Here is a 113,055-nt window from a genome sequence, read left to right on the forward strand (position 1 = left end):
CGGAGATAATGTATACAAATGTCAATCGGGATTTCCACATCCAAGTACATTTCACATTCAGACAGACCCATTCGCGTGGCGGAACTCGCAAATGCTACGAATATTGGATTTTGGGGAACGGAGATAATTGGAATTTCCACTTCAAATCCCCTCCTCCAGTGTACATAAGCATGGCAGATCAGCATGGATAGAAGGAAGGCATAGCAAATGAGCGATAGAAAAATCGGTATCCACAATCAAAAGAAATCCATCATCCGTAGTATAAAATGGATGCTTCGCAGATGTCGAATAGCGGGTTCCGAGCTCGATTATCCAAAAGTGGTAAAAACGAAGAAGAGGAACTATAATTTACCAGTGCAATTTCTAGAGCTCAGAGGTTCGCCTGTGGAAAGAAACATCTTCAATTAGACACACTTCTTTCAACCACAAGGTACTCGTCTGTCTGTATCTGATAGCAAACCCGCTTTTCGGTTACCAAAACGACTTACGTTGCTCATTTCTCGAGGCTTTTTCGAAGACTTGGCATCGATCTTCATTGCGCAGAGGTAATAGATATCAGCTGAATAAATACAAACTTAGAGCTGAACCAATGATTTGAACGACTCGTTTGCAGGTTTGTGATTGAAATTCGATCGCTTTGGAAACGCCATAGATTTGGTTAAAGCATCCACAACCACACTTCCGGTGGATGGCGGTTTTGCTGGAGTGTTTTGTCGCACGATTGCGTCATAATACTCCTCCCTATTGCCACCCACGACGAATCGTAGGCCACGTCCAACGCGAAAGTAAAGTGAAAAAAAAAACGAACTGGCGTCCGTCGGGCTATTTGAGTAGTTTTCCCGCTTTTATGGTTCAGTCCGCCGATGGGATTACGTAGTTGCGTATCGATCGATTTATTTTCACATTTCCCTCCTTGGTTGATGACGGTGTTCCACCGGCAAAGAAGGAGACCGCTCCCCGTTTACTCCCTATCTGCTGCGATGCATAGCCAAATTGTGCCATTTTCATCCGATCGTGCCTCAAAATGGCTATGGTTTGTGGAAGCCTTACAATGCACACATGGAGGGGCCGACTTGGGCAGGAATGGTAGAGGATTTACTTTTGGGGCAAAGCGGCAAACGATGCCTAAATACGTTGTACCGTAATCTACCGACACGCATGAGCTCCGTTAGCGCTTTACCAGACACCAAAATGCCACAGCGAGAAAGCGAATCCAGCTGAGGAAAAACTATTTTTGTCGTTCGTGCGTGAGCGACGCGTTTTCCTCCCGCAACGGCACCGAACGGGGAATGTTCAGAATTGGCTGATGAAACAGTGGAAGGAAACGTGTACCGCAATTCTTGGGAAATGCCGGATGTGAATGATAAAGCAAACAATATTGGATCGGTAGTAAAATGTAAGATAAGCGATATCAGATGGGAAAGAAACCAGCGAGTTCAAATGTGTACGCAAGTTGCATTCAATTAACGAACTTCTTAAAAAAATGGAAAAACACGATTTCGCCGAAGTACACACACACAGACACGGCGTGTGTACCTGGGAAGGAAAAGGAGACGGTTTCTTTAACGTCATCCTGTGGATTGTCTCTTGGGAAAACGGAACTTCTTTCTCTTTCCACCGTGAGTTTCGCTCTCCTTGCTCTGTTCATTGCACGCCCTTTTCTCCCGATTTTGCGGTCCTTTTTATTTCACTCCGGAATATACCTCCGGTACTGTCAGGCGCCGGCTTCACAAAACACGTGGCGTTCTCATTGACAAGAAGTACGGTACTCGAAACGTAAGAACCTCCTCCCGAAGTATTTTTTTGGTCTACACGAGTAACGTAACCGGTTATTAGGCATCGATTATTGTTGAATAATGTATGTATTAGTCCAGTCCCTTACATATGGCTGGAACATGATATTAACTCTTCTTTCCGGCTGCTGTCTGCTTTACCTTTCTTGGGCGAGATTTCTCTTCCCGTTTTTTTTTGCTGAATTCGTTGTTTCGGCAACACCCCGGCGTCCGGTAGATCTTCCACGCTGGCGATTTTCACTGCTTCTTGTGCCTGCACTTTACACTTTTCTACGCTTGTAGGAACCGGTCGAAATCACCGTCCGGTGTACCAAACCCGTCCGCGGTGCCGATAGAACTCGATCTGTGGATCACGGATTCGGAGACGAATTTCTCAAAATTACTCTTTCTAACGTTTGCGTTGGCGCACGAACGAGATGGAAGATTTCCGCGCGTACATTTGAGTATGTTAGTATGCGTAAGCTCGATGAAGTACCATGTACATTTGAACGCTGTCAAAGTGAAAATGACAAACCCTGTCAAAATTGTTGCGAATCTTTCGAAATTTTTCAAATTTTTTATCGGTCACACTCTTTTTCTCTTTCACTGCAAAATGTTGTCAATGAAATGTTGCAATTTATGTATTTTAATTGTATTTATTTGCATCAACACGCAAAGAACCATAACAGACCAGTCCGGGGAATTGCACGTAAGATGTGAATGGAATGGATTCAACACGGTTGGGTAATTTCTCTACTTAATATATTCATCCAGGACTATATCGTCTGACCCTCCAACCATGTCCGTCCATAAGGTTTCAAGAGTATCAGAATGTTTCGAAAATAAGAGAATTCCTAATGCCATTAGAATAAACAGAACCCACAGTAGTGATGAAAATGGCAAACCTGTGCGAGATTTCTTCTTCTCTCCTCCAGCTTCAATCGTTTCGGACTCTTTCTGGTCCGAGTTTGAAGGATTTTCACTGCTGTCTTGTTTTCGCTTGCGCTTCCCTTTATCCGACTTTATATCGTCGGTGGAGTTTCCCTCAGCCGAAGCTTTTTCCTCCTTTACCTGCTCGATAGCCAACTGTGCCGCCTTTTGTTGCTCCTGCCGCTGGTTGATCCTGGCTTCCACCACTTTTTTTTCAACTTGCTTCATAAAATGCACCGCTCGCTTAGCCGCGTTGAGACAATCGTTATTGTCACTGCATAATCCGACCATATTCTTGAACTCTACATGCAGTGGGTTGTTTTGCAAATCCAGATATTTGAGATTTTTCAATCGGCCGAACGTCAGGGGCAGTCTTGTGATTTGATTGCTGTATAAATCCAACCGACGTAGGTTGGTAAGAAGCCCAAAATCGTCGCATATCGAAGTTATTCGATTCTTCGATAGGTCCAACACTGTCAGCTGGATAAGATCTGCAAAGTTACTCTTGAAGGATACGATAAATTATACATCCACAAGTACCTTACACAATCATACTCACTTTTATTTCTGTAATTCGGTTGTTCGACAAGTCCAACACAGTGGCACGTCGAAGATTTTTCTGAAAGAAAAGTGTACGGTGTACAGTGCCGGTGGGCTCATGCAACAGCTAAGAAGGATTTCCTCTTCTGTTGTTGTTTGTTACTTACGATTTCATCGACCGGAATGTCGGAAACATTCATCAAGCTGAGATCAAGAACATTATCGGTTAAACGATCGCGTACGTTAATCTTTTCTTTATTGTCCACGGTGTGCGGCGACATTGTTTATGTTCTTTATCAGCAGCACTGGTTCACAATTGTGTGTTGGAGAAAAAAAACAGTTTTAAATGACACATCGTTGCACAATGCTAACCGTTTAAACCGGTTCATATGACGTTCCTGGAACACAAAGTCAAGGTTTATATGTAGCAGAGAATAAAGAAAATTAAATTTAGAATTTTTCGGTTTATTGTAAAAAATATTAGCTCATTAGTTATTTACAGTTTTGTTGTGATCTGTTCACCGTGAGCATTGCCGTTTGAAGCTGGACATGATTTTTTGATGAAATTCATATCTTTGCTAATTTTTAGAAAATAAGTCGGTATTTTTCCGCGTCCCTTCACAAAAATTTGTCCACGGTAATCACACTGGTATCCGTAGCTTTCCAAAACTTCTGCACTATCCTTCGTGACTTGTATCCTGCCCGGTTTCCCGGTCGAGTCCATCCTTGACGCCATGTTCACCGCATTGCCCCAGATATCATAAAGCGGCTTGCTCGAGCCGACAACACCAGCCATGACTTTACCGTGGGAAATTCCGACTCGCAGCAAACCCGGGCTGGTTTGTTTAAAATTTTCGTTACTGAAATCACGCAACACTCGCATCAGTTCCAGCGCAAACTCAGCCATTACGATCGTAACATTGTTGCTCTGTCGACAGCTGCTCGAATTGCTTCTGGTACTCGTACTCGCCTTGTTGGTTGCCTCCAGCGAAGTTCGCGGATTAAGACTTCGGCGGCCGTTAGTCATGAGAGAAGTTCGCGTCATGCCAGATACCGAGCGATATCCGCTGAGCGACGAGGATGAATCGCATCGTCCCGGATCAAGTCCACATGCGGCCATGTACGTCCAGCCGGCGACCTTGATTTTCTCCACCTTAAGGTACCCATCGAAGTACTGCAATCGCTCATCGAAATCGCAGATGATTTCGTTCAAAACCTTCAGCACGCTCTTCTCATTCTCTACCGAGATGTCCGTGTTCACTTCCATGTTCGTAATGGTCGCGAACATAACCGCCACGTTCTCGTATTCCTCGTTGTAGAACTCATTTTTCAGTTGGCGGTTTATGTATATCTCGGCCACGTGCGTCGGTAGAATGTTTTCCACCAGAATTTTGTTCGTCTGCTTCGTTACTTCGGCTTCCTCTTTCTGCTTTAATAGCTGCTGCTTCCAGCTGAAAGTAAAACCAAACTGTGCATTGTCTTGAAGCGTTAGATTTTTTTTTTATCACTCACTTGTAATCTGTCCGAGCGATGTATTCTGATTGTCGATCGATCCAATGAAATATTATCACAATGAACAGGATAAGCATCAAATGAGATGCCTTCGGATCTAGGCCTGGGTTCATGCTAGCACTGCTATCGAAAAAGTAATACAGCTCGTCAAAAATGGCCCAGCAGTAGAACAAGAAAATCATCAAACCAACACAAGCCTTCAGGAGAAAATGAATCCGAAGAAACAGGAACGCCATGCCGATTGCCAATGTCAGGCATTGTGTAACGGACTGAAAAAGGTTGCAAAAAGAGAGTAAAATACCAAGAAACATCCCCTAAATAGCTTAACATCCCTTTCCTTACCCAAGGATTTGTGCAGAACCTCTTGTCCACCACTTCACGTGTCGCTCTTCCCGCCTGGAATAAACTGGTAGTGTTATCGCTGAAAGCAGGGATTTCACCCGCCTCGATCTGCTCCAGAAGATCATAATTACACTCGATGAGATACATCAGCGAACACACGACTAACAGGGCGATCGTGATAAGGTAGATCACAGTGCGAATGATGAAGTTGCTCATGATATCGTTGGAAAAGTCATAGAATACCCGCATGACTTTTGATTGGGGTTTTCTCACGCGCAGCAGATCGTCGATCGAGTACGGTGTGTAGACATCCCAAACCTTTTTGAACCAGGTAATGGGAATGAAGGCGAGCAGCAGTGCTCCAGAGAAACCATTCAGAAACCAGAAGTAAGCGCCAGACGCATCGTTCAGTATTTGTATCAACAGTATGCAAACGAACACGATAAAGCTCATCAACACGCTGTACTTGAGCATCAGGTCCGGTTCCCGTAAGTACGATAGTTCCCAACGTTTGTTTTCAAAGCACATGAAAAATGGGGACATATTATCCAGACGATTTGTATCCACTTCATTGTTTCGTGGTTCAGAGCTGTCATTACGAGATACTTCCGGGGCTCTAGCAGGTTCGTGAGACGGTTCTTGAATGTAACTTTTGTAGGACGAGAAGAGTTTGTTGAACCTGTGTAGTCAAAAAATGGTCGACATGTATAAATGCTGTTGAGATGCTATGCTCGACACAAAACATACTGAAACCTTCCGATAGGCATCCTCTCTAGTTCGTAGGCCATTTCAACGTTAGTTAGTTTCATGATCTCCCGAAACTGTTCCATTGAATTTTGCATAAAATTTCTCGTGACTAGGCTGCGTTCTTTCTTGATGGTTTTCCGCTTGACACCGCTGGACATCCGACTGCTTGGACCCGGTTCTTGAACGGTAAAAAACTGCACCAAAAACTGAGAGTTATGGACTTTTTTTTCTTGTTTCACTTCGTGAACTTACCGAACCGTCATCGTAGCCAGGTTGTGGTACAATTAGGAACGTTTGAATGTTATGTTTCACTAGCACAGGATCTTCCTTGGCTTGCGGTGTTCCTTCTTCGAAAATGTATTCTCCGTCAAGCAGCTCCAGTGTTTGCATTGTTACGTGAACTTTCCTGTGGTAGAAAATATTTTAAATTAAATTGTTATAAACAGATAAACAGTAGAGTTACCCTGCCTCGCCGGTAGATTCCATCTTGTTGGCAATAATGACGTCCTTAGACCAGATATCATACTGCCACTTGCAAGCTCCAATCACTCCAGAGATGATGCTTCCACTGTGGATTCCAATACGCATGTCGATGTTAAGATCGCGCGACATTCGCACATCTCTTATGTCCTTGATCATACGCAGGCCCAGATTAACGCAGCTTTTTGCGTGGTACTTGTTCCGCACGGGAACTCCCGACACGCAGTAGTAACAGTCGCCCAGAAACTTAATTCGAAGCACGTTGAACTCCTTTGACGCGTCGTCGAACTTGACGAACAGCTCATGCAGAACGTCCACCAATGTTCGTACGGGTAGCTGTGTCGTCATGTGCGTATAGTTGACTACGTCGGCGTACAAGATCGTTACGTTGGTGTATTTCTGAACATATAGTTTACTGTCGAAGGGGGTTATTTGCTATTTATTTTACATTTGATCATCAATACTCACTTGATCGATCGCCATTGCGTCCCCGTTCGGAAGAGGCTGCAAAAAAGAGTGATATGAATTTGTACTATCATAGCAACTGAAGGCTACTATATTGCCATACTTATGTGCGTTAATCGTCTGGTTAGCGTTGTGCTGATCGTGGCGTATCTTTTCTATCATCGCCCGAATATCTTTTTCCATCAGCTCAGCTGTGTGTTCGGGCAAAATGCTCAGTAGAAGCTCTTTCTACAGTTGATGCAAAAAGAACAAGCCAAGTGTATTGCCTTTCCGAAGGATGACGAACCACCTAATTTACCTCTTGATTGCGAGCAAATTTAAGCAAAAGATTTCCCTCCACCAGCTCCCGTCTGTCGAGAAACGTGCGTCTTATGGCCACCTCATTGATCAGCCGAAAGTAGAGCCCGAACAGGTTTAGACAGATGAAATAAATCAGCTCAGTTATCACCTTCAACGCTGTATTCTCCTCTAGCCGATAAGTGATTAGCGTCATCACGATCAGGTAGCACACGGACGTCGTACTACCCAGTATGATCCCATGGATATTCTCACTAAGCGGTAGGAAGATGTAAATGGCCAGGATTGTGTGGCTTGCGTAGGATGGTCTCAATGGAGGATTTATAAACGTTACCACAGCATGGTACAGAGGGATCGTTAGATCGGTAACGATCATCGTAATAACGGCAATGCTGGATGAAACGTAGGGTACCCAGGGTCGAGCTTTCACTAGTCCTTCCTTGAACGCGGCAAACAACGATATCCAGACGATAAGTATACCGAAGGTGTAACAGATAAGATCTGGGTGTATGGCGGCCGTGGGATGCTGAAATGAACCGACAACGTCACATGAAAGCAAACTAATAAACAGTATTGTCTGGTGTGAAATATTCAAAATACGAAAGCGATTCCATCTAGTAGGTTAGTAAACAACAAGAGGAATCCCCACAGGTAGCGTGGCGTTCTTTATCGCTGATAAATTGTACACATCAACATCAAACGATGTATGAAGCACCCAATCGCCCGCTTCCGAAGTGAGCAACACATTAGCTCAGCACAGTAGTTGTGTCAGCGTCAGCGTTATCACCATCAATTAAAATTATTGTCATCCTCCCTGAACGATGATATGTTCGGGAAGAATGGGAGGCACACAGGAGCATAGATTTTTTGTTTTTGGTTCCCATCGCGCGGAATAATTGACGGGAGATAAATCGATTTCAAATGAGTGCGCACCTCCCCCCTCCTCGAGATCCTCCTCGAGCCAAAGATGGTGGACTGAATCTTGGGATGATTTCGGTCAGAGATGGCGCCACCGTGGGGATTACTGGTAAAAATTGTGACAGACTCACCTGCTTTCCAGTGACAATGACGATCACATGCGATATACTGACGAACGTTTGCAGCACCACAAAGATGGACAGGTAGCTTCGCTGTACCCGCTCCATATACTTGAGATAGAAGGTTTCCAGGCCAAGATTGACACATTCTCGCTGAAAAAGTGTGGCCAGTCACAAAGGATTGGATAGTTTAAAGCGACCGACATGACACCATCGGGTTGGACTCTTACCCTCAGAAATCCTAGTTCCCATTTCTTGAGCGCTATATAATCCCCCTCACTTTCATGCGACTGATCGTTCCCATTACCATCGGTCCTACAGATATCACTTTCTTCGGGCGGATAAACGTTCGCTTCGGATGCCGCCTCACCCGCCATCTGTTAGCTGGCTCTGTGTGTTTCGCCTGCACACGGTCACGGTAAACACGGGTTTGGAGTATGTTTGTCGGCTAAGCTCCAAGTTTATTGATTTTACTCATTACATCTCTTTGTTTTTTACCACTCACGGCGTGGTTGCACACATTTCGGATTCATTTCCAGATGTCCCTACCACTTGATATTCCTTTTGAAAAACTACGTTTAATATAGAGCGGAATTCGAGGAACGTTCGGCGCTAACGAGCGACAATCGGAAACTAATCAATAACCGGACAACGATAAGGCGGTCCACCGGTACGACGATGCCTGTTGAAATGGGACTGAAAATTGCCACTTAAAAAGTATCATACAAGACGACGCGCGAAGATAACGCGCTCCCTTGGCGGCTACATGCGCTACATGTATGCGGACACATTGCCTTCGATCGATTGTACACCTGTTGGCGTTTGCCTGCACAAAGACCACACCACGTTCGGTATCGCTTAAGTGCTGGCAAACTTTTCTTAAGAGGATGCCTGGCCCCTGGATCAAACACACAAACAGATCGGTTTACTTAAATGTTTGTACGTTTATTAAATCATTCTTTTATCCCGAATAACTCTTCTTTGCGTCCTGCGTGAAGCTGAAGTCCTTCGTGCCTGAGAGATAAAACAAAAAAGGAAAAATAAGAAGGGCGTGTGAAACTAAAGGTTCCGTAGAGAAGTGATATTGATGTTCTAGAATCGTTTGGTGTTGGCTAAAACCTACAAGAAGGACGTTATCATCCACCGCGGAGGAAGGCGTCGAGTAGGTTGGTTCCCTTAAGTCACTGGAGTTCGTGTAGCACCAAGCTTGGAACAGCGGGTCGTATCTATCCCATCCTTCTACGTATTGTTACTTCCGGGAATGGTCGGTCAGTTGGCTAGTGTTGTTAGTTTGAGTCGTTGATTGATCTATCGATCATTTTCACCATTAAATACTACTCGCTTATAATCTATTTTACCGACATTAAAAGGTAATGAAATGGGTTAGCACAGTTTTGCTCGGCGAAGGACGAAGGGAACAGCACAGGGCAGAGGGGAAACACCGACATGTTTTATGGATCTAAAGGCTAGTATTAGTATTTAGTATTGTTTCGTTTGTTTGCTTGTTGCTGTGGCACATTTGTCATTTTGTTTGTAAGGTTGTTGAGTAGGTTCGCTAGCGTTTGGTTGTTCAACTCTACTCTTGGCGAGGGAGAGGAGCCGTATCGTAACGTGCCGTTTGGCGACTTATGGTTCCAAGTGCGCACGCTTGAAGCAGCCCGATGGCAGTGAGCTCGCGATCAACTCGATATTCTTAACCTCGAGCCGCAGCTCGTCCAGCTCCTTTTGATAGCCCCGGATATTCTGGTTCTGGATGTTCTTCGCCTCTGTCAGGCTGTTCAATCGTTTGGTAAGCTGAGCGTCTTCCAGCTCCTTTTCGGCGGCACTAAGACGACGTTCTGAAGGAAGAAAACAGGGCGACATTCAAATAGATTTAACGAATCATGGTCAGCTTTTGCTGGACCGGAAAACCTACCCAAGTCATCCAAACTATTTACGTCAATTTCACGCAAATTGTTCAACTCGGTCATGATGAGGTTAACTTCCTTCATCGCTTTGTCGACCTGCGATGTAGCCTCGTTCGAGTTGCGTTTTGCCTGGCCTACTCTTTCCTTTGCTTCGTTCGTTAGGTTTAGATCCTTACGGATCTGTGCCTCTCGTTCTTCCAAACGATTGTCCGTTTTTGCCAGCCGTCCATTCAGTTGATCAGCTTCATGGTGCAGATCGCGGGCAGTGTTCTTGGTCGCGTTGGCACGCTTTTTGATATTCTCAGCAAGCTAGAAAAAAGTACAGATTAAGCTTAGTTCGACCGATATGTCTTCGCTTCTGGTATGTACTTACCTTCGATGCTTCCTCGGCATATTTGTCCTGGGCGTCTTGAGCATTTTTTCGTGCATCCTCTGCATTGCGGCTAGCAGCATTCAGCGCCTAGAAAGCAAATAGTAGGGGTTTTGATCAAGCTATTCTGTTTTATCGGTCGTGATTTCCACTGCCCTACCTCTTCAGCGCGTTGGAGCAGATCGCGGGAGTTTGCAATTTGACGTTCGATGTTTGGTACCAGATTCAATGCATCTTCCGCTCGCTTAGACGATTCCTCGACCTGGTTCTTGAATCCCGCCAGCGTGTGGTACGTGTAGTTTGCCTTCCTCAACGTACCATCCCCTTCTGCGACCGCCTTCTCGGCCAGCTCTTTAGCGTACTGCAGCTGCTTGAGTGCATCCACCGCGTCGTCTTTCTGTACCTGTGCCCTGAAGAAAGTGAAATTGATTGATATAAAGACACACACAGTAAGGGGAACGCACGTGGGATTGATTGCTTACCTAGCGTACAGCGTTTCCGCTAACTCAATATTTGCCTCGACACTGTCGAGTAGTTTCGCGTTGTCGTGTATCTTGCTGGTCAGATCATCGGCAATGCGGTCGGCCTCTCGATTGTAAGCGCTTGCTTCCTTCTTGATCTGATTGATGTCGATGTTCGGTGGTGCCGTTCGATTGACGGTGGCGAACAGAGTCAGCGCCTCGTCGTTTACTTCGCGCGCCCTCGTTAGTGCCTGTTCGGTCAGCTTCGATACAGTGCTTAGCTTCTCCCGGGCCTGTGCAATCTCGCCGGAAATGGTCGTATCCAGTTCCTTGGTGATGTTCGCCTGCTGGTTAAACATGTCATTTGCCTTTTTCAACGCTTCCGATGCCTTCTTGTGTGCCTCTTGCGCTTGCTTCATGTTGGCATCGGCTTCCGCTTTGAAGCGGTCCGCGTATTGACGAGCCTCACGCGAAATGCCACTGATCTGGTTCGTCTGATTGCCGAGGTGGCCTGAGATTTCCTTTGCGCGGGCCAGTGCCGTATTGCCCTCGGTTTGCAGTAGCTCGACGGCGCCGTCCAGTTGACGACGCGCATCCTGAATTTTGGTGTTCGCTAGAGTCGCATTGTAGCCTCCCTTGCTGATCTTATGATTCGTTACCTCCTGCGATTGGTCGGCGTTGTCCAGCAGCTTCTGTACCTCCTGCAGCCTGCTCTCTAGTTCGCGCAAAATCTCATTTAGCGTCTTCTCGCCTCCTCCCGATCCACTTTTCGCGTCCTGTACGAGAATTTCGATCTTCTCCTGCACGGCGTACAGCTTTCCGGCAAACTCGCTGTCGTCGATCACGATCGGTTTTGACTGGATGTCCTGCAAGATCTGATTCAGCTCTGCCAGCTTAGCACGGTGGGCGTTTGCGGCATCCTGCACCAGGTTGTAACACGCAGGACAATCCAGACAACCCTGGTGGCGATCGTACTTGTTCTCCTTGCACCGATCGCACCGGCGACCCTCGACATTCTCATTGCACGGACACTGACCGTACTGGTTGCACTGCGAACCCTTCGAACCGCTTGGATCGCACTCGCAAGGGTGACAACCTTCTTCCGAGAAGCCGTAGTGTGCGGCAGCGCATTTGTCACACTTCTTGCCAACCACACCCGGCTTGCAGAAACACTCACCCGTGAAGGTGTCGCAAGACGAGTTGAAACTGCCTACCGGGTCGCAGTTGCAGCTTTCGCACCCATTGCCCGACACGATGTTCCAGTAGCCGTTCTTACACTCATTGCACGTCCTGCCAATCACGTTCGGTTTGCAGTGGCAGTTGCCATTGATCTGGTCGCAGATCGAGATACCCTTTTCCGTTTGCTCCGTCCCGCGAGGATAACAGCTACATTCCTCGCAATTTCCGTGCGGTTCGGCCAGCGGATCGCCAAAGTGTCCTGTCGGGAGAAGAATTAATATTTGTTGCTAAATGAGTCCTCTTTCTTCACACGGTGCTGTGTATACCAGGGCCACAGTTTGCACTTTCTCCTACTGCAACGATCAGTAGGAAAAGGTAGAGAACAAACCAACTGCTTCTCATGTCTACTGAGACGCTACTCGGGGCGGAGGTTCCAGTTAACCTTCACCACACACTTTATCATTCGCTATCTTATCGCCAATGCCCCTTGATATCGGCGGGGTGTTGCCATTGAATTACAAAACACTAACGGTCCAATATTGTGTATATCTTAAGGGGACACATTGACCCCCAAGGAAAAAGTTTTGTCGCTTGTAAAACAAGAAGCTCAGATTCCGTCAGTCTGATGAAATGAATAATATCTTTTGAAAAATTTTACTTGAAATATTTTAAATGCCACTGGTGAAACCCCAGTACGTTTAGTGTTCAAAACGTCGATTGAATCACGTATTGTTGGTATGTTACATCATTTTTTGTTTACCTGGCAAACACTGGTCACAGTGAGGTCCGGCCGTGTTGTGGATACACTTGAGACACTCGCCCGTCGTACGGTTGCAGTTACCAACGGCATTCGGGTCGACGTTTCCATTGCAATCGCACTGCTGACACATCCGCACGGAGCCAAACACTCCAGTCGGATCACCGTAGTATCCATCGGAACAGAGTTCGCATCGTGATCCTAAACAAAAGTGAAAAAATAAGACATGTGGTTAGTGTGTGACTGATTTCTTGTTCGTTTTGTTGAAGCAATTTCTTCCTACCGAAGTAACCAACGGGACACTCCAGACACATTACTGTATCGCCGGCCATCTGCATGCAAGCACCGTTGTTGGGACACGGACACCGTTTGCAGTCATAAGGCGTCCCGCCGAGCGCATTGCCATAGTATCCCTTCGCGCACTGATCGCACGTGTCCCCGGCCGTATTGTGCTGGCAGATACACCGTCCCGTCTCGGAGTCGCAGATTTCCGCGTGTTTGTTACAATCGCACGGGACGCACGGCATGAAGGGGCCTCCACGGGCCGGATTGTGACGGTACCCGGGGGCGCAAGACTCACAGAACTGGCCGAGGTACCCTTCCGGGCAGGTACACTGTTCGATCCAGGTCGCTGGCCGGCCGGCCGCTCCTCGATGGGCCGTCTGCAGCTCGACGTCATCCAGCACCGCCTCACCGTGGTTACTGTAGATGGCACGGATCTTGATGGCCGTCAGGTTGCTCAGGATGGACATGAAACCACGCGCCGAGTTCGAAGGGTTCCAGAGGTACTCGGGATTCTCGTGCAGCCGGAAGGCGAACTCGCGCGATTCCTCGCTCGGCATGCCCTGGTTCTGGGCGAAGATAGGCAGCGAGATGCTGCTGTTGCCACTCTGCAGCACGACATCGTACGCACCGACCTCGACCCGTGGCTGACCGACGATTTGCAGCCGGAACTTGAACAACCGGTTGTAGGACGCTCGCTGATCGCCGAGGAATCGGTCCGGGGCGAGGAAGTAAACCGTGCGGTGGCCGTTTGCACCGACTCCGATCGATTGGCTGTGCGAGTTGTACTTCACGTCCACCGGCACGCCGCTGTCCGTCACTGCCGTCCACTTTTCCTTGTGCTTGTTGAAGTTGGAAGTCGTCGACACGATCGAGTACCCGTTCGCGCTCGTACACTCCAGCGTATGGCCGTAGCAGAAGCACGGCGTGCAGCCAAACTTGTTCTCCGCATCCAGGTTGAAGTATCCCAGCCGACATTCGCGACAGTGGCGTCCCTCGACGTTCTCCTTGCACGAACAGACACCGGTCACCGGGTCACAGGAAGGGGTGTTGTCATGGGATCCGCGCACATCGCAGTTGCACGGTTGGCAACCGTGCGGTCCGAAGTTGAAGAAGTTCGCATCACATCGATCACACTTCTCGCCCGTTACGCCCGGCTTGCACTGACACTTGCCCTCCGCATTACACTGCAATGACCTCGAGCCGACCGAATCGCAGCCGCAGTTGATGCAGTAGCCATCCTCGCGCATGAAGAAGTTCTCCTTGCATCGCTCGCAGTTCGGTCCGTCCCGATTCGCACCGCAATCGATACAGTGGCCCCCGTGGCCGGTCAGGTTGTACAGATGCCGATCGAAGAAGCACTTGGTAGAGTACCCGTTGCAGTTGCAAGCTATTGGAGATTGGAGGTATACGAAAAGAGAGAGGCCCGTTAGATTTTATCAAGGGTTGGTTTGTTAGGTTTAACACTTTCGTCGGTGAATCCACGTTTGATTGATTGGACGAATCTCCGTAGAGGAGCCTTACAGTTCACGTAGTACCGCGCTCGTGGCAGGGAAGTGGCTTTCCGTTCACGATCGGGGTAGTACACCAACAACGGTTGCACCGTTCCGCTCGCCAGCAGCAGCAGTAACGCCACCAGCAAAAGGCACACGGTAGAACGTCTCATCGTCGGCCAGGCTGGTCCGTCCGGCTGCTAGTTCGAAACGCGAATGTCGGAATGTGTTGGAAATGCGGTCCGTTTTTCGACAAACTGCACAACCAGGCTGGTCCGGACCATACTGCCATACTTGGAAGTGTTTTTTTTTGTTATTGCGTTCTGAGGGAAAGGACCAGTTCCCGAAGGAAGACTGCGAGCACTTTCTGCAATGATATGTGCTGCACATAAAAGGAAACCTGTCTCCTTGGGCTGTGTGTTCCGTCGCGTAAGAGTGAGTATTGATTTGACCACTAACGGTAACTGTCCATCGACGGTAGCACAGTGGTCCAAGATGTTTTTGAAATCGTTTAAGAAACCGTTGGATCGTATTACATTCGAATACGAAGAAAAACAGCGGTATGTATACAATTAAAATGCTTACTTCGCCTTTTCATCAATCATTAAATCATTAAATTGGTGATTTTGGATTTAGCAAACCTAATCGGTGTTGAGAAACACTGCATTCGATTTGATCGTTCGAAATGGCTCCACTGCCGGTACTTACGTTTACATTCGTGTACATTTTTGGACGTGGCTCGGCCCCACGGCGCGTCGTTATAGAACGGCAGGCAGCGGTCGCAGTCGGGCCCGTCGGTGTAGTGCATGCACTTGCAGACCCGTGTCCGGTGGCCGTCCAGTCCGGTGCTGGTCGTGCACTCGCTCGCATGTCCGTTGCACTTGCAGCGCGCTCCCACGGCGATGTCCGCGATGGCGTAGAAGTACGACTTGAGCACCTGCTCGTCACCGAAAACCTCGTCACCGAACGTGTTCAGACGGTCCAGTGTGATGCGGATGTCGGTGGCCGTCACCCACTGCTGCAGCTCCAGGTGGTGATCGAAGTTGATGGCGGACGGGCGGCCCTCGAGCGACGAGAACGCGATATTACCGTCCCGGAGGGGCGAAATGTCACTGTACTCGCTGGTGCAGAGCGCCCGAGACTCGTCTTCGCCGTTCATGACGGAGGTCGAGTCCGGCAGACCGTACGTATCCCGGCAGGTGGCGCTGTAGTACTGGTACGGGGTCCACGGCCCGTTCGGTGTTACCCGCTTGTAGATCGCGAACGATTCCGGGCGCGGCGAGTGGAACACGATGCGAATGTAGGTGATGTCGAAGGACTTGCCCAGCTTGAGCGTCAGGTTGACCTGGTTCGGGTACTGGACACCCTCGAACATCGTCTCCGACTGCCACCAGGTCGGTCGGTTCGGATCGTGGAAGTCGGTAAGGTAGTGGGGCGAATGCTGGCCCCGCTCGCACACGTCGCAGCTCTTGCGGTTCGAGTAACCCGTCTGGACGCAGAAATTCGTCCCATTCTGTTCCTCGCCACACGTGTTCGTCGCTTCCACCTGCAGCTGATAGGCGGCATTCTCAAACTCCGGAATACAACGCTGAAGGGAGAGACGATTCAAAGAAAACGAATCAGCAATCAACATCTACAATAATTCTGCTAAACGTAAGCACAGCATTCCAGCTTCCAAACCATATATACACACACACACACACACACACACACACACACACACACACAAACAGAGCAGAACAAGTGTCATGGTGCTCGAAGAATCATATGTAAAGACGGCCAACTTTCTTATCATGGCTAGCAGCAGAAAGGACGGTTTAAAATAGCTGATAAAGTCGCTTCCGGAGAGACGGTTCAGAACCCCTCCATTCTACCCTAAGTGCTCAAACATTGTTTCCGAACGCTTGTTGATAATACGGGTTCAGTTCTCACGAAGCAAATGGCGACGAAGGGGAGCTATTAGGATGTACCTCTTATTATATTGTGGGCCGGCAAGTGTGTCTCCCCGTTTCTCATTACAGATAGAGCAGGCCGTGTTGTGCTAATTGTGCTTGAGATCTCTACAATTGTTGCTAATTGAAATATGTGCATCATGCTCTCTAGTTAAGTGGTTCCCCGTCGAGAAGAAGCTGTGGCTTCCTGCGATTTGTGATTTGGATCTACATCGCTCAAGAGGACTTCAACTTGGACTACTTTGCCATTGAAACGGGAAACGAGTGACCCGTACACTAAATATGCTAAAACGAGGATCACGAACGCTTCCCGTTGCCTTGTATGAGATTAACCCTTACTTCCTTACTGTCCTCTCTGTAAATTTTTGAATGAATTCTTCTTCAAATGAAGTGTATTAGCTATTTCTTAATCGGTACGTTTTTTATTCGATTAGCTCTGTTACGAAAACGTGTAAGATGTGATAAGCCAAACCCTCTTCAAATATGCTGCCGCAAGGTTTTCTGAACGACTTATTTCTGAGATGATCTTTAACCTAGCTGTTCGGTCTATCTACGACCACCCTTTGGCTCTTGGCGACCACGAAAGGGTCTTCTTTTGTGACAAGATTCGAAAATGACGCGATGGAGCTCTTTTCATATTTGTTAGAATCATTTGTTAAGATTTTGTATGCATACCTGTGGCCTTCCGTATGGGTCGACACATTCCAGCGGTGGTAAATAGTGTGTGTTCTCATTGGCACTTGTCGTCGTTGGTGATGAAATAACGAATAAAAGGGTAGCGGTGGCCAACAGACCCCACGTCCGAGGACACCTTCTTCTACTGGGCGACATCTTTGGCACTAAACGTGGTAATCTTAATACGGGGGACTATTTCCGCTTACTACTCCACCTCGACACTGGTCACTTTTTCACCGTCCACCTTTGGTACTATCTGAACAACTATGAAACACTATTCGAGCGTTCTATGTTCACTATTTCTCTTTCAATTCACTTCTAATCGCAAAGCACGCGGACATCCGGACACATACGCGATTGAGTTCCGCTTCCGGGCAACGGATGCCCCCAAACGCGCCCTGTCTCAGCGCGCTACGAGACGAGATTCTTGGGATGGCGGCACATTGCTCGAACTCGAACCCGAGCTCCAGCACGTCTTATCTGCAACTGGCAAAGTCACGGACCGTTTCCTACTTAGCGCTCTGAGAAGAAACAGAAAATGTGGTACAGATCTTGGAAGAGGAGAGTGGAAGACTTTCGGAGAAGATAGAGAGAAGGCGCATTATAAAAAAGTTGGGGAGAAGAGTGACCTAAGAAAACTAATTCAAGATACTGGCGGAGCGCCATAGCTACTAAAGTTAGAATATATAATCAGGCACAGCTGATAGGAACAATTATCAATTTTGAAGATCATTTTTGGCAGATTTCTTGTACAGCCTCCAACATGATATCACTCCCTCGCTCAGTTGTTCACGTGCAGGATAAACAAACCTCCCCTCGGTTGGCTGTACACGCCCAAAGCAAATGTTGATTTTGCCGCGGAGGCAACTTCCATCCGGCCGGCTAGGCAGAGATCATCGCCGAAAGCGATCTGCTCGGATCGTCGTAAAAGAAAACCATCTGGTGGGAGCAGAGTGCCGGAATGTAAACAACATTCGCTCATCGACAGCAGCCGCCAATGCTTGCATCAGAGGATCTTGCCACGGTCAGAATGTTGGGCCCAAGACACGACCAAACTCACGGAAGATGATTTTACACACATCTGCCAGAGTTGCTGCGGGAAAAATAAGTCATGATTTCATCATTCTCACACACGTTCATGATCGGTGTGTTGTGCACTCCCGACTCAATGGCGACTACGTTTGGATGAAGCATAATTTTGTAGCGACTTCCTTATCGTGTTCATTGTATTTAAGACTTGAACAGCGTTTTTTTCATTTATAACTCTATGTTACAAATATTCCAATACATTCATTGTTTAAAAGGAAAAAGAAGCAATTTATGGTCAGTCCAATATGCCCCATACTACGCTATGTTGCAACTTATCCCATTCTTCTTTCCATGGTGCGAGTACTTTGCGAACCTCCCCTTGCAATCACGGTGCACCACCAACCAACCAACCATTGGAGCGTTGATGATATGTTTTTTGTCGGCTAAATATTTGCCTTTTGATGGCGTCATCAGAGTTCCTGCTAAAGCACACGACCGCCCAGCCATCGCGTTGCGGACATTTTTCGAGGTGAAGTGAAGGGAGGGGGGGGGGGGGGGTCTATTTGAGGATTTGAGTGAAGAGAGAAAAAGCGTATAGTTTATAATGTTTCGAGTGTCTTTTCACCCTCCGCGATGGCGCAAATATGCATGTTCTCCGGTTGCATCGGGTCCCCGAGCCAAGCTATTCGTTTCTTGGCTGCTTCGTTATAAGCGCAGCAGTTTCCTACCATCAGCTTTTCTGGAAGCAAGCTCCCCATAACTACGACGACAAAATTGCCCATCTTATACGGTGAATCGTGCTTTGTTGGAAAACGGTGGAAAAGGTCTCCCTCACTCCCTGTTTCTCCTACTCGAAACCCTTACGCCGTCGCGAGCGAAAAGTTCTGTCGCTTATGGAATCATGCATACTGTGACCCGACATAAACTCCTTAGAGGATGGAAACTTATGTGTACATCGAGCAGGAAACTCTTTCGTTACATTCCTCCCGCCTTTCATCTTTATCTCTTTCACGTTGTTCTTCCTCGTTTTAATATTATTGCCAGTGTAAAGTAAAAATACAGCCCCATTCGCTGTAGCACACAACTGTTGGCTTATCGGTCGGCTGATAGTAATTCACAGCAGCAGCACATGAATCGAGAACCGGAACAACACAAGTACCAGAAACGGGCACGAAATGATAGGGCTGTCTTGAGAGCAATTTCACTTTCGACCGTCGACACATGTTTTCGTACAGCTTTGGCTAGGTGCTTCTGCTTTCGCATAGCATGGAAGGGTAGCAGATGTAACACTGGTTATTTTAAATTTCGTTTGCACATTTTCCGCACATGGCATGACATACTTTGTTTTTTAATTCCGAAAAGCAAATTCGTTGTTTTCACCACGTTGAACATATTCTTGGTATCTAGTAGTCACAGGACGTTCTGTTAGACAGCCAGTTAGAAAATTAGTCGAGCATATAACATACTGAAATGGAAAACACCATGGATCCGGCGAATCGTTGTATGAAGTTTCCCTACACTTTTACGGCGAAGGTGGTGCAGTTTCCGCTGCAACACTACTTGAAAACACAGTGGATTTGGCGATACTACTTCGTGGCGTTTGGAATGTCGGTTCCACTCTTCTACAAACTACACCAACTGGCGAACGATCCTGCAAACCAGGAAAATTGGGCTGAAACGAAGAGGAAGCATCATAGATCTCACCAATAGAGGGAATTCCACCTACATCGAGAAGGTAGCGGAACTGAACCGGGTACTTCAATAAAACTTTGTTGCGCTAGAATCGGTTTGAACTTTTCTTCTGTTTCGTGTCGTTCGTGGTGAAAAGTTGTGACCGAAGATCTGTTGCGAGAGGAAATGGGTTACAAATTTTACATCTTACACTAACACACACACATATGCACACTCTTGATGCGATGGTAGCAACACATGGTATCTGGAGAACCAAAGAAAAGGTGCGGCATGGGGGGAACGCATCTGAACGAAGACGAAGGAATAAGAGGAAAGCACATTCCGTAGGGCCTGAAGAAAAATCTCTGCAGCATCACGAGCAGAGATCACACATTTCCACATTGTTTGGCATTGGGTTTGTGGCACTCCCTCCGATGGGATTTCCTTCCGCATACGTTTTCTAATGCTACCAAAGATCAATTTTAGCATTCAGCGAACGATACTCCCGAGTGCAGATGAAACCCGAGTAGGTACGAGGGGGGAGACGCGATACGAACCGTAGGAAAACAACAGGTATGGTGGGGAAAAAGGGAACGGTGCTTCCTCTCCCGAAGCAGCACCGTACACACAGGCCGCGACAAACACTCCACCAGACGATCGAGCGCGATCGACGGTCGACGGCGAAGAAACGTCAAATCCGTACGAAATCTCGAATGCAACTAAATATGCTGCTGCTTCTGCTATAGGTAAAGCTGCTGGTAGGGTAAAGGCTCGAGAATATATTCGTGTCTCCTATGCTCAGCTTAGTCATGGTGTGCGTTTGTGCGGGTGTGTGTGTGGGTTGTAATATCTGAATGTTATTTTTATTCCACCCTGTAAGATCGCATGCTCGCTGAAACTCACACAAGTCTAACCCCGCGCTGTCATTTGAATATGCTACAGACGGGCGAAGAAAAGCGAGGTATACACTGGACCAGCGATCGTACGTGACGGTCGAAGAGCATCGAAAGTGATAGTTATGTTGCGGAAAGTGATGCTGAAATGTGTTGTTCAGCCGGCTGAATATCACCATAAAACGGCTGTACGATGAACAAAATATGATGTCATTTTACTTTATTAATTTGATGCTTAACATCCCTAATAACATTACTTTTCATCGTACATTTACGTCTGCAAATGTTACGAGAAGTTAGCAGCAAATGACTGTTGTAGCTTGCGTGTGTGTGGGTGTACAAACCATACACAAACAGAAGTGCATCGATGCACTGATCGGCGTGATGATCATTGCATTCGAAGTGACTCATAGCAAGAATGAAGACTTGCTTGTATGCAAGCTGAGATTACGATTTTTTAAGCAAGAAACTTGTAGAAGATTAATTCCCAAACATTGTGTATTTCTTATGAGTGTTTCGGATGTATCGAAAATTAATTTCCAACTATTCACATTGTTTTCATCAAAATTGATTTAAAAACGACCAACACCGAATATTCTATTGTGATAAATTTCTGAAAATTATCTAGTTGACATCTGGCAGACTCCTTTGGAGCATGCCAATAAATACACATCGAAAAGTGGTGGTGCACACGAAGACCATGTGGGAATGCGCTCGCTAAGCATTCAAAGCATATGATCGAGTTTCGAAAAAACAGCAAAACGCTCGACTTAGGACTGTTGTGCCGTCTTCGGAAGTGTCGTTTTGGCCACGTTGGCCAATTTCCGATCGTTTGGATCGTCCAGGTCGGACTCGATGATACACTCATCGCTGGAGGTTTTGCTGATGGTGATGACGGGAATCTGCTCGATCCAGTCCGCCGTCGTTTGCTCGGCAGCTTTGCCCGCCATCCGCAGGTTGTGTATCCGGCGCCGTTCGGCCTGTGCCGCCATCCGGAAGCGCTCCGCCGTCGATGGCCGCGTTCGCTCGAACTTTTTCCTTCCGTACTCGTCGTCCGTAGCTTCGCTTGCCTTTGAGTTCGTTCCACGGCCCATTTGTTCCACGGCGCTCCGATCGAACCGGAAAACATCCGAGTCTTGGCCGGCGCGGTTCGGTTTTCCTACCGCCCGGTGCTTTTCGTTGACAGTGACTGTTCCCATGGGTGGAGGCGAAACGAGAACCGGCGGAGCGGCGGCGAGTGTATGCGTTGGGCCCACGCTGGACTCGCCCCCTTCCACGTGCTCCTTTTGGAGCGCTTTCTTCATCATGCGCTGAAGCAGCTCCTTGCGTTTGGTGGTGGAATTTTCCGAGTCGGTTGCGTTGTCCGTGGTGGACTGAAGGCGCAGCTGGGTGGAGTCGAGCACCTTGTGCCACGAGCTGGACAGTCCGTTGATGCCGGCCATGTCCGTGCCGGGCGTCTGCTGATGGGTACTGGTCGCTATCTTGAACATTTTCCGGCGTTCCTCCGTGCGCTCCTTGCGAAGCTGGAGCTTCAGGTCCTGGTTGGCCTCCCGCAGCGAGCCGGTCAGTGACAGCAAATAGTAGATGATCAGTATGAGCAGCACCAGCAGCGGGATGACGGCCGCCGGCGAGACGATATACTTGGTCACCATTTCCGGCACGATGCGCTCGGTGGCGTTCGTCAGCAGATGGTAGATGCGGTTGGAGTTGGAAAAGGGGCCACAGTGCCAGGAGGGTTCGAGGAACACGATCGCGTAGCTTACGGGCAGCACGCAGAGGAAGAGCATTGTCAGCAGCAGGGCGAAGTAGAAGTTGTTGGAGCGCGATGCACGGAAGACGACCTCGTGTGGCACGTTGCAGGTCAGCACCGTCCAGGAGCGCAGATAGAGGATGATCACCAGCTTGGCGATGTTAAGCACGGCCAGCCCGGGCGAGAAGAACATCCCCATCCACACCATGCCCTGGTTGTTCACGAGATGCAGAATGTTTTCCGCAATCTTAAAGTCTCCGTACTGAAACGAAGCCAATCGATCGGATGTAATACCATTATTTTTAACTTTACGCTGACACTTACTTTGGGGAACTTCTTCTCCAAGTCCCAACACCAGCACCCGTTCATGAAGCGCACAAAAAGCGCGCGGCAGAAATCCAAGATCAATGTGGACACAATGGTAACGATCTATGAAAGGAGAAATAAAAGATTATGGTGAACAGGCCCAAACTTTAACTTCCCTTCCTTAGCTCACGACCTACCAAATCCATTACGGTAAGCTTTGCCAGCTCTTGTCCAAACATGGTTTCCCAGCAAAGGGTACGTATGTCCGCGTTTCGGTACTTGCTGTCCTGAGCGTCCAATGTTGGCGTGCTAGCCGGCGTACACAGCAAATGATAGCACTTCTCGGGCGTTTCAGTTGAGGCGCTTGTTTCAAAACTCTGGTTAACATCATCATCTGTCCCCGGCGAAGTAGGGTTCTCGATTGTCCACCCGGGGGTCGTAGGCAGTGTGCCTTTTTGTGTCTGTTCCGTTTCGGGCGAAATATCCTCAAAATGGGGCGTACTAGTTTGAATTGCTTCCGTAGTGTAAAGTGTGCTGTATGTTTCCGTAGACGTTGAATTAGGCACTGATTGCTCCTCCGTCGATATCTCGGCCGTCATTTGACCTTCGATCGTCGTCCAAACGCTTGTATATCCTTCCGTTGTTGTATGCTCAAGTGTACGAGGATTGTCGGTGGTGGACGGACGAAGCCCCAGAGCTTCCTCTGAGGTCAGAAATTGGTTGGCCTCGTACTCCAGAAGCTCTTCTTGGCTGTCGGTAATTTCTTTCGCTGCATCCACTTCCTCCGAGGAGTAGTAGTATGTTTCGAGGAACTTGTCGTACCTGCCGGTAACGAATTTGTACACCTCGGTGTAGGTCATCGTCTGGAACTCTTCCGTCGTGAGCTCCCCCGTCTGTTGTTGGGTTGTACTTGGAACCGGTGTTGAGGTGAGCTCCTGCGAATCCGTCGAAAATCCGCTCCCAGCGTCGTAGATGGCTTCCCGTTTGTTGATGGGAACTCCACCGAGGTCATCGTTCGGTAGGAATCGTCTGCGATACTCTTCATCATCACTTTCGTCGTATCCATGCTGCGATGCGTGGTACTGAGTGGTGGAGATCGTGGCCGTCGATGGGTTAAACGATGTTCCAAAATCGTTCGTCGTAAGCGCTGCACTTGAGTTGAACAGCTCCGGCATGGCGGTAGTGGACAGATTCGTTAGTAAAAGGGTTGTCAGCACGGTTACGGTGGTGCCCTGCGAAGTGTTCGGACAATTCGTCGGTACACGGAAGCAGCTACTCCCGTTGGCCAGCAGAGTGGCTGGACCGTAACCGGATCGAGTGAGGTTCGCTATCATTTCGGCAGCAAACGAACCATCCGTAAGGTAGCTGGAAACGTTCCATCTTGATCCTTCCTGCGGGACGAAACACTGGCTTGCGGAGGAGGTGAAGTTAAGCGGTTTCATCCTACGCAATTCCGTTGTCATGTGTGCGATTTTATCGAAAAGAGCGAAAATGAGCGAATAGAGATTTAACATGTTCAGTACCATGATGCGAGCTAGTTGGATACGAAGTTGTTTCCTCGGGTGGTAGTACTCCATTATGCCGAGCGCTTCGAATATCATCGGGAAGAAGAAGGAGATGAGCGACATGACAATAGTGGTTTCATTCCGTCGCCACCAGGAATCGGAATCCTTAAAATCCATCGAGTTCCTCACCACCTGTATCACCTTGTACGCCGAAACTACCAGCAATCCCAGTATCAGGAAGTTTACCAATATCCGTAAGAGTATAATTTTCCAACTGTAGAAAAAGATGGGGAGAGGGGGGTATCACTGGATCAACATATCACTGAAACTTCTAATTATCAGAGCTTACTTTCGTGTATCCTTCTTTTTTTCGGCCTCCTCGAGCAGCGCCTCCTTGAAGCCGAGAATAATCGATGCCATACGATTCTGTGCCGTTTCCATGTGTCCTATCATGTAGTCCCAGCCGGTGAACAGTTTCCACGAGAAAACGTACTCATCATCCTTAGATGAGAGCTTCGACATACGGGAATTTTCTGCCATCCTACAATTCGGAAAAAGGAACTATGCTCAGTATTGAATAAATTCTACGAACGAGTGGGAATACTTTTTCAGTGTCGCCACAAAACTGTAGATGTACACGACGAGTCCCGTGAAGAAATAAGCCAAAGGAAGGTTGTAGCCCCACGCGATAGCACCGGAAAATGTTGAGTAGTATCTAGAAGAGAAAACTTAAATGTACGTTCCTGTTCGACACTACCATTGAAGTCACTTTCGCCTTTCGCCCCCTGAATGCGTGCCGATGAAGCCAAACGAAGGCTGGTCGCAATTGTCCTATCGGCATCGTCCCCCTTACCCGTAAAACAAGGGCGAATACTTGAGGTGGCCCTCGAACTCCCAGATCGTGCTAAAGTTCCGTGTCAGTGTACGCTCCTGCTGGGACATACTCTTCCGGATGTCACACTTGGCCTTCTCCGGATCGACGTAAATCTCCTCCGGCACCATAATGAACACGACCAGCATCACCGAAATGACCACGTTCACCCAGAAAAGCCAGCGCAGGAAGGTGAAGTAGGAGGCCACCACCGAACCGAAGTGCGATTCAATTTCCTTAATACGCGACTCCCACGGTATTAGGTAGGTTACGAGATTGGCCATCTCGCGGAGCAGTTGTTGCCATTTCTGTAAGGGATTTTGGAGATAGAAAATTTGTATTCAAGGAAAAATCGTTCATTATTGGCTCTTGGTTGGGCTATTTGTTCCAAGCACGCTTACCGTTGTAAGAAAAATGTTAAACTGTGCCATCAAACTGCGGGCCGTGCGAGACGTGAAATGCTCCTGCAGAGCTCCCTCGTGGCGCGTGATGTAGCTCTTGGCCTGCTGGACCAGCTTCAGCTTCCGCTTCATGCTGATCGGCTGCAGCTTGACCGTCTGCAGTACCTCCTTGTGCAGCCGGATCGTGTCGAACAGCTTATCCTGCCTTCCGGTCGCCTCGTCGCGTGCCCCGCCCAGCGAATGCTCATCTCCGGGCAGCGTAATCCCCGTTTCCCCGGAGCTGGTCGTGTACACACTCGAACGTCGTCTGCCACCGCCGCCACCTCCAACACCGTCCGGGAGACCCATCATCTGGCTGATCGGACTCGACGCTCGCCGGTGTCCCTTGTAGCCGGCGCGCTTTTTCTTCACACTTGCTTTCCGCTGGATGATCGCGTTCAGACTGGCCGAGTAGTCCTCATCGTCGTCCGTATCGCAACGGGCACCGACCACGAGCGCCGCCGGATCCCTAGTCGGGCGGCCGGAAACGACCGAAAAGCACAGGCACATTAGCAAGATCGAACAATTAAGATAGCGTCAGTCAGCGGACCAGTCTCTTACCCGCCAAAGAACGAACCGCCCGACCCCACCACGTCAGGTGATTTCATAACGTTTCCGGTTCGGGTCGCCGGCAGCACTTTCACTGTACGCTTCTTCGGCTCGTTCGGCTTTGCCAGCGTCCCCGGCGGGTTACTGCCAGCAGCTTCCGGCAGCACAGACGCGCTGCCATCGCTTGCCGGTGCGTAAAACGGTCCCCGTGGGACGGATCCTGCAGCCGCCGGATGTTGCTCGCTGCTCAAAACTTCGCCCTCCTCCTCGTCGCCGTCGTCGTCACCGTCGTCGTTGGAGAGATCAAGCCGTGAATGGCCAACGGTCGGGAAGGCCCAGGTGACGGAAAGTTGCGGCGAAACGGAAGTCGGCGGCGAGAGCTGTCAAAAGCAAGCCATGCAAAACACGGAACAAAACACAGCACGCATTCAGATGGTTTCTCTTTTGTGCGACGCTTTCCCTCAGACGGCCGTCAATCGACGACTGATAACATCCTCGATAAAACCGTATGCTATAAAAGTGTGTGTGTGTGTCTGTTTGTGTGTGGGTTTACCATCGTAAGCACAGTGGGGCAAAGAATACATTGCGTAAGGACATTTGAATTTCTAATAAATGTTTCCTCTGTGTTGCATAGTTTGTTTGAATAAAAAAATACTGTGAGTTACCTACATAATTCACCTTGAATAACTCGCGAATAAAAAAGTTAAAACCCCAAGTGATGTGAGTGTCTGCTTCTTAAAATAGTTTGACCTGACACACTGTGCAATTCCATCGATCGGAGGTGTATCGATACGCCAGGCGACGTCATTCCCGCACCTATGTTTAGGTTGGCTTTAAAGTTCCTCCACCGCCCCACCCCCCTCTGAATGGGACGCTAATTTCCTTCCACTCGATGGCGCAACACTCTTCGATAGTGTAAGAAACATCCACTAAAGAATGATAGGAAAGAAGGCAATGAAACACGACAACAGACACGCAGACAACATCGAATAATAATTGATTACGGCTCCAACGGCTGCCAGCACTATTAATAATCGTGTGCTTTTTTTTCCCCGAACACCTGCGACACGACGAACAAGACATTCCTTCCAACTCCAAGTCTCGCACGAGCGAGCGGGATCCATTTGTACGTTTACGATCCTGCTGTGACGTCCCGTGGCGTTTCGGGGTGTGTGCTCTTTTGCACTTCTTTGCGGCATTGTGGCGAGAAAAAGGTTATTATAAAAAGAAAAAACAAAAAACCAACCGATGTCCTTTTCCGAAACCGAAACTGTCACGGGCACGGAGAATTTTCCCATTTTCGTCCAACACAACAGGCGCGTCACAATTCGTTCATGCAGTGTGATTCACGTTTGACGGTCTTTTATGTCAAGGCCTTTTTCCGTTGCTGGAGGAAAGTTCCATTAATTAGTCCCACGCGGTGTGGGACTCCCCCTCTTGACACCCCACTTTCCACCGCCACCAGTAGTCGTTATTGCCGTCCGAAGTGGATTAAAGAGAGTCGTCGTGTGTTGGACCACAGACACAATCCTTACGCAGCTCGTCCTGGTGGGTGGGAAAATTATCCACCCACACCGAAATAGGACTGTCCTAGCGCCGTCACCGTGACTATTGTGATTTGCGAGCGCCTTTCCTCCGCGCGGTGGTGATTTTGTCTTTTCCCTCATCTTTTTGCTCATTTGTCTGTTCACAAAGGAATGCCAAAAATGTCGGCAAAATTCGTTCCGGGACATGCCTAGTGTGGATTGTATTTGTTTGCGAGCCATGAACAAATGGAAAAGGAAATATTCAAAGATGGTAAAGGTAGTGGAATCTTTCAAAGCTTTTTGTTACAATTTTGTATCGTTTAAGCACTTGGGTGTATAAGACAATATGTTTCAAAGGGACTTCATCAATAAATCACTCTATTGTTTTTCTTCCAAATTTAAGGCAAACGTTTTCGACCATTTGCATTTCCAACGATTCGGTTACTTTTTACAACAACACATCACAAATTCACATGGTTTTTTAAACTGTTATGTAACACATGCACTACCTCAGCTAATTAAAATAATAACTTTCTCCCCCGTTGGACTGCTTCAGATTGCGTGTATCCGATTCACGTACGTCGTCGTGGTCGTTGGACGGACTGGGCAAGAAATTCCGTAAACCGTCCGCCAGGAAGGATTAATCGCAACTGGATCGAAGTCGCAACATTGAACCATCCTCAACCCTGGAGGATAAAGGGTTCGGCAAATACTACAAGAAACCTCCTCGTATCAATGGGTTGGAAAACCGTGGAAACCGTCTTCCCTCGGTAGTGTTCGTAGTGTGTGAAGTATGTGTTTTTATTTCCTCCTTTCTCTTTCTTCAAAGCATTCGTTTTTTTTCACTTTTCGTTTTCATAATCGGCCGGGTGGAAAAGATGTTTTTTATTCCTTTCGTTCCGGTTTATTCGACTCGCTTTTGTCTGCGTTGAGGTTCTTATACGCTTTTTCGTCCATGCCCTTACGAAATGGGGTACGAAGAAACGTTTCGCCAGCAATGCCATACCACCTGCTGCATTCTTTCTCTGTTGGAAAAGAAAAAAATGCGCCCGCGGTTGATGATAATAACCGCAACCGGTTGTTGGTGGCATCTTTTTCGCATTAGCTACAAGGAGCAGGACCCTTCGCCCACCCGTGTGTCGCTGTGCCAATACAACCGTGGTCGAGGTTTTCTTTTATTACTTAGGAGGATAAATTAATTTACGACCAACGATGGGTAAGAGCCTGTTTCATGTTTTACTACCACTCGCACCGAACAAAGAAACTTATGTTACAAAACAAATGTTCCAGCGTGAACGACTTTCGGGGTTTTTTTTTCGTTTCATTCTATCTAGTAACAAGTTGTTCGATTGAAGGACGTGCCTGAAACTAGCCTTCGAGGAACGGGACTAAGTGATGCGATTTGTATCATTTTCGCGTATCGAGCCGAATGATCCGCAGTCACGCTAACCTATGATGGCATTATCAGCAATCTGTTCGGCTGAATTTCCTATGGTACCGATGGGATAGTTTCCGGAACGATGTGAGCCCACCCCGACCAAGCCTACACACTTCTTGTTAGCTTTAGTAAAGGGTATGATTTTAGAAAACCGTATGTTTTGTATTTGATTCGCCATGCACTGCGAAAGAGGTGCAGCCACACGATAAATATCGAAAACCACCAGGCGCCTCCATCGAGGTGTTTTGTTTCGGAAAAACCGCCGTACCTCGTCTCCAAGTTGGAGCAGCGAGCTGCCCGATGACTCTCGTCGTCGCACATTGTCCAGCTTCAGGATTCCGGACGGTTTCTTACGACTACGTTTCGTCGTCGCTTCAGACTCACTCATTGTTGATCACAATTTTCGAAGATGTAAGTTTCCACACACTCGCGCACCTGAATTGTTCTAACCGAACCGAAAGAACCGCACCACGTTAACAGTCGCACGTTTGAACCAGGAATGAAGCCACCCGGTTTGCAAGTGTGTCGCACCTGGACGACCCTCGCGCGGATCAGGTTGCCGCCAAAATCGAGCGGAAAAAAGCGGAACATACGCATATATGCAAAATGAAACTTGTCGGGGGGGGAAAACGAGGACATCCCACGCCCTTTCGCTAGGGAAATTCCCTCGAGCCCCCCACCCCCCGGGTCACTCCTCCTTTCCCAGTTACCCGCAATGTGAGAGTAGGACACGCCACGGTTTCATACAATAAATATTTACAATCCTTGTCAGAATCGCACCACTGACACGTGCGCACCATTGTTTTCCCGTCTTTCCTTTTTCAACTTTATCACGATGAGCTCGTCGTCCATCAAGACACACACACACACACACACACACACACAGACACACATGCACGGGTTGATGGTTGTCACCACCAGTTGCTTCATCGTTTCGCTGGGAAATGGTGGGACGGCTTGACGAGCTGTCAAGTAAAATGGCTTCAAACTTGAATTCGAAAGCAACAACCAACTACAAATTGGACTCCACAGGAAACAGGTAACTGTGCCACCATCCCCCCTCCCCCCTTCCACTCCTAGAGGAAAGCGTGGGTGATTTGGGAGCCCCCACCCCTCGGCTCGACGGTAGTTGGTGCAATCTTTTGAATTCCACGGATATGTTCAGGGAGTGGAGAGACATGTAAAGAGTAGATTTAGACGTGTTTGCAACACAGGGCAAAATTATAGTCTGTGAGCTAGCGAGGGAAAAAATAAAAGCTATCACGAGCGACCAGGCGACCCCACCCCGGGCTTTGGCAACACTCCGCGTGTTTGCGGCTCGAACCACTTGGAAGTATTCCTCGGGGGGGGGCCGGCCGATGACCGGTTAATTTTGCAATGGCCATCGCAGCCAATCAAGTCATTCTGCAGGACGTTGATAGATTACCTTCGCTTGTACGCTCGCCGGCTCGCAACGGACTCGACGTGCTGACGAGCCCAACCCCGATCCGAGATGGTGCCAGCCAGTTATATTCCCCGCACGCTCATCGTAAGTTCATCGCTCAGCTTCGGTTTGTGATTCTGCTTTTGCACAAACTCCGGTCGAGCCTTCCACGAAGCGTGTTGTGCAAGGATTTTCCATGCTGCCATTTGTTTTCGTCAAAACGGCCGAAAGGGATTTGGACACGTGCTCGTGGAGTAAATGTGTGCTATGATGTGCGACTTGACTGGTAAACGCGCCCACTGGGGTGACCGTGGAGTTATCGTGGGGGGGTTTGGTTCAGAAGAAGTTTTAATTTGACAGAAGCCTGAGGAAAATCAATTTTCCACGGCATAGAATCGCACTGGCAGTAGTCACACCTTTAAATTGCCGGAAGCGAACGGTGCCCTTTTCTTCGGGGGCAGCGGTTTCTTTTCCTCTCTACAAGCAGCTATCATTCATCACGACGCTAACCATTATGAACGCCGAGCCGAGATTTCCCGGCGCTCTTTCCCGTTTAAGAGGAGAGACATGTATTTCGTGGCTTGCGAAAAGGTAGCAGGGAAAACCGTTTGCTTCAGAAAAAGATAGCAAGATGTGGTCATCAATCATTTTCTGCCTAGGCGACACTGGCCTCCCGGTGGGCCACTTTAGGGTTCACGGAGGGCAACGCCGAATGGGCTGCCCGGGTTTTCTTCGCCGCGCTCCGAACATAATGAACCTCCGCCGCCACAGGTGAGTTCGAAAGACCGTAAGTTGAGGGAAAGATGTGGCGACGACCATCATTCTTATCGTAATGGATACCTAGAGTGGCACCATTAGCATTTCTTTCGCTTATACTTCAGATGATATATCCAACCGGATCGTTCGTGGAAGAAAGGGATTTTTTTTATCGTTGGATTTTATCATAGTTTTATTTTTATTCTCGTCATCTGTTCGGGTATAATCTTGGGGTAGTGGGTGAGAAAAGAAATCAAGGAAATTAAACTACTTAAACACTAAATGCTGCGCTTCAAGGGGGAGACATGGAAGTATCCAAAGCACACACTCATACACACCGACTCTCCTATCTGAAGAGTGATTAAAAGCTACACTTTTGCTCCTGACGGCGAAAGCCGACTGAAATTCATTTTTGCCTATGAAATAATGTTATTAGTCGCAAGAAGGTTCCGAAAAAGAAAACCATTATTCGTACCGAAAATTGTTCGATCATTGCTTTTGTTTTTGTCCGATCAGCTCAGTCTTGGATGAAGCATGGATATTTATGTCATGGGAGAACCAAAACAAAAGGTTCCAATGATGTGTTGGAATGATAAAGATGTCAAAAAAGAGGAGTAATGTTATCCTATTCGTAGGTTACCTAAGTTGGAGTGTTCAGTACCACTTTTTGGAATGTCTCAATACTGTTTGCAAGGCAGAATGCGACGCCATCCGCGATAGTGAAACAGTAACATTTAGCCTAAGTCCATACATTTCTTCCGTACTCTATCTCTTTCTACTTTTTTCCAGTTTTTCAATTCTTCTCTTAAGTCCCTTAGATTACGGTTATGTATACCTCAAGGTATACGCAACAATGAACTACCTCTTCTTCTCATATACTGTTAGTAAACCAAACATAATTGGGACGTCAATACGGTTTTTGAACACGAGATAAACTGTTAACAGCAGGTTTGACTGATCTGATAATTCACTTCTTCCTTAAAGGGAATGTCACGTTCAACATTGCTATTTTCCACTATGCTGGTGTGTTTGAACTCTTAACGGAAAAAATGCTCCTCTCTCACTGTGTTCCTTTAATCTTCAAACGAATTGATACTGATTGTTAACATTGAGCAACGATTTTTAGACGATGTAACGATGAAGCTAAACGTATGACTGCCAGACGTCGGACTCATTTGGGAATTCCTGCTAGATTGGAGTGGCGCTTGCTGGCACAGAGAGGTTGAGAAAATTTAGAAAAATCATTCATGCAACGGAGCAGAATGTCTCGTTTCTCCTTCTGGAATGTGTGGGGGGTTTTCCGTGCTTTCGAATCTCATCGGTATTGGCATGGCGGCTCGGATTGGATGGTGATTGATACCGCGCGTGGTTCATTGAAATCGCCCCTGGAAGTTGCTCCCGAGTTTAGCGTTGACATCTAATCTGGAAGTAACGGGCGCGTGTGTGTTCTGCTTCTCCTACTCGTCCAAGTCGCTGGTGTCGCTCGAGCTGTCGAGCGAGGCGGCAGTTGTCGTGAGACGCACCAACGGTTGGCCCTCATGACCAGCGGCTGGCCCCACCCCCGCGGTCGGCGGTGGCCAGCGGCGCCGAGGCTAGAAGGTGGTCACCTTGCCGAGCTTGAGACCGAGCAGCTTCTTGCGCTTCTTGACGCTCAGCTTGCTCCAGAGGTTGCTGGTGCCCTCGACGAGCAGGTACTCGTCGCACAGGTCCACCCCGTTGCTGCCGGCGTGGTCTTTGGCTAGCAGGTCCACCATGTCGACGTCCGATTTCTGGTTGCGCTCCGAGCGCGAATCGCCCGAGACGAAGCCAGACTCCGGACGGGACAGCGATTGTGTTTGATTCGTCCACTGGAGCGTGTGGAACCAGCGAGCCACCTTTGCCGTCGACGAGAGCTGCAATGGATAAGAAACGAAAGAAGCATAAGTTACGAGCTCAAGTCATTCGGTAACTGTACGGGGAAGCTGAAACAAAACAAAAGCGAAACCGAAATAACTGTGGAATGAACAAATGATTGCTTTTTAATGCGACTCGAGAGTCAGACCAAAACGACTCGCGACCAGAGATGCCCATCTATCTCTGATGGCTCTTTTATTTCCTCCCCAAAATAACGCATTCGGCTCGATTTAGAGATGATGATATCCTCCATCGCAACGTTTTATCGCCACTTGCTGCGGGCTATAATAATAAACGGTCCCTCCACAAAATGGGGGCCACTTACGCTGGGACGCTCATCGCTGCTTGGGGGGGGGGAGGTAAGGAAAAGTAGCTGGAAAGTAATCACCTAATAAAGATAAAAGTTTACTGATAAAAAAGGACCGAGGGAAAGGTCAGGGCGACACACACACACACACAAAACACCCGCCGTCCAAATGAATGCTTACGTTTTTGGTTCATTTATGTAATCTTTATTGTTAACTTGCATCGTTATCATCACCGTTGTTGTCATCAGCATTTTCATTTCGATTGAAAACTGTGCCTAATATTTACAGGTTTGGTACTCCTCTTCCTTCTTCGTTTCGTCCCTTATCATTTTGTTTTTCGCAGGTATGAACCTTTTTCCGAACGTCTTCAGCGATGCGAATCGAAGGACGACGACCAGGTACACGAGGATTTCTACACCGGTAAGGTAAGAGCCCGAATTTTCCCCTTTTCTCTTTCTTCGTTCCATCGGTGCGCTTATATTACTACCATTTGGTAGCGTTCGCCCCATGCTTTCCGTTTTGAGTATCGAAATAATTACACACTATTTTAATTAATTCGACTAGAATTGAAGGAAACGCGGGTTATTAGGGAAGGTATGGGGTTTGATCGAACCCTTCAGGAGTGGCTTGCTTGCTTGCTTTCTTAGTAGGCCGGGTAGCCAGATGGTCGCTTGGATCAACAGAAAAAGAGAACTAACGAAACGCAAAACTCAAATCGAAACGAGTTAATCGAACGATCGATCCGACGTCGTAACATACAGACTAGCAGTAGAGATAAAATTGGTGCTCATTTCGTGGTGTGTCGGGCCCACTGGGTACGCTGGACCTGGCTCATGATCTGGCTACGGTTCGGCACCTTCTCGCTGGTGCTGCGCGTGATAAAGCTCGGCGTGGCCGGCAGCTTCCGCGTAACCGTCGTACCGCTCTCGTCCGTTACTTTGAGCGTGACCAGACTCGGAATGGATGTCTTGCTCTTGTCATAGTAGTTGCTGCGTGTCGTGTCCTTCAGTATCGACACGTTCCGAGTGCTGCCCTCTTGGCTAATCGTACCGCTGGTCCCCGAACTCCCGCCCATGCTTCCCCCGGTTCCAGATCCTCCTGCACTGCCGGTCGGAAGTTCCGAGAAGGAAGCTGACTTCCGGCTAGGCACACCCACCGGAATGTCTAGCTGTTGCTGCTGCTGCTGCTGCTGCTGTTGCTGGCCAGCGACTTCGTTCGGGTTCATCGGAACGATCACTTTCACCTTGCCGTCCGTGTCGATCGTGGTCAGGGTGCCCACCTGCGATAGAGGTTTTATGAACTGACTCGAACCGTCGGACCCGTCGTCGATTCGGAGCGATTCCATTCCCTTCTCCAGACTTCGCGCCAATCGCAGCTCGTCGAACAGGGTTGACGTGGACGACGCATAGGACGGTCGATTAGAACGTTGCCCCGTATCGGTGAGAAACCCACCACCACCACCACCACCACTACCACCGATAAGTCGTCCCGATCCGGACGAGGTGGCGGTCGGTGAGTTTTTGCTCGAGCTGTCCGCCGACGGAGGTTTGCTGGAGGAAGTGGCCCCCGGGAGTAGACCGGCATAGCCGGCAGCGTTCGGGTTGGCGAACATGAAGTTCTGCATCGAGGAGGGCACCGTTGAAGCCATGCTGGTCGTCGGAATGGCACCGGGAAAGAATGCACTGGGATATGCGCCAGTGGCACCGCCCAAAGGCGCTCCGCCGGAAAGCTGATTCAGAAGCGTTTGGTTCAACTTGTATAGCTCCTGCTGGGCGGCAAGAGTGTTGGTGGTGGGATTGGGGGCTCCTCCCACCAGCCCAGCCAGCGATTGGAGTTTGTGTAGTTGCTGCAAGGCAGGCGTGAAATTGAGACCGGCCGCTCCGAGATTGAGCAGATCGTTTAGCTGCTGCTGCTGTTGCTGCTGTTGTTGCTGCTGTTGCTGCTGTTGTTGTTGCTGCTGTTGCAAAAATGAAAACTGTAGAACAAAAACAAAGGGTTAGCTGTGGCTATTGTCAACGGGTTGTCGGAATTAATTGCATGCTTAGCATGGCCATCTTTGCAGCGCTTACCTTCGGGAATTCTGCCTTGGAAAACACTTCTCCGTCCATTTGAGGGAAACCTCTTGTTAGGTTCAATCAATCAATAGCACACATATTCACAGGCACATTAAGGTTTGTTTTTAAAGCACACGAAAAGTTCTCACTAACGGCGAAACGCGAACGCTTGCTTGCTTGCTTGCTTGCTTGCTCGTTTGGCTGCGCACGTTCTGGATTAGTTGGTATTGCATAACTTGAGGCGTTTTAAAACACAACACGGCATCGTCATGGGCATACTTGGATGTTTACGGATCGATTCTAAAGTAAAAGGATTCGTTTAAAGGCACCCACGGGTCGAGAGATCGGTGCAGAATATTGATGCTTCGGATTGATGCCATTTAAGAAACCGGAAGGAAAGCCACGAAACCAGCGCGTAATCGTGTGGTTGGTACGATTTTCCAGCACGAAAATCGAGTTTGAGGTAAGGCGAGCTTGAAGAAAAACCAACAAGCTAACGGACCGAGATGGGATGGGACAGCATACACACACACACACGCAAACATACGATGCAGCACGCACGAAAAGGCAGAATCATACTTAATCCGGTGGGGATGGCGAAAAGCTAGCTCTAGCTCAGGATGGGTGGGCAGCATAAAACATGGGTATGGGTGGTATGGTTTTCTACTCGTTCACCTACCTGCGGAGCGATGCCGATGGCGGTAGCCGAAAGTCCTGGCCGGTCCGGTTCGTGGTACCCTCCGAGGGATGCAATGTGCTCTAATAGCTCACGATTCTGCTGTAGCAACTGCTGGATACGTGCCTGGAAGCGAAAGAAGCGATCAAATTAGCGGTGGGAAAGAAAAATACCGACCCGTTGCGTTGCGCCCTTCTCGGTGTGTCGGGGGTACAAATTATCGTAATTTCCATCCACCTCACCTGCGCTTCCATGCGAGCGTTCGTTTCCGAGATTAGTTGCTCACGGACGAGCATCAACTGGGCCAACACTTGGCGTGTTTGCTGCTGCTGCTGGTCCAGCTGGTCCCGGAGATTCGTCATCTCGCGCGATGCAGACAGCGGGGAGGACTTGGCCAGCGAGACCATTTCGGGCGGTTCCTTATCCTGCACGGGGAGAAAAAAAAGAAGGAAAGCATTAGCTATCGGACGGAGAGAAGGACGCAGAAAACATCTATCGACATGTTGTTGGAACGTGCCAGTGGAATGCTAAATTATCATCATCATCATTATCTCGCGCGAGGTGTAATTCAAGGGGACCGGGACTGGTAGAGAGAGAGTTCTTATTAACCAACGCCACTCGGAAAGACAGGTTGCTTTGTCTTTGCATAGTTACTTCCACAACTCGAACTCGAACGTAAATAATCAAATAAACGACTCGATTGAACTTGAATGTTGCCCTAGCAGAAACGGCTTCAAGCCATGGGTTCCTTCCGGCCTTCCTTACTGTCCTAACGAAGCGTGTTGCTAATGTTCTCGAAAACAATAATGTTCCACCAAAACGTGTTATGTGGTGCAAGTTTCCAACACCGCTTCTCCCGTTGTGCTGGCGGAGTTTTGGGAAAAAGGTTTTATTTATGGGTCTTTCTTTTTGTTTCGTCTGGTTACGCTTCTTTTGCTTTAAATACAAGCTTGCCGCCTCCTAATGGGAGGTTGGGGAAGGTCGGCCACGCTTGGGGAATCATTTCATATTATCGCGCGGCGCGCAGAAGCGGAACTGAGTACGCTCCTATGAGCAATTAAAATTGTCGCCTTGTCGCCCATCCTGGATACGATCCTTCCTCGTCGTGCAGGGGGGGGACCATCGTTGCGATTATGGGTAAAATGTGGCACACAGCTCTCTAAACTTTTCCCTTCGAGGGCAGGGGGGGTACATTAGCACGGGCAAAATCTAATTATCTTCCCTCCCGGCAGATAGACGTCGTGTGTGTGCCGCCTACGCTGATGTGAATTGGTTTTGGGCAGCGCCGCACAAAGGGACGATGGTGTTGATGTTTCAAAAATATGTTTCTCCACGCTGTTGTTTTAGATGAGGAGAAGGAGGGTGGGAACGGGGGTGGGGAGGGCTTTCAAACGCAAGAGCCTTTGGGTGAAAATGTTTGGCAAAGAAATTTAATAACAACAATTCCATCCAGACACTTTCTTGCTGCGATGGGAGATGCAAATTTCCAGCGAAACAAATCAAATTTAAACTTCACAAGTGAAGGGCAACTCTCGTCGTCGACCCAGAACAGACCGGGGTTCGATGCATTGTGTTCGACCTCGTGTGAAATTGTGTTTAAGTTAGATGTATCCGCACATTTGTTGTCCACTACTGATCAGAGTTTTTAAAGCAAAAGAAAACACATCTACACGTCTTGCGAATTTGAAGTTGAAACAGATCGCTGAACCAAAACATTAGTCACACTTACCTGTGATTGTAGCGCAGATGTCGAGGATCGGTGCATGCTGGAACTGGTGGCGGTGGAGGGTTGCGAGCCGGAGGGAAGCATGGCCAGATCCAAGTGGTCCGGCCGCGTCAAACGGGGTGATTCGTGTGAGGCCGCCTTCGCCGGGTCTGAAAGCAAAAATCGGATCAACGTGAGTTATTAGCTTCTTCAAACGAATGCATTCACATCCCTATCTTCGTCGTTTGCTTGCATTTTGAAGTGGATGGGAAAGCATTTCACACATTTCTCTCACAGGTCACCGCCGGGTATATTTGCCCTGGTTTGGTTCAAAGCGATAGATAATTGAAACCATTCATTATCTCGTCATCAACGAGCGATTCATTCGAGCGTTTGTGGGTAAAATCCAACATAACTACGTAATGACGTTCCAATGGGGAGTTCTAGTTAAGGAAGGAATTCGATCATGGACCACCAACAAAGCGGGTGGCCAAGATATTTGCCAACCTTTGCCCCGATGTTTGCATCCCCTCAAGGATACCCCCCCCTCCCCCCCCCCCCCCCCCAGGTTTGGGGAATGGAGCGAATACATTTTCATCCGAGACGCTCTTTGATGCGACGGAACCGGAGGATCGATGGGAGGCGGGCGGGAGGAATCGAGGAGGATTCTAAATTTAGCCAAATACCACCAACGGTCCATCGGTCTTCCGATTCGACTCCCTAAGCCCTGAGCCCTGCTGGGAGATAGATTACAGTGTCGAATGAGTTTGGACAGCTGGTTCAGTCCGTTGACCATGTTCACTTATTTCTTTTCGGTTTTCCCTTCCTCTTTATGCATTCGTGTGTGAGAGAAACCACAAACGTCACTGTCTGTCACAGCTAGTCTATGGACCGGATTAGCACCGCTGCGGGACGGAGGAGGTGATGGCTGACTCGGCTTCCTCCACCTCTCCGGGGGGGGCAGGTGTCCACCTCTGGCACCGCTCAGCTACACACGACAACTATGTGTGTTTGTGTCCGATGAACGCGGTAGGACCGATGCAACAATTTCGCTGACAGCCGATTGATCAAAGCTGACGAAGAAAGAATAGCCGTAGCGTAGATTCGCGGGAGGATGGCAAGCGACCTCTTTGAAGCGCAGAACAGAACTGACACAGACCCTCGTGGACAGAAGCGAAAAGCGGACCTACCGGTCGAACTTTCCACCGTTCGATATGAGGTGAATGTCAACGCTTAGAATGGCCGAATGGCGTCCGCTTTCCCGAGAACCTCTGATGATGAATGAAACTCTTTTGCTCCAATCTTAACATTCCAATTTCCGCAGGATCCATCCTCGAAAATTATTAACCGCCTTGGGCACGTAAATTAACATGTCGAATCTTTTAGCACATCAATTATTTTCCCTCCTCCCGCGCGAAGGAAGTTGTTTCGCTGCTCCGTGGTTCCGCTTTACCGTTTTCGTTGCAAACATTTTAGTAAATCATTAACCGAAAGCCGGTCAACTCTTCACTCAACGGAGAAGACGACGGGCACACTGCATGGACGGAAAGTTTGGGTGTTCTGGTCGGTGTACTTCCCCTTTACTTTTTTTTAAACTCTCGCTCGATTCATGCGTTTTTTGTTTTGTTTGATTTTTGCTGCCAGTAACATCAATTAAATTTCCACGGGAAGGAGCAAAAAGAAAAACCCCCGGTCGGCCAATCCGCGGCGATCGCTGATGGAAATGTAATCATCGGCACACCAACTCCTTCCCCCCTCCCCGGCGGGCGGACGGGTCGTCGTCAAAAGCGTAACGTTTGCAGTAAACCGCCAGGAAGAGTGATACCGCGAAAAGATACACTAATTAAAAACATCGCATCAGTTACACACCAGCACCATTCGTTGGGGTGATAAATGAGGGAGGGAGGGAGGGAGGGTTGGAAAAGCGATTCAATTTGCCCTCAAATGACACGTTGTTTACGTTGCTCCATCAAAGTCGCGACTGTGTGGCCAATATCGTCATCGTCATCTGCAACATCTTTGAGTGAAAAACCGCAACAAAAAAAAAGAAGTTAAAAGGGGAAAAACCTACCGACCGCCGACGGGGAAGGGAAAAACGAAAGATAAAAGCGAGAAACAACCAACGGTGACCAACGGAGACGACACCGGCACCGATCGCATAATTCATGGCAAATCAAAGTCCCGTTTAGAATCGGCGAATGGGAAAAGACAGGAAACCTGTACCCCGTTTCCGTCCCCCAACCCAGGGCCAACGAACTGTTGATGCCCACCCGGCGAGCAGCATCGCGACACGCGTAGGAAAAATAGTAGATAAAACCCCCACAGGGACATGGCCAGGAAACAGCAGAAGGTGTCCGCCTAGGAGATGAAGCAAGATCGCGCAAACGGTGAATGGCGTCCGCTTCCTTTCGAGAGGAGAGAAAAAGATTAAATGAAAAACGATCTCGATCACCGAAGCCACGTGGCCATGGTCAAAGCGTGCGTTTCGGATTCGGCTCAGCGTGACGCAATGTTGACAGATGCCTCCCACCCACCTACTCATCCACCGATCTTCCTGCTCAAATCCTCCTCCAACCCAACGGGCGGCGTCGAGATCTTCTTTCGAACTCACCGGACCATCGATCTTCTTGCGAGGGAAGGCGAGGCACGGCACGGTGAACGCCAGCAGTATGTTCATCCCCAAACCAAGCCGCCTATGCATGTCCCCAATTGGATCCGATTGAATGGTGATGGTGGTGGTGGTGGTGGTGGTGGCGAAACCCACCGAAGGGTGTAGCATAGCGCCGTGCTGTACTGACGTCATTGTGCACCTTGAGCCGGGGGTTGAGCATGAGCGATATATGTCTTCTTCTCGGCGGGATCATAAAAAAGAGGAAGAAGCAAAGCCACGGAACGCCGAGAAACGAGCGCGCGGGACTTAATTTGGTCCCTTGCCGAACGAACGGACCTTCAGCGTCCTTCAGGAGTGCTCGGCTTGAATCCCCCTTCTTCCTCCCACTAAGATTATAATACCCTTATCGAAAAGTGCAGCAGAAAAGAAGACAAGTGTCAAAACGTTAATTCGAGGTCGTTTCCGGCCGAGACCGCGCGCGAAATCCACGTTTCGCCGTACGTCGATTAACGGACACGTCGTACGATCCCCCCCCCATTTCCGCCCAAAATGAAGGAGGGCAGGCAAAGGGAAAGGCGAAGTGCGGCACGCGAGTGCACGCGGGTCTGTACTCACTCGATCGTCACTGGTCGTCACCTCGACCACGCGCGCACACAGACACACACACACACACCTCGATTGATGGTAAAAGAAATAAAAAGAGCAGACGAAATGATTGCTCTGTGATTGAGTGGTTTTTGGCCGACGAAGATGTCCGCTTCCTTTCTTCGCCACCGTTCCTTCCCCCCACTCCCACCGGGTTTAATCAATCAACTATTAACGGCTCATCGACTCTGGTGCGTCTCCGCCCGCCGGCCACCCAGTCTGCCCCAGGGTCCCGTTTGAATTTTCATCCAGTTTTCTTCGCTCCTTTGCTTCGCGGGATTGCTGCAGGGAAATGCATCTGCACCGAGCACCGATGAGTGTGGCCACCGTCGTGTTGGTCGGTCGACCGGTGAAAATCGCAAACGATCGAGCGAGATTTATTTGACCAACTCGTTCGCATGTTGGCCGGGGAGAGCCGGTCTATCAATTAATCACCCGTGTAAACAATAATAAGTCGGCTGTGAGTTTTATTTTGATATTGTAAATCAGTTATTGGCCAATTCGAAACGAGAGTGGCGATCGCGATCGTCACGAGTTTTCCAGGGCGCGCACGTCCATCGTGTTGAGCGGACGGAAATGCTTTGGAGGAGGAGTAGAATATTGAAAGAAAATAAACACATCGGTGTAGTTTATTTTTCTTTTCTTCTTCTACTCCCGCTTGGGCCTCGGCGTTTGGCTTTTTCCGAGCAGACGAAGAGAAAACCATCCCCCCTCCGGGGCAGTCATAGTTAGAATAAGAACGAAACGGTTTGAGAAATGTGGACACGGGGGGGACCGGAAGGTTGGTGCTACGAGAGTGGGAAAATTGGAAGTTAGCTTAATGTGTAAGATACTCTCTAGATCCGGTTTTTTACAGCAGCCACTGGTCGGTATTGCTGTTGTATGTGGTGGTTTATTTATTCAACAAACAACCGACACGTCGAGGCAACGAGAGTCTCGTTTCAATCACACCAGAAGAAGCCATTTCCGCTTCATTCCGGGCGTGCCCGTTGTTGTGTTGCCCACCACCATCACCACCACTACCGCCAGCAGAGAGAAAGAAAGAACTCCCCCCAGAACGTGAACCCCCCCCCCCCCCAGGAAAGTAAGAATGTTTTCTGAAACGTGTTCGGTTTTCTTTTCCTCAAAAGCAGAAGCTGTACGAACGAACGAGCGCACGAACGAACCAACGTGATAATTCGCTGCTCACACACACACACACACACGTGGAGCTCGCAAAGGGCCACGTGATGAAACGGACATATTTTAAAAGCAACCGTAGCAGACGTTTCACAAGCAAAGCAAGCACAATCGCCGTGTCCTTGTGCAGGATACGAGCAGATAAACCTCCAACATAATTATATGTACTCGTCCTCTGCTCCTCTGCCAGGGCGCGCTTGTTATCACCTTGCCGTTTTATTTTCGTGTCTGCCTTCCCGCCACGAGCGTTTGTCGATAATTTCATCTCACGTTCGCACATCTCAGCGCAATCGTGTTAACAGACAACGAGCTCCGGTGGACTTACTTATCCGGAGCCGGATATTGGCAAACCACATTCCGCTCTCATATCCTGCGATTCCGTTCGATTCCGCGCAGCGCCGTTCGCTGGAAGTTGCCGCCCAAATGAACAGACCGCCTAACGAGGAATAAATAAATGAAACACAAGCGAACACGAGATAAAGTAACCACCCTAATCGGGGCAAGTAATCCACAGTTTCGCAGAAGTATGTCAACAGAGTTTGCCGCTGACGTGTGGGATGGTGCTGAAAAGATAGCGAGCGAGTGACGAAAGTACGATTGGAAACGGCAACGAAAATATGGTACGACAACACGAGATAAAGTTTAATTTGAAGCGATGACTTGTCGGGATTTATTTCCCTCCCTCCCTCCCCGCCCTTCGATACGGAAAGCGAGAAAATGCCGTCGTGCGTACAAAACACGTCAGCACCGCACAGATCTCCGGGAAAATGGGAATGAAACTTTGCCGGAGCTGGGGTTCGATGTTAAATGAACCGTGAAGTGAAACAAGAAACTGAACGAAGATAATGCGGGATGCGCGAAGAGAGAGAGAGAGAGAGAGAGCGGGCGAAAAAAGGTGAGGAATTCAAGTAGAAACAAAACCCGCCAAAATCGTGAACGAAAGATATGAAGTTCAGGGTTCTATGTTGTTTCTTTTTTGCTTAGGGCTGCTGCGATGTGCTCCCCCGTTCCATTCGATGATTTCCGTTTTCCACAGGACGTGAAGTAATCAAACTTGGCGTGCGGAATATGTCTTCTCTATATTTCGCTTGGAAGCGCAGGGGCGAATGATTATCATTTTTGCGTTAACTGCGCGCCACCGTTTTATGCAAAGTACGCCTTTTTGTGGAAAATGGTGTACGATGTCGCAAAGTAGAGCGAAAAAATTCTAATCAATTCCCACCGCCGGTCGCCGCGCGAAGTCGGGTGGAAAACTGGAGACATTTGCAAAGCGGCGGGCGTCGGTTTTTTGATGAAATCGTCTGCAATGTCTTCATTGAGAGGGCGCTTCGGTCTTTGATGAACCTGCTCCTGCAGGAACTTGCACAGGGATACCGGTTAAAACCCGGGTTACGGGTGAGTTGCTAGTGAACAGTGCGGAAAACCCGTCCCACGGGCCATCTGTGCCATCTGCCGGAGTATCGAAAAATAACAGCGCAAAAATGTACCCGACCAGAACCCGTGCGTCCAGAACAGAAACACGGGTGTGTTGCAGAGAAAGAGGATTCTTTTCTTGCCCCGCGCGCTCGAAGAAGAACCGGGAGGAGGATTCGGCGAGGCGTACAAATTTAATTAAAACGCCCAACATGATGCCACCACAGTTGCCGCGGGGCCAAGCATAACGATTGGGCTGGTTCGCCGGCGTTTGCTTTTTCTCTTCGCTGGCCCTTGTGTTTTCTTTGGGCCGACCTCAGCGTTCTTCAGCGTTCGGTTCGACGTCCGACGTAGCGCCGTTTGGCTTTTCGATTAGACTAATCGCAGCAGGCCGCGTGAAGCAAAACAAATGATGGGGCGTCGAGGCGAAACGGAATCAACGCAACAATCCCGAAGACGGGCGGCACCGGAAATAAGCGGTGGATTTGTTTGTTCACGAGCCCGAGACGTCCTGGAGGAGGAGGAGTGTATCCTTGTGTGAAGAAATCATTTTCTGCGAAAAATCATTTGTTTCAATCGCACCCAGATCATCCCCATCCCGGCAGAACAGATGAGATATTGATTTTGTTCGCTCGCCGCCTACCTTTCTTGCTGAAGTCTTGATCGTCTTCGCTGATGCGATCCGAGCATCGGTCCTGCTCGGAGACGTCGCACGGAGAGAGCTCCGAGTGGTCGTCGCCGAGGTTGTCTCCGCTGTCCTGCATGGTCAGCTTGTGGCACACTTCGAATGCTTGGCCAACGGTCCGAACAATCCGCATGGCTTGTGACTGTGGGAGAAAAAGATGGCGTCGGTTAGTTGGTGAGCGAATGGAATGCCTTGGGAATGCAAATGTAGCTGAACGTAACGCTGAAGTGATTCAAGTGATTCACGCAAACCTTCCGACCCCCACCCCCGCAATTACCTCTAGGTCCGAATCAAGACTCCCACTACGCGGTAAGGTCATGTCGGTGTCCAAGTACTCGTTCACACTGGGATCGTTGCTCGGCTCGGGCTGCTTGGTCGTGCGCACCGAGCTTCTGCCCGCACTGCGCGGCAGTGTTTGACACTTGACGCGCTCCGTCACTTCCTGCGACTCGTCCTGGAAGCAGATCTTCCGGCCGGTGGTGCGCTTTTCCCCATCGCCGATGGAAGCCGGCTCCTCGGGGATGGTGCCGGTCTTCGAGCCGCCATACTCGAGCGCTCCGCCCCGTGGCAAAGTGCTGCTCGAGCCGCGCGGAAGGTTCACGATTGTGCTGAACTGCTTCTGAATGCCCTTCGGTTTCGGTGGCTCCGCCGACGACGGTTCGCCGGAGCTACCCAGCGGTGCACCGGAACTGGACAGCTTTTCCAGCCTCAGCGTCGCCCGAATGATGTTCGGTTCGGTGTTTCCCGACGGCGTTGTCGGTGCGGAGCGTTGCTGCAACTGTTGCTGCTGCTGTTGCTGCTGCTGTTGGGTCGATCGTTCTTCTCGAGAGACTTTACGCAAGGAGGACGTGGCTGGTTGTGTCGAGGCTTGCGCTGGGGATAGCTGTTGCTGTTGCTGTTGCTGTTGATGGTGGTGGTGATGGCCATCCTTTGGATATGAGGCCGATTTTCCCGGTGCTCGTCCTCCCGCTGGCTGCTTTTCGCTTCGGCTCTGGTGGTCGTTGAGGGACTTCGTCTTCGAGGGACGCTGGTTTTCCTTAAAGTATAGTATGTCGTTCTCTTCGTTAAACAGAATGTGCTTTTGGGCTGGCGGTGACGCTGGACTCGGTGGATTGTTGCCTGCGTTTCCTCCTCCTCCTCCTCCTGCTCCACCGCTGGTTCCCGATGAAGATGCCGTCGTTGCTTTGCGGAGTTTCGACTGGACGGGAGCAACGCCCTGGGCGGAAGAACCAGGACCTGCGGAGGTCGGTGGAGCAGGGGGCAAGTCGTCGTCGAGCTCCTGCTCGTCGTACTCGAACGCGTTCCGAGGTTGAGATCGTGTGTGTGACCGCGACGGCACGTGGTGCTCGTAGCTTTGGGAGTAGTCGTAGTACTGCGAGGAGTACTTTTCGTTGTACGATTTCGGGCGTCCTTTGCTTCCTTGCTCGGAGTAGTACTCGCCGTACCGCCCCTGCTCGGGCCCCTGCTGATGATCGTCCCGACCCACGTACGTCATGTTATCCTCCATCGATCGGCTGTACTCGCTTGTTTCGTCAAGCGATCGCTGCCGGAAGCTCTCATCTCCGGAACCTCCGTCGCCGTAATCGAACCGGTACTTCATCGCCCGCGTCGAATGTTGATAATGAGGGCTGGCCTGCTGCTGCTGCTGCTGCGATTGTTGCTGTTGATGGTGTTGGTGTTGTTGGTGATTCGGTGGACCACGTCCTCCCGGTCCCGGTCCAGGCTTTCGCGTTGCTCCCGTGGCCGAACTCATCGGAGCCTGCTCGATGTTGATGGTCGGTTGATTTTTGGACGATGCCTTGTCCTTCTTCTGGCCGCTCTTCCCGGAGCCATCTTTACTTTTGCCCTTCGGCCACAGGAAGAAGTCCAACGAGCTCTTGTCTTTTGCGGACTTGGGGCTGCGCGGTGGCGTCGAGAACTGTGCTTCCCCCCCGATATCACCACCGCCATCATAGTCTCCACCTCCCGAATCGTGATACTGGTCCGCTGGTGCCTCGCGACCTCCGGCGCCTCCACCCGAAAGTGTGCTCTTGCTCGTTTTCCAAACGTCCCCGAGGGTGCTCAGGGTGGACCGAGCTTTTCCCATCACATCGTTCTGCAGCTGCTTGAAGGTGGACTCATTCTTGCGCTTCGTCCCGGGAGATGTGAAACCGCTCTCTTCACCACCACTACTGGGCGGTGCATCCAGATAGTAGTCCTCGGACTTTTGCCTTATCATTTTCACCGCTACCCCGACCGCCACTCCCACCACTACCGTGACGATCTGCTCCACTCCTACCACCGCTTTGGCAACGTCTGAACAACTCGCGAACGGTCGGAAACCGGTCCAGCGGCTCAATTCTCGATCGCCCAATCGATGTAATTGAGCAGCGGGACGTTGTTGGCCTGGCCTCTTTAGTTAGGAATTTCGGTGATCACTTGCACAAGACGACCGTAGCCATGCCTTGTCGTGGAGCGCGGTTTTTCCTGTAGCATCAACTTTTGCCCGGCACTTCACTTCACTTCACTTTACCTTCGGATAGCGTTTCATGCATAAATTCCGTTCTTCTACGGACTATGCAAAGATGGCGACGGATGGATGGATGGATGGAGGTTGACCTGGAGAACCTTTTTAAAAATTCACTTCTTAATTACAAATCGCAACACGCCGGGAATTGTTGAAGTAAGTGTGCAAAAGAAAAACCACAAAAGGGAAACGCCAGGCCCCTTTTGCCTGCTTGCAAACACCTGCATACAAAATTAATGACCGCTGGAACACTCATTCTCTTCGTCTTGTCGTCATTTTTGTCGACGTTCGTTTGTTGCAAAATAAAAAAAAAGTTGGTTAAAAATTCTACAATCGGCTGCTGGGGCACTGTCGAACCTTTCACGTGCACCAGCTCGAAAGTACGAGGACGTGCGCAGCTCGGAGACACTGTGTGCTTGTCGTACGGTCGCACGGAGGCGACTAGAAGAACTTCTCGTCAACGGTAGCGACAAAATGGCGCACAAACCACCGAATGTCTAGTCCATCACCTCCTTCCCGCTGCTGCATAACGTCTCCCGTGCGACAGACGGATGCACCGAAATGCCGAAACCTATTTTCCCGAACGCGTGATCGGATTGGAGGGAAAGGGACACAAGCGCGCTGCTCGCTGTGTAGACATAACAATAAACGGGTTGGCAATGGTAAGGTGGAAAAATGAATAATAATCTATCTCCATCTACCCCTCCACGGCCCTCCCCCCAACTCTGGTTTGTTTTCGGTCAAACCAACCTTCCCCCTTTTCGATGAACTTCTACTCCCTTCGACGGCTCGGTGAAAAACGAAAAGGGCCGACGAATTCCTAGCAGCTTAGCTTGCAGATGCCTTTCGAAAGGATGCATTTCGCAGCGATCGAGGGATTTTCCACTTGCCAGAGTATCTTCGCTTCACTCCTCCTTCTGCTGCTGCTGCTGCTGCTTCGCGCCATTGTTGATAGATTGCTATTTTGAAAATTTGTTGGGACATCCGACATTCGCATGCAAATCGTGAGAAATTCCTAGCCGTGTCGAGTAACGACGTGGGTCTTTACTTTGCGCGGCCACTGGTCCGCCCTTGTCGCCTGTGTCGCCGCCTCAGAGGAAGCTCACGTGGAAATTGCGACCATCAAGCCGCTGGTGGTAATTATTTCCAACCGATCGGCCGATCTTCGCATCTTCGGTAGGGGAGGGGGGGGGGATGTTTTATTTTTTGAGATGGATTATTTTTAAGGTTAGAATTTCAATTGGCAAATGCAGGGAATCCTTCAGCTTGCAGGGTGGCGTCTAGTCTAAAGAAACCGAGCCCGATAATAATGAGCCAGACGTGTGGAACATGCCCCTCTTTCCCTTCTTTTTTTGCTTTGCTCAATCCTTTGTTGATGCATGCTGACGCACCACGAAGACACGACACGACGATGATGAATCGTCCTGGCCGCGGATGGTCGTTAGTAATTAGGACAATATTTTCACGTGCGTGCCATTTTTTACCTGCTTTTCGTGACGCAAGCAGTAGTGTCTGGTTTGTGCAAATCTAGTCGCATCTAGCACAATCTGTTCCAGTTTTTTTTTTCTCAATCGGAAGATGGAATGATTCATAACTGGTTGCGAACGGTTCCCGCGTGTGACATCCTCATTTGCCAAACGCTCAGTAGGAACACGATGGTAAATGAATGGGCCGCCCCGGATCGGAGTTCAATCGGTCACTTGTTTGATTGCGATTGTCATCTCATTTTTCAAACTCGGCAGGCTTGTGTGTACCGTAGCGAGGATAAAATAAATGGCACACATATTTTAACATCGATCAGTCTGGTGGTTCGGAAGAACGGGGGGCAGAAATGATGAAAACTCATCCTTCCCTAGACACCGGGAAACGGGAAATGCATAAATGGAGCCGACGGGAAGGGAAGATGAGCGAACATGAAGATAAAAATATGGCCGACATTAGGAATAGAAATAGAATAATAAAGGAACATCATGCCGACAAGAGACCATCCCCCCCGGCCGTTCCTCTCAGCCTCAACCGGCTTTATCCTTCCTTCCTTCTGGTCGAAGGGAATGAAATATGTAAGATCCATTACACCGCTTTCCGCGCACCTTTTCGTCCAAGTTTTTCCACGGCGTGGCGAAGCTCGGCTCGCTTTCCCAGCACTTCTGCGAGAACGAGAAGGCCGGACTGGTTGTGTGATTTGTGTGTCTACCTTTCCATCATCTCCGAGGTGGCGCTCACAGCAGCACACCTCGCCATTGCACACACACATAAAGCGGGAAACCACAAAACGCGATTCCGTCGGGTATCCGCGTCAAATCCGCTTTTAATTCGCAAATCAAACACCAATCGCCATCCGCGTGTCCTCGGGCGGACATTTTGGGGGGCGGCCGGTTTTCCTCTTTTTTTTTCCTCTACGCTGCGGCAAGCAGAAGAACGGAGGGGGGGGGGGGATCGAACGTTGTATAGGAATGGGAGGAAAAGGGAGCGGACATGTAACTATTTTTAGCAAACTGGGTATATTCCTGGCTTCCTTTTTTTTGCGCTTCGCTTCGCTTTCACTCCTCTCGGACCTGCCTCTCCGGCTATTATTACACCGCTTCCTAAATATTAAACAAACAAGAGCATGCAGGCACACACACACACACAGCTACACATATTCTCACGCTGTCTTGCGATCGAGGGAGTCGGGGGGGGTCGGTCGTCCAAAGCCAAATGAATCCGGGTCGCGGAATCCGACAACGAGAGCCGGACGTGAATTAATAAGTGTTGATCGGGGAAGGGCAAACAAGATCCACGGACATTTTTCCGTGAGGTGAAAAAATAGTAATAACGGCCGATTGGAGTTCCCGGGAGGGGGGGGCACGCTTGGTGGTGAGGGAGGGAGGCTTGGGGAATGTTATTCTTAGCTTACAGAAAAAGAAGGAACCGTCACGTCGTGCGCTTTGCAGACGCCGCCCGAAGACTATTGTAGTAATTATTTTAGGTGCAATCAAAAGTGAACTATTAAATGGAAGATTTATGGGTAAGCAAGGGCGTCGACGACAGCGGAGCGTGTGGTGATGGTGGTGGTGGTGGTGGCAGTGGTAGTAGAGGGGTCCGAAGATGAAGCACTAACCCGAGCCGTGGCGACCTTGGGACAGCACGGGACCGACACCGATCCCCCACGGCTCGAAAGCTGGGAGGATTGTGTTTGGGTGCCGTTTTGAGTGATGTTGAAACAAAACTTCTAATCTGCACCTGTCGGTGGAAAGCGGGGAGGAAACCGTTCACATAACCTCACTTCAGTCGCGAATGATCGAGGAACACTGGATCAGACGCGAAAAGGACATCCGTGGTTGATCTGCACCATGTAATTCAATGTAATTCTTAAGACGATTCGATGTAACTCCTTTGGTGGTAAGAACACCCTTTTCCAGCCACCAGAACCATCACCAGGACATAAAAACGTCATGCAGATTACGACGCACGAGTTTGATATCCACGAAGGGATTAATGAGTTTTAAATTTCGCGTCCTTCAATTGGGCGGAAATTTGTACTGTCGTGTCTCCCGACGCCATTTGGCAGAAATTTGATTCACTGCGGGGTTCCTCCGAAAACATAAGCTCTCAACGGCAGTGCATGTCTCTGAGGTGGAACTTCCCTTGGTTCAAACTCTTGGAGATGTGAATCTTGGTGGAGTAGGAGAAGGAGGTTGGATGGCGCCCTACGCCTCAGTATCAACCCTTAAGGCTAAGGATATCTGTGACGCCATAGGTGTCAATCAACGCGCTGCAGACGAGCCGCAACTACTACGGTTTCTATCGCTGTTTCGGTTCATTCGCAACATCAGCGCGCACCTTGCACCGCGTTTTTTTTGCCTTCTTCTTCTCGTCACCGTGTACTGCACCGTATGACGAATGTGTTTTTCACCGCTACCATTCCCCAATGTCCCGTGTTTGCATTGCCCCTCCGTTGCCTGTCGAATCGAGGTATTTCGAAGGTAAAGACGAAAAAACAAGGATCGGTCCGATTCTCTGGCGCGGAATCTTGAGCTTGCTGAGGTTCTTACGATGCTGCCATTATTCCGATGGCATGCACCGTTGCACCGCGGTTTGCCCACACACATCTCCACATCTCCCCGTGCTTGCTTTCCCCTCCAGGAACTGTCCACCGCCACTGTGGGACAGAGAGTGTCGTCGGTTCGATGACGTGTGTTTCAGCATTGAGCTCGAGGTTCTTCATAATTCGTCAAACCACCGTGGCCCGGCGGAGAGGATGACTTCGAACTCGTACCTCCGTTGCCCCCGTGGCCACTTTTATGGTCCGTGAACGAGTCGCGGCGAACGATGCGTGCCGGCGGTTGGCCCGTGTGAGTGTGTGCAGAAGGTTTTATAATTATTGTGCAACCTCGTTTCTTCGCCCGTTCATTCGTTCCGATTTCGTGTGTGCGATTAATAAATTCCCGGTCCGCCCCGTTTTGTGCGATTACCATTGTGCCGCAACTGGTTACACGAGAACGTCCCCTCCCCAGGAGGAGGAGGCGGCCCAGGACAACCGCTTGGAGACGCACACACACACACCCTGCTAACTGCTGGTGCGCGCGGAGGATGTCGGTGAAATATGGCCACCGAGCGATAACGATGATGATGGGCCGCACGGCGTTACAATGCATAATTTCCTCACGAAATCCGTTCGCGGCATTGGCACTGAGCGTTCGAGCCTTAAATCCCCAAACAGCGCACCGTCGGGATTAACGCTTGTGCGTGTTTGCGACTGTGCTTCTGCAAGGCCGTCGCAATTTTGGATCGTTTCCCAAGCTTCAATCGAGGCAAAATCATTCCAGCCATTAGTCATCGGGGGATCAAAGCAGCAGAGCGCGAGCCGGGAAACGTCGGAATTTCGGATTGGAATGTCAAGCATGCGGTCGGGAGTTCGAGTCATCCGGCGCAGATTTATCCGTAAATCCCAATGCACCGGAGGGTGGGAGTTCGCACTGGGCTGGGAAGAGATTCAACATAAATCGGATTTAATGCATCCCCTTCTGCCCTTCGCCGTCCCCTTTCGCACCGCGAAAAGTGCATCACCAGGCCACTGATTTGTTGGCGTGAAGTCGACGAGATGTGCAGAAGATTTTCGATTGCAGCTCGACATTTATGATGTGCGGAAATTTCACTGCAATCTGCTCGCGTACCAACGTCTGCAGCGGTGGTTCTGGTTATGCCACTGTTCTAAGGATGGCCGGGTGGGAAAATCTAGCCCTGCCCCCCCCCCCCCCCCCCCCCCCACGGCTCCCAAGCAGGCGATGATTATGGGTCGGTTTTTACGAGCATCGTAAACGTGGGCCCTCTCTCTCTCTGTCGATCCTGCCATCGGGTAGTTTGCACGCACGCACGCCAGTAGTACCAATAAAAACACTATACGGGCCTTTGCGTCAAGCACTTTACACAAAGTTAAATAAACCCTGGCGAACGCCTTGCCGGCAAAACCGCCTCCGATCCGACAAACCAGCAGCAACCGGAGGCGAGAGGAAAAAGTGCATATAAATTACAAAACCCTTACAGTCCCAAACCACCATGTCCGGCGGCAGGGCACATCTGGAAATACGGAAACTTTTCCAAACTCCGCTCGCCAAAACGGACGGCCCGGAGAACGGAAGCGGCACCACACGGATGGTTTAGGAGATTCGTCATGCCTCGGTTCGGCTTGTCGGTTAATAGTGTGCTGCAACGGACCGACGAAATGATTTATGGATACGCGTGAGTTTTCACTTCGAGCCCGGGGGAAACTTGCGGGGGGGGTGGTGCTGGTGGTCCGTTGGGGTTTCTCGGACCACATAAAAATGGAATTGAAGCGATCCAACACCAGTGGCGGGCGGGTTTGTTATACCCTTTTTCTAGTGTTCTTCTCCATGTTGCTTGTACCCAAGCGGTTCTCAATTACCGTTTGTCGCATTCCCCGGCGTCCTATCAATCACCCAACCGGAAGAAGCGCGAAGACGATGCGGTGGGCGACAGGACGAATTGCGTCGCTTTCCCGGGAAGGCAGAGGGATGGACCGAATAATTGCCAATTAAATCGTAAAACTTATGCATCCCCATCACGGCTGACGGATTCGCACGATTGTTAGCAGATGGGTAGATTGTAAGCCGTCAACGAAATTCGACACAATAAACATATACCTTTTAATGTACCTCGGAAGCGATTGAAAATTTACTTACTTTTCAGTATACATAGCTGTAGTGTGTTTGAGGTTTAAAGGTTTTGCAGCAGAGCAATTTACAACATTTATTTATAGCGAAAAAGGTTCAGTAGAATCGTTTTATACGAGTTCGCCGTAATCATCGTTTCACGCGCTCGAACTTTATTTAGCGTGGTGAGAAAACATCTTTGAAGGCCTGAAATTAACACAAGCATTGTCTTGAGCAAGAATTAAAAAGTAATCACCGATCTAATCAAAGTTGGCGTAATGGCGTCAGGCGTAATTACTGTGGGCGAATCATCATACATTCCATTGCACAGATTCTAAAACATCTCGCTCCAGTCGGAGTAAGGAGGATTCTTATCAAAGTAAGGGGGCATGGTCCTAGGAATCAAAAATGCTAATGCAGTGGAATGGGCGGTCGGTCACGTCGGGAATTACTTCCAAAACGAACGGGACGAACAAAAATCCATTCGTCAAATCGTTGATTAATGGTGGCTTGGGTGCCCAAAAAGGCGCGCCTAGGCACTCTCGGGGCCAAAATTGGCAATTTTCTGCTGATGCGATGATTGTGCGTTTGCTATTTGATGGTGTTGGCAACCGGCGCAGGGTTCAAGAGGAAAGAGCTACCTATCCGACGAATAACATTGATCCCCGGAGCATCTCTCCCCCCTTCAGGCAGGGATGATAAAAATTTCGTGCCGCAGGGAAGGCAAAGGGAGGGGGATGGTGGTGAAAACCAAAACAAAAAAAACCTCCAGGCCAGGAGGGGAAACCCAATCAAGCCAATCGAGCCCCTAAATTTTCATCCGGACGGCCGCTTGCCCTTGCCGAGGAAATTCTTGTCCGGGAGCGAGAGGCGCGCGCCCGAAAGCCGCTCCGCTATGAACCACAATTTATTTCCAATCCATTTTTCGTCGCCACACTCCAACAAGTTGTGCCGTGGTGCCAGCCAAAGGGGCGAAACAAAAATGCGATTGAAGGTTATTGATGGTGGCCGTCGTCGTTGTTGTTTTTTGTTTTACTCCCGCTTTTCAACCCGGCCGCCGGTAGTCCACCGATCGAACCATCAAAAATCGGTCCATTTCGATGGAAGTTTCGATTGTTTGCGTGCGCCTAGCGCTAGGTATTATGGCAATTAATCACCACATCTCGCCCCCCTCGCCGTGCCGTGCCGTGCCGTGAGTCCCGGAAGAGCCTGGCCGGTTCGCAAAACATGCAACGTGCCTTGCGTTGGCGCGAATAACAGCCCAATAAAACTTTATCTCAACCCGGCGGCGGGGCCACACAAGGGTAAAAAAATCGAACCATATCGACCTTGGGTGTTGCCGGAACCCGATCGAGCGAGTAAAAAAAAAAGGAAAGAAGGAAACCAGATGAGCGCTGCTAAAGGCGAAAGCGGGGGAAACTTTTCGATTTTGTTATTACGATTTTTCACCCAAACCGTTTTCCACCAAGCGTCCGCTGATAGCGCACCGTTCAGCATATTTGTTTTGTTTCACACCGTGTTATTTTCCCCAGTTTTCCGTTTTTTTTTTGGTTGTTGTTCTTTTTCAACGTTGACGCATTTTCCCACGGAGCAACCAAGTGGCATTTTCCCTTCCCCCTTCGGGGTTTTGCGTATGGAGTTTATGGGTGGCTTAATCCTGCTCCCCATCCCCCCTCCCTTCTCTGTTTTCATCTTCCTCAACACCACCCAGTCCATTCCGCAACAGCTGGTCAACCGAAAATAGCCAATAAATATATCCACTGAAGGCAACCCCCGATGTCGAAGAAAGCTGCCACACACAATCGCGGGTAGCAATCAGCAAAGATTAAACCGAACCGAGATCCGAGGAAAGTGGCGGCAAAGAAAAAGAGGTTTTCAATTGCCCCCGGGGCTCGGAAAAGTTTGCCACTCGCCTCGGCAACGTGAAAATGTACACAAGAAAACAAGTTATCCAAAATCCTAATAGGATCATTTTGGGAAGTTTCGTTAATTGAGATCGACCACACGATGCTGGCAGCCTGGACTGGTCCGATGAGATCAAATAAAACACGCGTTAGGGGTCGGCCATGCCCAACTGCTACTGCGATTACTACTGCTGACCACCATACGTTCAAATCCTTTGCGGAATTGTTTACATTGATGGATACAGCACACCGTGTTCGGTGAGAAAAAGGCGAAGATTTCCACCCTAACCCCCCCCCCGCCTGTTGCTTTGTTGTGCACAATCGATGTGAGTTCTGTTCTATATGCTTCGAGCAAACCGAAACTAAATCATCCGATGGAGGCGCCCGGTCATCCACGAAGCACAAATGTGGCTGCGGTCGTAATCTAGCGTCGCGCCGACGGGTTTATGATGCGCCGAAACGATCCATCCATCCATCCAACCGACCGTATATAATGGTGCTTGCGTGTAAAGTTGGTGCGACATCAGGAACGCAGCCGTTGCCGAATTATTTACGATCCCGTATCAAAAAATCCCGCCGCCTGTGAACGGAATCGCTCGCGGTTAGGGGCTGCTATATGGCCAGCTATTAGGACGCCGTCGTCGTCGTCGTCGTCGTCATCGTCCGGTTTTCATGTCCCATCATCTTCTCCCGGCATTGGAACACCTGATGGCGTGTTAGTCGGAATGCCGATCCTCCATTAACGCTGATGGGAGTGATGGGCATCAGCACAATGGATGGTTTATAATTTTATTTCTACTCTGATGAGATCGACTCGCGACTCTTCGACCTTCTCCGGGGAGTGGAATGGGAGCGATCGAGTGGAGGCCGCTTATTTTTGATGGCCACTAAGAACTCTCTGCAAGGTGAACGTAATAAACTCTTCGTTCAAGGATAAAAAACACTCCTGGGAGGGCCATTTTCTTGACATTGATCCATAAGTGTACAGTTCGATAAAAAATCTATGTTATTTTCCTCCGTTTCGTTAAATGATCTATTTTTCACAATTTGATAGAACTTTATGACTTTATGTGGTGTGGAAAATAAAACTTTGGCGGAGTTCTGATCATTTGTTTGTTTATACGACTTTTGTGTTTGGTCGCTTAAAACCCAGGTTCACTGAACGGACGGTAAATCCAGCGCATTCCGCTGCGAAGTGCTTTTTTCCGTTCGTTGTTGTTTTTAGTTTCGTACAACAATCGTTCGCAGGGGTGGAAAATCTACTCCTTTCACACTATCCCGCTTTCGAGGCAGTTCAGTATTCCTAGATCCCATATACAACGCGGGACACTGTACGATCGCGATCGTGCTCGTAAGTGTACGCTTGGAGGGGACACCGAGCCAATGTATTCTATTTGGTGCGAAAATAAATCATCCCAAGAGTGGTCAATTCGGACAAATAACCAACGGTTGGTTTGTGGTAAAGAAAAACCACGATGGAGTGGAGGGTGGGGAGGGAGGGGAGGAGTTCCCTCGACCGTCCATTTTCACCGTCGCGTAGTGTCGCGTCCATTTGCCGTGAGGATCTCGTGGGAGATTCGATCGTGTTCGGCTTCGGCGAACGAAACGGCGTTTCAACCCAAACACTCGACATTGAAGACGAGCTAGTGAGAAGGTAAATCGGCGTCAAAGTCGGGCGAAAACACACACATACACACGCGCCCGCGCGGTAATGTGGAAGAAAAACTGTCCAATCAACAGACCTCCGGTCGCTCGGACAGGTCGTCGTCGGATGTGTGTACGTCCAACAGTTCCACCGAGGAAAAAGAGTCCTCGAAGCGGTGTATTCGGTTTCCTTGGGCCCGAACGGCTAGTGAACGGTTTCGCATCGTCTTCCGATCTTGTTCTTCTTTCCCGCCCGAAGTTTTTCCTACCTTTCCTGAGGGGCCGATGATGTCTTTGCTTTCTAAATCCGGACGCCAGTCGCGGTAGTCGGGTCGGCACTCCAAAGGCACTTGAACAATAATTTTCACCCTCTCAAGCGATGCTCGCGGCAACGGCAACAGCTAACGGCAGCAAATCATCTTTCCCAAGCCGCTACATCTTGGCCATGTCAGCTGCGGACACCTCGCCTGCTCTCCTGTGCCGTGCAGCGCGAACCTCGTACCACGACTCGTATCGGGCCGATTCTGGCCACAAACACGAGTGCAAACCCTTTACACACCTGTATCGAGTGGAAGGATGCCGGAACCGTTTAAGTTTTTCTCAGCTATATGTTCTTTCTTTCTTTTATCGACTGTATCGATGCATGGCTTCGTTTTTTCCCCTCAAATAAGGATCTGGAATGATCTTTTAAGGTTGTTCGATATGATTCACTTCCAATTTCAGTCAGTACTTTGTTGCTCTGTAGTAGCTCTCAAATATGCTTATGAAAAGCGTAAATATTGCATTCGATTGTATCAATCTTACTTTCTTTATTTATCTGTAAAAGCAAAGCAAAAGTAAAAGAAAAAGCGCATCCCAGCCTTTACGGTACCAAAATAAAATACAATAAAGACATTTATCTTTATTGTTCCAAGAAAAGCCACTGCAAGATTTCATCAAGCATCGCCGATATTCGCTCTTGAGCAGTCAGCATCCGAGGAAGGGAAGCGCATTGATCACAAAGAAAAGTGGCTGGATCCCGCCGTTGGTGGTGGCCAGAACGATTCTCAAAAGCCTTCCCTCCCCTTCTCCCACCAACCGACACATCCATCCGACCGCCGTTCGGCTCTTCGGCGTGATTCTCGCCCACACATTCTCGCGACAACTCTTCCCTTGAGACACACCGTAAGCAGCTTCGTTCTGCTCGTTGATGTGGCAAGGGTGACAAGAAAAAAAGGCAGACAAAAAGGAACACCATCCGCGGTGGAAGCTGCGTTGCCCCCGTTGGCGTGTTGGTCCATCCTTACCCCCCCCCGCCAGTGGGAAAATCCGGGGGCGCCAAATGGATGGATGGGAAGGCTGGGCGCGAAAATGTGCGAGAGCTAGGAGCAATCCACTTGATGACTTTGAAATTTATTCATTTATTTTCCTCACTTCAGTCTTTTTCCACTGATTTTATCGCCGTTTTTCTTTTTTGTTGTGTTGCCTGCTCGCCTGCTCCCTTCCGAACGCTCTTTTCGAGACACGCTCGAATATGTTTTGTCCCCCCGCCACGCCTTGTGGTCGCCGAGAGGTACTATAATCTCTCGATTCGCATCGCCGCGTCCTTCCTGCGCGATCTCTATCCCTGCCGATTGTTTTGCGCTTCTTCAGATTTTGGTACTTTAATTTTTCTCGAGCCCCACACTAGTGGTAGGTTTTGCTGTTGCTCTTCGCGCAGAAATCAAACCGCACCACTTTGAAATTGAGCCCCTTGTCCGGCCCTCCTGAAGCACTCGCCCCTCCTGCGTAGCGTTGTGTTTTTTTGCAAAGGAGCTGGCGGTTCGTTTTTTTCTTTTTTTGCAGTGATTTTCCTCTCTGTTTTCTTCTGCCGTGCGGGTGCGCGCCGTCGGTTTGTTTTCTGCTGTCGCCGATTTGTGGTTTTTACGTATGTTTTTTGGTGTGTTTTGTTTCGGTACTATTTTTAAACATTGGTTTTGATTTTTATCACTAAAGAATTCCACAAACCAACCGGGAGGACGTAACGAAGCAGAGAACGGAGGAAGGGACAAAATATCCTCTGGGCCCAGGTCTGGTCGTTTGTGGACGACAATGAGCCGGGTATCGCGCGGTGCCCGTCGGTGGTGACTTCCTCTGGGACTCAACACACACACACACATACACACACAAGGAATAGCTTGATCTCGGCGACAAAGACAAAATCACGACCTTGCCCGCAACTAAACTGGCCGTAACCGTAACGAGCCAACGCCGCGCAGACCAGATATCGATTGGCCAAAAATGCTGCACAACAACGTCACATGCAATTCGGTCGGTTACCAAACACGGTGGAGCACGTTTTGTGTACCAAAAGCGATCGAAAACCAGCCACACAAACACACTGGCACACTAGAGCGACACATGCGGGAGATTTAACACGTTTCGATGATCGTATTTTTCCCCCATTTATTTTTTCTTGACGAAAATGATGACGATCTTTTTTCCGGCCGACCATTACCAAACTGTTACATAATCGAACGGATTATTATAATCTATGTACGGAATCACACTCACAAACACACTACCACTGTGCGGCACACAGGCACAGGAGGAGAACAATTCACCGAAGGATATTCTTTCACACATTATTCCGCTTCGATCGATTCGGGAAAGGTCGATCGAAACCGATGACAGCAAAGCAACATTCACGTGGTACCGACGATCGTTAATGCATGCGTTCGCAACACCAACCTGGATGCAACAGTTTCCATTTCCGTTTTCCACCCCTGATTTATCTAGGAGGCCATTTTCTTTTTTCCCCACAATTCCGAGCGCCATAACAATCGATCGATCGATACCGCCGTCGTCACATCACTCGCAATATTTGGCTGCGTTCGGTGTCAAAAGCCATCTGTCAGCCGCCTGACAGCGGGTCATGTAGGTAAAACAAACAAACAAACAAACGAACACTATCGCTAAACGGCGATCGATTGTTACCAGTGGAGAGGAGAACGAGCGAACCAAAACCGAACGACGAACGAGATTCGATTTCCGGGGCTGCAGCGCAGCGACGTAACGGTGTGTGCGTGCGCGGTCGAGCTCGAGGATCGATTTCGCGATGATCGTGATTCGTGACGGTTCCGACGCAACCGCGGGCCGGAGGATGGTCAGGATATTCGCGTGGAGAACAGGCCAGTTAACCCCAACGGCAGCACACGGGTGTTGCTCTCGCTGCTTATTATGCAGAACCGCGTCCGATGGATACACCACACGCACTGAGCTGCCGCCTGATCGCTGGCCCAATCGTGGTCGGTCTTTCGGACCGACCGGAGCAGCACCGAAGACGATCACGCTGGCGACGATGACGACAACGCCAACGACAACGACCACGACGACGACAACGACCACGAGGACGAAGACTAAGACACATTGACGACGAAGCTGGCCGCTAGGTAGTTTGGGTTTTGCATGGCTCTTTTTTTTTCCTACACTCCTCCCCCTACTCGCCCGCCCGCTGAGAGCCGGCGTTTGCCCAGATTTTGAAAAGCAAAATACTGAAAATCCAACGGAAAAACCGGCCGCAAGGTACCCGCCGCGCGCTGCTTCGTCTTCGAACACACTCAAAGAGAGCTTCAATCACGCCGGCCCCGACGTATGGTTATAATTTTAAAATATCTCGCTCCATCTCGCTCGCTTCCCAGAAGACGGGATCGGTGGGGGGAGAGGGGGGAGCGGGACGTGGTGGCCGGCCGTTTAGTAGACGTCAATCTTGCACACAGGGTGGAATGGGGATTGGGAAGGGAAGGGGGCTGAAGGACAGGAGCAGCAGTAGCAGCATCTTCAGCTGGTCAGTTTTCTCGGCCACAGTTGATCCTCCTCCTCCCCTCCCCCCTGCTCCGATCCGATAGTCGAACGTTGATCGAACCCCGGGGGACGGGGAAAACATCCTATTTCTCTCGCCGTACTTCACTCATTTGGAGGTGGTTTGTTTTTCATCTCATTTTCCCCGTTCACACTACTTACATTTCCCTTTCTTTCCAATGCGAATTTGCGATCGTGGCAGTGTTGGAAAAATCGCGGCACTACTTCTATTTCCCTCTTTCGTTTCCATCGTCCTCGAGACACTCAAGCACGGTTCTATAGTCCTGTTTTCCACGTCTTCATCATGCCGTCATGGCTTGGTTCGCTGCTGCGTGTGTGTCTGTAGAAGAGTGTTGTTTGTGTGCTTCATATTTTACGATCATACGCTGATGGTCAGTTGTGATGTCACGCCCCCCTCCGTCTTCCTTTCGTCCGCTCAACGCCGAACATCCACGTTGTCCGTGCGAGCAGGATAACATCAGCACCCCGAACCCGAACCTTTCCTTCCAGAAGAGGACGCCAGAGAAAACCAGTGGTGGACGCGGGAGTATGGAGAGATTTTCTCTAGTTTTCTCCAATCAGTTTTCCTCAGGGTGTTGCTACACAAGCGAATGACAGAATCAGGAGAAGATTCGATCGGAACGGATCGGTTCGGGTTGGTTCTCCCGGATTCTCGCCGCTGCTCTGTCGAACTCTGCGCGCCGACCCGACCAATGCTCCTGGTCGGTTTTCCTGGGCAGCTTTTCTCTCGCACCAGTGTTTACATTTTCGACGATCCCATCGTAGCAAAGTAGTTGGAGTTGCGCCATTCTAACGGTGCGATGTTGCAATTAACAGGTACTGTTTAACTGCAGTAGATTAGCTCCCCTGCGTTGCCCAGGTCGGTTTATGTCCTGGCCTGGCACGAAAGGCCGAGCCGACTCGACCATTTGAAATATATTGGCTTTTCCGTAAATGATAGGGAGGGGGGAGTACTGGCTCAACTCAAAGGGAAAATGTAATTTGACGTTTGAAACGAAATTTGCAAACACAAGAGTAAAGAGCAAGGACCAGAGATCGAAGTTGAGCTATCACTCGGATGATAATGATAAGTGTCGACATTCTAATGTCTCATCGTAAACCCTTATTGAATGATGTTGAGGATATGGAGCATTTGTAAAAATAAATTTATTTCTACCACGACGCCACACGTTGGACGGGGTCTAGCAACATCTCGTGAATAATGCTTAATTTATATTTGTCTCAGTCGAATACTTTGTTCCCCGCAAACCACCATCTTCTTCGTCCGCAGCTTCGTTCTTTTTACGTTTTCGATGATATTTTCGCTGACGATGTCGCCAGACGAACGATCAGCAGATCGGTGACATTAGCTCACTGACAAAATGCAGACAAACTCCGATTGAAAGCGGAGCGAGATAGATTGCTGGCGGAGTAGGGCGGGGGGAAGGTGAGGAGCGATACGTTCGGCTCCTCCCACCCCTATCCCCATCCCTCCATCGAATGATTGAAGCGCGTGGAACCTATCATAGCTCATCACCCCGAATGAGCGTCCACTTAAATTTATTTGCTCACATTAAGTTACCAACGTCGATAGGAAAATAAAGACTGGGTACTGCTTGCTACTTACGCTACTTCTTGCCGAACTTGGTTGGTGGGGAGTTGGAAAGATGTGGTGTCCCCATTTTATTCTGTGCTATCGTATTTCGAGTTAGTACTCGCCTTAGAGCAGGCAAGTTTGTGATCAACAAACCCTATCGCAACCGTTGGTAGATTATTTGACTTACAGGAATCAGAAATATTGTTTTTATGAAAAATTCAGTACGGCCAGATTGTTAATACGAATAGAAACACACGCGCACAATGCGTTTTCACCCATACATCAGGGTACGTTAATCAAACGTTAATCTGTCAAACTAAATTTAACGCTTCGTTATCGTTGCATACATTAACAAGCCCAGCTTCCGTCTTCGAGCAGGTTGCGCGTGTGTGTTTTGGTGCTGAAGCGCAGAAGAAAGAGGAAGGCCGAACGGCTCAGGTTCAAGTTGTGTCTTTGGCTTGTCTGGCGATTTTAAACCTCGTCCATCACGATCATCATGCTCCGCTAGAAAACACCCCGAAGAAGACTGCTCCCCCCCACGATAGTTTGGTGGTATCTGTGGCCGACGTGAAGCGACGCCGGGATTTGTCATTCGATCGTTGACAGTTTCTTTTTCAGTGATTTTAAAATTTGTTTACTCATTTACCCCCTCCCTCTCCGTCGAAACCTAACCAGACAGCGCACAGAAAAGCGACGACGATCAACAATGCGTCTCCATTCAAATAAAAACGTTGACGGTGGGACGACTGATGAATTCATCAACGATCATATAGTTGAGGGAAATTCTTGATCACCCAAACTATGTGCGTGTGTAAAAGTGTGTTTGATGTGTCGTTTTACGCTGCCACGATCGATCGCGTTTGTTTTCTCAAGCACCTTAAATAAACAAATCGTTAAAGGTGTGACTCGCCAAAGGTGTGCCTTTAGCAATGAAGATATTCTTTATATATATATTGTTCAACACTTTCCATAGTGGGTTCGATGTTTGTTTAAAAATATAAGGAGAAAATAGATATACGAATTCCGCTGTTGGCCCAAATGGACGGAAGCGTGTGCAGAACCATTTCCGCTTCGGTTCGTTTGAATGGCCATGAACCAGCGTACAGTTATCCACACTGTCACCTTCAAGCTCTTTCTCTCCAAGCTTTGAACTTCCAATCAATTCATCTTTTCACTTCCTCTTCACTGGTCAGATGTGACTGCATTCCCTTTCTTCTGATACTTTATCTTTTCAGAGTCTAGGGGTTGCTTTTCTTCACTCTTTTACAAAAAAAAGTGGCGTAGTAAAGTTGAGAAAACCGTCATACAAGCAAGTCCACCATCCACAGAATGGCGACCGTTTTGATGCTCCACTGGAACTAACGTGCTTTGATGGTTGCTTGAGGCGTGGGATTCGCCACGAGCAGCTTGACATTCACGCCTTCTAATGTGACAAATTTGCCAAACATTCCCTCAGTGCCGTCTGGTGGCAGTTGACAATCCGAGCAAGAATAGCCTGCCATTCTGTATGCTAATCTCCGTCATGTTGTGTTCGATCGGATGCCCACCGAGCGAACACCGTCCCAATATCCACCCAAGGCAAGGAATGCAAATGTTCCAAACCAGAACGTGCGTGACATGATGCGTGATTATCATTTAAATGGCGTACTCCTCTATCCCCCCCGTTCCCAGCTGCAAATCGCCAACAACGACACTCTAACTCGTGCGACTTGCTGCTCAAAAATGGCGCCGGTCGACTACTGAATGGGAAAGCGAAAGGGGGGATGAGTCAAATACGTTGGAAGCGAACTCCATCATAACCGGAAGATGTTCGATTGGGTGCCGGAGACGCCACACTTCGGCGCTTTTCGGGTGGCGCGCTGGGCGTGCCAGGAAAATTTAATTAACTTCAACCGAACTTGAAGCGTTGTGCTGAGTGTTGTTATTGTTTTTCCAGCGGTCTGGAATACAAATAAACGTACTGGCTATTAATTTTCAAAATGAATAAATCTGTAGCGGGCTGCAGATGAAGAGGGAACCTCTTTTTCCCTCGCTTTCATTTCCAACCGCCTTTCCAAATACTTTGAATCTAAAATACATTGTTCATCAGTTCCCTTCCATGTGATTTCCCAACCTTACAGTCATCAGTTTTGGGATCTTTACTTTCCAAATACGGTCGACTCCTTGCATGATAAGAAGAGATTAAAAAGCTCATGATACACAATACTAAGTGCATGCAGTTGTAAGCATTCCGGCTTATTGGAGACGAAACAAAATCGTCTGTGAGTATGTGTGTACGTGTGGGAACAAAAGCAAACCAACATCACAAACCATACCCTTTTCCGGTGGTGAAGTTTGAGACTTTCGCGGTCGAAAGCATGGAGCTAAATTACCATTAAATTACATCGCATCTCCACACGTTGTCGTCTCGGTCTCGGTTGACGTTGGGGGAATCAAAATAAACATGATGACGCTTGCGTGACAGAAATCGCACCTATGTTTCATTGTGCTCTTTTCGTCTTTCCAAAGTAGTTGAACTGTTAGCTTCATCGCAAGCTAGGAAACTTTATAAACAACTCCGCCGAGGACTATCAAGATTTAACAACACTAAAGTTTCTCCGGTTGTATAAATGTACCATAGTGGATTGTTTTAAGATTTTTTATTTTAAATCACTATCATCTCCGCTACCCAGAGTGTTTTAGAACAAAACAAATGTGATAAATAAATTTGGAAGAAATGTTCATAACAAAGCTTTTCGTTTTCCCTACACAAATGAATCAGGCTGTTGCAGTTGCAGATGTCTTTCCACTTTGCAATCGTTCGTGAGGAAAGTAATTCCACATCAGAAAACACATTGCTAAGGGTGGTGCACTCGAGCAAGAGAGGTGGTGTACACCACCCGCTTCAACCACACATCCCACAAGGGTGGGTGAGGAGTGGCCAATTAAAACAGCGTTGATATCATCGCAACGCACCAGCATCCATCCACCTGCCGACCACGAACAGAAACCGGTTCCCTACGAGCTGTGGCCGGAAGGAAGGCGGAAGCAGCGATTAGCGTTCCATCGCATTCCACTGCGGTGCACCTCATCGCATTCGAGCGCGGGATGAATGAGTCACTCCGGCATCCATTGTGGAGTGTGCGTGTATGTCACTAACAATCATTTGCAAATGAAGGCCTATTATGGCCGTACGGGATCCGGTGGTGACGGCGAATGATTTTGTAGAACCTCGCATGAAGCATCACCGCATTTCAAACGTGTCTAGTGCGATGGTATCTCTGACGAGCTGACCGGCCACTCGTTTTCCAAAAAGTCTCAACGCACACACGAATTGTGTCACCGATAGGGGACTTTTTGGACACCGGATGGGATGGGAGTTTTCGAGCCTTCGAAAAGCAAACACTTCGCTCCCGTCCCCGTTGTAGAGCGAACGAATAAACATGCCCGCTCTTCGGTCCCGCTCTAACGGAACTAGATGAAACGGATTTTCAATGCCCAACATGTTTGGTCACCGGATATTTTGTGCGATTTATTTGCTGTCACCGAAGGGCAAATATAAATTACCGAAAGCCTCCCGGCACAAAAGGGAATATCATACCGTGTCTTCTAGCACGATTGAAAATATAGTTCGGCAAAAGGGAAGCCAAGGGAGGCCTCTTGTGTGTCCCCGGAGAGCATACATTCAACACCTTGAAATGGAAACAATTCCTCCTCCGGTCGGCTGTTGGGCGGCGGGCGCCTTCGAAAGATAAGAAAGATACAAACACCCGATTTGGGGCTCCGAGTCCCGAGCCTTTGGTACCGTTTTATGCTGGAGGGCAACCCTCGGAATCGGAGCCCTAAACGATGCGACATGCGCGTTTGAAAGTAGGTAAAAAGTCAACGACCTGCTAACCGTATAATACACACCACCACGTGGTGGTGGCTTATGGTCGTGTCCAATGAACCCTCTAAATCCGATGGTCAAAAACATACCTTAGGCTATTCGTTGTGAGCCGGATATCAATTAAGTGAATGCAATCAGAACATGTTACGTTCAGCTCGAGTTCGGGTTTAGGATGATTTCTACATTTTCTACGCAGGAAGTTTGACTTACCTTTTTGTTCGTCTTGAAGACGCAACACTTGAACACGTCGCTACTGCCATCGCGTGCGATGTAGCTGAAGATCTTCAGGTCGTTGCTATCGTGCGAGACGTAGAATATCCGGTAGATGGGATGGCTGAGCAGTTCTATCTCCAGCGGGTCGTTCCACTGGTGCTGCTTTTTCTGCGGGCGGGAAAAGGACGCTAGTAAGAAAGTGCAATGGAGCGGGAAGGAGGTGGAGGTTGATTGCTGCGAGTAATGGATCAAACGCCGAATCTTGACAACCGTTCAGGGAAAGCCCATTGATGAACGATGATGATGGAAATGGGTTCCGGCGTTACCGAGGAAGGGAGCGAAGTCGCTGCCGCCGGTCCTTACCTTTCGTCTCTTCCGCTTCAGGCACACGCGAACACCTTCCACCGAGATGCTGACGGTGACCTTCTTCTTCTTGCTGTTTTGAACCTTACACTCGTACTATCGATGGACGCAAGAGATTAGGTTTTGGGGGGTGGTGGGCGAAAGAAGAAAGAAAGAAAGAAACCGTTAGATTGGATGCTGCTGCAACTGCAGCTCGAAATGGAAGCGTTCCACTTTGGCCGATTGGCTCACGTTCCACGAAAGAATTGGTCCCCTCCTGCACTTACCCGTATCCTTCGCATGGCCTGAACAATTTCCGTCCGATTGCTAGGCCTCGGTACGACCTGCCATCCGATCAGCTGCAACGAAAGGCGGAAGGAAAGAAACATTACAAAATTAATCATACTTGATTCTTTTGAGGTGCAGCAGCCATCGAGCAGGGCGTAAGGAGCAAGGGCGGAGGCCTCTGGACCGCAATCGAAAGAAGCCCCCCGGGGGGGGCGTACGTCCTACCAGTTGCACTGGCACTTTTGCTAACCTTTGCCAAATCAATCATCGATAGCGCTTGCTAATCCTCTCAACCCCGAAGACCCGGTGTGTCCCTTCCGTCTCGATGTCGGAGCGGTCGACGTAAGGTATTCGCAGAGGTAAATGGGGACACGTAGGAGACGGTTATTAACCCACGCGCCCGATAGTGTGTCCAATCAGCCACCATCTGAGCACTAGCTCTGAATTCTTTTCTTCAAGCCACCACACACCTGGGCAGCTACACGATGGTGGGAAATTTTTACCCCAGTGGTTCGCATTGACGTCGGGACAAAATAGGACTCCGATGAGTCACCGCCATCCATCCATTCACCTCCCATTATTGGGTGGGAGATTTCGAATGAATCATACACGCTTGAAAAGGTGAATTCCAAACAGCCGTTTTATGGGCCGGAATGATGCCTGCTCCAGGGTTTGCGGCCGGAAGAACATCTTCCGATAAAGAATCACTACTAATCCAGCCTTTGAACTCTTCCGCCTTGGATGAGCAACATTTTCAACCGGGTTGAAATTGCTTTTTCTTGCGAAAGCTCTACTATATTGAAGCATAACATGAAATTAAACGGAATCCTTTACCCATACAAAAACCTTTCTGTCAATCAGTTATCATTCGGTATGAATTCTGAGCTCTGGAGGGACCACAAGTAAAAATGATTGATATGGAAATCGTTGAAGCGACACAATTCCCAAGTTTAATCGTTTGTAAACCATTTATTTCGATCCTTGGGTGACGCGCTGTCATGTCCGTTGCAAGCGTCTTTCCGAAAAGTGTATTCCACAGTCTCCAACGACTGCCCCATATTACAAAGTAATAGTCGCCATTGATTGTCATGGCACACCGGGACTCAAATTTTCCCTCTTTTCCTGACGAAAAGAAGAAAAATAACCATGAATCCTACGCCGTGTCCGCCCAACCGGCTAATCGTCACTGAACCGTAACCAATAGAAAATAAAACTAAACTGCAACCCACGCCTAATGTCCGGCCAGCTGCGAAACGGAGAAAGAGCGGAACCGAGCCCGGGACCCCAATTCCGGATGGACGCAGTTGTTTTCACCCGTATTTTGCCTTCTTTTCGATCGCAGCAAACCGACGCAGGACAATAATTGGAATCTCTTATCGCCCTCTCTCTTTCTCTCTCCCTCTCTCTCGGTCTAGTTGGTGAATATTCATTTTTCTTTTCCCAAACCAATGTTTGTTTTTGGAAACCAATTTTCCCTCATCAATTGCAGCAAATTTCTATATGGAACAGCTTGGTAGCTTTTAGGAATGAAAATCATTAATAAAATAAATATAAAGTAGATTTAGGCTGAAAAAGACGCTAGTGGCTGTTTTCATTTTTCAATGCACTGTTTTTCGTTCCCTTTCCGAACGGCCGAACTATCGGGCCATCGGAGGAAAATCCACCCAAAAGTATCCACACGATAACGGGTTGGCCTTGCTTTGGAAGGGGCAACAAAAATCGAAGAAATTAAACTTTTGATTGTTTCTCCAATCGCTCCAAGTTGGAGGTAAATAAAACGCCCGGAAAAGGGTGCTAACTGCTGCCGCCCATAATTACCCTCCGAGCAAACGGTTTCATTAATAATCACTTCCCTTCTTCGTGGCGCCAGCCGCAGCTATTCCAGAGACTCCACAATACCTTCACGCGCTTGTCTGTCAGCGGGCCGAAGTTTTGGTTTTTGACCACCCCAAGAGAAAGGGGAGGGCATTGGGTGGCGGTGGAAAAGGGTTTCACATTTCTTTTCCACCCGTGCACGCACCGCGTTTTCCGTGTTTATTTCTTCACTAACGTTTTCATAACAACGAGTTTAAAATTAGACCACGCACGCAATGCCAGCATTCTCGCCAGCGTATCGTGCAATGCCACTGCGTTTGCGTTTCCATTCTTGCGTTTGCGTTCGTATGCCTTGATGAAGCATAAACACAGCTGCTGGAAGGCTCTTTCGGGACTGGATCAACGTGACGCTCGAGCTTCCTTCACTGTAGCAAACAATCACCAGAACAAATTTTGCGGCGAATTATAATTATAATACTGTAGAGAACTGAGAAGCGTTCAATATAAGGCCATTGGAGAGTAAAAACAAAAGGAGGACATATTGAGGACATGGTGGAAAAAGTACGGGAAATGATACGTCGAATCGAAAACTTGATCCGGGTGAAGTGAGAAATAGAAAGATAGAGGGGGACCTAGGGCTACCGGACACCTCTAGAGACTCACGCATATGTCCGATATGTTTTTTTAAGGTTGGCAGAAAGAGAATAATGGATGCAACTCCAAAGGTGCAATGCTAGACACTGGATCAACTGAACGGTACATCACCGAGAGCAATGTACAATGGAAGTGGGAAAAGAAAACAATAAAAAGCTAACAGGTATGGAAATCTAGTGGTGGTGAAATTAAAAAAGGGACAACGAACAAACAACACGCGATGGTAACATATTGAAAGCACTGGACATAATTGGACAGAGAAGTGGGACCGGGAGCGGAACATGGCTAGTAATCGCAACAACAGATGAAAAAAGAAACAAGGTCAAAGATAACAAAAAGAAGCATTAAGGTAACAGAAATTGAAATGCAAACGATGGTCCACAGCACTTTATTGTGGATCGAGGGGGGAAGGAAAGCAGTGCCATCATTGCATGCGGGAAGCTGGCGGAGGATAGTGTATCTCTCCGATCTGGGCAGCATAATACGAGGCGACGTGATTGGGGACCCGAGCGTGGTAAGTAAAACCACACGTCGGAAGCCACCGGCAAAAGGGCTTGGCACACAAGTGGTGCGGCCCTCTTTTCTCAACGGAAGCAAGCTAATGACGAACGGGGGAACCGAGGCCAGACGAGGGGCCGGAGGGCGTGTAAGCACGCAAGAAGTGGGCCGCGTGGTGTAAGCGAAGCATAACATCTGTAAAAAAAAAGGCAAAACAAAACAAAACAAAACAGTATGCAAGCCACCGCTATGCAAAGTGCACCGTTAAACGATAAAGTGCAGCGTCAGGCGAAGCGTCTGTCGGTCAGGCGAAAAGACGACAACAAGCTGGCGGGGCTTTGCATGAGTGTGTGACTGGCGGCGTGTCTTGCCCGTGTCCGTGATTGCTGTCAGGGGGATGCATAGTGCATTCCAGCTGTTGCAATGATGCACGGCCCCGCATCGAGGATGGCATGAGAGGGTCGCTAAACGGAAGTTGGTCGCGCGTATTTATTTGTTGGATGTTCGCACTCAATCGGGTCGGATGGGGGGGGGGGGGGGGGGGGGGGAGAATTTTTCCATGCCGTCCGATGCTGCCAGGAAAAAGAAAAGATACACAGTGAATGGAAGAAGTTCTCCTCCATTTCTCGGGAGTGGAGGATTGGGCGGAGAATCAAAAGCCACCTTCACATCCGAGAGAAGTGAAATCGCGCGACAAGCGTTCAATGGAAGGCGTGGGGTAATACGTCCATCAATCCGACGTTCGTCAAACTGTTGCTGCTGGCGGCATTTTTCTCAAAAAGTGGTGATCTCCACCGACATCTTGATTGAAGCAACACACCCCCGTCCCAAAGTTCTCCACAAGAGCTGGTCGTTTGATTTGAACAAACCCCTTCCTTACAGCAGTAGAGCACTTAGTGTTGATGTACATTTTTCTCCGCCCTCGAACACTGTATCGTGAGCTAAAAAATATGTACTTCTAAAGGGGTCGTTTACATCCGCTTTGATGTCGTTGGCTCTTTAATGTTAAATAAATAGAGTATGATTCCCCAAAGCGTTCAGAAGGCCCGCTGGGATGTTACAAGTATAACACAATTTTCGTATCGTCCCATCACATCCCATCCTTCGGTGATAACAAGTTAACATGTGCTTCCTATATCGATACCGAAACCCGGCATGAACCGTATACCTAAAATCTCATCATCATCACTCGCCGGTTTGATAACAAGGGCAAATATTATGATTTACAACATCCTCATTAGCGCTTCTTGATGATGCATGCTCACAGGTTTGGAATAGTTTATTGTTTTTTCCAACGCCCCGTGTCCGATCCCATCTTTCATCTTTCAGCAACCGGCACCGACCAGAACACAGGTCAATTCACTGGCAGATAAACATGCACTGCGGCTAAGAGTTTCAGTGCAGGAAGGTTCTGTTTCCGCCCGAATGAAGTGAAGAAAAAAGGGATAAGTAAAAGAAAACTCCTTACTAACCACATATAATAATAATCAGCCTCACCAGAAACACACATACACACAGACCGACAGGGGTGCAAACGGCGTAATGAAATGAAAACATCATACCGAAGAGTGAAAAGTGGTGGGACTCCCGGCGGCGCACAAGAAGGAAACAAGGTGCAAAAATAAACGCCAGACGAAAAGCAAACATCGTTTATGCTGCTTGACGTGCCAGGAAGGGGAAGAGGATGGTAGTAGTACAGGAATAATAAAAAAATCCTAAACAAGGAATCGCAAAACCGGCTTTAGAACGCATATTAACCCTTGAATGGTACGATTAAACTTCAACCGAAGACCGAACGTTGTGCATAATTTTGATTGAATGCATCCACGTCCACTTAAGCTCACCTCTCCAACCTTCCATTGGGCATACTGACCAGAAAGTTCTTCTTTATTTCCATTCGTTCATTAACGTCAGCCAGTGTCCAGTTTCCATCACGAACATTCGAAAACCAGGTCAAAAGAAACCCCTTGTCGTTAGCGATATTCTAGGAAAGTCTAGGTTCGCGCGCAATCTTTGTTGCAGGACGTTGGCCATTAACCGATGTTTGCGAGACCCGCGACGCCGCGGACCTCGAGCCGCCAAACACACTGACATCCCACACAAACCCCCTCTAGAAAGCAGCCGTAACGCCATAAGGCGGCATGGAAGAAGCGCTAAGCCGCATCCCATCGTTGCAGCATCCCTCGACTGGCTGTTGTGCTAAATGGCGTGTTTAAATGTTGCCGCGAGCCGTGATTCTTCAGCATCACCGTCGTCCGTTGGCGCAGCGCCAAAGCCGCCATTCCCGGAATGACGTATGTTAATTATTTATGTGCGAAAATCTTCCCCCCCTCCGCCCTTTTGCCGCCCGCAAGATTGACTTTCACACCCATTCTCTGTGGCTGATCACACATTCTCCGCACAATGTTCCTCTCTCGGTTGCTTATGTTTTTCGAAATGCTCTCTCGTTTTCTCTTCTCTTTTTCCCGCAAGGATCGAAGGATTGCCAGCAAATATATGGTACGAAAGCTTTCCTCTCGTCGATCACGGACACAGTTTGGGTCAAACTATCGGGAAGAGTATCGGGTCAAACCCCCCTCGGGGTGGATGACCTATGCGCACGCAGCCATATGTTCTTCTCCATACCTTATGATAACCGTTTAGTTCTTTTGCGCACCATGTGCACATGATCGTAAGACAGTTATAACAAGCGCATGATCAGTTATGAGTTTCCAATAACTAATTGCGATAACTGATTAAAATGTTATTGTTTAGTTCACGAGCGTACAGCACCGTTGGGATTTTTACGTTTGCCATTTTCCGTTCTATTAAATGTGCAGACATCAAACATCAACGGCGACGCGGAATAATAGAAAGTACCTTTTTATGGTGCAGTTCGCAAATGGATGCCATGCTGCAAACAATTAAAATCGATAAATAAACAACCCTGTTTCCATGCGACACCAGGCACAATACCATTTCCGGCTGTTTTTTCCCCGGATGCTAATGCGTTGCGATGCAAATTTACAATCAAAAGAAAGGGTGGTGCGCCCTTTTTTCCTGCACCACTACCACCCCACACTCATGCACGCTCAAGGGTGCTTGTAAATGACTGGAAAGAAATCGAACAGAAAAGGCAGGTAAATAAATGTCGGAAATTTTTCAACTATTACCACTTCTGTTCACATGCACTCCGACTTGTCGATTGTCGCCGGTGCAAGGGGCCTCTAGATGGTACAAACGTTTCCCGAGGGAAAACACGAACCAAGTGAAACACCCCGCACACCTGCATCCGTTTGGAGACGACGGGTGGCCTGGGGAACCAAACGAAGAATGAAGAGCGAAGTGCATATTGAAAATCGAATAAAAGTGGGCAAGTCTTTCTCCGGTTTTCCGCCGGTCCCAATCGTGCATCGATTGGCAATCAAGCGTACTAGGGCTAGGGCTAGGTCTGCCTGCCAGCTGCATGCACAGAATGCAAAGCGACCCTCGATTGTTCTCGCTGGAGTGGCCCTAGAGTGTGGGGTTTGTAATCACCGATCATGGCTTCCGGAATTCGGCCCGAAGGCTCTCTGCTCGGTGAGCCCGGCAAACCATTGCTTTTTGCTCGCTTCGACCAACTTCCCCCCGTGGTGGGTTTGAACTCAACCCTCCCGAAGCCCTCCGGGGACACAATTAGTCGCGAAGCCAGGAACAACCGGGCAGGCGAACGGGAGAAAGAATGTCCCCCCCCCCCCAGGCACTAAATTGTGTAGTTGTGTGGAACTGCAACTTTTGCAATCAATTTCCTATTTTCACTGAGAACCTATCGATGCCGCTTGTCGCAGGCGTAGAGCCGCGCAAAACACGCGGAAATTGTTCTCCCGACCGAAAGAGAGGTACCCTTTTGTACCACCGGATTTATTATTCATGACCCGTAGCATCCGATGGGGATTTGTGGCGGTAGATCTCTGTGGCATTGTCTACCATCGCCGTTCAACCCGACGATGGGCTCGAAACGCACGATTTGGACAACTACATTGACCGGTTAATGGGCGTCACGCAGTTTGGGTAGCCACACACAAAATATAATTCGATTATGTCAAACGCTTGGAACGTGTGCGGTTTGCCTCAAACATGATGTGTCTAACCGGAAAATCCATGCTCGTAGCATTTCACATTTATATGGAGGATTTTGATAAAAGCAAAATTTACCTTGCCTTGTCGTACGCTGTGAATGTTTTAAAATTGTCGTGTCCTCAAACTGTGTAGCATCATTAGAAACACAGTAAATAATCTCGTAAATAGTCAATAAGTTATCAAACTTAATTTTTAAAGTCACAGTGTTTTGAAACGCAAATGACGAAAACCACACGGAACGGAGAAATTAAAAGAACTAAAAATATCAAACTCCAAAAGCAGGCTGCGATTTAAAGTGGGAAAAGGAACGGGATGTCATCTTTTTTTCGAAAGTCATTCCATCCGAGAGGTATGCGGTGTTTCGCGAGTGGTCCTGATTTTGCCATTTCTGGCGCACCTTTCTTTCCTTCCCTTTCCTACCTGTGTGGTGCGTCCTCTGGCCCATGAATCTCGTCATACGTGCAGCAACCTTTATAGGTCCTCAGTTTATGCCCGTCAATTTTGGCACCGGCTCGGGATCATCGACACCGAGGGTTGACGGATTAGGAGTGTGGCCGTGAACAGAAGAACCCGCCGTGTTGTGCCGTTCGAGGTGACACTGATGATCTTGCCGCTCCATAGCCGCAGCCTATTTACGTGTCGCGACGACGGTATCGTTGCTGTCGACGATTCATCAAAGCAGGCTGTGGCTGGCTCCGGTAGAGAGGCGGGTGAAAATAGTGAAAGCCACCCGGCATCACCCAGCATCACCCACCGAATGGATGGATGTCCCGCATTAGGCATTGCACCAAACGACCTCTCCCTTCTTCTGCCATAGCCGCGCGATGTCTCCAGGGCTCCGCCAAAGCATGATGTCCACGGCACGGCGTATTCGCAACCGGGGGAGCCCACACACATATGGACATGTGCATGGATCAACACCAGCGGAGGTCGATAGTCTGCAAAAATGGACAAAACGCAAGGCACCACCACACCAAAGACTCTAACCCTGCCCTCCTATCCAATGGAACAAAGAAAGCCCTCCGCTCGGGAGTTGGGGAAAACGGTTCGACCAAAACCCAGAGCCTACTGCCATAGTTCGGGCGTTTGCGTAAAAGGAGAGATATCCATCTCACCATTCCATACGCCCTTTTGCCTCCTCCTCCTGTGGCCATCGACGTTGTTTTTTCTTAACTCCAACTCTAACGACACTTACTCCCTTCGACCCGTTCCGTGGCGTGCCATGTCGATTCCAAGAAATGTATCTACCACACTACCACACCACGACGGCCACACTCCGCCGTTACAGCACTCGGAGCACATAAGTGCAGCTGCACTTGCACGTGGTAGGAAGAAAACCCGGGAACGGGTCAAACGCAGGGGTGTGTAGAAGCGTTCCAAAACGAAAGACCTAACGCAGCAGCAGCAGCAGCTAGTAGTAGGAGCAGTGGTGCAACTGCAAATGCAACCCACCGCAATAACTGGCAGCAAATGGTAAATTATTCTCCTCCCTTTCCCGGGCTGGTTTCCACAAATCCATCCCGAGAGCTCGCTACCAACGGTAGGACGTGTATGCCTTTAGACCTCGGCTTGGTACATGTGTGGCACTCGTCGGCAAGGAACGTTTACACAAGACGTTAAGGGAGCCACGAGTGATGCGCGGTGTAGGATATTGCAGGGTAAACAGGGCGCACGAAGCGCCTCAGGACCTCAGGCTCGGCAAGGCAACACAAAGGAAGGAAGCCTTCCCGCAGAGGAAAATCTTGGGAATGGCGTTTCCTTTTCGGTTCTTCCAAGCTTAGGAAGTGCAATAGTTGGATAGACGGTGTTGTTAGACCTATGCTTTCACGACTCTGGCCAATGTTGTGTTGACGTTGGCGGTCGCCTCCACTCACTCGCAGCGCCCTTTCCCCCTGGGACCTCACGCAGCAGCGTGTCACACCAAAACATGTCTCTACGCGTGATCTAATGGTTTCGCGAGGCAAAACCTTCCTTTGCCAACACAACGTTCGAGATCGTGTGGGTGACTCATGAATTTTTAAATTGCAATGTTTGCGCCGCCTTCCGCCGCCATTGAATATGCACGACATTTGTGTGGATCGCGGTGTGTGTGTGTGTTTGTTCCTTCTTCCTTCTTCCGAGAGTTTAAAAGCATTCGTGCTCCGCAAGTCGCAACTTTGCTTATCAAACGCACTCCACCGAGTGTACGGGATCCGGACTCGAGTCACGTGTCGCACAGGCACAAATGAAATAAAACATAATCTTCTCATCTCGGTCGGAGGAGCTGGCCCGGAGGAGGAGCACGTACTTGGGCTGCTTCTGTAGCGCCAGAAATCTCAGGCAAATCCTCAAGAAGAGGCAATGTGAAATATTCTCGCAAAGAAATACGGACCACCGATTGTGAAGTTATTTTCGTACGACATGTTTGGCTAACGATCTTCCCATCTTGCGTACGAGGGTACGACATGGGAACCGATTTATCGTGCCGTCGGAATTGGAATGGCATTCATACCACAAATCCAAACCAAAGCACCGCCGCAGGGAGAGCTTCCCTTGTGCTTGCCGGGCTGAATCATATCCAAGGATGTTTGACCAATTCGGTATGGATATGTTTGCACGGGCAGAAACGATTCACCAACGGGGGATACCCAAAGGGCAGAAAATATATATGTTCCCGGACCTTTTATTCGACCGTGGCAAAACGTATGGAGTTCTCTGGCATTGTAAATATTTACTTCGTAGCCCGAAGGGACCCATCAAACACGGTACTACACACACACACGGCTTTCCGCGAAAGGTAGCATGGAGTTGCTATCTCAGTTTCTTTTCCCGACCCGAGAATAAGACGCCTTGACATTGAATTGTTTAACCGAACGGTAGTTATGGTTTTCCTCGCTGCTTTGCGGAAGGTTTTTCCTTCTCCTCCTTCTAGCATCCTACACCTCGTATTTCACCTTGTGCAAGGGAAATAAACGGCACGCGATGCACGAACCCACGGTTGAACGCGCAAAACGGGAGAGGTTTTCAAAAGAAACGGGATCTCTCTACGCCATGCTTCACCACCATTTGCTGCCCCCCAAGAACGACTATCCGACGCTGGGGTGGAAAAACGTGGGCTACCAGCTGCAGTTGCAGTGTGCAGAACACACACACACGGGAAAAACTAGCTTATTGACTCCGAAGTTGCAGTTAGTAGCAATCGCGAGCCCAATGCCGCCCCACGGGTCTAGATGTAAATCGAACGGGCGAGAGAGCAAAATGTAAATTTTAAAACATGTGTTCAGATATGTTAGTTACACTTTTCTGTTTATAGTCGGAAAATGTATTTGCCTACAACTTGCCTACAACTTATAATTGCTGTGAGTATTGCTTCAAACAAGGTTCGTACACATAATTATCAAGGTTATGGTAGAACATATCAACCATTAGCTGAGCATCACTGCATTGCAACTCGCGAACTTTTCGGCTCGAAGTGCTCCCAACGGGAGAAGCTGAATCGTGCCTTCCATTCCGGGTCAACTGCGATGAACCTGTTTCCCATCACGGCACGGGGCCAAAAACGATACAAATGTCTTCTTTTTCGCTTCCTCTGCTCTCCGCCGGTGTCCGCCTGGAGGGATAGAATGCGCTGGCAAAGGGAATGCGCCAAAGCGGTACAGCTCGCGGAAAGTGGCCCGCCCTCGACCAGGGCCGCCGCCCTCGTCGACGTCACCGGAGCGTGACAACGAGGTATGTTGTTGTGTTGCTTCCCGTTCGTTTGGTCCGTTCTTGCGGAGGGAAGAGAAGCGTAACCCGAACGCAACAATCTGGAATGAAACAACGCAAACGCCCTGCCAACAACAAACGGGGGCAGTGAGACCTGCCTTCAGTTGACTTGGCAGATCGGGAAGCAGATGCTCGAATCGAAACGCAACGGTTCCGTTATCGAGCTGCTCGAAGAAGTATCCACCGGAAAGAGGGAGTGATAGGGGGGGAACGGTGGGATAAGGCGAGCAGTAGGGAAACCTACCTTCCTACTCGCGCTTCCATCGAAGAAAGATGGCACGGTTGGAGCCGCCGTTATTACGTGACTATCGCCATCGTCGTCGTGACCGTCGCGCGTCCATCGGTTCGTCCACACAACCGCTTCTCGGGGGATGGTGGAGAACAAGAAAAAGCACACCAAATTGGTCACCGGCCTGCGGATTCCCAGTGCCGAGGAAGAAAAACCACTCGCAGGCCCTGGCTGCAAACTACCTAATCACGTGGCAGTAAATGTGGAAGCTGCGCAGCCCCGTGACGATCGGATGGGAGGCAGCCAGGGAGAGGGGGAGGCCTTATCATTACCTCTGGCAGGCCGAAACCCACCGCAGAGAGGAGAGGAAAGTGCACATTTCATAATAATAGGTTATAAATTTCCTCCAATAAAATGACAATCCCCGTCCAATCAACGTCAAACGAAAAGAGCTGCTGGCCAAGGGGAAATATCAGGCGGATGAACAATGAAGAGAAAGCAACCGGCCAACCGACCGCCAACTGAAGGACGCATAGGATGTCCAAGGATGATAATGTGCAGAAGGGACGGATCCTTCTCCCCCCTCCGAGCTCCACTCGCTTACCTCCGGGAACCCCATGGATGGCTATTGTTTTTATGATGAGCTCCCCCCCAAACATGGGCAACAACTATACATTGCCGTTCGGTGTTGCCGAACACCACCGATGGTCATAACGGTACCACCGGGCGGGAGAACGAGCATAAAATTGTCACCAAACTGACAGCTGCTCACGGGCCGTCGCATCGGGACAATGATGCTGCCACGTTTTTTGATCAGATAATGTTTTTCGGTTACTTTCTGCCCTGCAGAATCGTCATTCACAGATTTCAAAAGCTCAGGAAAATGCGCAAGCGTTTGTACACGACCTATGGTGGACTTTATCGCCGTGCAAAATATTGTGATTGCTTCCAGTCTTCAATGGGGAAGAATCAAATCATGAAACATCCAAGTAGACCGTGGAGGTCTGTTTGGATCGGAAAAGTTTTATCTCCATTGGTAAAAATGGTTTCCATAAGTTGGTTCAATCGTTCATGTCTGTTAGAAACGTGATTCTTTGTCAGTCTGCGACGCGTTGTTCGATACGTTAGATATTCCATCAATCAATAACACTTCACATACGCTGGAAATGATTGGTGAAAACATTGATCATCGGACCTTTGGAGTGCGGAAGAAGTGCAGCTTCTTCGCTCTTTATTCTTCGATCACTCGCCACAAAGGATTGGTTAGTTCCCCGTATTGCATCCTTTTTTCTCTCTATTTTTCATGGCGTGCATCAAATGTGTGTAACGGAACTTTCTGCTTCTAACGGACGCGGACGAAGAGATGGATGGATGCTGACCGTGTGACAGATGACATTCCGTGGCCACCTCAGGCTGGGTGACTGGCAACTGTCAACTAATCAATTGCAGCGTCGGTTCCACCGTGCTCCATCTTTGCACACCATTGCACCGTGTGGAAACCCCCTTCACGGGACAAAGGGCGATTAAAAGGGCTCGATCAGGTACGATCGTTATCTCAATGCATTAGTTTTAATGAATTTTGGTTCCTCAGTCCCGTCTTTGATCTCGTCATTGCAACGCGGCGGGCTCCATCTTTAATTTTATCTATTATTCTTGACCATTTTCCTCCATTCGTTGCTGATTTTTCGTTTTCGATGCATCAACATCGTCCCTTTCTCCTTCACCCGATCGAAATGAGGCATGAGTTGACTTTTTGCTCCTTCCGGGCGATGCTCCGTGTTTTATTCGATTTCAGTTTTACCTCCCACCGCTGAGTAAATATTTTTCAGTTCAGTTTTCAGTCTTTGTTCTGTCGGGCATTACTGCCCGCTTCTCTCGGTTGCATTTTCCACGAACACTAAAAAATAGACAGACCACGGCGAAGGGAGCCACCACGGGCGCAGGGCACGGTAGAGCGCGCAAATGAATTTAATGAATGGCAGCGACTTTATATTCTAGAAGCGGTGGGGACAAATGATAACCTTTTTTTCGCATTTAATTGGCCGCAGTTACAACGAACCCGCATTAACCACTCTCATATTGACAGCTTCGTTCTTGTGGACACGATCCACTGTGTATGACGTAACATGTCACAGAATTTCGTGGGGCAACGATTATGATGGTTTGAGCCCAGTTCCATTGCATTCCCAGTTCCAGAGCCAGATATGGGCCTGGCTGTCAATGTTTGATGTCTTCTTTTTTAGCCTCAAGCGATGGAAAATCCAAGAAAAAGCAACTTTCCTCCATCGTTTTTAACATTATTGTGAAATAAAAATGCCATATTTCATCGTTCCATAGATAAAACCACAATCAAGTATAATTAAATCACAAAAAGTGCACCCAAAATATGCTCTGCGATGGCACAACATTTTGACCCGTTTTTTTGTAAGATTTGTCTGTGGTTTGAGTAAAACAACTGGAAAGAGTGTTTCGTGCTGCAAGTGGATTATTTATATGGCCTAATTGCTGCCGGAACGAGCGAACCTCAACCCGCCGTGATGGCAGAAGAGCAGGAGAGAGAGGAAAAAAAAGGTGAAGAATAATGAAAACCGCTGACGCTTTCATTTTGTGAAACCACACCCTAGGTTTATTCGGCGGCCAAGAGGTATCATTCGCCCCGAACGGGCAACCAACCGCGAGCGGTGACTTTGGCGAAGTTTGGCATCCCAAAAACCCGTGCTATGAGTGGCCATTGGGGGGGGGCAGTTCTGGTCAGTGTTTAATTGGCTTCCGTAGTTGTTTTATTCCATCCCAAAACCGTCGTGAGTGAATGATATCGTTGGTCCACTTTCATTTTCCCGGTGCAATCTCACGCAGCTGAGCCATGGGCTGGTGCATTATGTGCTACCAGCGCAACTGATTGAGGCCACACTGAACAAATGCACCCTCGAGCGAGAAGGTGTCGAATAATGTTGGACCACACCGATGCGGTGTCAATGGGGCCAAATCGGAGACCCTTGCACACACAACGCGCGGTACTTTCCTACATCCAACGCCTTGTGAAACGCCTAGTTTCAGGAACTACCCTGGCTCTACTCGCTAGTCGCCGGACTAGACGACCTCCTCCCATAGCTGTCCGATTTGAGGCGAATTATTATTCCGGATTCCGAGGCAAGATTAAGGCCGGTAACCAGGCGATCGCCGTAGAGAGTAGGAAAGAAAGAGGCAAACCAGGGCCCAGTGGCTCGGATCCATTCGTGTTCCCGTGTTCAGTTAGACTGCGGTGCAAAGGTGGAGCAGAGTTAAAGTTGTATCAAGGGCGCCAAGGGCGTCGTGCAAATAAATCGGCCGTAGGCGTGTATACGATTAGAACAGAAAGAAGTGTTCCACAAAGTTTCTCCCCCAAAGGTGATTGCCGTGATATTCACGACTGCATGCAGCCTGCAGTCCACTTCCCGAACCGAAACCTGTTCTGCTGGGAGTTTCTAGTGCGGGGCGCGCATTAGACTTGGAAAAATTCTGAATTCCATAAAATTGGCGAACTGGGATTGGCATCGAGAAACAGCTACGACGGAAGGTCACTTGGTTCCGGTTCGATAGTAGTTTTTCAGGCCAGCGTTTAGTATCCTCAAGATCGGCAATAGCGGCAGCGACGCGATCAAGATAGCTGTAGGTTGAGCTTATGGCATGCTGGTGAGGTGGTAGAGGGGTTGAGGTCGAGGTGAAGTTCATGGGGTACTACAGTTAGTTTATAGCTTCTCAGCTAAACGAATCACGGGGAGCGTTTGGGAAGCAATCAAAGAAGTGATCGATAGGCCTAGGCCTCACTCTGCTGCATTCAATCCAGCTATCTTATCCATTCCCGCCCCGATAGAAGGAAGCCTTTCAACAAATGCTAATGAGAGAAAGCGTCGAGAGTGACCGAAAATGGTGGCCTCGGTGGTGAGATCCCTCACATGCCTATGTGTAGAATGGATTGATCATAGAAGTTCGATAATTCCCGCGCGTAACCACTTTCAGACCTTCCACCACACCTTTGAACTCTTCTGCAGTGCATTGACTTCAGCATAACCCAATGGAGAATGAGCATAGTTGTGGAAAGAGCAGTTTGCTGAACTCAAATTAATATGTTAGCAGTCGTCAGTATGGTGTGATCCCGTATGCAGATAAGACAAATCCATCCGAAAGAACACCGGATTGAATCTCTTAAGACGCCTTCAGGTGTGATGCAGTAAAATAGCTTCAACTTCAGAGACAATTTTCTCACGAATTCTGGTTGTTATTCTATGGTTATTATTACCCATTTGTTCACAGTCGCACTTACCTTTGCCTGAAACGACAGACCGTTGCCGTAGAAAGCCTGCTCGGGATAAAGCGGGATTCGGATGTCTTGATCATCCTTTACCAAGTCGTAAGGTTGAGAAGGCATTTCTGATGCTGTTTGTTGTTATCTGCCTAACTCGGTTCAGCACTCCACTAGTGATTTTCTAAAGTTGCACTGCTTCTTCCAAGAGGACCTAATCTTTTCTAGTGGGTCGTTGCTTCACCACACGCACCAAAAGCACTCCACTCACTCGCGCACCCTCGCAACCGAACATACACTAAAAAAAGCTTCCCGGATTTTCACCCACACACCCTGTTGGTGTTTTGCTTCGTAAATATTCGTTTATCCCATACACATAGAACTTCAAGAGAATGCTGCAGCAAGCATCACAGAATATATTCTCGGCCCTGTAGAACTTTAACTTTCAGCCGCGCAGAGCGTGATGATGATGCAAAGATGATGCGCACGATCGTTTCCTGCTGCTGCTGCCTTCTACCTGAACGATTCTGGTCAGTTCAACGACGCACTAACGACCAAAGCATTCTACCAGGCACGATCGGCAGCTAAGCACTGGAATGAGATGAACGAGAATAGAAGGGTAAGTATCGGCCGAAGGGAGACACACAAACTGATTGAAGATCTAAAAGGGCATAGCGACGGCACAAAAGTGAACGAACTCCAAGCGAGGCGGGCACGCGATATACGGCATATATAGACGGCTGAGGAAGGGCCCCCATGGTCATCTAATCGGCTATGCAGCCCCTACAACGCCACTAGTTCCAAGGGTTGCTCGCTACGATGCGCTGCAGCCAGTTTCCGGTTTTCCCTATTTGAACGTCGTTTGATATTTTGCTTTGAGGGCTTGTTCTCATATAACAAAAAAAAAAAGAGAGTGGAGAATTCAGGTTTGTCTCGCTCGGTACGTTTTCCTCCACACCCTGTTCTTTATGACTTTTCTTTTTTCCGACACATTTGCCCAATAGAACTATTTCACCTGGCAATCAAGGTGGTTTTCCAATCCCTCTCTGAAAATATGCCCGTTTCCTGTTCATCTCCAACATCCGACTACGGCGTTTCTCTCCACTGGTTGCTTCCATAAGGTTCGGGCTTTTGATTCGGGCAGCCCCGAAACGTGTGGGGATCTTCAGCGACCAACATCCGCAGATGGATTTTTGGCACAATGGTGTAAAAGAAAGCAGTAGGACTTAAAATCGCCAATAAAAAACCAGAGGGGAAAACGACTGAAACGATGATAACGAGATTACAGAACTTTTCACTTAAGAAGCCAGCTTAGGAAGCAACGAAAGCTCCATGGAGGAATACGCATCGACCGTCCCCTCTCCCTCCCCCTTTCACTTGCGCTCACTCCCTCTGCCTTGGGAGACGGTTAAAGGTTATAATCCTCCCTTAAGGGTACGGGCGACCAGTGAACGCGAACCCTGTCCTTTGTCAAACGGGCCATATCATAATGTATGTGTGCAGCTTTCCTGCGTCAGGAAATCCAATGTCTGCGCCAAAAGAAAGGGCCTTAATACAGACACCCATCATTTGGGAATTCTCGTACCGGTAGGGAAAATATTCCGTCCACCAGGGGATGGAGGAACGATGGATAGTCAAAAGAACGGCCCGGGGGGGGTAATCAGCCTTCGAATAAATTCTATTACCCTTCCGTGGGCGAAAACAAAAAAAGGAAGATTTTTGTTTCAGATTTGGGACTTTGGACTTTGCTTCCTTGTAAGCCTACGTAAACACTGTATATGCAGAGGTCTGTTTTTTGTGTGAACTCGTGAACGATGTCTCGCTGAATCCCATAAGCCTGTGGGGAAGGCGCGTCAGCAAGATGGAGAAACCAAGAACCATTTGTTGGGCGAGCAGGCGAGACGTTCAATCGACATCGGTGCAGTTTGCACTCAGCTGCACGAAAAGGGAGCCAGTGAGAAGATACAAAAGTTGGCCCACCACCGAGCAGCATACGGCGGTGGGGCTTTTCTTTGGCGTCTTAAGAAAGAGAAAGAAAACAAGAAAGGAAAAAACTGGATAAACCGGTTCTAAATCGCCCTCCTGCTCCTATGCTTACTGCATTGCTTGAGAAGACCGCGGCCGGAGGGTAAAGGTGCTGGTGGGTATCTACCTTATTCTACCACCTCTTCTTCTGATCACGCGTTCTCTTCCACATACAGTTTCTCCACGCAGTGCGCCGCAAAAAGTAGGAACGAAGATGCCTCGTCTCAGCTGTGTGGTCCTCGCGGAAGAGAATTCTCTTGCCCTGCTGTCGGCAAGCTTAGCACGCATATTTTAGGCTGTTTTCTTCTTCAGTCATCCTCCAATTTTGACTGGCTTCATCTCGCCACATCCCCCTGCTATCCTCGGAAGGAAGCGGACGCGATTCTTTCAAACAAGTTGGACTTTCGGCTCACCTTTTCAATTTCATTCTCGCCCGAAATAGTGGTATGAGCGTGTACGCCTTTGTGAGCGTGTATGTTTTTATGCTTCGCTTTCGGTTCTTTTATCTCCACAAAATTCAACCTTTCGTTTGGTGGATCACGCCGCAGCGAAGATTGTTGATGTTGGTTTCCTTTTCTTACGTTTTCTCTCCAAGACTCCGAAAAGTTCTAGTTTAGCAACAATTAACACACACACACGTACACACAGCACGTACTTGGGCAACCCTTTGTTTCTGTTATGCGTTTTATGTTGTGTGCATCAACGCCGAAGGGAGGCTGGCCTCCTCACCACGCCCGAGACGAACATAATATCTTCTTTATAGGAAAAAAAGGTTAATCATCCGTCAACCGCAAGCCGTGTCCTCTTGGTTCGTGGCGAGTCTCTTGTCCTCCCGTACCACTTTCCATTCCTTTCCGTAGCTGGCGCATGGATCCAAGAAATCATATGATGGCCAAGGAAATAGTTTTACGAGTTGGGGTTTGACATGGAATGCTTTGCTGCTACCTTTGGAGCCTTCTGCTGGAGGGCTTCTTTGTTTACTTTTTTCCTTGCGCACGAACATACATATACACACACATACACACAGCCCGACATGGCACATGTTGAGCCTATCGTAACGGACGTGAAAAGGGAATCGTGCACGTACACAACGTTGAGTAGTTTGGCCACGGTATGTTCGGCCAGAGTCTTCGCTCCGGTCATCATCCATTGCGCTACATCCATTTCGTCCTGCTTTCAGGGGCCTGTCGAGTGCTAGTAATGAAGGGTTGCTCCTACGTTCTCCCCTGCGCCCATTTTCCCTTGGGAGGGGTGCGTTGCGATCTGGATCTTGCAGGAGTTGGCATGGTTTGTAAGCAGTCGGGTTCACGATCGAACGTGGATTTTGGGAAGTTCTTCTTGTATTTCTGTTTTTTCTGCTGGGCGTTCCAAGGGTTTTGTAGTGAAAATTGGCTATGGAAGTAGCACGCACACATAGAACCAGCAAATCCTACACGAAACTGGAAAGGCAGGTGGTTGCTTTTGGTTTCGTACCACCAGCATAAAAGTCTGTTGGCTTCATGCTTGGAGAGGGTTTGGCTTTTTTCTGTGCAGCCCCAACCGTTGACCTCAAGCATTTTGGGAGGTTCTTACGATCGGAAACTACTTTACGGGTCGGTTGTGCAGTATCTCAGACATTTCATCTGGTTGCTTGGACGCTTGAACAATTTCACCAGCTTCCACAGCAAGCAACGATGCATCGAACGAAAAGGGAATTGTGATGAAAATTGGGACAAAAGTTTGTTCAGTTATTATTGGCATTTGATGGATGGTTGGCTTTTTCGCTTCAACCATTATTTGTGATTACTATTTTGCAAATTTGCAGCTAATTTTAGGGTTCGCGAAAGAATGAAAAATGCTTTACCAAAATAATAAAAATAAGTTAACTTTGTTTTCTGTATTACACTACTGTTAAGAACCAATCGGCAAATGGAGAATTTTCGTCATGTTTACTTATTTTTTATTTCAGCAAGAAATTTCCACTTTCGCTTTCCCTGCATTATTTGAATAATCTTTTCAACATTATGTGTAACAACGAATTCGCTAGGATTTGGAATATTCTCACACCACCATTATCGAGTGGTTTCGAGCGATGGGTTCTAAACCTCTTGAGAGTCATTCAATCCATCTAGGGTTCCAGATTTATCGATTAATTCAGCGTAACGAGTAAACCGATACGGTAGATTCGGATCTGCTCACACATGCGTATAGTGTCGCCTAGTGCGTGTCGGTTCATATACAAGAAGTTCAAAGAAAATCCGTAAATTCGAATCCGAAACCCCATAAAATATCGGATCGAAATGTTGTGTCCTTTTCCTGTTATTGACTTGACGATGATTCCGAGGAGTCGTATTTCTTGTCACACCCAACGGTTGCACCGGTGCCATCAACAAGTAACTGAATCTATTACATCCAATTATACGTACGAAGTATTTTCCCAGCGATCGGTCGAGTTTTCTACCACCCCCTAGTCGCATGGTATCGCTTCAGCGATGCAAATCGTTGTTTACACTTGGTTATCGTTCACCAGAACAACTCCATCTCAGCAGGATGTCGGAAAATCGATTTAAAAATTGGGGTTCCCTCAAAACCGCCGAAAGCAATCTATTCTATTAAATAATGCTCGCATATCGTCCTCCTTCTCGTATCGCTCTTTAGCAGGTGTTGCTAAGAAAGCAGCTGTTTTAATTCCAGCATCTTGGCTAATTCGATTTCAAGTTCTGGGAAAAATATTCCAATATCAGTAAAAATAAAATATCCTAAGGAAGTCTGAGTGTAAGAAAAATAATATATAATAATTTTGAAAATCTTTTCGATGTAGTAAGAGCAATAGGGTCAATGTCCGATGGAGTATTTGGACTAATGAAAGACAGCTGCAACATGAGAACCTGTCCCTCCCTCCATAAGCTAGCCTTATGATCAGAAGGAAAGCTTGAAGATCGGCAGGAGTTAACCGATTAGGTCAACGACCCAAACCAAATATGTACTGCATGATTGTATCACTTGAAGTGATTTAACTGATGCACTCCGAACGATTTTTGACTTTGAATTTTGACATGGATTATACCAACAGTCCTGAGAAGCATGTCGGAATGAATTCAGCGTAGCTAATGGCTCTGGATCGTGCAGACTAGCTCGTGTAACGTCGTTGATCGTTGGACTTTAGCCATATTTTAACGCGTTGACACCAGATATGGGTTGCAGTGTATGTTGCCAGCGCCGTTGCCTGGATGGACGAGGAGGAGCAGGAGCTCCAAAAGTCTTCCGGGTTCTACAAGATGAACGTTTTCTTGTACCGTTGATCCGCGAGCACGCGTGCCGTTTGACTGTCAGATGACGTCCTCGGTATAGTAACTAGCCATTTGGTTTGGCCAAGCGAAGAAAGTATTTTTCGTACCACTCTTTTTCTTCCGCAAACCTGAAGAAGGACCCGAGATTTCGGAGTTTACGCGGTGTTCCGACACGACGATGACGATTGCGACGGTGGCCAGAAAAAACATGGACCACCGATGGCATGGCACATGGCATAAATTTCTATTTCTGTCCCGCATCTGACACTACCACACAGCCACGGACATCGCGGTATCGTGGAGAGGATGTTGTTTGGCTGGTTTATTCCGACGCGCCGGTTTCGTTTGCTTTCGGCCGGGTCGCGACTGTTTGGAGCTGTGTTTTGCCTTTGCACGATGGTTTTCCTGTTCATGTCTTTTTGGCAGTCCCCAAACCCAGTGCCCTCGCGGCGGATCCAACTCTTCCCCGAGCAGTCCGCGGAAAGGCGCAATCGAGCGCAATCGAAAATAAAAAATGATCCAATTTTACGACCTTTTTAATTTGGCGGTGTGTTCTTGTTGGTCTCGCCCCTTTTCTTGTTGGCTCCCTCCGCTCACTTTCCTACTGGACTGGTGGTGTTGAAATAGTCTCTTGTACCAACTTGGCGGTAGCTAGAGATTAATTTCTACCCAGCCAATGGCTGAAAGAAAGATGTCTACAGGGTGTCTCGCCATAACCATGCCTTTTTATTTGCCTACGGCAGCGAAGAAATTCAGCTAGACTCGGAACAATTCACCGCCATTTCGATGTGCATCATAGAATGGCACATGTGATGACTAACATGTGTATGCTGTTTTGTAATATTCCGTCGAGATCGATCACAATCTTTCAGTCGATCGGTGGGGATTGCAAATAAACCGTCATTTTCACATGACGATCCTATTACTCATGGTCGCTGTCGTGGCCGCTTTCGTGGTTCCCATCAACCCTTCTGACGGTCAGCACTAGAAGAACTGAAATGCTACGCCACATATCGAGTAACCTCATGTACTTGCATGACCCTTTGGACTTCTATTTCCATGCCTGTACGTGCGATGATTTTACCCCGCCAGACAATCCGCACCAACGACGAATGTTTATACCGCGCAGAATGAGCGCATTAATTTATGCAAGCTCTCCCTAGCAAACGCGAGCTCTAGGCTAGTGCAAAGCAATCTGCTAATCCACGATCGATCGTGAAGCTCGCTCGTTCGCTATCCGGATGAGGTAAGGCTGGAGGGCAGTAATGAATAACAAAGGTTTGTGGCGGGTTGCATTTACAAGAGAACGTGGAAGTTAGACGACCAGAATGACTGGATTCCGAGGCTTAGAACGGGTCTCATTCTACATGGAATGCTGGTACTGCAAGACAAAGACATAGGGAGCCACCAAAAACCTACTTCGCGGCATAAGAAAAATTCTAACGAAACGAGCAAATACTCTTGGTTGTGGTACCATTGTCAGTTTGTCGGTTAGCAGCATTTAAACGCATCAACGTTATTTAAAACGGATAACTTCGAAAGGATCGGTTTATGAGTCACCCTGCACAGCGTCTTGAAGTACGTAAGAAGTGATCCACTTGATCAGTCCGCGTCTTGGTCATCTGCTATCGCCTCACTAACACTAACACCTGAGACTGGACTGATCTTCCATCCGGAGCATACACACACACACACACACACTGGTACTAGATTGAATCATATATTTAACTGACGAAACGCCGAAAAGGACCGAGAACATAGGATGAACCCAATAAAATAAGATTGTTAAAAAAAACTTGAAGCTAGGAGAACTCAAACGATTGCGCCAAATACGAGTAGAAACAGTTCTTATTACCCGGTGTATCCTGCCGCGAGTTCACGATTCACTGGAAGGATTCCGTCTTTTAATGGTAGTTTGGTACAAATGCTCCGTTTCCTTTCACGCCGCGAAACTACCTACGGACCGACGAGCATGGAAACGGGAGGAACACTTTGAAATCTTTACGTGGGCATTGGGAATATCGCGCGTCTACGATGCACTACGGAACCAAACCAACCTCCATGACAAACGCCAAACAACGACTGACGACAAGCGACCCGGTGTATCCGCGGTGGCGCTCGCGCTGCCTCGACTGGACTGAAATGAAAGAGCGGTTTACAACTCAATGCTTCATGAGCATAACGGAGACGGAAAATGGCATTATGAATGGAACGAAATACCGCGCTCCGCGGAAGGCAGAAGGAAACATAAAGATGCCAATGCGCAGCATTCGTTTGTGCAGGAATGAATGAGATGAAGTTATAGCGCGATGCGAATGCTTTGTGACTGCGAGAACATAATGTTTTATGTGCGAGCATGGAATTCTATCTTCCGAGCGAACGTGTTATCCGGTGGAAGTAGAAAAATGGACAAGATAGCAACTGTCGCAAAATTGAAAACTAATGAAAGCTACTAACTCGAAGGACTTTCTACTTACAAAAGAAAATGTCGATTGATGATTACCTCCCACGAACTTCCGCTACAAAGATCGTTTGCCAACCGTCAAATCGAATCTCTGCTGTTTGTAATTAGCGAAAGTGGCTTTGAACAACGAATATCTTTTCCGGCTCCACATCTCATTTTTATCGCTCTATGGTATTCGTTCCAGTTCAGGAAACACAGTTGCATTCAATTGGTACAGAATATTCATGAACTAAGGTCGCATCTGTAAGCTAGTGGATGTTTAATTGATTATCCTCAGATTAATGAAGTAAGGATGGTTTGTGGCATTTTTTATGTTCAAATATGTGCACAAACATTTATCTGTTGAATTGTGAGATCGGTAAAATATTCAAAGGATTGATCAGGAGTCAAAGGAGTCAGCAGTCGTAGAGCATTATTTCCCTGCACAAAGTTTGAAAGCTATTGAACTAACTCGATCGTTAGGCTCTACAATCAAGGGAATGTGATAACAATTTCCAATGTAACAACAAATTGTCTTGCTTCGTAAATAATATTCCGTTAGTAAAGAAATGGGTTTTATTGATTAAACTTATACAACATTTGGTGGACAGTCGTATAGATTGATACACTTATCCTCTGATACAGAGACAACATTTGCACTATCAGGACTGTATCGGACCCCCCAAACCTGGTCCGTATGTTCGCTGAAAGTATGCAAACACTGGCGTTCCGCAACGTTCCAAATTTTGACCGTTTTGTCACTTGAAGATGATGCAAAATTACGCCCATCACCTGAAAACGACACGGACAGGACCCAAGAAGCATGCCCAGACAATGTACCAACTACATCAGAATGGGCTACATCGTAAAGCTTCATATGACCGTCATCCGAGGCTGTCAGCAGCATCTGCGAGTCCGGTGAAAAGCATAAGCTTCGGACGGACATTGCGTGGCCTTCGAGTGTCTGGGCTACCTTGCCGGCAGCTACATCGAAAATGTTGATTATCCCATCGATGGCACCACTTGCAATGTATTTTCCATCTGGGCTCTGAAAGAGGACATGAACAGTTAGATTCGCTACCAAACTCGGGCTGAAATGCGCTTTTACTCACACATGCGATGCTTAGTGTAAATTTTCCATTTTGCGGATCAAGCACTTGCTCCGGCTTTCCAGTTTCAACGCTGTACAGAGAGATCTTACCCTCGTGGGAACCGGAGATGATGTACTTATCACACGGCGAAAATGCTACCGTCCACAAATCCACCGGCCCCAGGGATATTTGATTCATCAACTGGCCCGTTTCGGCTTTCCATATGCAAAGGCTTGAGTCTAATGAACTGCTGGCAATTACTGAAAAGGGAAACGCTCAGATTGGTAAATTATTCTAAGCAAACTTCGTGAAGTGTACGCATTGCTTACCTTCGCCACTCGAACTAACGTCCACCGATACTACTCCTAGTGAATGTCCGGTAAACGTATTTCTCAACTTTAACTTGTTGCGATCGGGTTGCACATCCCAAATCTTCACCATATCATCAACTCCTCCAGTAACAATGAAATCTCTGTACGTCCCTTCCGATGCAGCGTCTTTCTTACTTGAGGTAGAATCGCGGGAATTGTCGTCGTTGTCGTCATCAATGCCATCTTTTTGTACCTTGATACGACCCCATGCACAGGACCAAATGCTTTCCTCATGGGCCGCGTCTTCTTTGTATAGCAATGAGTACTGCAGTTTGGTAAAAATAATGTCCACAAGGTATTTTCGATGAAAAATTGTAAATTAAACAGAAAACGATAAACGACTCACCATCATGTTGACCGGCTTTTATTTTGCTTTGTTGACGTAACCTGGTGAAATTACTTAAGCTAAGCCATCACAATAAACAATACATGTAAAACATACAATTATTTAAATTATTATTAAATACTTTATTATTATTTAAATTATGTACAACCAGTTTCATGTTACAACATTCGTAAATAACAATTTAATGCAATATTATTTTCAATCGCATTATTTTTGTAGGCTCTCCGTGAACGTTTCTGAAGGGTTTATTGTTGTCTTAAGATTTGACGTTACGTTAAAAAATAAAGATCGTTTTCTAAACTATTGCACAACTCGCCGAAGATCTTCCTCGATTATTTGTGTATTTAAGCTTTAATTCTTTGCAAGTAGTCTTCAACAGATAGCGACTATATTCTTACTATGGGCAAAGTAATGTCCATTGCCGGACGTCAAGTCCAAAGATTCAACGTAGAGAACAGAGCTCAAAAAGTTATATCGCAAGCAAAACCAAAGCCGGCACCCAAGTTCGAATCAAATCTTCGAGATCTAGAACGTGTGCTGAAAGGTATACCAAACATTACTTTGCCTATAACTATAGCATAAAAATAATTGTTTCTTTCTCTCACGATGCGTAGAACATCCAGAGATTGTTGAGGAACAAAGCCGAAAGAATGTTCAGTTGGATGAAAATTTGCGGCAAGTCTATGTGACTTCCAAAGATGTGATGGTACGGAGTGTGAATTAAACCGAACCAACATGCGTTAAGAAGAGTTCTATTTTCATGTTCACAGATTGATTCGAAAATGCCGCAAAGTCAAGATTCTGATAAACCTCTTCCAATTAACCGCTCCAGTGTAGAAGAGTACGAGTTTGGTCATTTGGAGCCACGGACGGTCACGAAAGGACGCTGCACTTTGCGACAAGCGGTACAATTTATAGCGAACCATCAAACCGATCCACAGCAGTGGACCTCAGCAAAAATAGCAGAATATCACAACATGAAGGAGCCGCTAGTCAAAAATATTCTTGATCACTTTAAATCATTTGAAGTGCATTTGCCGAACAAAAATCTGGAGAGGCGTCGAGTTTTGACTAGAGTGGAACCATCAAAGCAAATTGAATAGTATCAGAAAGATGTCTTGTTAAATTAATTATGGCTTGTTGAGTATTAATTTTCCGAAAAACAAATAACAAATAATAGCAAAGAAAAAAAACTGTTCGATTTCCCTTAAAAATATAGACATTTATTGAAATTTATCACAGAATACATATTTTTGGTATGACGAAAATTATGGCTCAAGAATAATGTATTGTTCCTAATGTCCAGTATAAAGGAAATCCTTCAAACAAAAGAACAAATGTTAGATCGCTGCTAAGAAAGGAATTATACGGGTAGCTGTAACCTTTTTTCAAATCCCAAGACCGGTAGTCCATTAGATGAAAGTAAGTCCTGTGCGTTTCGATATACAAGAACACGTCCTGTTGTGTAGTTTCTTCCCCTCCAGTAATGATATGCTATATTAATGCCAATACAGACAATGTTTCAGAATTCTATTTTGCTATCAAACTTTTCGTTCGTTTGTTTGTTCGTTCGTTCGTTAGCTCGCATGTACTTACATTTTGAAATCTCTTATAGATTTGTATACTATGACATAAAAGGAACCCATTAGAAGTAATCTTAAGCACTATTCCGCCGCGCACGTCCGTTATGTGTCCTTTTTTTTACTATATTTTAATTATTGCAATATATGTTTAAATGCTTCATAGGAAGAAAAAGAAAATGCATCCCATAGATTGTGTCGATAAAAGAGATGCTCTTGACTGGATATGAGTTGAAAGTGATCTCTTATCTTTAGTTGATCTTTACAAATTGTCTTCATTGATGCAAGACGATAAATTAATATCTTACTTTTTACAGTTTACAGACTTTTGCTATCGTACGCTCAAACATTCTTCTGATAAGTGTGTTACACACACGGATCTATCTATTTGCGATCAGTTTTTCTGTGTTTCGTATTGCCTGTTACACCGGCCGGTTCGCTTGACTTGTATTACAAGAACTAAACCATTTGGGCAAGGGTGCTTCGAATTGAATTCATTTACACAGTTCGCGTATTCACCACACGAAAAATCTTATTTCTATCTATGCATTTTGCACCAAAAGTTTAGCTTCAAACAGTATCGTAGCTGCCGTCGTTGCTTTTCTCTTGAATCGCTAAGTTAATACAATTCCAGCCGTAATACAAGTTGAATGGAAGCTCCTCAAAACAATCCATTTAACACCGCAATTTTTCTTACCCAACGATCGAATTCGGTCGTGGTTCTGCTAGTTTGACTTCAAACTTTTGGAAAAGTTATCAATTAAGAATAATTCGTTTACGATGTTTGCTGGTAAATAACACACAATTACATTCATGTCTTTGGCTTTCTCATAGTCCCCCCGCTTGTGGCTCAAACCCTACTGCAAAACCGTTGAAGTCGGTAGGATGAGTTTTTGGATGATAGTTTGAAGATACAGAAAAGATATTGGAATGAAGAAAGAAAAAGAGAGAGAAAGTGGTTACACGTAATGCTAATGCATTCTGATAGTGGTGTTATCTACTAAGGGTGGATGGAAGGGATCTGTGTATCAAAAGTATGAAATGTTTTCCAAAGACAACTAATTTGGGACAAATGTTTTCCATTTCCCGATAAATGGAGCGTGCGTGCTAGTCTTCAAAATGACCTCAATGGTGGTGCTCTACCGGCGGAGTGACTAAGGATGCGGATTGAGGCGAGAGTGGCCAAGGATCAGATAGGCGCAAAGAGAAAGATACAGAGAAAAAAGAAAGAGAAGAGAATGGTTTTGGATTTGCATTCGGTAATTTGTGTGTGTGTTTATATCAGAGGCGGATCATCGGAATCATTACCTAGCACCACATCTTCGTACGCCGGCCGGCGTCGGTGACGGTTGCGATGCGCAAGGAATCGTTGCCGTAGTCGAGACCATAGCTGAGTACGTTTTGCAAGAATGGCACTACCGATCAGTATCACTACGAAGGCCAGCGGGATCAGGACTCCACTGAGAATGTGATGGGCACCGGCCGGTTCCCGTAAGGGAAGCTGTCCAGCGTGATCACTACTCGAAGCAGTCGTCGGTTTGTTGTTGTTCTTAATTCCATCACCAGAAGTTGAGGTTTGCGACTGGTCGCCTTCATCCGGCAAACAGTATACAACAGAGGCAACTTTGGTGGAGGTGATGCTGACCACTGACGATTGGGGTGGCACGGTGGTAGTGGCAGTATTTACGTGGTAACCGGAGTTGAGCTTGAAACCGAACATGCAAATGCATTTTCCTTTATCACAGGATGCATTCGGAGGGCACTGATCGAGGACATCCTCCTGACAAGGTATTGCTAAAAATAAAGGAAAACATAAGTGAGGAATCGAAGTCCAACATTCGTCCACAATACAACTTTCATTCGTGTTCAATACTTACTACCATTGTTTTTGTCGCTGTTATTGGCGTTACTTGCATTTCTTGCACTCGAGTTAATTCTGTCTGTTGGATTACCTCCTATCGTCCCCCGCAACTGTATTGCACAAATGTACAACACCAAAACGAACAATAGGCGGTCTGCAGACATGACTTTCTTTCTTCAGCCACCTTCTTCTGCTTCTGGACGAAAACGACAGCAAATGTACCAGTTTGTTTTCACTTTCAGTCTTGATATTAGCTACAATTTTGTGAAGAACTTTAAACCTGTCCGAGAAGCTCTCTCGCGACGGAAATAACAGCTCAATCGCTTACTATACTGTGCTCGTTATCGTTATCTTAAGCGAAAGAAAGAAAACTTATCTATCCTCTGCGTCTACCGTTTCTTTGACTAGCTTTTAAGAATGGTTCACTGATTGTGTGTGTGTGTGGGTTTGATGTTTTTCTGTGGGACATTTGTTCTTCATTCGAAATGGTCCACGGTAAAAGTTGCTAATTATATGCAGCTCAAATGAGGTTAAATAATATTTATTCGTGTTTAAAAATTTACAATTTTTTTAGTTCATCGGATAGCTGCTATTATGAAAATTTCTTGCGATAATGTTGCCAAAATTATTGTGCTTTGACATACTTTTTCGGTCATGTGAAGAAACCAATCAGCAAGTATCACCTTTGAATCATCTCTCACGTAATCGTCAACATTTTTGTGAGAGGGTTTTGCACAAAGCTAATGGATACAGGTCACGTCACTAGCTCATCGTGACGTGTCTATTGCAAAAATATAAAATATAACTTAATTGCTATTTCGTTGACCGATCTAGTGAATCTCTGCAACGGATTGTTTTGTCAATAACGTCCTAATGTATCATGATTTTTTTCCTGATACGTTATTTGGTGTCAGATGCCCCATGGGTCTTGGATTTCTTAATTACAACGAGAGGCATTTACTGAAATGTCAACATGGTAGCGGCCATTTTGACTACAAAATAAATGTCTGCTTCACCTGAGCGATTTCTCAGCACTTTGGTTCAACATACCGTCACCGTTTTCGTCGTCGTTCGGATCAGGTTCGCCACTGTACTGACTACACGACTCGCGTTCTTCGTTGTTTCTTTTTCTTTGCCGACCCCCGCTGGCCACAGCGTTGTAATTTTTCATCCGGGTGTGCAAATTGGTAAAGTCCAGATTAGGTGGCAAAATGTTGTCAGTGGAATCGTTCGTCAATGGTTGAATTGAAGTAAAGTGTAAGTTTCTTCGAGAAACAGGCGATAGCCGCATCCATTCGGTCTCGTATGGCGTTCGACGGAACACAGCAGCGGCCGTAGTGGCGACCAACGCCAGCAACTATACTACTACCGTTTTTCAACTCGGTGGAAAAGTGTTCCTCTTGTTCGGTGCTGTTTTTCGACAGTGGGATGGTGTTTTTACATAATTTTGCGTTTTTCGTCGCCTTCCAATGAATCCTACACTCTTCATTCCGTTTCACTTGACGTAAGGCAGCACTGCGAGGCGTCATTACAACATATTTCATCGGGACAACACGTATTTTCGTGCGTTTCACTAGCAGATGTGAAACAAATGAATAACATCCGTGCACTCTACTGTGCTATAACTGTCCAAACGTGTGCAGTTTCGTGCAAATAATGAAGAATGAGCAACCTAGTGGCGTAAGATCCTTGTATGGTGTGAGCTTGAATCAAAAGGATCGAAAGTAGAATTTTCAGATGTGCTAAAAGAACGCGAGAAGGCACGATTTTTGCGTTGTGTGATAGTTGTGAGGAGAGGAATGGCGGGGGAGGAAGTGGTGTTCGCAAGCTATTCGCAAAACTCATTTCTGCTCTCATTGGAGCTGTGATGTGGCTGGCACGACATACTCCCAGCGTTGTGTTGGCCTGCGCCTGGTTATCTGCCTATTTCTGGAGAAATGATTCGCAGCAGTTTACCGCAACGCGATGTGCAAAAGTGTCACTACAATGACAGTGTGTTGCTCTTTTCGTGTAACAAGTAAATAAAATGAGGGGGTGGCAGTCATAACATGATGTAGCCTCAGTTTGCGTTTGGAATATTTGCATCAATTTAAAACCGTACATCAATATAGAAAATAAGTGTTGAACGGTGATGGTACCAGTGATGATTTTCAAGTGAAGTGTACGTTTTGTTCATCCAAGATGGATACCCAAACATCAGTCAAACCTTACGGAATGTTTTTCTTCAAAACAGGCTGGGACAGGGCTATGGTATAGGCATAAGCTATTCTGTCTACGTAGTAGCCAACATTTTCTATCCCTCAATTGATTTTGTTTTGAATGTAATGTACTTTTTAAAATCATCATATGCTCATCATAAGTTCTTCTACATCCCGAGATTTTTGAAAACGCCTAAAATATTGAGTTATTGATAAATATTTGCACTGATACACCTCTTTGTCTATTTCGCTAGTGTCGAAATTAGTTTCGAGGCTTTAAAAGAATACCTAATTTTCCAAATTTGTGTCTTACCCCCCAAAAAACGTACTTTCATCGTAGGGTTATGTGCATATCCGTCAAGTCGAAGGTAAAAATATGCAAATGAGTCTCCGGTTGCGAGCCGACAAGGCTACAGGCACTTGTGTGTGCATACGCGTGTATTGATGTTCCGGAATACACTACACGAAGTGGCACTATTATTGTTTGTTGAGCAGGAATACAACCGATGTTTCCTTAATTTTTTACTCTATTAAATCTTCACCGAGTAATATTGCAGTCCAGTAGAACCGGGATATCGTTATGCTTTGTATGGCAATTCAATAAATAGTGAAAACAAACATTTATCAATACCTACATACACGTGCACGGACTAAACGATTGAATATTAGGAGACACGAACTTGTTCGACTGCGCGATGCGTAAGCGAAATGTAAATATTTATTTCCACCGATTAGATCATTTCTGTTGCTGTCGAAAAACGCGTAACTGACACACACACACACCCCGGCAAATTGACACGGGTTTCTTGCCGCTCCGTCTTGATTTGGCGGACGTGAAACATAAAGTTTGGGACAAATTGACCGACGAACGGAATGAAGAAGTGTTTCAGGACAGGTTGTGCACATTTTGCCCAATTATTGATGGGGGAGGGAGGGGAGGGGAGGAGGGAGGGTAAAGGTGACTGTGTGGTGTCGTAATGATCATTGTCAATTACAACCGGTGGCCGCAATGATGACGAGACAACATACCGTACATCACACCCCTAAACACAAGATGGTGCTTATTGATAGTTGTGTTTACTTCCAACAATATAGATTTTCTTTGCGTTCGCGCTCCCGAAATATTGACTTTTAAACATAAACTTAATCAAAAGCAAGACAACATTTCAGATGAAAAGCTGCATGAGCAAACTAGTTGAATGAATGGAACTTTTGAATCTGCAACTCTATAAAATGTTTAATTTCTTCAAAAAATAGAATAATAAATCGCTGCTGGTTGTGTTCCAAAGTAAAGTGAAAGCACAAGTGTATTTGAATATGAATGTTATACAATTCGGTAGAAGTTGATTCGACAAATAGTGGAAAAACCGATTCAGTGACGAAAAGCAGCCAAAAATAATAATGATTCATTGATTGATTGTTTCTTCTTTTTCTTGACCACCCCGGTATATGGGTCAAAAAAGTGAAAAGTGTTTGTTAGTGAAGTGAACGACAAAATATTAGATTTTTAGTAGAAGGAGGCAGAGTAGCAAAAGTAAAAAAAAAACAATTCAATAAACAACTACATTTGCAACAGACGGCAGGAGGCAGTAGCAACAGTGAAAATACCTGTTCAAATTTTGAAATACTAAATAGTGCACCACCCACGTGAGAAAGAGATTTCGTAGCTGCAGCCTGTCTCTGGGGGCTGTTCCGGGGTGGGGGCGAGAGTATTGAGCCTGGACTGATTATAAACAACTACCAACCAGTTGGTTCTCGACCAACGCACCAAGGATCGTCGCGCTGGAAAGGAAACGGCGATATCGACATCAACTTAACACGCTTCCGGTATAAATTACCCACACAAACACACAGACCAGGATGGCGTACCAGAAGCCTTCCGATATCGACGGATATGTCACGCAGATGGCGAAGGCCGATATGCGCGTGAAGGCCCAGCTGGCCGAAGATCTCGTGCTGTACCTGAGCGACTCGGAGAACTCGATCGAATGCACCGACCTAGGGTTGCTCATTGATGGACTGATTCCGTGGATGACCGGAAGTCACCATAAGGTAGGTTTCTTTTCCTGTTTCCCATAGGTATTGGGTGGGAAGGAAAGTGGGAGGGGTTTGATTCCTTGGATCGTTTTGATTAACTCTATCTTGCCTTAGTGTTCGATCTAAATAGGGCTCAGTCAGACAGAAAGAGCAAGTAGGAAGGCATGGAGAGAAGCGACATTAAGACCGATGAACATTTTAATGAACCGCGCACCTTTTACGTCCACGAAGCTAGGGGTAAAATCGTTGACGCGCAAAGCAAAGTATACGGCTAGTTTCCATGTGGAGGAGGCCCGAAGAGACCGCGAGACTGACTGTTATGGTCACACGATGACGCCAACTAAGAAGTTACACTCGACACGACAGACACGTCTCTTGCTGGCTGCTGGTTGCTGTTGCCTGTTCGACTTGGTGGCACCAGACGGTTGAGCAGGGGGGAGTGAATGAGTTGAGGCCAAAGTTAGAGAGGCAGTGAGATTTCGACGTAGTCGCTGCAACCTTCACCTCCCCGCAGGTGAATCGCGCGGACCAGCTCGCGGACTTGGACACCTCGTTTTGGAGTTAGCACAACCTACTTACTTACATCAATGGAAGTTTCTTCTCGAGGAACGTTTTTGTGTGCGTATGTACTTTGGACGTTAAGTCTACTCGAGACTGCTACAACTGTTAGCTGTGGGAACATTTCTCTTCGAGACCCGGACTCGAGAATTCGTAAACGAAGCAAGTACGAAACATGCCTCCTCTGATGTACTTGAGTAATATTCCAGTAATCAGAAGGAACTGCTGATTTGATGTTTTGATTTGATATTTCTGCTAGACAGCTTATACCAGAAATTACAACACAACCATGATTTATAAGACCGTTGCTGGCACAAAAAGCATGATTGGTTTAAAAAGAAAGCGATTTCAAGATTACGGTTCATCCAAGTAGTGCCTGTTTGATGCATAACTGTTTGCATGAAGAGCTCCCACTAATTAGTAAATGGCTAGATTCGGGTGAGTTCATATTTATCGAAACAAAAATAAAACCCCCAGAATATCGATTAAGATCTTTCGTGAATGTTTATGAAAGTATCAATCTTAGAAGTTTATGCAATCTATTGTATGAATTTACGAACCAATTTTGAACCCACCCTCTTTGTCGTATCAGCTTACCGAGGGAGCAAAAGTCTATTTTTCCAACGGCACTCCCAATCTATTGCCTCCATATTTTGGACGCAGATCAGCAAATCGATCGCAATCGATCACGTTTGTCTTTAAGGGGTACGAACCGCTTCGTCACATTCGATTGCGGCCCAACCTCGGTATCAGTTTTTTGTCCCCCCCAGTGTCGTGATCATTTTCTTTGGTTGGTCGCGGGTCATCGATCGCGCATCCCAAGCGCATCTCCTCATTGCACTCCATATTGTTTATAATTATATTTGGTTTTCATGATATTTTGCACTACACTTGGGGTAACAGTGAGCAATAAAACTTCAGTCAATAAACTTCGTTAGTTTGGGGTGGTAGCAGGCCATTTTTATAAATCACACAAATAGGAGAGGTTCTGAGGGGGGATCTTTGTGCATAAAATAAAACACAGCCTGGAAAGCAGCGAAGATGTCGTCGTTATTCCTGCAGTGTATGATGCACGATGCCTCTGCAGTAAGCGATTAAACTTTGTCTTTTTTCCCATTCATTCCAATTGCCTTTCGGACCCGCGTTATGATGCAAGTGACACAGGGGCCGTTTTACGCAAGTTCGTCCCAAATTAGTTCAATTGAAGGAAATGGCCGTGCATTTCATGTTGGTGTGTTTTAACGCCTCTTGGAGAGCGTTCACTGATTCCTCCCTCTGGCAATCAGCGTCTTCTTGTTTACTGGTCAGACCCACTAATGTTACGTTCCAGCCAATAAGGTGCGGGCTTAACATTAGAAAACGGTCTGCAAAGACTACATCGACTTTAGAATGTTTATTGAGGCCCAAATTAAGTCCTATCGAAGGTAGAATTCAAGCTAATTCTAGTTAGGGTGTTTATCAGTTTACAAATTCATGCCAGAATATCGATACATCATGGTCTCCTATCTAAATTGTCACCATATAAAGCTCACCGAAAAGGCCTTCTTTGATGTTTAATGTTATCGGAGTGGCTCGCTGATAAGAAACCCACTCATTACATCCTCTATCATAGTATGATGTTGTTCATACTTTTAAGACGCACGTAGAAACTAATGTAATTTTAAAGCAAGATTTTATGCACTCTTCCAAAATAGTCGACATTTATTCTTATCATTATGATGTGAGTTAATCGAAAAATCCTCCGCGAATTATTCCTACTGTTTTACATAAGCATTTCAATTAAAAACCAACTGTAAATAATCTTTTTCGTATCTTACATTCGTCAGATTGCACAACGCGCATTAGAAGCATTCACGGAGCTGATCGTTCGGTTGGGACAGGACTTTAACGCATATACCTCGACAATCCTGCCTCACGTGATTGACCGGCTTGGCGACAGTCGTGACACGGTACGAGAGAAAGCTCAGCTATTGCTGCACAAGCTGATGGAGTGTCGCGTGGTCGCGCCACAATCGCTGCTGGACAAACTGAGCATTTGCTTCAAGCACAAGAACTCGAAGGTGCGCGAAGAGTTCCTGCAAACGATCGTCAGTACGTTGAACGAGTATGGGACCCAGTCGTTGTCGGTGAAAATGTACATCGCTCCCATCGTAAGCCTGCTCGGTGATCCTTCGCCAACAGTGCGCGACGCTGCAATCCAGACATTGGTCGAGATTTATAAGCACGTCGGTGACAAATTGCGGATTGATCTCAAGAAGCGCGAGGTCCCGCCGACGAAGGTGGCAATTCTTGAGCAAAAGTTTGACGAAACACGCAATGATGGCTTGTTGTTGCCTTCAGCACTGACTTCAGCAGCGGCGGCTGGTGGTGGTGGCCACGACGAACTTGACCGGGTCGCTGTCGTGGAACGCCCGACGCGATTGCTGAAGCGAAACCCGTCAGCTACGCCGAGGAAGCCTCTTTTTGACACGCAAGCGCAGGGTTCTGGTGACCTGCTGCTGGCGGCGGGCGCCGTCTCAGCAGAGGTTTTCGAGTCGTCGTTCGAAAATGTGCCTCAACTGACGATTTTCTCGCAGCGAGACATGGACGAACACATGAAGTCGATCAACACGCTCATCGGTGACAAGAATGTCGACTGGGAGAAGCGCGTGGACGCCCTGAAGAAGATCCGCTCCATGCTAATGATCAACATCCAGAGCTCACCCACCTTCATTCAGCAGCTGAAAGATCTTTCGATCGCGTTTCTTGACATCCTCAAAGAGCTTCGATCGCAAGTGATCCGGGAGGCATGCATTACGCTCGCGTACATGAGCAAGGTACTAAAAAATCGCCTGGATCAGTTCGTCATATACATCCTGCAGGAGCTGATCAACCTGATACAGAACTCTGCCAAGGTAATCTCATCGGCTGGCACCATCGCGCTGAAGTACGTGCTGCGCTTCACCCATGCACCCAAGATCATCCCAATCTTGACCCAGAATCTCATGCTCTCGAAATCGAAGGACATCCGCAGTACACTTTGCGAAGTAATGAGCCTGCTCTTTGAAGAGTGGCCCACGAAAGCGCTCGAAAAGCATAGCACTCTACTGCGGGAAGCCCTGCGGAAGGGTATGTCTGATGCGGACAACGATGCTAGAAGGCACAGCAGATGGTAAGCAAAAACATAGAGTCATGCAAATAAAGGAATTTTATTAACCTCCAATCACATTCTCGTTTTATAACAGTGCTTTCTGGAGCTTCCGACGACACTTCCCAGACTTGGCGGAAAATCTTTACGCCTCGCTTGACGTTTCCACGCAGCGTACGCTGGAGCGCGAGCGGGACAATCTCGGAACAAACGGTACCAACTCCATGAGTGTTAGTCTACGTGGCAGTAACAGTAGCTTGAACTCTGTCTCTGGTGGGGTGATAAGTATGTGTTGAATGTTTTCATCATTATTTCATCTCCGTTTCCCCTTTCACTTTCCTCATTCCATCGCGTTGGTCAAAGTCATTGTTCATATTCGATGAAAATCCCAAATTCCTGTCGGCTCTATAATTTTTTGAATTTGGTAAACATACGCTGAAATGGTATTTTCCATACAGGAAATTTTAAATTCTAAATTTATCCATCCATCAAAAGTTTTTTATTAAAATAATGTCCAAAAAATTCACGAATTTTCTTTTTGCTACTGCACCCACCTTTTTTGCGGAGCTAGGAGCAAACAAGGACAGCGATACCCTTGAATGAAAGAATTCCCTTAATATCCCCAGTTCGATCAATCTTACCAACATTCACTTAAACTGTGTCGTTTGTATCACTGATTAACATCATATATGGTTTTCTTTTCTCATTTTCTGACGCTCGCAAACTTCGTCAACTCTCACTCATTCCGTTTCGTCCATCTCAACGGTTTCCAATCGAATACTAAATGGCATATATAAATGTCACGTCATAAATCACAAACAACAAACGCCAAACAAATGTTTAAATAATAATTCAACCAATTAACGCACTTAAGAACGAAGACAATCGTCCGGGTTGCGAAGTCCGGCGACATCACAGCCACCAGGTAAATTAATGCGATCATAGAAAACGAAACGATGTTTGTATCACTTTGTTATGACCCGAATGCGTGTGTATTTCATAGTGATATCGAATCGAATTTAAGCAGTCAACAAATTTTATCCTAGTGATGTTGCACATTCTCACAAACGCACTATTCTATTATGTTATTATAATTGTTTCTAGTTTAATTCTTTGTGTAATGCCCTTTGCTGTGGATTTTCGACGTCCTTCGCTTACTTCAATTAATTTGCTCGAGCTGATACCTAAACTGCACCCTTCTTTAGGTCTTCTAATTCGTATCTTATTATTTCTTACAAAAATATCATGTTGAAATAGAGCTTTAAATGAAGAATTTCGTTCGTTCCATTGCTTGCATACCGAACCGTTGCTATAAATGTACATAATTAACACTTCACACCTAGCACTCAGACAACTAATCTCACTTCAGCTTCTATTGGCACATTTCAGTAAGTTTTTTTTTGTTTCACGCAAGCTTCTACTTTGCGGATGTTGTATTGAAGTTATTGACATTATGTTACAAATGTACATGTTCATGTACACAAGTTTTGGTTCGAACAATCATGATGTAAACCCTCCACTAATCATAATGGCATTTGTTTTCTCTCTTTTATCGCTGTCCTGTCTGGTATGGTTTTGCATTAAACTCATCTTCTCATAACTGCGAAACTCGCAAACCCGAAAACAACAACAACAATTCGAAAAAACAACACAACGGTTGCATAATTTGAAATCTGGGCAATCTTTGGTGGACAAAATCGGCCGTGTGCGATATATGATGCACAGTAAGTGCTACGAGCGTCAGCACGGAAAATCTTACTGCAGTCCCAGGAACGTCGGGCGGCTCGACGCGCCTCCAGCGGGCACCATCCCTGCCGAGAACGTACAATCGTAACCGAAGTGGCATTCCCGTGGCAACAACACCGCGCGATCAGAATCCGCCTTCGCAGCAACCATCGCAGCAGCCAGCTGTTCGAGGTTGTACCAAATTGATCAATGATGGGAGTGATCTGAGTGTTTTAAGCGTGCAATATTGATCTGGACGTTTTGGAGATCATTGGATTGATGTTTTGTTTTATTTTAATCATGATTTAAATGCTTTGTTCAAATCGAAAGTGTATATAAATTGCATTTGTTGTTGTTATATTTCATTTATCAAATCATCGGTTCGTTCAACTTTACCTCATTTCTAACATTTGCTCCTATTTCATGGTGATGTCATATCTTTCTTGTGGTTGTTTTTTTTTATGAATTTGGTTTATTTCCTATTTTTCTTCCTCTATCTTTTGCCGTGTTTGTTTTTTGTCTATTTATTTGTCTTTCTGCTGCCGCCTCTTGTTCCGATAACCAAGCTCAATAAGATCCTGTTCATGTCTCATTGCCGCTCACCTCTTTTTTTTCTAATCCTTTCATGCCTTTGCTGCACGATGCCGAAATTCTCACTATTAATCAAAACAGCCGCAGCTGCTGGTGGCTTTAGAAGTGTGTCTGCCGTTGATACTGCCGCTGCCCAACGTGCTCGGGCAAGGGCCCAATACTCTACCTTGGCACGGATGAAAGTGACTTCCGGAACCGCATCTCTACGTAAGTAAATTTTCATTTTACATTCTAACGTTGGTAGTGTGTCGGTTGCTACACGTTATTTGGCTACAAATAAAGCTTCGATGACGCTGATTAACTGACTATTCCGATTGTTTTTACCGATTCTTTTCTCCCTGAAATATGCTGACCGCTGATTGATTGACTGGTTGACTTATGCATGCAAATGTGGCTTGGTAATGCATTTCCTATTTCCTCTGAATACTAACACCAATCCACGGAATGTATTTCTACTGGGCCGGGTTTGTCCTTATTGCCCGGTATATCTCGCTAATGTGAACGGTTTGCTGCATTGAACTTTGCAGAAGGACACTACGCGCAGCAAGGTAAGAAGCTCGCCTCAAAGATACTAACATTCACTTGTGCCGATGGATGCAACCTTTATTAGTGTACTAAACAATTTGGATGAGTGATGGCAGTAATGCTTAAAGATTAATTGCATGATTTTTGTGTTGATGAAGTATTTAAAAAAGGTTTCTTCAAATCTACTTCAACATCTCATAATCATTTCAATTTAATGAAAACAAAATGATTCTACATACGAAGCACAAACAGCTATTTGAAATATTTCCCCTCGGATCACAATTTTCACATTCTCACTCATATCTTGTTTTGTGTGCTTTTCGTTTCGTTGTTTGTTTATTTCTTCAGCACGTGCTAAAAAGACACCGACATCAGCATCCGCCACAACATCCTCTTCCAACACGGCCACGCCACCGCAACCTCCTACACCGGAGCGCAAGATCAGATCGAGAGCGGGAGTATCACAGTCACAGCGTAATTATCACCCCATAACGAAACGTGTTTCTCACCCCTGTTCCACTGCTCTATCGTCCTCCAAAATGATACATTTAGCACTAAAAGATCAACCATTATCAGAGACGTTTTTATTCCGTTTGTAAAATTGAGGTTAATTCTATGGTACTGTTGCTTGTTATTCTCTCGATCCTCACAGCAACATCCAGAAGTACGTCACCTTCCAGCAAACTGCGGGATATGTACAGCGGTGTAACGTCTTTGTATCGTCAAACGGGAACGGTACCGAAAAAGCCGCAGTCTGGAATACCTCGTTCGCTGGCCAACTCACGCGAAACCAGTCCAACAAGGTAAAAGCAAGTTGCAGTGATCGTGAACGGCACCATCTGTAGAGTATTTTTGTGCAAAATTGCTTAACTTTTGTTATTTCTGGTGTTCATAGAACACAAAACCAGTTTGGATCGCTGAGGCGTCACGCATATGGCACCAGCAGTCCTAGAAGGCCCCCACTGAATCCTGGCCGTCCAGTGTTGGCACAGAAAATCCTCCAACAAAGTCGTGAGGCGGAGAATGCGCTAGCCGATGCACTTTCACCTTCCGACGAACCCGATATGACGTGCAACGATTTTGCTCGCTTAGCGCTTCACCGGAAGATTTCTCGTGATGAATCTGATGAAAGTGAGGCATCCTCTGTGTGCTCAGAGCGTAGCTACGATAGCTATCGAAGGGGTAATGAAGTGAGTATCTTTCCCACTAGCCAACAAAAGCTAGCCAAAAATTCTGATGAGCATGTTTCTTTTGTATTACTTCAATAGTCTTTCTCGTGGAACGGTTCACGGACCCGTTTGGACAGCTCGCGACAAGTTATCGACGATATCGAGACGATCATTCAACTCTGTGCTTCATCACACTGGTCTGAGCGAAAGGATGGATTAATCAATCTGACACAGTACCTCAGCGAAGGCAAAATGCTAACGTACCAACAGCTGCAGTGTGTGTTGGACCTATTTCGGAAGATGTTCATGGATCCGCACATAAAAGTTTACGCACTGTTCCTGGACACCGTGAACGAGTTAATCCTGTCGCACTCGAGCGACCTACAAGATTGGTTGTTCATACTACTGACGCGTTTGTTCAATAAGCTTGGCACGGATCTACTCGGCTCCATGCACGGTAAGATCTGGAAGACACTACAACTAATCTACGAATACTTTCCCGCGGATCTGCAGCTTCAATGTGTCTTTCGGTAAGCGAAATACCATAAACAGACATCGGGCAATTAAGTAATGATTACATGTGCATGTTTGTATCTACAGAATACTGGTCGACAGTGTGCAAACACCGAACGTTAAAACTAGACAAGCGACATTAAAATTTCTCTCTCAACTGGCCACAAGCTATTGCACCGCTTCTCAGTTTGTGGTACATCCGCAAAATCAACAGGTGGTCAATCATGCGATTCAGAAAATTATCCAGACGTCCCTCGATCAGAAAAGTATCGAGCTAAAGTCACAAGCTCGCCTGTGTATCGTGGCGCTCTACAATTGTAATCCTTCGCAGGTTGGTCGTATGTTGCGGAGTACGGGTTGTACATCTTTCTAAATAAGCATATTCGGAATATTTCCAGATGACCATGACACTAGCCAATCTTCCAAAACAGTATCAGGATACAGCGAAAGCCTACATACAGCATAATATAAGAAGAAGCACTTCAGGTATGAACATAGTTTCTGGCTGCGTAGCAGAATCCTACTTTTAAATTTAGTGTAGTTCTCTCCGGTTGCTGGCTGGCAGCCTTCAATTCCCTATCCTCTCTACGTTTCATTTTTGCTTACAATCTTAAATGATCATCGCTAGCTTTATATTAGAAAATAGCCAATGGGATTTCCTTGTTATGACCACTACATCACTCATATATTGTTGTTAGTGTTCTTTGCGGCACCTTCTAATGGAAATTCTATTCGCAGTCATTTCCAACATGTTTACGAACTGAATTTATTTTCTCGATTATCATCTTCCTTCCTTATGTTTTCAATAGGAAACGATAGTCCCTCATCGCCACTGTCGTCTTCGAGCCCTAAACCATTGCTTAGTCCGCAACAGGGGCCGTATAGTTTACAGAATATCGCTAGTAAGTTTCTAACGTAGTATACGCGTGTGTGAATGTGTGTGTCTTCAAAATGCAATGTTTCTTAAAGTTAGGAAAACAATGTTCTGTACCATTGATTATCGTTGCCATTTGTCTCTAAGGTCCTCGCTCAAGGCAGGCATCGGTGGAGGTGGCGGCAGAATCTATGAATACGGAGGAAGTTTACAAAAATCTCCGCAAGACAACGGCTGAAATACAGAACTATAGCTTTGAAAGCAAGCTTGACCGTGATACCAACAGCAAAGATTCCGGCATTAGTCAGATGGGAGAAACGCACATGATGCAATCAGTAACGGTATTGGATGGTGGTGCCGGTGTTTACGCTGGCCTGCCATCCAATGGATTAAACGGCCATATGGGAGGAGCTTTGGCAGGGTATGTTACGATATGTGTAAAGAAACAGCTTATACTTGTATGTATCATTGCTTACGTAATTACTCTTGATCACTTCCACTAGACTCGAAAAGGACGACTCTTGCAATGGATCAAAGACGCAGTCAGCCACCACGACGGAGTCAAATACGCCTGAAAACACCGTACGACTAGACGGTATGGATCTGGCCCACAAGACGATAGCGCAACAGACGCAAATGCTTCAACGCCACCAAAGCTATAGTTTTACCGATAATGGAGAGCTCGTATTGGACAGTAAGATGACATTCGGTGTTAATCGATCGTACTGCACATAATTAATTTATTAACACCCCTTTTTTTATCGTAGAAGGTGTAAAAGAGAACGATATCATAAAGGCAGCCATCGTTCTAACGCTTCAGTCGGTACCAGAAACCACGAAACAGGTGTTGGAAAACCTTCAGATTTGCATCAAGCACGGATCGTGTGAACTGCCCATAAAAAATTTTAAGTAAGTGCAAACATAAGCCATTTTTGCTGTGCTAACTAAATTGGGTTGTTGTCCATTTCCAGAGCAATCATGAAAATGCTTCTTCATCTTATGGAATCACAAAATAACGATGTGCTAATAGCTTCGCTACACACGCTAGGACGCATTGTACGCAGCGCGGAAATGAAAACATGCTGGAGTAACTTTCTCGAGTTGATTCTATTGAAAATAATAGACTGTTATAAAATTAGCAAAGAGGTAAGACAAACAAAGCGCTACTTACTTGACCAAGTTCTAACTCGGTGATTTGTTTTCCCGTAGGTATCGAGAGAGATCGACATAATCGTGGTGAAGATCGCAGGCGTACTGCCGCTCGACATTTCTGTGAACATTTTGAACCCGGTCATAGCGACTGGCGAATTTCCGGCGAACTTATGCGCGCTGAAAATCCTTACCGAACTGACGCAGAAACAGGGCAAGGATTTAACCGATAATCACCTAGATAGTATAATGCCAAATGTAGCTAGGGTAAGATTATTTGTCTCGGGTTCTTTCAATGCACCACAACCCAAGCACGTTTGTTGTTTATTTCGTTTTTAGCTTGCTGATGATAGTCAATCGATGGTAAGAAAAGCGGCCGTATTCTGTATCGTAAAACTGTACGTTGTGATGGGAGAGGATAAAGTGAAACCAAAATTCTCCTTATTAAATGCGAGTAAAATAAGGTAAGCAAGAAGCCTGTTTTCCTTCAATGTTGTATGCAGTTTCTTTTAACGTCCCACCGTATTCTTTCCATCATTGCAGATTACTGAATGTGTATATTGCAAAATCATTAGGTGGTGGAAGTGGTAGCAGTAAGGGAGGATCAACGACCACAGGAATGTCATGATCCAAAAACGCCAAGTGATTATTATTCAAAGGACGCAAGTTTGCTAGGCTGCTTTGTAAATTTCGTAGAAGCATATCTGCTATCCAAGAGTAAAGTTATTTAAACGTACTACAACTTCCCTGATCCGTTTAGCGCTTCAACCTCTCACAATCGCACATTATACTCTATTACTGGTCTGCCAGTGAACTAATCAAGCAACAAAACCAATCATGTGTAGCAGATTCCGCCTACCCGTTTCTTTAAAGGGGCAGTGAATAGACAGAATCAGATTTTAAGAAAGTATGTCCACAGTTTGGGTGCTTGCCCAACATCTTGATAGTTTTATTTTATTATATCTGGTTGTGCTTTAATAATCTTGACTATGCTGTAAAGTAACGGCTTATGGTTGGCCCATACAGTGCCGGAGGTTATACGATTCAAACACAAAGGTCAACTTAGAAAACATTTTTTAATATTGTTTTTCTTTTGTTAACCTTGGCTGTACATTAGAAGAGCATGGAAAACTTGACAAACATCGCTGGAGGTGCGTGAGCAAATTAATCGATGACCAGCATAATCGCGCATTTGTACGTCAATGGAAATGAAACACACAGGCCACAGTAACTAACATTCATACCCCATTCGCACAAGCTAATGTTGCGCGGGTAGAGCTGCTTTTCCGATATATCTGATGGGCCGTGTGGGCACATGGTCTTTCTAGAAGTAAACATTACATGGACACTATACTAGAATTGTTTGAATTGGCCGTTGTTTGTTGTGTCCTAGACGTGAAAGTATGAGTATTATTGACAAAAACTGCTGATTACCAATTTTTTAGTTGTTGGTTATCCTGGAAGTGCAGCATTTTACTACGACAAAACGCTTCGCGCTTCGCAATGTGCATATACCGCGGCAAAACACACATTGCAATGTACTAGCTAGTGTGAGGAATTATTGTGTATTGTTTATGTAACATTAGTTTTCAATAGCCTCCCTTACACAGTAAATAATTGATCGGAACCATCACGAAGCTTTTGCCTCGTGCGTTTAAGAAATGATAAGGCACAATACGCGATAAGTGAAAGCTAAAAAATAATGTTTTTGAGAAGTTGAAATACAACCATAACTGGCGCGAAAACATACTAACAAACAATGTGTTTGACACGGTTTGTTGTAAGTACCCATGCAGGGAGAGTAAAATAGTTGGTTTAATTTTTCTCTAAATCTAATCGAAATAATTGATTCTGGTTCAATGTTAATGTTGGCGAGCGAAAAATAAAAAATAGTTTAATGAACTGCACGGGCACTACTATTCGTTCGGAAAACAAACACCGATGATAAAATGTATTTAGCGGAAAACGTGAAATTATCTATCGAAATAGCGAGCAGTTAGGAAGCTTCTTAACATTTCCTTATATTTTATGCAAAAACAACGGTTTGCAACAAGAGTAACTTGTAATGGTGAAAGTGCGTAGGTGATGCAATAGAACAGCAAATCGTAAAACTTTCCAGTAGAGAGTGAACAAGTGTGAAAAGAGAGAGAAAGACTACCTCTACTCGGGATGTCTAGTCGCGTAAAAGTTAAGAGACAAAACATGTATTCCGTTTGTTCTTTGTTCATGATAATCATTGAGCAAAATTATTGTAAACGAGAAACTCAAGGAAATATTTAGTTTCCCAGAAAAAAAAACAGATAAACAACAGCAAACTCTAGGAAATGGGAAAAACGAAATCGAACAAACACAGTTGTGCAGCAAAGTGCGAAATGTAAGTGTTCCACTATACCGTTAAAAAGCCACAACGGAGCAAAAAAAAGGGGAAATCTAATGGATTATGATTCTGACGACGTTAAATAATAACATGAACCCTTACTAATAAATATTAAAAGACGACAAATTATTTGAACAATAGCGTAGGATAATATTTTTTATTAAATTCTCATATTTATAATTTATGTTACTTTAAGATACATTTTTCTAAGATTTACTGCAGAATGAGAGTAGAATGAATGTCTGAAAGGCTTGTTATGCCGCAATGAATAGGTTAAATATTTATTTTTAATTTTTTTTTTGTATTTATGTAAGTTTTTTCAAGTCTTTTTTCGTTTAGTTTTCCCAACACAATGCTGCTAATCAATCGTACAGGGTAAGTGATAATTATACACTTTTGGTTAAATGGATTACGTAGTGTTATGTCCGTATACGTTTTGGTATTTCTTTTTTTTTTGTTTAATTCAACAGCATCATGTCTTGCATTTTATAACAAACATTAACGAAATTCACCGTACTCACCAACTATTATGTTTGGGATTGCTAAAATATTCAAAAATATATTTGTGTCTTTAAACATTTGTTATGCGTTTCAAGAGCAAGGGTATGCCGTTTGTTAAATTGGTGAAAGGTAGAATTCTTTTTATAAAATTTAAGTAAAATGGTTTATCTTGGTTTATTTTTCGTCTATTTTTGATGAAATCGAATCTTTGGAAGCCCTACCTATTTAAACACCTCTTTAATTTGTGACAGATAAAGTGATTAAGCTGTGTAATCTGTGTTCAACATGACATGATAGGGAACATTGCCAACTAGTGAAACAAATAATCAATATTATGGATTGTTTAATTCAACATTTAATGTATTCTTTTATTGTCGCTATCCCTTCCATAAAGTCGGTTTGAAGTTTTAAAAATAAAATTTTCAAACTATAGAACTCGTGTGGCAAGCATCAATTAATGACGAAATAAGAGATGAATTTACAAAAAAAAATTTTTTTCATGATTTCCTACTGGTTTGAAGCTTAAACCAAACTGATAGAGAGTTTCG

The 113,055-nt window shown here is 47.2% G+C and overlaps 9 protein-coding genes across 10 annotated transcripts; 2 read left to right on the plus strand and 7 right to left on the minus strand.

The window, feature by feature from the left end:
• Positions 1-2,523: 2,523 nt before the first annotated feature.
• LOC131281070 (leucine-rich repeat-containing protein 59) lies at positions 2,524-3,552 on the minus strand. The gene is made up of 3 exons (XM_058310323.1): positions 3,410-3,552; positions 3,262-3,321; positions 2,524-3,206 (listed from the first exon to the last, which is right to left on the minus strand). The coding sequence occupies exons 1-3, from the start codon at positions 3,521-3,523 to the stop codon at positions 2,526-2,528; spliced, it is 855 nt and encodes a 284-aa protein (XP_058166306.1). The 5' UTR covers positions 3,524-3,552; the 3' UTR covers positions 2,524-2,525.
• A 186-nt stretch (positions 3,553-3,738) lies between these two features.
• On the minus strand, positions 3,739-8,499 carry LOC131281577 (adenylyl cyclase X E). The gene is made up of 11 exons (XM_058310919.1): positions 8,353-8,499; positions 8,135-8,275; positions 7,087-7,611; positions 6,892-7,016; positions 6,792-6,827; positions 6,307-6,738; positions 6,096-6,249; positions 5,844-6,037; positions 5,097-5,775; positions 4,755-5,023; positions 3,739-4,693 (listed from the first exon to the last, which is right to left on the minus strand). Exons 1-11 carry the CDS (start codon positions 8,497-8,499, stop codon positions 3,739-3,741), a joined length of 3,657 nt encoding a protein of 1,218 aa, XP_058166902.1.
• A 578-nt stretch (positions 8,500-9,077) lies between these two features.
• On the minus strand, positions 9,078-17,354 carry LOC131294822 (laminin subunit gamma-1). The gene is made up of 9 exons (XM_058322868.1): positions 17,199-17,354; positions 15,280-16,159; positions 13,080-14,468; positions 12,800-12,997; positions 10,882-12,298; positions 10,560-10,809; positions 10,403-10,489; positions 10,038-10,338; positions 9,078-9,960 (listed from the first exon to the last, which is right to left on the minus strand). The coding sequence occupies exons 1-9, from the start codon at positions 17,352-17,354 to the stop codon at positions 9,749-9,751; spliced, it is 4,890 nt and encodes a 1,629-aa protein (XP_058178851.1). The 3' UTR covers positions 9,078-9,748.
• A 4,207-nt stretch (positions 17,355-21,561) lies between these two features.
• Positions 21,562-26,271, minus strand: LOC131294823 (transmembrane channel-like protein). The gene is made up of 8 exons (XM_058322869.1): positions 26,225-26,271; positions 25,625-26,132; positions 25,206-25,531; positions 24,957-25,067; positions 24,702-24,893; positions 23,045-24,626; positions 22,866-22,970; positions 21,562-22,803 (listed from the first exon to the last, which is right to left on the minus strand). The coding sequence occupies exons 1-8, from the start codon at positions 26,269-26,271 to the stop codon at positions 21,562-21,564; spliced, it is 4,113 nt and encodes a 1,370-aa protein (XP_058178852.1).
• A 6,596-nt stretch (positions 26,272-32,867) lies between these two features.
• Positions 32,868-82,303, minus strand: LOC131281381 (capon-like protein). Its single transcript, XM_058310710.1, has 9 exons — positions 82,199-82,303; positions 66,857-66,928; positions 66,591-66,686; positions 66,225-66,389; positions 44,483-44,666; positions 38,016-38,161; positions 36,529-36,711; positions 36,290-36,412; positions 32,868-33,247 (listed from the first exon to the last, which is right to left on the minus strand). Exons 1-9 carry the CDS (start codon positions 82,301-82,303, stop codon positions 32,948-32,950), a joined length of 1,374 nt encoding a protein of 457 aa, XP_058166693.1. The 3' UTR covers positions 32,868-32,947.
• An 8,164-nt stretch (positions 82,304-90,467) lies between these two features.
• Positions 90,468-91,728, minus strand: LOC131294824 (superkiller complex protein 8). The gene is made up of 4 exons (XM_058322870.1): positions 91,723-91,728; positions 91,335-91,641; positions 91,027-91,265; positions 90,468-90,962 (listed from the first exon to the last, which is right to left on the minus strand). The coding sequence occupies exons 1-4, from the start codon at positions 91,726-91,728 to the stop codon at positions 90,504-90,506; spliced, it is 1,011 nt and encodes a 336-aa protein (XP_058178853.1). The 3' UTR covers positions 90,468-90,503.
• Positions 91,729-92,016: 288 nt separating this feature from the next.
• Positions 92,017-92,886, plus strand: LOC131283040 (protein NDUFAF4 homolog). The gene is made up of 3 exons (XM_058312599.1): positions 92,017-92,266; positions 92,337-92,428; positions 92,493-92,886. The coding sequence occupies exons 1-3, from the start codon at positions 92,122-92,124 to the stop codon at positions 92,823-92,825; spliced, it is 570 nt and encodes a 189-aa protein (XP_058168582.1). The 5' UTR covers positions 92,017-92,121; the 3' UTR covers positions 92,826-92,886.
• A 1,099-nt stretch (positions 92,887-93,985) lies between these two features.
• LOC131283038 (uncharacterized) lies at positions 93,986-95,446 on the minus strand. 2 transcript variants are annotated; one of them, XM_058312596.1, is made up of 3 exons: positions 95,180-95,446; positions 94,611-95,096; positions 93,986-94,162 (listed from the first exon to the last, which is right to left on the minus strand). In XM_058312596.1, exons 1-3 carry the CDS (start codon positions 95,325-95,327, stop codon positions 94,131-94,133), a joined length of 666 nt encoding a protein of 221 aa, XP_058168579.1. In that variant the 5' UTR covers positions 95,328-95,446; the 3' UTR covers positions 93,986-94,130. The 2 variants fall into 2 exon arrangements, with proteins under 2 accessions (XP_058168579.1, XP_058168581.1); XM_058312598.1 differs by having other exon boundaries at positions 94,024-94,456.
• Positions 95,447-96,315: 869 nt separating this feature from the next.
• On the plus strand, positions 96,316-112,101 carry LOC131281909 (CLIP-associating protein). The gene is made up of 20 exons (XM_058311272.1): positions 96,316-96,413; positions 98,825-99,413; positions 101,783-103,107; positions 103,181-103,296; positions 105,481-105,606; positions 105,927-105,947; positions 106,273-106,398; positions 106,577-106,727; positions 106,820-107,114; positions 107,193-107,623; positions 107,694-107,937; positions 108,005-108,092; positions 108,416-108,508; positions 108,628-108,901; positions 108,984-109,174; positions 109,248-109,389; positions 109,452-109,626; positions 109,690-109,896; positions 109,969-110,093; positions 110,173-112,101. Exons 2-20 carry the CDS (start codon positions 99,222-99,224, stop codon positions 110,255-110,257), a joined length of 4,407 nt encoding a protein of 1,468 aa, XP_058167255.1. The 5' UTR covers positions 96,316-96,413; positions 98,825-99,221; the 3' UTR covers positions 110,258-112,101.
• The last annotated feature ends 954 nt before the right edge of the window (positions 112,102-113,055 follow it).

The sequence above is a fragment of the Anopheles ziemanni genome, chromosome 2, assembly GCF_943734765.1.
Source record: "Anopheles ziemanni chromosome 2, idAnoZiCoDA_A2_x.2, whole genome shotgun sequence".
In the NCBI taxonomy this organism is placed as follows: Eukaryota; Metazoa; Arthropoda; class Insecta; order Diptera; family Culicidae; genus Anopheles; species Anopheles ziemanni.

Bases quoted from the DNA above. Each gene is read 5' to 3' on its own strand.
- LOC131281070 (XM_058310323.1), bottom strand. From the start codon at position 3,523: ATGTCGCCGCACACCGTGGACAATAAAGAAAAGATTAACGTACGCGAT. The intron at 3,322-3,409 runs GTAAGTAACAAA...CTTTTCTTTCAG, and splicing joins ACATTCCGGTCGATGAAATC to AAAAATCTTCGACGTGCCAC. The intron at 3,207-3,261 runs GTGAGTATGATT...GTATCCTTCAAG, and splicing joins ACCGAATTACAGAAATAAAA to AGTAACTTTGCAGATCTTAT.
- LOC131294824 (XM_058322870.1), bottom strand. The intron at 91,266-91,334 runs GTAAGCAATGCG...TTCCCTTTTCAG, and splicing joins CGTTAGTTCGAGTGGCGAAG to TAATTGCCAGCAGTTCATTA. The intron at 90,963-91,026 runs GTGAGTAAAAGC...GTCCTCTTTCAG, and splicing joins TTACACTAAGCATCGCATGT to AGCCCAGATGGAAAATACAT.
- LOC131294822 (XM_058322868.1), bottom strand. From the start codon at position 17,354: ATGTCGCCCAGTAGAAGAAGGTGTCCTCGGACGTGGGGTCTGTTGGCC. The intron at 12,998-13,079 runs GTAGGAAGAAAT...ACTTTTGTTTAG, and splicing joins GTGTCCCGTTGGTTACTTCG to GATCACGATGCGAACTCTGT. The intron at 10,490-10,559 runs GTAGGGCAGTGG...TTTGCTTTCTAG, and splicing joins TGCTCCAACGCGCTGAAGAG to GCGCTGAATGCTGCTAGCCG.
- LOC131294823 (XM_058322869.1), bottom strand. From the start codon at position 26,271: ATGAAATCACCTGACGTGGTGGGGTCGGGCGGTTCGTTCTTTGGCGG. The intron at 26,133-26,224 runs GTAAGAGACTGG...CCGCCCGACTAG, and splicing joins GGCGGTTCGTTCTTTGGCGG to GGATCCGGCGGCGCTCGTGG. The intron at 22,971-23,044 runs GTAGGTCGTGAG...CTCCTTTCATAG, and splicing joins AGCTTACCGTAATGGATTTG to ATCGTTACCATTGTGTCCAC.
- LOC131283040 (XM_058312599.1), top strand. From the start codon at position 92,122: ATGGGCAAAGTAATGTCCATTGCCGGACGTCAAGTCCAAAGATTCAAC. The intron at 92,267-92,336 runs GTATACCAAACA...CACGATGCGTAG, and splicing joins TCTAGAACGTGTGCTGAAAG to AACATCCAGAGATTGTTGAG. The intron at 92,429-92,492 runs GTACGGAGTGTG...TCATGTTCACAG, and splicing joins TGACTTCCAAAGATGTGATG to ATTGATTCGAAAATGCCGCA.
- LOC131281381 (XM_058310710.1), bottom strand. From the start codon at position 82,303: ATGCCTTCTCAACCTTACGACTTGGTAAAGGATGATCAAGACATCCGA. The intron at 66,929-82,198 runs GTAAGTGCGACT...CTTTCGTTGCAG, and splicing joins GTCTGTCGTTTCAGGCAAAG to CTGATCGGATGGCAGGTCGT. The intron at 38,162-44,482 runs GTAGGCGGCGAG...TTTTGCTTTCAG, and splicing joins TCAAGACTTCAGCAAGAAAG to ACCCGGCGAAGGCGGCCTCA.
- LOC131283038 (XM_058312596.1), bottom strand. From the start codon at position 95,327: ATGTCTGCAGACCGCCTATTGTTCGTTTTGGTGTTGTACATTTGTGCA. The intron at 95,097-95,179 runs GTAAGTATTGAA...CTTTATTTTTAG, and splicing joins CAGCGACAAAAACAATGGTA to CAATACCTTGTCAGGAGGAT. The intron at 94,163-94,610 runs GTAATGATTCCG...ACGGTTTTGCAG, and splicing joins GTACGAAGATGTGGTGCTAG to TAGGGTTTGAGCCACAAGCG.
- LOC131281577 (XM_058310919.1), bottom strand. From the start codon at position 8,499: ATGGCGGGTGAGGCGGCATCCGAAGCGAACGTTTATCCGCCCGAAGAA. The intron at 7,612-8,134 runs GTGAGTCTGTCA...GGTTCATTTCAG, and splicing joins TCATTGTCACTGGAAAGCAG to CATCCCACGGCCGCCATACA. The intron at 6,828-6,891 runs GTATGGCAATAT...TCTTTTTTGCAG, and splicing joins CAGACGATTAACGCACATAA to CCTCTTCCGAACGGGGACGC.
- LOC131281909 (XM_058311272.1), top strand. From the start codon at position 99,222: ATGGCGTACCAGAAGCCTTCCGATATCGACGGATATGTCACGCAGATG. The intron at 105,607-105,926 runs GTAAGTAAATTT...TGAACTTTGCAG, and splicing joins TTCCGGAACCGCATCTCTAC to AAGGACACTACGCGCAGCAA. The intron at 109,627-109,689 runs GTAAGACAAACA...GTTTTCCCGTAG, and splicing joins GTTATAAAATTAGCAAAGAG to GTATCGAGAGAGATCGACAT.